We start from the raw sequence: 144,179 nt of genomic DNA on the forward strand, positions 1-144,179 counted from the left end.
TGATACCCCGCTTAGCGGACGGTTCCCTTTTTCCCTTTCGCTGGTCCCTGGAGGGTTTCTTATATTTAAGCATTTTTATTACTCCAGTATTTGGTCAGTTGTATAAGGCTAATTTTGTGTATTTATTGGAAAGGATAAGGCAGGACCTCCAGCGATGGGGAGACCTACCAATTTCCTGGTTGGGTAGAATAGCATTAATCAAAATGAATATCCTGCCCCGTCTCCTATATCCTATGAGAATGCTTCCGGTGATGCTGCCGAGGACGGCTTTATGTAAATTATACGGCTGGCTGAGTTCCTTTATCTGGAATTATAGGCGGCCCCTCATTAAGCTGAAGAAGCTACAGCTTCCACAGGCAAGGGGTGGATTGGACTTCCCAGACTTTAGGAAATATCAGTTAAGTTCCCTATTAAGTTACATAGCTGATTGGGTCTTGTCTGATCCACAATCAATCTGGTTGGACATCGAGGCTTCTCAAGTAAAATACCCACTTATTAACCTTTTATTCTCAGACAAGAGGAAAATCATTACAGATCACTGTAAAAACCCTATAATACTAAATACAATCAAGGCTTGGAATATAATGCGGCAAAATGAGGGTAATTCACATAAAACATCCCCCTATGCACCGATAGTGGGAGCATGGGGATTCCAACCGGGGTTAACAGATGCCACTTTTAAACTCTGGAGATCCAGGGGTATCTCATGTCTAGGGGATTTATTTAAAGATGGGGTCCTGATGTCTTTCGGACAGCTGCGTCAGAAATTCGGATTACCCAATGAAGACCTCTTTCGATACTTCCAAATTCGAGATTATATACAGAAGAAGACTATGTTATTAGATAGTCTTTATAAATCCGATAGAGAATGTAGTGTCCTACGACCAGTGGGGGTATCTTCCGTCAGTAATATTTATCATTTACTACATGATGAAGTATCGGGAGATATGGATAATCTGCTTAAAACATGGGATCAGGATCTGGGACTAGAAATCTCCACAGAAACGTGGAATGATATCTGGGAAAATGCTAGAAGAATTACTATTTGTAACAGAACCCAGGCTATCCAGCTGAAGATACTTCATAGGGCCCATATAGCACCAGTTCGATTGGCAAAATTTAAGGCAGGAGCATCTCCAATGTGTCCTAAATGCAAAATAGAGGTGGGCATTCTTGTACATTGCTTATGGACCTGTCATAAGATCTGTAGATATTGGACTAAAGTAGCAAGTACCCTGACAGAAATTTTAGGAACGGAAATTAGAGTGGACCCTGTATCTCTTCTCTTGGGCTTTTCGAACTTTCCCTCCCTGGACACGTACGGGAAGAGACTATTTTCTATTCTTTCTTTCTGTGCAAGGAAAAATATTTTGGTGAACTGGGCAGCTGAGGGCCCCCCTGGACTTTCAAATTGGCACAGACTAATTATGGAATGTATTCCCCTTGACTTCCTTACAAATATGGTGCACCGAAAGACTGAATTATTTTATAAAATATGGCAGCCCTTTTTGAATTACATAAATACAGATATTTCGGCTATCCTAACAAGGGCTTTTATTTAATTGAGATTACAAACCTGGCTGGTCCGCGGCCCCTCGGGGGAGGAATCCCGCACGAATACGGGTTTTATTATATCTGATGCTAACACATCCCGAGCATGTAAGAGACTTAAATATACACCCTGGTTAGTTGTAGGTTAGATTAGTAGATAGTTGAGTTTTGTTTTTTTTTTGTCAAATTTTGGCTATTGTATATTTGAGCTAATTGTATATCAATGTTTATATCTGAGAGTTTTGTTTATTTTTGTAAACTTGTAAAAATGTTAAATTTCTAATAAAAATATCTATTAAAAAAAAATGTTTGCATCTCAAAATCAAGAGAAACAGAGACTTGGTTCCCCCTTATTTTCCTTTAATTTTCCAAGGAAATTCTCCTCAGAATTGAATGATGCAGTGCAAAAATTTGCTACAGTGAACTGATTTCACAAAATACGTCTTCTTGGCTTCATTTGTTTGGAGTTAATTTATTGTCCTCTTGTCTTTGCTTCAGCTTTTCCATATTGGATGTGGTTGACACCAAATTCCCTTCAGCAGAAATCAATTACCTCGGCACAGTCAGTGTTGAAAATGAATGGAAATTTGCAGCAATGTGTCCTGGTTTTGGGATTGAGGGGGGGAGGGGTAGCATTGCCACTAATGAAGAGCTTTATTGCCTGGAGTTAACAACTGCTCAGCTCCACTCTTCAGATACTACTCAGTGCTGAACTATATTTTGGCTGCAGGCCAGGCTGCCTCACTGCTGTCCAAACAAAGCTTGGATTCCCAGTCATTATTTTAGAAACATATGGCGCTACCCGTCTCCATGCACAGCACAGGTTCTTGTACTCCAAGAGGTCCCATGATGAAGAGGTCGTTTACTCATCTGGGTCAGCTCCACATTTCCTTTGAAACTCCTGCCCATGTTCTCGGATCCACTTGTTAGCCACTGAAAAGGTTTTTATAAGAAAGAAAAATTGCTAAAAGGCTTCACATCAAATACTCTACTACTGCTCAAAAATACCAGCAATGATTAGACTTGATGGTTTTTCCTAACTTTAGAAAAATAGCAAAAGCTAAGAAAAGAAACACTAATATTAATTGTATTAATTTTCTCCCAAATAACCTGCTAAACTTAAGTTAAATTAACTTTTATTCCACAGCTCAGTAATAAGTTGCCATTACGTTGTATTTTTATATCGTTTAACTCAAATTATGGAATTATTCCTTTTAGTGAAAAACAAAACTTTTATCAGTAATAATGTATTATTAGTATATGTTAGTTTGTTGTAGTAATGTCTGGGCTATGTATCACCTCATTCATTGACCCAGTGTTCATGTCACTGTTCTTGTATCTAAATAAGGGGAGGCAATGGCCTAGTAATATTATTGCTAGACTATTAATCCAGAAACTCAGCTTATGTTCTGGGGACCTGGGTTCAAATCCCATCACGGCAGATGGTGGAATTTGAATTCAATGAAGAATCTGATACTGATGACCATGAAACTATTACTGATTGTTGGAAAAAACCCATTGGAGTCACTAATGTTCTTTTAGGGAAGGAAACTGCTGTCCTCACCTGGTCTGGCCTACACGTGACTCCAGAGCCACAGCAATGTGGTTGACTGACTCTTAACTGTCCTCTTGGCAATTAAGAATGGGCAATAAATGCTGGCCTAGATGGAGATGCCCATGTTCTATGAGTGAATAAAAATGAGACAATTAGGTTGCGTTTCACAACTAAGGGATTTTCCAGCATTGCCTGGGAGCACATCAGGAGTGACTATCTCTTTCTGCAATCTCTCAGACTAAATAAACAAGCTCTCTGTGATCTATCGCTCCTCTTCCGAAATATCTGTCATATTTTGGCTTTGCGAAGTGAGCTGATACTGTCAAAAATAAAATCACACAAGACCAGTTATCGTTCAACTTGGTGTTGTGTGATTTTTAACTTTGTCCACCCCAGTCCAACACTGGCACCTTCACATCACAGTCAAAACTGACCATGGATGTAAATTATTTGGTAGAAAGGCAGGAGGCTGGAAGAACACAGCAAGCCAGGCAGCATGAGGAGGTGGAGAGGCTAGTACAATTGCAACATTTAAAAGGAGTATGGATAGGTATATGAAGAGGAAGGGTTTGGAGGGGTATGGGCCGGGTTCTGGCAGGTGGGACTAGATTGGGTTGGGATATCTGTCGGCATGGACTGGTTGGACTGAAGGGAATGAATGGGTGGGGGAGGGGCTGAGAAGGGAGTCAGGTGATGGGAAGGGAGGGTTTTTGAAATTGGAGAACTCCATGTTGAGCCCTCTGGGCTGTAGACTGCCCAGGCAGAAGATGAGGTGCTGTTCCTCCAAATTGCAGTCTGATTCACTGTAGCAATGGAGGAGTCTGAGGATGGTCATGTCAGAGAGGGGATGGAAAGGGGAATTGAAATGGGCAATGACTGGGAGGTCAGGGTGGCCCGTGTGGGCCCGGCTGAGATGCTCGGCGAAACATACCCTGAGTTTAAATTACTTGGCTGTCTGGGTAGAGAGACCAATGGAATGTCACACCCAAAGATGCAAAGGGAACATCAAGCAAAAAACCTTCAGAGGATGAAATCACAAGTCAAAATAGGTTACACTGTGATTTCTTGTGACTACAAATATAACAAGAGGCTGATAATCCCTTGCTCAATGGCAAACCACCACCTGCAGGTTATGTTAGAAACTGCAGGCATAGTTTGTGTTCTTCTCTTTGACGAATAAACAAGAACATGGGTTAACAAGCCAGTTTCAACTCTGTCAGAGTTTACTAGTTGGACTGAGGTTCTCATGTGTGAACTAGATTGAGTTCAAGTGTCAGGGCACTGTGAAGGTTACAGTCAAATAAGCAGAAGTGCTAGAAGTCAGTTAGCTGTGGTATACATGTAGTGAAGGAACAATGAAATATTTCCAAGTCAGGATGCGAGTGGTTTAGAAGGGAAATTACTTATACTGTTGCTGGGTCAGAATCTTGGAACTCATTCCCTAATGGCATTGCGGGTGCAATGACACCAAATGGGCTGTAGTGGTTAAAGAAGGCAGTTCGTCACCATCTCCTCATCAGCAATTAGGGATAGGCAATAAATGGTGGCCCAGCTAATGAAGCTCACAACCCTTGAATGATTTTTAAAAAACTGATAAAATAATATGAATCATTTTTTGCACTAGACACATCTCTATTATTAATCATGTAACTAGCATCTGTTCTGGTTATCTTAATTTCATTACCCCTTTAAAAAACTTTCACAATCCTATACAGAGTCATAGAGCCATAGAGATGTACAGCACAGAAACAGACCCTTCAGTCCAACCAGTCCATGCCGACAGATATCCCAACCCAATCTAGTCCCACCTGCCAGAACCCGGCCCATACCTCTCCAAACCCTTCCTCTTCATATACCCATCCAGGTGCCTTTTAAATGTTGCAATTGTACTAGCCTCTACCACTTCCTCTGGCAGTTCATTCCATACACGCACCACCCTCTGTGTGAAAACGTTGCCCCTTAGGTCTCTTTTATATATTTCTCCTCTCACCCTAAACCTATGCCCTTTACTTCTGGAATTCCCCCCTCATGATTTTGTAAACCTCTATAAGGTCACCCCTCAGCCTCTGACGCTCCAGGGAAAACAGCCCCAGCCTGTTCAGCCTCTCCCTATAGCTCAAATCCTCCAACCCTGGCACATCCTTGTAAATCTTTTCTGAACCCTTTCAAGTTTCACAATATCTTTCCGATAATATTCCAATAGTGGTCTAACCAATGTCCTGTACAGCCGCAACATGACCAACATGACCTCCCAACTCCTGTACTCAATACTCTGACCAATAAAGGAAAGCATACTAAATGCCTTCTTTACTATCCTATCTACCTGCGACTCCACTTTCAAGGAGCTATGAACCTACACTCCAAGGTCTCTTTGTTCAGCAACACTCCCCAGGACCTTAGCATTAAGTATATAAGTCCTGTTAAGATTTGCTTTCTCAAAATGCATCACCTCGCATTTATCTGTATTAAACTCCATCTGCCACTTCTCAGCCCATTGGCCCATCTGATCCTGTTTGTTTCTAGCTGTTGTGGTGAGCTCAATTGTCTGTGCATTGTCATTTTTAAGGAAGGTATAGAGCAAGTAGCTCACAATTACTTGAATCAAGCACCTACCCCATTTGTCTCCAACAAGCACTGGACAGCCAGCATGAAGGGTGTCTGAATTGCCTTGTCCATTTTTGTGGAGGTTCCACCAAAACAGGGCTGCATTCTAAATGAATAAGGAACAATTTATTGTGAATGCAATGTGAAGAAGGTTAACGAATCTGTATTCAAACAGGATATGTAAGATGAGTTATTTTTGCACCTTGCTTGCTTTCATGGGGATAGTAAATTATCACAATTATAATCATAAATTAACATCATTTCACTTCTAACAACTGTGAATGCTGAAAGTAAATTATACTTTAAAATACAAAGCAAGTTATTTTGGATGCCAATGAATCAGTTTGAAACATCAAAGACTTGAGGGATGATTGTTGCTTTTTTTTTGTGGGGGGGGGGGGGGGAAGGTTGTTGGGTGCTGACTTTATTTGGAGGCTTAAAATCCCCAGAGAGTCTCATTATATCTGGGACTGGTGTCTGATCATGTGGGGGAGAAGGAGCCAGTCACTGCAAGACTGTTTGAAGCACAATCAGAACATTTGGTACCTACCTTAGAAAGCAATAGGATATTAAATCATGGGAATTAAGTCTATCATTCTATTGTACCAAATGGAATTGATGCCAACCTACAGTGAAAGATCTGCTTTGACTCAAATTATAAATGATGGTGTTCCTGATTCCTTAAGTGCAGTTGCAATATGGCACTAATTTAACATGCAGGCTTTAGCAAATAAAACCAGTAAAGGTCTTTAACTTAAAATGACCAAAAGAAAGTACATTAAACCTAAAAACCTTTGGATTGCACGTTAAGAGAATATCTGCTTCATTATGTAGATGTTTGTTAATAAATTGTTTCCATTTCAAAAAAACGTCTAACTTCACAGTTGTATCAAATGTGATGTAAGGTGTGTGTGTTTTATATATATGTATATTTATATATATATATATATATATATTCAATATCATTTATTTTAGGGTTTGCATATGAGCTAGTGGCATGTGGATTTTGATCTGTGTGCCAGAAAGTATTTAATAATTAACTCACAAATATTCCTGTAGCCATGATGATTTATTTTTAAAAATACAAGAGTTCCTGGAATGGAATGAAATTTTGTATTCATTGAGAGTTTTTGAGCCAACAAAACGATTCTTGGTTTTTTTGATTAAGGTTAACACTTCAACATTGGGCTGTTTTGCAGAAATTTTGGCTGAAGGTAAATCTGTTGAACATTTGCTCCTGAAAAAGGAAATGTTTCAGAATTGTTATGAAAAAGATTACCTCAGTTTAGCTTCAAAGTCATGAACCAGAAGTGTTTGGTGACAATTCTGAACAAATTCTTTGAAACTGAGAAAGTTTAAGTTCAGCTGTATGAAGGCTCTAGCAAGAGGATATCAGATTCTCAAGATGGGAAATTGAAGCCACAGTTAAATTAAGCCTTGTAGATGTGAAAGACAAGGGACATTTGTCATACATGTAATTTTTTTAGATACATTCATGGGCTATGGGCATTGTTGGTTGGCCACATTTATTGCGCACCCCTATCTGCCCTATAGAAGGTGGTGGGAGCTGCCTTCTTGAACTGCGATAGTCCATGTTCTGTAGGTTGATCCACAATAGCCTTAGGGAGGGACTTCCAGGATTCCGACTAGAAACACTGAAGAAACAGTGATAGATTTCCAAGTCAAGATGGTAAAAGCTTAGTAGAGACTTGCAGGTGGTGGTGAGCCAATGTATCCACTGCCCTTGTCCTTCTAGATGGCAGTGGTGGTGTGTTTGGGATGTGCTAAGGATCCTTGTTAAGTTTCAGTATGGCACCTTATAAATGGAACACACTGCTGCTCCTGACTTCAGTAGTGGAGTGAATGGATGTGTGAGGAGGTAGTGGAAATCAAGCAGACCGCTTTGTTCAGAATTGTGTCAAACTTCTTGAATTTTATCGCAGCTGCACCCATCAGACAAGTGGGGAGTATTCCATCACACTCTTGACTTGTGCCTTGTGGATGATGGCCATGCTTTGGGGAGACAGGAGGTGAGTTACTCGCTGCAGTATTCCTAGCCTCTGATCTGCTCCTGTAGCCATTGTTTTAATATAGCTAGACCATACCAGGATGTTGATAGTGGGGGATTCAGAGATGGTAACACCACTGACTATCAAGGGGCAATGGTTAGATTGCCTGTCATTGGAGACAGTCATTGCCTGATATTTGTCCAGCCTGAATGTTACTTGCCACTTTTCAGCCTAATCCTGGATATTGTCCAGATCTTGTTGCTTTTGAACATGGACTGCTTCGGTATCTTATGAGTGGCAAATGGTGCTGAATATCGTGCAATTAGTGGCGTGTACCCCCTATTCTGACCTTACAATGAAGGGAAGGTCATTGATGATTCAGCTGAAGATGGTTGGACCTAAGATACTACCCTGAAGAACTCCTGCAGAGATGTCCTGGAGCTGAGGTGATTGTCCTCAACAACCACAACCATCTCCCAAGGTGTCAGATATGACTCCAATGAATAGACAGTTTTTCCTCTGATATGCTATGATTCCAGTTTTGCTAGGGCTCCTTGATCCCATTCTCAGTCAAATGTAGCTTTAGTGCCAAGGGCTGTCATGTTCACCTCACCCTCCGGAATTCACCTCTCTTGTCCATGTTTGAACCAAGGCTGTAATGAGGTCAGGAGCTGAGTGGCCCTGGTAGAACCCAAACTGGGTGTCACTGAGCAGGTGCTGCTTGGTAGCACTGTTGATGACACCTTTCAGGTTTTTACTGTTGATCAAGAGTAGACTGATGGGGAGGTAATTGGCCAGTTTGGATTTGTCCTGCTTTTTGTGTACAGGACATGTTTGCGCGATTTTCCATTGTTGGCTAGATGCCAATGTTGTAACTGTACAGGAACAGATTGGCTAGGGGAGTGGCAGGTTCAGGAGAACAGGTCTTCAGTACTATTGCTGGAATACTGTCAGGGCCAATAGCTTTTGCAGTATCCAGTGCCATCAATCAGTTCTTGACATCACATGGAGTGAAATGAATTGGCTAAAGGCTGGCATCTGTGATGCTAAGGGACCTCTGGAGCAGGCTGAGATGGAGGCCTCTGCATAGTTTAGTTTATTCTATTTTATTTTCATTTCTTTTGTGTAATAAACATCTGCTTTATGATTGGAATAAAATCTGCAGCATTGTGTGTTTATGTTTCAGTGAAAGTCTGCTTCATTTAAACCAAGAAGAAAAAAAACATGATCTATCAGGCCAGATTTTTGTCTGAAATGTGATTTGTCCAGTAATAACATCAGCTGGGATTATATCAGCACATAGGATTTTTCCAGTTCTTGGCCAGGTTATGAAAATATGGATTAAAGTAAATAATTTGCACATGTAACATCTTGGAATTAGAGTGAGATCTGGGTGACTCACAGACCAGTGGTGTCATTGACAAATCAGCATTCGACTAAACTTTATACAATATACAGACATTCCTATGTGAAGGAATAATTCCATCAGGCAGATTTGGAGAACTTTCAAAAATTAAATAGTTCAAAGTGTAAGAAATTTGAATTCTTTCCATTATTATTGATTTAATTTTATTGTCTCATCTATTAACATGAAATCAAAGCAGGAAGAGAATTGAAACAATACCTGAGGTATAGTTCTTAACATGGTTTAAGGATGTAATCTATCATTATGTCAGAGCATTTTATTACACTTTAAACTTCAGCAAAGAACTTGTGACTAGATTGAAAATGTAAAGTTAACATAGTCTTACCAGACCATAGGACTGGTCTCTCATTAAAGAGAGACAACTGGTAGAGGTTTAACCAAAGGGTCACCAAGCCTTGGGTGAGAGGAGAGGTTGAGAAGGGGAGTCCTTCATGGGTCAGTTATTGATAATGTATAGTTTGATAAACCAGCAGAAAATAAAAGGATAAGAACAGCCTCAAATAAAGACTGCAGCATAACAAGTGTTGTTACAGTTAATAGTATCTTCTACTGGTGCTAATGATTCTTGCAGTACAGATTGAATAGCCAGAGGACTAGATGCTGACATTTCTAAAGCTGATCTGCTTGTCAATTCAAGACATAGCCTCAGCCATGTTTAGTCCCACACTGTATCCAGCAGATGTTTGAGGTAACCATTCAATGAAATCACTACATCTGGAACAGGACTCTTGCTATGACCAATTTGATACAGATAAACTGTGTCAAGGTGGAATGCAGCATATCGAAATGCATTTGACTGGTACTGGAACGCCCTAGCATCTAATAGCACTTCCCACATTCAGACTCCAGCCCCTAGAAAGCATAGATGTTTTGGCCCATTAAAACTTAGCATTACTCATGCCTTGTTGAGTGGTTTCAGAGGGTATGCTTTTCCCATGACAAAATGGAATCACGTTCACATTGATCCAATGTCTGCAATCCAGCTTGATCTTCTCAACATGAGTTAATCATGTTGCAGTATTCAATGTGCAAACTGGCTGCTGTTCTTCATTTCCACATTCTATATCTGTTACTTTAACTTTCGCTTCACTTTTTCTGCTTTTCGTTTCACAGATTCTTAATAGTTAATGTGTATTTGTAAGCATAAAATTATTTACACTGAACTTTATTTGATATTTTTAATTAAATTTAATTCTATTTGATTTTTGTTTCAGATTTCAGCATTTGTCTTGCAAAATTGTCCTTGTTACTACGTCAGACCTATATATTCCACAACCATGAATTTACAGAATTTGACTGAAAATGATTATAAACCATTATTAGAAGATCTTGTGAAAGTAATTACCACCAACGTCAGGCTTTATGTGAATTCTGACAGATTGGGTTTCACTTATATGAACTCGTTTTTTCCAATAAACTTTCCGCTCCATCTCAGACATTTTGACATTTCTCAAAGCCAGATGTTTCTTTTTGCTGCCAGCACTTGGGGTGGGATGTTTTAACACTGCAAAAGTAAACTGTGGTTTTATTGTGGTTCGAAATCCTAAAGTAAATGCTCAGAGATCCCAAGAAGAATGATTGGAGTCAGAATAATAGACCAACCTGATCAGCAATGGCATGGAATGTTTTACTGCGCCCCTTGCTGCTAAAAGGAAGCTCAAGCAATTCAGATATCAGCTATACCAGTAATTCAGAAACCAGCAGATTCAATCTGCACACTTAGAGTCATAGAGATGTACAGCATGGAAACAAACCCTTTGGTCCAACCCATCCATGCCGACCAGATATCCCAACCCAATCTAGTCCCACTGCCAACACCCGGCCCATATCCTTCCAAACCCTTCCTATTCATATACCTATCCAAATGCCTTTTAAATGTTGCAATTGTACCAGCCTCCACCACTTCCTCTGGCAGCTCATTCCATACACGTACCACCCTCTGCGTGAAAAAGTTGCCCCTTAGGTCTCTTTTATATCTTCCCCCTCTTACCCTAAACCTATGCCCTCTAGTTCTGGACTCTCTGACCCCAGGGGAAAGACTTTGTCTATTTATCCTATCCATGCCCTTCATAATTTTGTAAACACCTATAAGGTCACCCCAGCCTCCAACATTCCAGGGAAAACAGCCCCAGCCTGTTCAGCCTCTCCCTATAGCTCAAATCCTCCAATCCTGGCAACATCCTTGTAAATCTTTTCTGAACCCTTTCAAGTTTCACAACATCTTTCTGATAGGAAGGAGGCCAGAATTGCACGTAATATTCCAATAGTGGTCTAACCAATGTCCTGTACAGCTTCAACATGACCTCCCAACATCTGTACTCAATACTCTGACCAATAAAGGAAAGCATACCAAATGCCTTCTTCACTATCTTATCTACCTGCGACTCCACTTTCAAGGAGCTATGAACCTGCACTCCAAGGTCTCTTTGTTCAGCAACACTCCCCATTAAGTGTATAAGTCCTGCTAAGATTTGCTTTCCCAAAATGCAGCACCTCGCATTTATCTGAATTAAACTCCATCTGCCACTTCTCAGCCCATTGGCCCATCTGATCAAGATCCCGTTGTATCTGAGTTAACCTTCTTCGCCTTCCACTACACCTCCAATTTTGGTGTCATCAGCAAACTTATTAACTATACCTCTTATGCTCGCATCCAAATCACATATATAAATGACAAAAAGTAGAGGACCCAGCACTGTTCCTTGTGGCTCTCCACTGGTCACAGGCCTCCAGTCTGAAAAATCAACCCTCCACCACCACCCTCTCCTCTACCTTTAAGCCAGTTCTGTATCCAAATGGCTAGTTTTCCCTGTATTCCGTGAGATCTAACCTTGTCGAATGCCTGACCAAAGTCCATATAGATCACATCTACCGCTCTGCCCTCATCATTCCTCTTTGTTATTTCTTCAAAAAACTCAATCAAGTTTGTGAGACATGATTTCCCACACACAAAGCCGTGTTGACTATCCCTAATCAGTCTTTGCCTTTCCAAATACATGTACATCCTGTCCCTCAGGATTCCCTCCAACAACTTGCCCACCACCGACGTCAGGCTCACTGGTCTGTCGTTCCCTAGCTTATCCTTACCACTCTTCTTAAACAGTGGCATCATGTTAGCCAACCTCCAGTCTTCCGGCACCTCACCTGTGACCATCGATGATACAAATATCACAGCAAGAGGCCCAGCAATCACTTCTCTAGCTTCCCACAGAGTTCTAGGGTACACCTGATCAGGTCCTGGGGATTTATCCACCTTTATGCATTTCAAGACACCCAGCACTTCCTCCTCTGTAATATGGACTTCTACATTTCCAATTAGGAACTGAATTACTTTGAATTTGATATAATATTAAATTCAGCACAAGAAAAAGAGATGGCTCTATTCAATTATTTGCTTTAAACTGATGGAAGAATTGAAAATATGAAGTTAAGATTTCACCAAATACTCATTCTAGTCGAAACATTTGAAGTGGTATTCTGAAAGTAAAATCGGTGATTCAGTTAAAACGATATGATATACTTTTCAAAAAGTAACAAGAATTTTGAAACAGTGTAAGTAATTTAGGATATTTTAACATTTGGAGAAGTTTTTGATTGCATTCAGTTAGAGAAGACTTCACAAGTATGAGAAGTCACACTCAATATTACACCTGTGACAGAATCTGTATTGTTGAGATTATGGGTTTAGGGGCAGATGCCAAGAACTAAAATGGGAGCAACTAAAGTATTTGAGTACAAATCTATGAATTTAGTGAGTGGGAAGTTTAAAGTATTAATTTGTTCTTAAAACCTAATCTAGCCTGTAATGAGCAATAACTAAAAAGTACTGTGTAAACCAATGAAGATTACTTCTTTCTGCAGCTAAGACAGGGTAAAATCGCTCTACTGTGACAGCTGAGTAGTTAATATGAAAAATAAAGAACATGAAAGCATGGGAAGGGTTAAAGCATGAAGACCACTGGGAATCAGGATGGGATAACCATAGTGGAATATTCTTACACCAATTAGCAGAGTAAGGTTAAGGCTGAAAGGTCACTATGGCGAGATGAGATAACACAAGTAATAAAGCAAGTTTCTCTGTTAAGTGTTATTATGACAGGATTAGGACCGTAAATATTTGGGATATGACATTAAAATATCTAATTAATAGTTAGTAGAGTCAGCTTGAGACAGGAGACTACTGTATTAGATGGAATAGCTGAATATTTATCATGATAGGTTAGTCTGCAATGAAAGATCACTGTAGCAGAAGTGATAATAAATGTCTAACCGTGACATTAGAATAACATCAAGTAGAGTGTACAACTAAAGAGATAATGCGAACTAACATCACTGGTTTATTGTGTAGCTAGAGTGAGGTACTTTGATTAATATAGTTGGACATGCTGATAAGCGAACAGAAACATGATAAAAAAAAATTAAAATCCACAGACCCTGAGGTTCATGGGCATTCGAGAATCAGCTTTCTCAGTGTCACGGTTTTTTGTTTGCAAATAAAAGACCTACTTCTTGTAGAACTCTCTGCATCTCCTGGTGGTTCTCTATATTTTCTCCACAACATTAATTAGCTCAATGGTTGAATCTAGTTTCTCTGGGTCCAGTTCAGCTGACCACAAATATAGGTTTCTTCAATGCAGCCGAGGCAAAGGAGTGCTGCTAAGGAAATGGAGTATAAAACTAACATTTTAGTGAGTGAGGTGTTTGATGAAAGGGGGCAGACAGTGTAACACATTAGGGAGGGAAAGTATGGATTCTTTGTATGAGGAGGCAGTGACCCCACGTAGGACAGGATGTTCTGATTTGGTCAGAGGTCAGGAACAGATGAGTGTATCTGAAAGTGAAGCAGGCAAGGGGACCCAGAGGGCAGTGCAAGAATGACTACCAATGCAATTGCCCAATAGGTTAGAGATTCTTTCAGTTTGTTTGGATAGAGCTGCAGTGTGAATGAAGAAGCTGAGCATTGGCGCCATCGTACAGAAAGCCATTGGAATGATTGTTCTTAAAATGGTTTGAGAGACATTGCCTCCAAAAACGAATAGGCTTTGATTATGTTTAGAGAATTTACAAGCGGACAAAGTACATATAGTAAACATGGCTTTCTGATTTGTTACTTCTTTAAAAAAAAGGTTTACAGGAAAACACCATACTTGGGAGAGAAATCCTTCAGTATTAGTTCTTAGCTGAAGATATATGTATACAGTAGTTGCTCCTAAAAAAAGGGGGAAGATACTGTAGTTTAGATTGGTTAAAAATAGATTACCACATAGTAAGGTCTACAATAATAGCTCCAGATCAGAAATGTTTGGGCAAAACCCTGGAGAAGTTATTTGAGAAAGTTTAAGGTCAGGTGTGAAGACTGCAGGAAGAGACTATCAGACTCTCTAATCTAACAGTTGAAGTCACAACTAAATTAGATCTGTAGACATGATTGAGAAGGAGATTCTGTTAGGTTTAAGTACTATAATGGAGTGTTTTTAGAATCTGCAAAGCATTGTTGTTTTAGAATTTATAGAAGAGTGTAACTTTTGGGATTAATGGAATTGTATTTTATTGTGTATTTCTAAATCTTTACATTTGCATTATATGTAAATAGATTGGGTTATTCTATTTTAGCTTAATTTCTTTTATGTAATAAAATTCTGTTTTATCATTAAAATCAAATCTGTTACATTGCATTCTTTTATTTCAGTAAAGTATCATCACATTAAAACTGAAAAAAAATCATGACCAAGAAACCAGATTTCACTCTTAGGTCTGATTTGTCCTGTACTCATATCATAAATTGTTAAAATTGCCATTTAGGTTTCTATTACAAAAAAGAACCACGGAGGCTGCTGCTCATGTCCGTCATTAAGAATGTAGTTCCACCACTGAGTCAATCACACAAGAAAACATCTTTAATATATAAAATAAAGCTGAGCAAAAATGAAGCTTAATTTAATAGTTAAGCCTGCTGTGTGATTATACCACGAAGGTCAGCCAAACATTAGAGGAACTAAGCTTTCCATTGGCATTGAGAATGATCTGGCGTGTAATGTAATGCCAGTAAACATGGAATTATTATGACTAACCTCTCTTTAAATACAGATTAAGAGGATGCATAAAAAATCTCTTACTTCTTGGTTCTAAATCTGTTGACTCCAAGCTAAGGCACAGTTCCAAATATATTGGTCACCCTCCAATATTTGTCCATTGCTCACTTACAAGCCTTGTCAGTGATTGCTGGCAGAATCTTGTCCATGGTGGGCACTGAATGCAAGCCCACTCTTGTCCTTGTCTAATGACCACATACCACTTACAAGGGTTGCTGGAAAATGATCATGGACTACTATCTGATTTTCCAGTATTTAACTCAATAGCACACCAAGGTAAATTGTTCAGCCCCAACTGACCGTCTGTATGGCTGAGGTTCAGACGAGATAAATATCAATTTATAACTATGTCTATACTAATATAGTGAATACCACCAACCACATCTCAAAATAAGATAAATCCCACTCACCTTGACAACAGGAACACTGAAGTTCGCGTAAATGAAAGCAGTTGACCCGCCAGCTTCCACTGCACTTAACTATAATAAAACACAAGGTTGGCCTTATCAAAACGCCTTCAGCATAAATGTTACGCGACTTTCATAAATATGAAGGGACAGGGTAAACCACCACAGTGGGATGGTCTTCCTTATTTGGTGTATATGGATTTTAGTGAGGCGTTTGATAAGGTTCCCCATGGTAGACTACTGCAAACAATACGGAGGTATGGTATTGAGGGTGAGTTGGAGGTTTGGATTAGGAGTTTGCTGGCTGGAAGAAGACAGAGGGTAGTCGTTGATGGCAAAGGTTCATCTTGGAGTGTCGTCACTAGCGGTGTTCCGCAAGGATCTGTTTTGGGACCATTGCTGTTTGTCATTTTTATAAATGACCTGGAGGAGGGGCTAGAAGGTTGGGTGAGCAAGTTTGCGGATGATACGAAAGTCGGTGGAGTTTAGATTACTTTACAGTGTGGAAACAGGCCCTTCGGCCCAACAAGTCCACACCGACCCGCCGAAGCGTAACCCACCCAGACCCATTCCCCTACATTTACCCCTTCACCTAACACTACGGGCAATTTAGCATGGCCAATTCACCTGACCTGCACATTTTTTGGATTGTGGGAGGAAACCGGAGCACCCGGAGGAAACCCACGCAGACACGGGGAGAATGTGCAAACTCCAGACAGTCGGTCGCCTAAGACGGGAATGGAACCCGGGTCTCTGGCGCTGTGAGGCAGCAGTGCTAACCACTGTGCCACCGTGCCGTCCACTGTTGTTGACAGTGAGGAAGGATGTGTCAGCTTACAGCGGAATATAGATAAGTTGCAGTGCTGGGCAGAAAGGTGGCAAAGGGAGTTCAAAGTAGGTAAGTGTGAGGTGATTCACTTTGGTAAGAGTAACAAAAAGATGGGGTACTGGGCTAATGGTCGGATACTTGGTAGTGTGGATGAGCAGAGGGATCTTGGTGTCCATGTACACAGATCTTTGAAAGTTGCCACCCAGGTAAATAGTGCGGTGAAGAAGGCATATGGCGTACTGGCTTTTATTGGTAGAGGAATTGAGTTCCGGAGTCCTGAGGTCATGTTGCAGTTGTATAAGACTCTGGTGCGGCCGCATCTGGAGTATTGTGTGCCGTTTTGGTCGCCATACTATAGGAAGGATGTGGAGGCACTGGAACGGGTGCAGAGGAGGTTTACCAGGATGTTGCCTGGTATGGTAGGAAGATCGTATGAGGAAAGGCTGAGGCACTTGGGATTGTTTTCATTGGAGAAAAGAAGGTTTAGGGGTGACTTGATAGAGGTGTACAAGATGATTAGGGGTTTAGATAGGGTTGACAGTGAGAATCTTTTTCCACGTATGGAGTCAGCTATTACAAGGGGGCATAGCTCTAAATTAAGGGGGGGTAGGTATAGGACAGATGTTAGGGGTAGGTTCTTTTCTCAGCGAGTCATGAGTTCATGGAATGCTCTGCCAGTAGCAGTGGTGGACTCTCCCTCATTATGGGCATTTAAGCAGGCATTGGATAGGCATATGGAGGATAGTGGGCTAGTGTAGGTTAGGTGGGCTTGGATCGGTGCAACATCGAGGGCCGAAGGGCCTGTACTGCGCTGTATTCTTCTATGTTCTATGTTCTATGTTCTATTTGTTATTTCCATATCATTACATCAAACCAAATTGCACAGCCTAATTGAAGAGACAGATTAAAGTTGGTTACCACTTTGATTAAGCTGCACCATTTTCAATGTTAAGTCAGTCAGTCTTCACAGAGATTAAACAAACACACACACTGCTGGTTTTGGTCACAGTGCAGCTATATCATTACCTTTCCAGAGCCAACGAGTGTTCCAAGACATGACTCTATGACTCTATGAAAGGCAATGCGTATTGGCTCATATACAATTTAGAAGACCACAGGATTAACGTACACTACTGAACTCAATATGTTCCTATATCAGGCTTGAACAACATCACAAATTAATACCTTTGCTTTAGCTATTGCATTTGGAATGGATGAGGAAGCCTTGATTTTGAAGAAAGAATGCAAAATTATTATGTTTAACTTCTATACCTGCAGATAAATAATTGTATATAAATGAATACATATATGCAGAATTCTGGTAGACTATGGAAGGCAGTACACCCACGCCAAATCACATTGTAAACACACAGAGCAACTTTCAGAATGGACAGAAAATTGAGTGCCTGTGTCAAAGATCCATCAAATATTTGCTGGATCTCCCATTAGTGTTTGCACAAGACAAACTGAAATGTTCATCATTCCAACATTTAATGTCCATGCCCAAAATCTGTGATTTCCTTTCTGGAACATTCTGCTTATCTCTGTTCCTTCCACTAGCTCCTTAAAATCTCTATCAGTAAACTTTAGGTCATCTCTTTTTTGTGCTCATTTCATCACAAAAATGAAATCTTTGAAGGAGGGCATTCAGTCTATCATAACTGCTGGCCAACAAGTAGTCTTCCAATTTATTCCCACATTCCACCTCCTGGCTGGCTTCCTGATCCATTACAGAACTCCAAGCATATATCCAAATACTTCCTACATTTTTTGTGTGCATCTGTGTCCACCAACAGGCCTAGCCGTCCAACATTTCACAGCCCCACCTCTCTCAGGGTGAAAATAATTCCCCTCAAATCCTATCTACTGATCCTACCTTTTTCTTTAAAGCTATATCCCCTCGCTATGGGCTTATTGACTAGGGAATAGGAACTTCCTATCCATACCTTGTCACTTATTGAGGAGCTTTGATACATTTCACTATGCCAAATGAATGCAAGTTTTTTATTTGAGAAACAAAAAAGAAAAAATTCCATGAGTGCAATTTTATATCCTAAAGTCTTCTGTAAGGTGAGAGGGTGAGCATTTACTGTACTTTCCAAGACATTGGGTTGTTTTGTATTGGGGAGATGGTGGCATAGTGGCAATAATCACAGATCTAGTAATCCAGGAGGCCCAGGCTAATAATCTGCAGGCATGGGTTCCTACCATAAAATGAAACTTAACCACACAGACCACCCAAAGATCGTGAAGCAGGGTTTCTTTATTCTGCTGGCATTAGGCAAATACAAACATGTGGGTTGAACATGGATAACACAGTATTTATATGGAATTAAGCACGCGCTTTACATTTCGCTGAAAAAAATCTTTGCCTGTCTGATCCTTCTCCCCACAAGGCCTCCTTCCCACAAAGTTGTCCCATTTTCTCTGTTTAGGTGCCCTAGCAGCCCTGCTTCATGCCCTCCCTCATGATTCATAAACAAGAACTCCTTCCCATAATTTAGAACCAAACCAATCACAGTGCTCCTGATAAAGTCCACACCAAGGTCAGGTTGGAAATAACTTTAAACATATTTCTTCACATTTACAAATCTCATCCATGTTTACCTCTCAGCAATGTATCTACTTAATTGAGCTCCTTTGAATATTGAGCCAGTACTTTTGACTATTTATGCAGGAAATTCCCCAGTCACTTCCCTGTCACTGTCCCATTCTTTGAATCACATTTGTAAATACTCCAGATTCTTATTTCTCCAATCTCACCTCAGAATTTACAATCACCTATGTTAGATTCTCACAACAACCTTTCAGCTCACTGACCTGGCCAGTTACGTATCTTTGTGCTGTTGCACATCATTTAGCACAATTAGCTGCACAGAAGTTTTGGTGTCACTGCGAATTTGGAAAACATTCCTTTCTCCCAATTGTTCATAACATGATCTATAAGGGAGGCAATAGCCTAGCAGTATTGTCATTGACCTATCAATCCAGACAGTCAAATAATATTCTGGGGACTTGGGTTCAAATCCCACCGTGGCAGATGGTGGAATTTGAAGTCAATAAAACAATCTAGAATTAACAGTCTAATGATGACCATGAAACTGTTGAAAATCCCATCTGGTTTGCTATTGTCTTTTAGGAAAGGAAACTGCCATCCTTATCTTGTCTGACCTACATGTGACTCCAGACTCTAAAATGCTCTCCAGGCAAAAGGAATGGGCAATAAATGCTGGATTGGCCAGTGATACCTACATTCCCTGAATGAATAAAAAAACCCAGCAACATCGACCCTGTAAAACTCCACTGAAAAATGCCTCTACTCTCATGTAAATGGGGGCAGGAACAAAGAAAAGACATTTCCATTGTCCTCAAAAGCTTAACAAATCTGAGAGTAGATGCATTTTTATCAACAGAATATGATCAGTACTTACATATATCATGAATGTTGCCACTCTGTTTCCAGACTTCAGTTTATACAATGGGCTGTTCGGGGACTAATGCAAACCAAAAAGAAATTAACTTTGAACAAACATTTTGACCATTAAATATTTTGACTATGAAGTAAATATGTGACATGAACCAGCTGAATGAAACAAACTAAAGAATTAAAACCAATTTCAAATGTAGCATATGTCATTCACAAAGATATCCTGCATAAACTATTAGCTTGCTATTATTTGTATGTGCATCACTGGCTAGGCCATCATCTGTTACCCACCCCTAATTGTCACACAGAAGGTAGTGGTGGGCTGGCTTCTTCAGTCACTGCAATCAAGTGGTTTAGATACATGCACAATGCTCTAAGGAAGGGCATTCCAACATGTTGCCAGAGTGACAGTGAAGGAATGATGATATATTTCTAAGTCTGGATGGTGAGCAACTTGGAGGGAAACTTGGTGGTGGTGTTCCCAGTATCTCCTGCCCTCATCTTTCTGGGTAGTAGTGGTCATGGGTTGGAAAGTGCTGTCCAAAGATCCTGGGGGAGCTGCATCTTGTAGATGGTACACACTGCTGCTACTGAACGTCAGAGATGGAGGGAGCGGATGTTTATAGATGTGGTACCAATCAAAAAGGCCGCTTCAACTAGGATAGTGTCAAGCTTCTTAAACATTGTTGGAACTGCACTTAATCAGGTGAGTGAGGGATATTCCGTCACACTACTGACTTGTGCCTTGTAGATGATGGATAGGCCTTGGGGAGTCAGGAGGTGAGTTATTCACTGCAGTATTCCCAGTTTCTGACTTGCTCTTGTAGCCAGAGTATTTATATGGTGAGTCCAGTTAATGGTGATGCCCAGGATGTTGATGAGAGTTTTCAATAATGGTAATGCCATTGAATGTCCAGAGGCAATGGTTAGATTCTCTCTTGTTGAAAATGGTCATTGCCTGGCACTTGTGTATCAGGCGAAGCCTAGGTGTTGTTGGATCTTGCTGCATTTAGCCATGGACTTCTTCAGTAATAAGCAGTCACATATAGCATTGAATATTGTGCAGTTTTTAAAAATTCATTCATGGGGTCCAGGGAGTTTTGGCTAATCCAGTCTTTATTGCCTCTCCCTAAATACCCTTGAAATATGGTAGTGAGCTGCTTTCTTGATCCTGTTGAAGTCCATGAGGTGTTATGTACATTGCTGTTAGGGTGGTAGTTCCAGGATTTTCACCCAGCGACAGTAAAGAAATGGTAAATTAGTTGCAAGTCAGGATGGTATGACCCTTAGAGGAGAGCTTGCATCATGTGAACATTTCACCTCTGAATTTATAATGGCAAGAAGGTCATTGATAAAGCAGCTGAAGATGGCTGGAGCTAGGACTCTCCACTGAGGAACTCCTGCAGAGATGTCCTGAAGCTGAAATGACTGATCCCCATCTACCACAACCATCTTGCTTTGTGCCAGATATGACTCCAATCAGCAGAGCTTGTCACTTGATTCCCAATGATAGTGGTTTTGCTCGGGCTCCTTGATGCCACATCAAGTCAAATGCAATTTTGATGCCAAGAGTAGTCATTGTCACTTCCTCTCTTGAGTTCAGCTTTTTTTCATGTTGGGATTAAAGATATATTAAGGTCACAATCTGAGTGGATCTGGTGCAACTTGAAGTGAACAGTAGTGAGCAGGTTATTGCTGAATGCAGTTTGATATCACTGGCAATGACCTTTCTATCACTTTGGTGCTTACAGAAAAGGGAGATTTGTTTTGTTTTTGCCTTAGCTCAGAGAACTTTTAAAATAATTGTAGATTTACATTGACCTCTCTGAGAAAGAAGTATTACTTCACCCATAATTGTCTTACATACATTCTGTGCAAGTGCAAGCTTATCTGAGCAAAACTGTTAACATAAGCCAATACCCACTATAATATGCTACACATCGTACAATAATCTAATCATTTACAGCATACATGAGCTGCATCACATTCGTTACATAATACAAGCATTGTGATGGACATAAAACTCAATATCTACTATAACACATGATCACATGTCAAACATACCCCAATACACCTTAACACTACATAAATTGTAGTACACAAGTACTTCAATATCTATCTAAACTATTGAGCTTTCAACAATGTACATCTTCATAAGAGGACAAAGTCTACATTGCTATTGTTCACCACTCTTCCATATGACCATGAAGCTTTACTCATTGACTAAAGGCATCTCTGGACACTGGAAAATATTCACCAGTGGTCTCTCCAAGGCTATCTAAATTCAAAGTGGGCAAACAAATTCCAGCCTCTTCACTGAAGCCAATTTCTCTGTTACTGCACCCATGATCATATTATTATTTTCACAACTCATGAGTTTCACCTGATCTCAAGGAGGACAGGCATAGCATTTTAAGGACAAACTGAAGGCCTCATTGAAAAGGGACCAATTGATGTTGGTACATGAGAAGAATTTGTTGCAAATCATGCCATGTAGTGGCACATCAGCCAACAAGTGGCAGCATAGTTGGCCGCAGAAATTCTACTGTAGTGAAGTAAAAGAAGTGGAAGATGGGAGTGCAGAATCTTGGCTTGAGCACCCCTCACTCTGCCCAAAGACCCATGGCACTAGGATTCGCCAGCTTGGTCAGCTGAGAAAGCACAAATCATGGCAGATTTCATTCCAGTTTCAAGGGACTGTCAATAATAAACCAAATTGTAATAGAAATATAATGCAATAAAACACATCTACATGCTGTGATATATTCCATAATAGACTATTGTTTTCACCGTTGCATGGTCAAAGTGTGGCTCATAGTGACCTCCAATCCCATAGTTGACTACTTGGAGATACTCTGCATAAGGCGGCTGCACATTTAAGCCAGTAAGATGTGAAATGCGTTGATCCAACTTTCTGATCACTGGATCCACAGTGTCTTTGAGCCAGGCACTGAGAAAGAACACACAAATATATTCATGGTTACTGAAAAAAATGAACAAACAATGATAGCTCCTATTATGTGGTGAGCATAAAAATGAGTGAGCCATGATGAAGGGGGTGAAAATGATTAGGAGAAAGGGCTTTAAATGATAACCCCAAATACCAAAAACATATGAAGACCTTTGTGAAAACAGAAGGAATAAAACATTAATTGTTGAAAGAAGTAATTGATGATTGAAACTTATATTAGGAATGAAATAGTTCATAGTTAACAAAAGAGCTTACATTTCTATTATACAATCTCAATGTAATTCAGAGTCAATTAATTACATTTGAAGTAATTGTGTTAGCGCAGATATCGCAGTCTTCAATTTCAATGTTTTTTGTATATTTCCTTTGCAATCCACTTGCAGCAATGCTGTTTTGTTCCCCACTTGCAATGGTCATTCTGAATCTGCTTTGCCACTTGCTTCTCTCCTTCAACAGCCTTTCCATATTTTTGACCAGGTCTCTACCTCCCACCCCATACCTCTCATATCTTCCCATCCCTGTTCCTATGAAGTGTGTCAGGTTGAAACTGCCCTACGACTTTTGCTCTTGTTCTTACCAGCCTTGACATTAAAATCACAAAAGAAATTGCATGTCTCTATTGTGACATCCAAGAACCCAGCCAGATGTTAGACTTAGAGGTAGGTGAGCACTTTGTCGATAGTGACCATAATTCGGTTATGATTAAAAAAGCAATAGGCAGGGATAGGTATATACCACAGGGAAAGAGGCACAACTTGGAGAAAGGCAATTATGATGTGATTAGGCAAGATTTAGGATGCATAGGATGGGGAGGGAAACTGCAGGGGATGGACACACTTGAAATGTAGAGCTTTTTCAAGGAAAGGTGACTGCAGGTCCTTGATAAATATATACCTATCAGGGAGGAAGGTAGTTGTCAAGTGAGGGAGCCATGGTTTACCAAAGATGATGAAGTTCTTGTCAAGAGGAAGAAAAAGGCTTATGTGAGGATGAGGCGTGAAAGCTCAGGGGTCTTGAGAGTTATACGTCAGCCAGGAAAGATCTAAAGAGAGGGCTAAGAAGAGCCAGGAGGGGACATGAGAAGTTGTTGGCTGATAGAATCAAAGAAAACCCTAAGGCCTTCTATAGATATATCAGGAATAAAAGAATGACTAGAGTAAGATTTGGGCCAATCAAAGATAGTACTGGGAAGTTGTGTGTGGAATCTGAGGACATAGGGGAAGCGCTTAATGAATACTTTTTGTCAGTATTCACATTGGAAAAGGGCAATGTTAGTGAGAATACGGAGATACAGGCTACAAGATTAGATGGGATTGAGGTTGATGGAGGAGGTTTTAGCAATTTTGGAAAATCTGAAAATAGATCAGACCCCTGGGCCGAATGGGATTTATCCTTGGATTCTCTGGGAAGCCATGGAGGAGATTGCAGAGCCTTTGGCTTTGATCTTTATGACATCATTGTCGACAGGAGTAGTGCCAGAAGACTGGAGGATAGCAAATGTTGTTCCCTTGTTTAAGAAGGGGAATCGGGACAGCCCTAGTAATTATAAACCAGTGAGCCTTACTTCGGTTGGGGGTAAGATGTTAGAAAAAGTTATAAGAGATAGGATTTATAATCATCTGGAAAGAATAATTTGATTGGGGATAGTCAACACAGTTTTGTGAAGGGTAGGTCGTGCCTCACTAACCTTTTGAGTTCTTCAAGATGGTAACAAAACAGGTGGATGAAGGTAAAGCAGTTGATGTGGTATACATGGACTGCAGTAAGATGTTTGGTAAGGTTTCACATGGTAGGTTATTGCACAAAATACGGAGTTTCAGGATTGAAGTTGATTTAGTGGTTTGGATCAGAAATTGGCTAGCTGAAAGAAGACAGAGGGTGGTGGTTGATGGGAAATATTCATCCTGGAGCTCAGTTACCAGTGGTGTGCTGCAAGGATCTGTTTTGGGGCCACTGCTATTTGTCATTTTTATAAATGATCTGGATGTAGGCATAGAAGGATGGGTTACTAAATTTGCAGATGACACTAAGGTAGGCAGAGTGGATAGTGCTGAAGGATGTTGTGGGTTATAGAGGGACATAGATAAGATGCAGAGCTGGGCTGAGAACTGACAAATGGAGTTTAATGCGGAAACGTGTGAGGTAGTTCACTTCGGGCGAAGTAACAGGTATGCAAAGTACTGTGCTAATAATAAAATTCTTGGCAGTTTAGATGAACAGAGAGATCTTGGTGTCCAGGTGCATAAAGCCCTGGAAGTTACCACCCAGGTTGATAGGGTTGTTAAGAAAGCATATGGTGTGCTGGTGTTTATGGGTATGGGGATTGAGTTTTGGAGCCATGAGGTCATGCTTCAGCTGTACAAGGTACTGCTAAGGCTGCACCTGGAGTATTGTGTGCAGTTCTGGTCACCGCATTATAGGAAGGATGTGAAAGCTTTGGAAAGGGTTCAGAGAAGCTTTACTACGATGTTGCCTGGTATGGAAGAAAGATCTTATGAGGAAAGGTTGAGGGAACTGAGGCTGTTTTCATTGGAAAGAAGAAGGTTGAGAGGAGACTTAATCGAGAAGAATAAGATAATCAGAGGGTTAGGTAGGTTAGACAGTGAGTGCCCTTCTCCTGAGATGGTGAAGGTTTACAGAAGGGGACATAGCTTTAAATTGAAGGGTGATAGATTTAGGACAGATGTCAGAGGTAGTTTCTTCACTCAGAGTGTAGTAGGGGTGTGGAACGGCCTGCCTGCAACAATAGTAGACTCGCTGATGTTAAGGGCTTTTAAATGGGGATTGGACATGTGGATAATAATGAAACGGTATTGGTTAGATGGGCATCAGATTATTTTCACAGGTTGGCGCAACATTGAGGGCCAAAGGGCCTGTACTGTGCTCTAAAGTTCTATGTTCCATGTTCTAACCCCAGGCATTTTTAAATAGCCATCTCAATTTATCCTGACACTTTAAAAGCATACTGTTCGGATTTTCTATTTCTGAACTCACTTTAAAATCTTGTCATTTAGGTCACGTTGCCTTTCGCTGCAAAAATGCATCTCTTTCATTCAACTGCATCTGCTATATGTTTGCCCATCTCTCCAGTCTGTCTATGTTCTTCTGAAATCTATTACTGTGGACCATTCCACCTTAAAATTGGCAATGATTGTGAAACAATGTTGGATACTTAAACTCTACCTTCTAGAATTATACAACTTTTCAAAATTTAAAAAAAGTAGAACAAAAATTACAATGTTTCCAAGATAGTCTCACTTTTTTAGGTATTCATTCACAGGATGTGAGCATCATTGGACAGGTTAGCATTTACTGTCAATCCATTAGGGCAGTTAAAAGTCAATCACCTTGCTGTGGGTCTGAAGCAACATTCGCACAGCTCCAGCAATGCATAACGTAACCTCTGGCAAGGTGGAAGAAGACAGGAAAGTTTAAAAAGGAGATGTAAAAAGCAGTTAAGATGACAACATATATTGAATTTAAAGTTAGCTGCAAGCTAATCTGAATCATCAGAGTAAAATCAAAGTGAAGGCAAACATGGACAGAGACAGACTAATCCATTGGCAGGTAAGGAATGTAATTGGAAGCTTGCTGACAGATTTTACCTTTTGCTGATCCGATACTCCACTGCAGCCTGGTTCTCTCCAGAGGCCACCACTGATCTATGCAACTGTTGACCCAAGAGAAAAGTGTCAGTGCACTTCAGATCACTCAGCCAGCAATCAATCCTATATAAAAACCAAAATAACTGCGAATGTTGTAAATCAGAAATCAAAGCAGTAATTACTGCAAGATCTCAGCAGCATCTGTAGAGAGAAATCAGAGTTGATGTTTCAGGTCCAGTGACCCTTCCGAGAATCAAAATCCAATGCTGAATTATCTTAAATGTTTGCCAGTCATGGTCTCATTAAACAATCACAGGTGCAAAGTTTTAAAGCCTCTTTGTTTAAAAAGGTAGTCTGCTTCAAAGATTTCTATTTCTTCATTTTCTCAGCTTTGAGGAGAAAACAGATGACAGTTCAGTTTGGATATTGGTTAACTCTTTCACAGTCAATGCACAATGAACTCAATGTTAGAGCAGGGTGTAATAGTTGGATAATAACAATGGCTTACATTTAAATGGGGGTTGTAGTCAGGCTAGCCAAACCCAGAAAGCCAGAGAGAGTCACTTGGACAACCAGGTGCTAAGGCAGGTTGTTTAAAAGGTTCAGGAAGGAGAAAGTGAGGATTGCAGATGCTGGAGATCAGAGTTAAGAGTGTGGCGCTGGAAAAGCACAGCAGGTCAGGCAGCATCTGAGGAGCAGGAGAATCGACATTTCGGGTAAGAGCCCTTCATCATCAGGATACTCTTGATTGTTTAAAAGGTTCACCTCAGTTCTACTGGACTTAACTCAGTAACAATAAAAACAGTACGGTTCTCTAGCACCTCACCCCAAACATGCTCTCACCTCCCAAACTCTCCCACCCAACCCCTATGGCTCCTCAGACCCTCCATCCTAAGCTTCTATACCTATGCACTGACTATATAGTAACATGAAACTCTATAGTAACATTTTAAAAAATTTTAAAAGTGATTGATAACTTGCCACTTAAAAATACATCTTTCCCTCCGGGTCAATTGAGTGTCAGCCATCCAGAGAGAGCCAAGAATATATAATGGAGCTTGGCTGAGAGCCCAGACATCGATTAGTCTGTTAAAACAGCTGAACCCCAGGGAAAAAGACTGTGTGATTGACAACTCTGGCTCTCTGTTCTATGTCACCAATTGCACAATATTTGTTTACACAAGCTAGAGAAGTTTCAAGTGCTTATAGTTTCTACTCTTGATACTTTCAGGGATCAGAATTACAGGGCAGTCTAACTCCATGAAAATTGTGGAGGACAAGGACATGCTTCTCCTCAGTTTGGAGACTGTCAGGAGTAGGCACTTGTAGCAGGTTACAATGGTGAAAATCGGAAACTCTTGGAATGGAGATAAAAAATCTCAGAATCAGGTACCGGCCATGAGTTTCATCTGTCTGTGGAGTTTCCTTGACTCCATTAATCCTCCTAGTGCTCAGTTATCAGAGATTCCTGGCCAGAATGTTTTTGAACAGAGAAAATGCTGGAGAAACTCAATAGCTCTGGGAGCTTCAGTGGGAGAGAAACAAAATTGATGAAAATGAGTCATACCACCCTCGAAACGTTAATGCTCTTTCTTTCTCCACATCTTCAAATTTCCAGCATCTGCAGTATTTTCCCTTTACATTTTCGAACAATCGGCTTTCCTCTTAATGTAATGTATCTGATTGGGCGCTGTCGCCTTTTCTTGCCACAGTGTTGCTTTAGTAATGAATCATGATGGAAGTGGGGGAAACGCATTTGTTCTGGAAACTTAGTTTCATGAAGCAATTTGATTGTCTTAAATAAAACTGCTGATATCACATCTATAAAGCAATGACAACATTTTCTCTCAATCTGCCCGTGTGCCAGACTTCCTGCCACCTATAACCCAAATAAATTGTACCACATGGTTAATGGGTTCAAACTATTGTGTAGGAACATGCAAGAACAATGGAGTCAAGTGATTTTTTAAAAAATCATTTGTGGGATGTGGGCATTACTGGTTAGACCAGCATTTAGTGCCTATCCCTATTTGCTCAGAGGTGGGTTAGGACTCAACCACATTACTGTGGGTGTGGAATTACATGTCGACTAGACCAGGGAAGAATGGCAGTTTCCTTCCCTGAAAGACATTAGTGAAGCATGGAGTCATGGTCATCATTAGATGCTTAACTCCAGATTCTTTTGTATTGAATCAAAATTCCACCATCTGCCAAGGCAGGATTTGAACCTGGATCCTCAGAACATTATCAGGGTCTCAAGATTAACAATCCATTGATAATACCACTAAGCTATCTCCCCTGCCCTGTTGTATGTGGTAGGCTGATATGAGAAAGTAGTTTTAGGCAAAATTGGTGCTGTGTGTGAATGGGGGATTGTCTTTGAAACTGAATTTAGGCAAAGCTCACAGATAGACCAGTTTCACAAAGCAATTTGAATGTCTTAAGATAAAATTAAAGCAACATGGCTAAAAGCAGCAGCATGTCTTGTCTCATGGCTGTTCAACAATATGGTTAATAATGTTGGAACATGGACTTAGCCAGGTCTACGGGTTTCAATGAAGGATAATGGGTGTACATCTTCACATGTGATGTACCATGAAGACTGGAGCTTCATACCTGGTCACAGATGCAAGAATGCCACTTTTGTAAAATATTGAAAAGATATTGCTACCAAGGAACTGTAACATACTGTGAACCATTAGCCTCAATAGGAGAAGAATAAGGGAAAAAATTGAAGCAGTGAATAGTTTGCACTGGTGATTGTGTCTTCAGCTTTTTTGACACTCTTCTGAATCCAGAAGCAAATGCCTAATGGGAGACCATTAAGATTAGATTATGAGTACCTTTGCCAAATTTCAGTACTGTTTTGCATCACACCTTCCCAAATATTACTGCACTCAATCACAGAGCTGAACTGAATCAGGGGAACTACAATTGACATTAAGATCTATGGCTTATTGCAGAAGGGAAACAATTGGAAAGACTGTGCTTCATCATATTCTAGAGGCATTCGGTTAAAGATTTGGAGGTGGAACATCTCAGGGTAATCTCTTGGCCAAAACAAAAGTCAGTCATTTGGATACAACGTTCACCCAGGAGCTGCACCCTCACAAAAATTCGTTCCTCCAGGAGAAGGTGGGGGATATTAGAAAGAAACCCAAACAGGTTCTAGATAATTAACTAAATGAGAGTTTTGTACTATAATGTGATGATGCCATGATGGAATCATCCCAGAGTTTGCCTCCTGCAGGAATGTGCACAATATTCAGGAAAGATTGTCTTTTTGGCTGGAGTTCTTCCTTTATGGGCAAGACAATCAGGCCTTGTCTTCTATTGGTTTCTCAACCCAAGGTTACATTCATGCCAGACAAGTGTGAGGCAATAACCATCTCAAAATCATCTTCCCTTGATATTTAATGGCTTTACCATTATTGAATCCATAACTATCAACTTTCTAGGGATTATCACTGACCAGAAATATAACTGGACAAGCCATGTAAGTGCTGTGGTTACACAAGCAGCTCCAGTGCTGAGAGTTCTCTGGGTGAGTAACCCATTAACTGACACCTGAAAACCTATACACCATCTATAAGGCATAAGTTAGGAGTGTGATGGAATATTCCCCACTTTCTGGATTAGTGGTGCTGGAAGAGCACAGCAGTTCAGGCAGCATCCGAGGAGCTTTGAAATCCGAAGCTCCTCGGATGCTGCCTGAACTGCTGTGCTCTTCCAGCACCACTAATCCAGAATCTGGTTTCCAGCATCTGCAGTCATTGTTTTTACCCCAATATTCACCACTTGCCTGGATGAATGCAGCTCTAACAACACTCAGGAAGCTCAGCACAATCCAAGGAAATCCATCTTGCCTGATTTGCACCTCATCCACCACCAATGTACAGTCACTTTGTGGTGGCATAATCTCCTTCCAGACTGAGCCCAGAAATGGCAGCTGTTCATCTTGTACATGGAATGAATTCTAAAACAGGAAAATGGGATTGTTTTTTACTACTTGTTTATCTGAAGTGAGTATCTCTGCACAGCCTGGATTGTTGTGCATTTCTTAAAGAGTTCCCCAACTTTCTACAGCTCCTTTGACAGCAACTTGCAAAGTTTTGATCTCTACCACCTAGAAAGACAAGGGTAGCAGATGCATGGGTACATGAAGATGTTGATCTCCAAGTCCTGACTTAAAACTAAATCATTGTTCCTTCACCGTCGTTGGGTCAACCCTGGAACTCTCTTCCTAACAGCATGTGGCTGTCCATATACACATGGAATGAGCAGTTCACGAAGGCAGCTCACCACTTCCTTCTCAAGGGCTTTAAGAAATGCACAACAATCCAGGCTGTGCAGAGATACTCACTTCAGATAAACAAGTAGTAAAAAACAATCCCATTTTCCTGTTTTAGAATTCATTCCATGTACAAGATGAACAGCTGCCATTTCTGGGCTCAGTCTGGAAGGAGATTATGCCACCACAAAGTTGTTCCCCTACATTAAACAGCCTCAAGGCCTTTACTGCTATTTCCTCAGGTTTACAGTCATCTTCCTAGTGGTCGTAAAAGCAAAACACTGCAAGTGCTGAAACAAATTTAACAAATGCTAGAGAAACTCAGCAGGTCTGTAGAAAGAGACAGTTAATGCTTCGAGGTCAATGTGACTCTTCTTCTGCCAGAATTGTTGAGTTTCTCCAGCAATTTTCTGTGTTTGTTCTTAATGGCAATCCTGGGAAACAGTTCCATTAATAAGAGATGTAAAATCCTCTGGGACCTATCACCATCTTTTAGTGTTGACTAAATGTATCCCCAACATGACCCTGTTTTTGTGCTTGAAAAGTAGCCTCACAGTCAGGGTGTGTTGTAGGTGGATGGCACCATTCAAAGTAGGGAGAGCTGTCAGAGCAGGGGGAGAGCAACCAGCAATGCAAGAAAATCATTAACAAATCCAAAGGCACAGTAGGCTCAGTGGTTAGCACTGCTGGCTCACAGTGCCAGGGAGCTAGGTATGATTCCAGCCATGGACAATTGTCTATATGGAGTTTGCACATTCTCCCTTTGCCTGTGTGGGTTTCCTCCCACAGCCCAAAGATATGCAGATTAGATGGATTGACCATGCTAAATTGCCCATTGTGTCCAGGCATGTGCAGGCTAAGTGGATTAGTCAAGAAAAATGCAGGGATAGGGTAAGGGGTAAATAAAGGTGGGATGCTCTTCAAGGATTGGTGTGGACCGGATGGGCTGAATGGCCTGCTTTTGCACTATAGGGATTCTATGAAAGGGATTTGGATAGTGTGCTAATTCTACCACACCACCCAGGTCATCCAGGGTGATTTCTTGAAATGAGAAAAGATATTTCACTACTTGCTTAATGGGTTCCAAATATCAAGCTAGAGTGAACACAAAATCAATCTGGAAATAATGATTCACTAAAAAAAAATTCATCCCAGTCACACATTTTCCTTTAGTTCCAATACAAAATTATGCATCAGACACAATTGTACAATTTTGATGCTGTTTTAGATAAATTAAGCCAATTATTTGTAATACATGGGTATCATTTGTTGAAGTCAAGTTCTTATATATTATAAGAAATCTTACTGCAACTGTACAATGTGCTAGTGAGACCACATCTGAAGTACTGAGAGCAGTTGTGGTCCCCTTATTTAAGGAAAAATATTATTTCATTGGAGTTCAGAGAAGGTACATTAGGATGATCCCTGGTATGGAGGGACTGTCTTATGAGCAAAGGCTAAACACGTTGGGACTCTACTCACTGGAGTTTAGAAGAATGAGAGGTGACCTCATTGAAACATATTTTATTTAGGGGCTTGTCAGAGTAGATGCTAAGACGATGTTTCCCCTCATTGGAGAGTCTAGGACCAGAGAGCATAGTCTCAGAATAAAAGGAAATTAATTTAAGACTGAGATGAGATGAAATTGCTTCTCTCAGTGAGTTGTGAGTCTTTGAAACTCCTTGCCACAGAGAGCTGTGGGAGTAGTTCTTGTGTATATTTGAGACTGAGATAGATTCTTGATCAGTAGGAGAACCAATGGTTATTAAGAAACACAAGAAAGTGGGTGTGAGGAATGCTGGATCAGCAGTGATCCTATTGAACTGGAAAGAAAAAGCTCAAAGGGCTGACTGCCCTACTCCTGTTCCTATCTTTTATGGTCTTTATGAATTATCTGTTCGAGGAGTTGTTCTACTAAATGAATAGGCATTCTTCCAGAACAATCCTTCTATTCATATGAGGAAACAGTGATCACTATAACTGCCAATCCTGTTTCTATATACCTCAACCCCACATCCTTTATCCATCTATTCAATCTAATCTTGAATGTGAACATAGGCTAAGCTTCAACCATTTAACCTGGAAATGTGATTCCACATCCTGACAGCTTCAAATATATAAAGCAAGAGTTGCTTTCCCAGCAAATGCAAAATATGATTTGAAATGGAAGTTGTGAAAACTGAACTGTTGTTTGTGTGTCAATTATTGGACTTTCATTAAGAACAATTTATCAAATCTTACTCCTACACTGCCAGTGTGTGTCAGCCTTCCAGTTCATAAGGGGGTGACTTGCACCTTGCTGGTCAACCCTGTATAAAGCATTAGCTGATGTGGTTGAGAATCTCCACTCTAGCAGAGCAGGCTCTGCCACATTTGCTGCAAAGAAATAACTGGGATGAAAAGCTGCATGTTTTGCTGGCCTGCTTTCTTTCTCTCAGTCTCACTCTTGGGTAGCTGACCTTTGTGATTCTGATCACCTCTTCCAATGCCCCTCCAAACAGCAATTGCCTCCCAGTTGTCAGTACTAATGTCCATCAACTTCATATCTCACTTCCAGGTGTCCTTATTTTGGAGGTATGGAGACCAGGAGGTCGTAATCCAATGGGCAGTTCTCTGTACAGGAGGTCTTTGTGTCTACTGCCAAATGGTCATCCATCTGCAGAATGTGGCTGAACCAGTACAGCCACCATTAGCTAAAGAATGAGAGTATGTTAATGGAATTAGCACACTCCAGGACCTCTACGTTGGTCACTTTATCCTGTTAAGAGATGATGAGGATACAGCTAAGACAGGTCGCTCACCATCCTGACTTGGAAGTATATTGCAGTTCCTTCAGTATCATTGGGTCAAAGTCCTGGAACTGCCTCCCTAATAGCATTCAGGATCTACCTACAACAAGTGAACTGCAACAATAAAGAAAGCAGCTCATCACCATCTTATCAAGGACAATTAGCAATAGACAATAAATGCTGGCCCAACTAATACCTCTCACATCCCCTGAATGAATAAATACAACCTGAGATAACTTGATAGAGGCCGGTATCCTGTCACCAAATCACCTTTATTTACATGTGGAGAGTCCTTGGCACTGATCCAGTTCCTTCTGAGCCAGCTCTCAGAGTGAACAGAATCTCTGACACTCCTGTTTAGCCAGTGCTCCCTGATTGGACCAGATTAACAGCCCCAATCAGGGAACTCATATTCAATGACGTCCACCTGACTGACCTCATTACAATCACTGCACAACCCTTCTGAAATCTCGGCTCTCCTCCAATTCTGACCTCTTGCACATCTATGATTTTAATCACTTGACCATTGTTAGCTGGACGAAAATGTGGACTGCAGATGCTGGAAAATGTGGACTGCAGATGCTGGAAAATGTGGATCTGCAGATGCAGATACAGCACCACTCAAGATTAGAGTGGTCCTGTAAAAGCACAGCAGGTCAGGAAGCATCCGAGGAGCAGGAAAATCGATGTTTCGGGCAAAAGCTCTTCATCAGGAACGAGAGGAATGTCTTATTCCTGATAAAGCGCTTTTGCCCGAAACGTCGATTTTCCTGCTCCTCGGATGCTGCCTGACCTGCTGTGCTTTTCCAGTACCACTCTAATCATTGTTAGTTGGACCCTAAAGTCTGGAATTTCCTCCCCGTACTTCTTCTACTCTCTCTCTCTCCTTCTTTAAAATGTTCTTCAAAACAATATCTTTGACCAAGCTTTTGGTCATCTGTCTCAATTTCTCCTTGTGTGGCTACCTGTCAGATTTTGTTCCATAATACTGTTATGAACTGCTTTGGCACATTTAAAACATTAAATATTAATATTAAACACATTAAACATTAAACATTTAATATAAATATATAAAAATAAGTACATGGTTGTTGTGGCTATCACTTTAAAGCAATGTGGCTGGGAACTACACTCCCATAGTGTAGTTACTTCCATACAAAGGCATCAGCTTGCTTTAGGAGATTTCTGGTCTTTGGCAGCTTTTGAATCATGTCAGTCCAGACAGGATTTACCACAGCCTCGCAATTGAAGCTAAAAACCAAGGGAGTGGCTAAACAGACCAGGCCGGGGAATATCAGTTGCATTAGAGTATGTTTGTATTAGAGTATTTTTAATTTCCAAGATGCCTGTGCATTTTTAACTAGAATCAGTGCAGAGATACAGAGACAATTTTTATAGTTAATGAACACATCAAATTTCAAACAATTGGTATTCAAAAAGGTTTTGTTCCATCTTGGTTGTGTGTGCCAGTGGCAAAGATACTTGCTGTTTTTAAAGAAATGAATTTCAATGCTGTTGCAACAAGTTTTCATTGAATCACAACTCTGCCCCCCATCATCTAACTTGGAACAATCCACAACCCCCTCTAAGCCAAGAGGAATAAGCAACTTGGCTTTGCAATTGACTAGGAATTCACCACTAGCAATATTTTTCGGTGTTTCTCAAAATATCATTGGTAATGAACAGGAGTATGAGGAAAAGGAAAGCTGAAATGTAAACATTCCCTCCAGCTGCAACATATTATTAACAGGAGTTTGCAGTCAGCTGAACATGACTGAGAGAACAATAAGCTCACAATGCACAACAATCTGCACTTAGACAAGATGTACAAGGTTAAGGTATGTTCAAATATGGAGTTACTTCTTTTTCCCTTCCCTATGGTAAAAGAGCTTGCCATAAAAGGATTTTACTTTGGGATTGATAAATGAAACAGAAAAAATAACATACTTCTGTCAATCCCAGGCAGAATTTGCTGCCTCCCTGTTTGAATCTACATAAATCTTTACCTTGATGACTTGTACATTTACATAACATTTAAAATGGATGTTTGGAATGAGAAATAAAGGGCACTCTGTGAATCCTAGATTGAAAAATATTGTTGGAGTAGAGAATAAAAAGAATTTTATTCTTCTGTACTCGTCCATCCAGAGAGAAAGGCAAATGTTAATGCTGCAAATTTGCCATGAAAGACGAAGAATTCTAAATATTCAATATCTGTAAAGAGGAAAGACAGATCTGTATTTCAGATGTAAGACATTTCTTCCGATTCCTGATATTTTCCTTGTCTGTCATTCTTAACTGGACAGGAGAAGAAAGGTGAGCAGCGAATTGTGTATTCTCCTCCCTCCACGTGCCACTCTAATTTCTCACCTTGAACAGTGTTAGATGTATAATATGTTGCAGAGTATTTCCTTCTTCACACTTGAGCTGGACAGCCTGGCCACCCCACTCAGTGCACTAGAAAACTCCCCGTTCATTTCACTGGCCAGGGTCCAGGGAGGACACATGAGATAGGCTAAAGTCGTGCATCATGTAAGTTACGCCACTAATGCGGCCAAGAGGAAATTCCACCTCAATGAGAGTGTTTATAAAATTACCTCCATAAATATGAAGTGGTTCGAGAGGTTAGTCATGGCTCGCATCAACTCCAGCCTACCAGATTGTAGACACCATCTCTCTGGTCCTACACTCATCCCTGGAACATCTGGATAACAGGAATACTTACATTAGGCTCTTGCTAATTGACTACAGCCCTGCCTTTTACACCATAATTCCAAACAAACTCACCTCCAAACTCAAAGACCTAGGTCACAGCTCTCTCCTCTGAAACTAGTTCCTTGACTTCCTGACCCATAGACCACAATTAGTAAGAATAGGCGACAACACCTCCTCCAACACAATCCTCAAAACCAATGTCCCGCAAAGATGAATAGTCAGTCTCTTGATGTACTCCTTATGCACTCACGACTGTGTGGCCAAATTCCGCCCCAAATTCTTTGACAGGTTTGCTGATGACACCTGTAGTCTGGATCTCAAACAACAACAAGACAGAATAAGAAAGAGATTGAGTACTAAGCAGCATGGTGTAAAGACACAATCTCTCCATCGACGTCAGCAAAGCGAAGGAACTGGTCATTGACTTCAGGAAGTGGAGTGGAGGACATGCTCCTGTCTGCATCAATGGTGCTGAGGTGGAGATGGAGAGCATCAAGTTCATGGGAGTGATGATCACCAACAATTTGTCCTAATCCACCTACATCGATGCGGCGGTCAAGAAAGCACAACAATGTCTCTACTTCCTCAGCAGTGTAAGGAAATTCAGCATGTCCACAAAGACTCTTATCAGTTTATATATCCTCTTCCACTGGTCAGAAGATATAAAAATTTGAACATACATTCAAGCAGATCGAAGAACAGCTTCCTCCCCTCTGTTTTTACACTTTTGAATGGTCCTCTCAAACGTTAATGTTGATCTGCCTCTCTGTACATTCTCTGTAACTGTAAGACAGTATTCTGTGCTCTGTGCTACTACCCTGATGCACTTTGTATGGTATGTTCTGCCTGTACAGCACACAAAACAACACTCTTCACTGTATCTTGGTACGTGTTACAACAATAAATCAAATCATTCAGAATCTTAAAATCCTTAAAACATCGAGTCTTGAAGAATCTTACAGAAAGTTCTTCAACAAAGTTTGGATTTTCTGAAGCTTTTCTTTCCAGAAGATCAAGAAGCTTGCCACCAAATCTGTCTTGATATCATCTGACAAAAAGACGCACAAACAATGATTCTTCAAAGATGCATCTACTTGAAAGGGTTCTTATAGCACAGTGGCAATGTCCCTACCTCTGAAACAGGTGGCCTAGCTTCCAATCCCAACTAATCCAGAGGTGTATCATAACAGGTCTGAACAGGTTGATGAAAATATCTAGACTACAATGTCATAATGGCCAATTAATGTGATTTGCTTGGTGCGGTGGCAGTGGCTGTACCTTTGAGCCAGGAGGCCTGAGTCAAGTCTCCACAGCTCCATGTCATAGTATCTCACAATAGGCTGATTTGAAAACATCAAGGGCTGCTTTCTCATCAGGGTTTGGGGATCTAGTGACAATCCCTGGTGAAGATCCTGCTGCGCACCTGCGTCCGTTCTGTGCTGTCCTGGGGGATGCCTGCTTACCTGGCAATTTTATTGGACCTCCAAAGACAACACAGGTATCCCAGGACCCTGTTTGTCACAGTTAAATTCTGTCATTTGCCAGGTGCAAATCCTGATCTTGTGTCTCAGGTGGTCTCAGATCTTTTTTTGGAGATGGTGGGTGTGGGTATGGATAAGGGAGGTTTGTTCTGGGATGATCCCCATTACGGATGGACTGTGTTTATGAGCAAAGGTTGGGACTCTACTCACTGGAGTTTAGACAAATGAGAAGTGATCTCATTGAAACACACAGGATTCTTAAAGGGCTTGATAGGGTAAATGCTGAGAGGATGTTTCCTCTTGGGAGAGTCCTGGATCAGAGAGAATAATCTCAGAATACGAAATGCCAAATTAAAACTGAGATAAAGAGGAATTTTCTCTGTCAGAGGGTTGTGAATCTTTGGAAAACCTTATCACAAAGACTGAGGTAAATATATTCTTGATCAGTAGGAGAATTGAGGGTAATAATGAAAGGCCTGGAGAGTGAACATGAGAAATGTTGAATCAGCCATGATCCTATTGAATGGAGAAGCTGACCTGAGGGGCTAGATGGTCTACTCCTCTTCCTATTTCATATGGTCTTGTGGTTTTTTGATCTGTGGATTGTGCTGAATTTTAAAGATGGCTTACTTCCACCCTCGGCAGCTGTCAATGTGTTCCTCTACACTGCTAGTCAGTTTGCAGGGAGATTCACACTCGATATATACATTTCACAACCACACTTCGAATGCCAGGTGGTTTGAGAATGCCAGGAATGTTTGAGAAGCTTTACTAAAATGTTTCCATGGATCATGCAGTTGGACCAATTAGATTGCTCTTTCCAGGTATGGGCACAGGCACAGTACTCAAATGGCCTCCACTGTGCTACATGATTTTATTTTATTGACCAGGATCAAGAAAGTAGGAAAACAATTATTAGAGATCAATGCAGTGATGAACTGTTGGAAAACAAAAGAGCAGCAGTTCAGTCTAACATCAATTCTGATAACTTGGGTAATGTAGCCCTTCATCTGATGAAGTTGCTTGTGTACACCCACTTTCATGTGTCCCCTGTTTACAGATCCTGGTGTCCTTATTGTACCTTTACACTGCTTCCTGTTTTGCCCATACTGAGCACGTTACAGTACATTCCACTCCATGATGAAGTTAATAGTTTTATCCATATGGGAGCAGGGAGCTGTAAAAAGAGTTGCTTTTTTTTTGCTACAACTCTGGCACCTCCCCCAAAAATGTGGAATATTGCATTGTGGTATATCCTGTCCACAAAAAGTAGGATAAATCCAACCTGGCCAATTACCACCCTGTTAGCCCACTCTCAATCATCAATAAAGTGTTGGGAGATGGCATCAACAGTGCTATGAAGTGGCACTTGCTCAGAATAACTTGTTCACTGACACCTAATTTGGGTTCGCCAGGGCCACTCAGTGCATGACCTTATTGCATTCCTTGTCTAATAATGGACAGAAGAACCAAACTGCAGAGGTGAGTTAAGACTGGTTGCCCTTAGCAACAAAGCTGCATTTGACTGATGTAGTATCAAGGAGCCCGAGCAAAATTGGAGTTCATGGGAGTCCAGAGAATGCTCTCCACAGGTTAGAATCATTCCAAAAAAGGCATAAAAGAAGATGGTTGTGGTTTTTGGAGGTCAGTCATTTTTGGCGAACGACATCTCTGCAGCAGTTCCTCAGGGTAGTGTCCTAGGCCCAACTATTTTCACCTGTTTCAACAACAACCTTCCCTCCACCATAACATCAGAATGGGGGATGTTCGCCAATGACCATTCATGACACCTCAAATAATGAAGTCGTCGATGTCCAAATGCACAAGACCTAAGCAAAATCCAGTCTCAGGAAGAAAAGTAGCAAGCAACATTTGTGCCTCATAAATGCTAGGTATTGACCATTTCCAACAAGACAGAATCAATCCATTATCCCTTAACATTCCCTTGCATTGTTATATCTGAATTTCACGCTGTCAACATCCCAGTTAAAGACAACGTTATACAATTTGATGTGAAAACCAGAAAAGCAGAGTATTATTTAACTGGTGATGTATTGGGAAATGTGGATGTACAAAGGGATATAGGTGTCCTTGTACGTTAGCCAATGAAAGCAGACAGGTAGGTGCAGCAAGCAATTAGGAAAGCAAATAGTATGTTGGCCTTCAATGCAAGAGGATTTGAGTTCCCAAGTAGAGATGCCTTTCTGCAGAGTCTTGGTGAGACCACAACTGGACATCAGCACACACTTTTCATCTTCCCACCTAAGAAAGGATATACTTACCACAGAGGGAGAGCAGTGGAGAAACATGAACTTATACCAGGGCTGGCAGGGCTGACCAATGAGGAGAGACTGGTGCGATTGGGCCTGTATTCATTGGAATTTAGAGTCAAAAGGTGTGGTGCTGGAAAAGCACACCTGGTCAGACAGCACCCAAGGAGGAGGATAGTCAACATTTCAAGCAAAAGTTCTTCATCATGTGACATTCCTAACGAAGAGCTTATGCTCGAAACGTCAACCCCCCCTGCTCTTCAGATGCTGCCTGATCAGCTGTGCTTTTCCAGCACCACACCTTTTGACTCTGATCTCCAGCAACTGCAGTCCTCACTTTCTCCCTTTCATTAGAGTTTAGAAGGATCAAAGGTGATCTGATTAAAACATAAAGTTCTAACAGGACTGGACAGGCATAATGCACGGAGAATATTTTCCCTGATTGCAGAGTCCACAATCAGAGAATACAATCTCAGATTATGGGGAAGACCATTTAGGACTAAGATGAGGAAATGTTTCTCCACTCAAAGTGCAGCATACCTTTTGGAATTCTTCACCATAGAAGACTGAAGAGGTCAAGTCACTGAATATATTCAAGAAAGAGATGGATAACCTTTTAGATTTAAAGGCATCATGGGGTTCAGGGAGAAAGAGGAAACATGTCATTAAAATATAGAATTAATCATGATCGTACTGGATAGTAGAGCAAGTTCAAAGGGTCAATTAGCCTACTCCTGCTCCTGGTTTCTATATTTCTATTTTGCTATGTTTGAACACTACTGGTATAAGAAGAGGTCAGAGGCTACAAATTTTGTGGCAAATAACTCACCTCCTGAATTCCCAAACCTCGTCTACCATCTACAAGGTGCAAGGCAGGAGTGTGATGGAATACTCCCATTTGCCTGGATTGGTGCAGCTCCAACAGCACTCAAGAAGCTTGACAAAACACAACAACAAGGCCTCTTGGCTGGCACCACATCCCCCACTTTCAACATTCTCTCCTTCCACCATCAAGGCACAAGTGGCAGCAGTGTGTAGCATGGGCAAGATGCACTTCAGTAATATACTAAACCTCCCTGAACAGGACCTTACAAAATCCTGATTTTTGACCACCAAGGGCAGTAGATACATGGGAACACCACCAACTGCAAGTTACCTTCTCAGTCACTCACCACCCTGACTTGGAAATATATCACCATTGTTGCTGGGTCAAAATCCTGGAAATCCCTCCTTAATGGTATCTGGGTCAACCTACAATACAAAGGAGGAAATCCCTCCTTAATGGTATCTGGGTCAACCTACAGAAGGAGCTCATCACTGCCTTCTGGAAGGCAATTAAGGATGGCCTGGAAATGCCAGCTTAGCCAGTGCTGTCCACATCCGGCAAACAAATAAAGTAAAAATTCTTTCCATGGGGACAGATTGAGATGGGCAGACGGAATGAATGGTTGGGCTGAAGGGGACAATCAGATTGATAATCAGGTGTGGCAAGGGTGCGGTTTGGAAGGGAGAGATCATGGCTTTGGACTGGTGGGAGTGAATGAATCACTGTATTAGATTGATTTAAGGAGCCCAGGGAACACACTTGCTTTTCCTGATCCAGAAGTAATGCTCCGGAACGCACTTACCCAGATCTGACTCTCACCTCCCTTTGACTGCTTGGATGCCTGAGCGTGTGAGGTCTGATCAACCAACATAATTCAAATGGATCCCAAATATGAGCAACGGGACCTTGTTAATGTATTACCATGGTCTCTCAGTATGGGACAGTGTCAATCCTTTCATGGTTAAAAAGGAAGCTGGTCTGTTCTAAGATTTGTCAATTTATTATTCCCACCTCAAACCTCTGCCATTACTCCTCCTCCTTCCCCCCCAACCACCCCGATAATCAGTTTCTAACAAAATAATACAACTTTTTGGCCATTTAATCAAAAAATGACAAACTGAAATCTTGTGCTGAGAGGCTGTCCAGGGGCAGCCAAATTCACTTGACAGTGCCCTCCTCTTCCCAGTGACGTCCATTTAGGGGAAGAGCTGAAAATGTGTTGCTGGAAAAGCGCAGCAGGTCAGGCAGCATCAAGGAGCAGGAGAATCGACGTTTCAGGCATGGGCCCTTCTTCAGGAAGGGCTCATGCCCGAAACATCGATTCTACTGCTCCTTGGATGCTGCCTGACCTGCTGCGCTTTTCCAGCAACACATTTTCAGCTCTGATCTCCAGCATCTGAAGTCCTCACTTTCTCCATTTAGGGGAAGATGATAGATATCCATGCCTGTAATATGTACCCCAGATGCCCATTTTGTCCTGGCACTGGCCATACAGACAAATGCCATGCTGTTCCTTAGATGTGTTAGGGAGGGGTTCTCGAAGGCAAACTGACCAAAGACCCCAGAACAAAAGTCAGAGAACAAAGCTCAAATGAATTTCTTCATTTCTCTCACTGGAACAGCAGGTTCATTGGCCTGGGAATAATTAGTGTTAACTTCCCCTCTCTCTTGCCACCACCTTCAATGGACCCAGAGTGGGATCGGTACCTGTTTGAAGGAGGCACAGAGGCCACAGGAGGGCAGCGCAGGGACAACAATGAAATGGCACAAACTCTCGGAGGGGTGGGGAGGACTCGGGTGGAACCTGGAAATGCACCTGCACCTTCAACTCTGATGAAAAATGCAAATGGAAATTCGGCAATCTGTCCCCGACTAGAATTGTCTGGTTTTCCTGCGATATGTACAAGTTGGCACTCAAAGGTGGACATGTTGGAGGTCGTGTATTTTCTCACCGAGTGCTGGAAAACTCTTCTACTTTATCTTTGCTGCTATTTGGAGAACTGCAATAAGGCAATGAGATAGCTGGCTGGGCTGGACCTTATCAGGTACATGGGAGATAATGGTTGGTGATTTTCTTTCTCTTTCCACGTTCATAAATTTCTTGATATCGATTATAATAAAGTTCCAATGAATAATGGCCGCTCCGCTTATCAGAAACCAATTCCCCACAGTACATACAGTAGTGTAACAATTGGCCAATCAGACATGTGGACCAATGTTTCGATCATAAGACAATAAGTAATAGGAACAGGAGTAGCTATTCAGCCCCACAACCTGCCCTGTTTTCAACAAGATCATGGCTGAGCCAACATTCCTCACATCCACCTTCCTGCCTTTTTCCCATAACCCTTGATTCTCTTACTGATCAGAATCTATCTATCTCAGCCCTAAATATACAGAAGGACTCTGTCCCCACAGCTCTCTGTAGCAAGGTGTTCTGAACACTTACTCTGGTGGAAGAAAATTCCTCCTCATTCCACTCTTAAATTGGTGTCCCTTTATTCTGAGACGATGCCCTCCCCCATTGTGAGGAGGAGGAAGTAAGCATCCTCTCAGCATTTAGCCTGTCAAACCCCTTAAGAATCTAAAATATTTCTATGCGATCACTCCTCATTCTTCTAAACTTCAATGAGCAGAGACCCAACCTGTTCATCTTTGCCCCTAAGATAATTCTTCCACACCAGAGCTTATCCTACTGAATATGCTCTGACCTAAGGAATTAAGTCATATCTTTTCTCAATTAGAAAGGACCAAAACTGCTCACAGTACTCCAGATGTAGTCTCACCAGCACCTTGTACACTTGCAGTAAGATTTGCCTTCTCTTATACTCCAACCCCATGGAAATAGAGGCCGAGATTCCATTTACCTTCCTGATTATCTGTTGCACCAATGTACTAGCACTCTGCATTTCATACACAAGCTCCCCCAAGTTCCTTTGTGTTACAGCTTTCTGCAGCTTTTTTCTCTATTTAAATTATATTCTATTCTTTTGTTCTCCCTTCCAAACTGAACATAGAGTCAGAGTCGTGCAGCTCAGAGAGAGGCCCTTGGGCCCAAACTGGTCTATGCCAACCAAAATGTCCATCAACGCTGACACCTTTTCCCTGCACTTGGCCCATATCCTTCTAAATCTTTCCTATCCATGTATTTGTCCAAATGCCTTTTAAATGTTATTAATTTACCCGCCTCAAAGACTTCCACTGGCAGCTCATTCCATATGCATATTACCCTCTGTGTAAAAATGTTGTCCCTCAGGTTCTCTTTTATTCTTTCCCCTCTAATCTTAAAGTGATGCCCTCTCGTCCTCGATTCCCCAACCCTGGGAAAAGACTGAGTGCATTCCTCTCATATCAATGCCTCTCATGATCTATACAGTTCTATAATATCTCCCTCAGTCTCTTACGCTGTAAAGAAAAACATCCTAGTTTGTCCAACCTCTCCCTATAGCTCAGACCCTTGAGTCCCGGCAACATCCTCTGTAATTTTCTTTTGTACTCTTTCCAGTTTAATAACATCCTTCCTATACCAAGGTGACCAAAACTGAACACAATACACTGTGTGGCTCACCAATATCCAATATAATTGCAACATATCTTCTCAACCTCTATACTCAATGCCCTGACTGATGAAGTCCAGTGTGCCAAAAGCCTTCTTCGCTACCCTGTCTACCTGTGACTCCACTTTCAGAGAATCGTGCACCTGTACTCCAAATGTCCCTCTGTTTCATTACATTCCTCAAGGCCCTACCATTCAAACCCGGGTTCAATTCCACCCTCGATCGATTGTCTCTGTGGAGTTTGCATATTCTCCTCGTGTCTGTGTGGGTTTCCTCCGGGTGCTCTGGTTTCCTCCCACTATCCAAAGATGTATAGATTGGGTGAATTAGCCATGCTAAAATGTCCATAGTGTTCAGGGATGTGTAGATTAGGTGCATTAGTAAGTGAAAACGTAGAGTAATAGGGGAATAGGTCTTTGTGGGATACTCTTCAGAGGATAAGTGTGGACTTATCCTCTGAAGGAACTGTTTCCACACTGTAGGGATTCTATTCTATTCTGTTTACCATGAAACTCCTGCCTCGATTTGACTTACCTAAATGTAAGACCTCACCATTATCTATACTAAATTTGATTTGCCATTTCTGGGCCCACTTCCCCAGCTGGTCAAGGTCATACTGCAATTTCTGATAATCTTCCCCACTAACCACATTGTCATCCAAAACAACCAGCAATGAGCCCAGCACTGACCCCTGAGGCACTCCACTAGTCACAGGCCTCCAATCCGACAAGCATCCTTCCACTATTACCCTCTGCTTCATACCATCAAGCCAATTGTGTATCTAATTTGCCAGCTCCTCCTGGATTCTGTGCAATCTAACCTTCCAAAACAGCCTACCATATGAAACCTAAGCAAAGGCCTTAATGAAATCCATTTAGACCATGCCGAACACCCAGCCCTCATCAATCTTCCTGGTCACTTCATCAAAGAACTCTAACAAATTTGTGTGGTATGATCTCCCACTCAAAAATCCATGCTGACTATTCCTAATCAAACCCTATCTTTCCAAATGCATGTAAATCTTATCAATCAGAATCTTCTCAAGTAACTTACCCACCATAGATGTTAGGCTTACTGATCTATAGTTCCCAGGTTTTTCTTTGCAGCCCTTCTTGAATAAGGGTGCAACATTTGTTACCCTCCAATCTTCTGGGACCTCGCCTATGGCTAATGATGATGTAAAAATATCAGCCAAGACCCTTGCAATTTCTTCTCTACCCTCTTGCAGTGTTGTTGGATCTATCATTCATACATGCTAATACATCCAACACCTCCTCTATTGTAACAGGACTGTCCACTAACTTCTGCATGCATTTCCACATTATACTGCATTATACTTACTTAATCTGTCAATATCTCGCTTGTAAAATATTTGTATCCCTCTCACAACTTGCCTTTCCATCTACTTTAGTGTCATCTGCAAATTTGGCTACAGTACATTCAATTCCTTCCTCCAAGTCACAAATATATAACGCAGACAGTTGTGGACCCAGCACAGATTCCTGTGGAAGCTCACTGCTTACAAGTCACCAACCTGTAAAAGAACCCCTCATCTCCACTCTGTTTCAATCATTTCTCTATCATTCCAAATTATTACTTCCAACAGCATAGGCTCTTTTGACTTAACCTTTTGTGAGATCTTATCGAATGCCTTATGGAAGTCCAAGTACAACACATCTACTGGTTCCTCTCAAGTTGAGACTTCCTCAAAAAACTCCATTAAATTAGTCAGATACAATTTCCCTTTCATGAAGCCATGCTGACTCTGATTAAATTATAATATTCCCAAATGCTATTATTTCCTCGGTTAAAAATCACACAACACCAGGTTATAGTCCAACAGGTTTATTTGGAAATACAGGGTACTAGCTTTCAAAGCACTGCTCCTTCATCAGGTAACTAGTCGGCCAGGATCATAAGGTACAGAATGTATTGCATAAGGTCATGCAGCGTTAAGATCACTGTGATCTCTTGCTATAAATTCTGTGTTTTATGATCCTGTTACCTGATGAAGGAGCAGCGCTCTAAAGTTAGTACTTCCAAATAAACCTATTGGTCTATAACCTGGTATTGTGCGATTTTTAATTTTGTCTGTCCCAGTCCAACACTGGCACTTTCACATCATTATTTCCTTAATAATTGATTTGAATACTTTGCCAACAATAGATGTTAGGCTAATCAGCCTCAGATCTACTAAACTTTTCCTGCTGAGGACTCTTAATGGTTAAACAAATTACAAATTCAGTTTGCCACTAAATCTGGGAAATAATCCCATAGTTTCGGAATGATGGCAAGTCCCTCATTCTTTAAATCAAAACAGTGCTGGCACTAAGAAGCAGATTTTAAGCCAATGTTTGATCAGGTCATGAACAAAAATAATAGATTTGCTGAAACCAAATGAGAAAAATGATCAGGCATGGCTTGGAGGTTAAACTAGTTTATAGTTGTTTTAACATGTTCAGATGAGGATAGCTAAGGCTATCTTGTTCTACCTCAAGGGCATACCAGCTGCTAATGTGCAGCAATTCACCAGTGCCCAGAGAAGACAAGAAGCCAAACAAAAGACCCATGTCTGAATAATATTTTGTCACAACTCTTAGAAACTTCCTAAAATATGACAAACACAAGTTGTTTGTAACGTCATGACTGTGGGTTACAGATAGCAAGATCGTGCATACAGACAAATACCCAGTTGAGTAATTTTTATTGACATTGGTTGAGGAAGGAATGTGACTAAGATTCTACAAATAGAATGAATTAAAAGCAACCAACAGAACTAACCTACTGGTTTTCTGCCAATAGAGCAATGGGATTTAACATCTAATCTTATCCAAAAGTCAGCTTTTTTAACAATGCAGCACCCTGTCAGAACTGTTACATTTGTCTAGGTTATGTGCTCAAATCCAATTACAAGACTTGAACTGCAGATCTTGTGGGCATGTGTTTTGTCAATTGTGCCCAAATGTTGAGGTACACTACTTGAAGGTAGAGAACAATGAGTTAACAGGCCTGTTATGCAAGGACCCATTTTATTCTGCAATGACAATGCATCTGGGCTACCACTACCTTGAATTTGTACTTCACTACCAAGCACATCCTCAATAGGCTACATGAATCCCATTTGTCATTGAAATCTTTGTTACTGGACAACAACAAGGTTTTGTGGTTGATATCGTCCCAGAAATTGGCGAACCAGCTGACCCCATACACCAAGGCAAACAAGCAAATGTGTCATAAAGAGGAACATTATCCTACATAATTCCAGTTTGTATTGCTGTCTTATTATCAACACTAGAGCAGCTGGAAAAACAATATTTTGTTTTCTCTGTCGTCACTAGCAACAGAATTTCCCATTGGCTGCCAAGCAGCTGTTATGCCGAAAAGGTTCAATCTGTAAATTCTGTGTCAGGAATGACATTCATATTGCAATTTTAATCCTGCTTTCCTCTTCTACTGATCAATCTCTGTTACAGTGCTGTTTGATATATTATGGCCTAAATCCTATGAGTGAATAACAAATAAACTACTCAACACTGTGGAAAATGAAGGACAATCCTGCCAATTACCGCACAATCAGTTCAGTTTTGATCATCAACAAAATAATGAAAGGAGTCGTCAACAGTGGGATCAAGTGGCACTTGTTCACTGGCGCTCAGTTTGGGTTCCACCAGACCACTCAGCTCCCTGACCTCGTTACAGCCTTGGTACTTGCATGGACCAGGGACCAGGATTCTAGAGGTGAGGCGAGAGTGACTACCCTTGACATCAAGGCTGCATTTGACTCAGTGTAGTCCTAGCAAAACTAGAGCCAAAGGGAACCAAGCTGAAAACTCACTGCTGGTTAGAGACACACCTGACAGATGGTTGTGGTTGTTGGAGGTCATCTCACTCCAGAATATTGCTGCAGGGGTTCCTCAGAGCAATGTCTTCAGACAACCATCTTTAGCTACTTCATCAATGACCTTCCCTCTGTCAAGCAGTTAGGACTGGGGACACTTTCTGATGACTGCACAATGTTCAGAACCATTCACAACTCCTCAGTCTGTGCCCACGTACAACAGGAGCTGGACAGCTCTAGGTTTGGGTTGATAAGTGGCAAGTGACATTTGTACTCCATTAGTACCAGGTAATAGAAGTACAAGTTTTTGGAGCACTGCTCCACTAGCTACCTGATGAAAGGGCAGTCCTCCGAAAGCTTGTACTTCCAAATAAACCTGTTGGACTATACCCTGGTGTTGTGTGATTTTTAACTTTGTCCACCCAGCCCAACACCAGCACCTCCACAGCATGTCTAACAAGAGAGACCTTAACTATTACCTCAATGTTCAATAGCATTATCATCACTGTATTCCCCACAGTCAATGTCCTTGGGCTTACCATTGATCCGAAACTGAAATGGACCAGCCATATAAATACTGGCTCCATCAGCAGGCCAGACACTGCAGTGTGGAACTCACCTCCCATCTCCCCAAGCCTGCCCACCATCTTCAAGGCATGAGTCAGAAGTGTGATGGAATATTCCCCACTTCCCAGAAGGATTCGTTCTAACAATGCAAAGAAGCGTGACCCCATCCAGGACAATACATCTCATCTACCACCTTCTATATCCACTCTCTTCACCACTATTACACCCTGTGTGTGTAACACCTACAAGATGCACTGTAGTAAATTACCAAGGCTCCTCTGAAAGCACCTTCAAAACCTATGGTCCTCACCATCTAGGGCAAGGGAAACAAATGCATGGGAACACCGTGACCTACAATTTTCCCTTCAAGCCACACATCATTCTGATTTGGAAATATATTGCTGGGTCAAAATTCTGGTACACCCTCCTTAACAACAGAGTGGGGGTTGTTTGCAGACTAATTGTTGCATTTAATAGTGCCCATTCCTCATACATACATCATTATGTGCATAATGCTTTGTGACATTCTGGGGTTGTGAAAATTGCTAAGTGCAAGTTATTTCTTCATTGTGTGAGTTAACCTCTTGATTATTTTATTTTAAAAGCACCAGCTCTTGAAGGAAAACCTGTAATGGCTTAAAAAGCTGTCAAGGCCTAATTTTTTGCTTAAGTTACTTCAGCTGTTGAGAAAGGTTGCAGGTTTTGTTTGATTTCATATGAGGACGGGCAGACAGCAGGGATCAAACAAGCTGAAAAACTTGATTATCTATTTCTACAGCAAAGTATTTGTTGAGATTATACCAAACTCCAATCAGTTTGCACACGATTAGTTTGCACAGTTGGGATTACTTAGATGCAAGGCAAGGGAAAGGTTCAAGCCCTGGAGGCTGCTATGAGTTGAGGCAGAATGCTGAGACCACATCAAATGGCAGAGCGATGAAGCAAACGCAGGTAAACGTGTGGCTCAGACTCGCGGTTCAGATAAATCCAAATAGAAACAGCTGATGGTAAATTGAAGAAAAGTACAGGCCAAACATTACTTTCATGTAGATTGCAATATAAGGCAAAGGAGCACAGATACAAAATAATAAAAAAAGCTATCTTGTGGACTGATATAAGGAAGCTTTCCACACAATGACTACTCAACGTCCTGAACGACTAGCCAATACATTGTTAAAAAGAAAGTCAAAGTTTTTTGTCCTCCACTGATCAGGACGGTAACATTAAAATAAAAGCCTTTTTTTCCAGCACGTAAAGATGTTTCACTCTTTTCATTGATTCCTTCCAAGTTGTTTTTTCCTTCTGGTGTTTCAGTCCTGAAGAGTGCAGGATGTAAAGCTTTGATTTCATTTCTCTTTTTGGAAATGTTTAACCTTTGAACCACCAAGCAATTAGATCTATATGTTAAGATACTCTTGGATATAATGCTTCAGTGAAACTGCGGAAGAAGAACAGGGTCCCAATTGCTTTCCTCATCCATCTTACGATCTTGAGGAAAGTTTGAGAATAATGTGCTGAACAGCTGGTTTTGGAGAATTGCCAAATAAAACAGGTTGCAGCTCCCAGGGGGACCTGATATGTATTGGCAACTTGACACCAAGGCACCTCCAAAGGTAATGGAAGCAGCAAACCTCAGGAAAGCAGCCCAGTTGCTGTCTGGGGCAACTAGCAGTGGGTTTTTAGCCAAGCCTCTAATTGCAGCTTAAATACCTTGAGTGTTGCCACAGGGCAGTTGACCACCACTGGTTTGTGAAGTTTAAGTGTGCTTCCTGTCTTGGTGTAAGCCAATGACAGTGTTCTAGCTCCTGATGCTTTTTAAAGATCATCTGCAGAATAGCAGTTGTTCAAGACAATTGCACAAATGTAGTCATTTTAAATTGATGTGAGTCTGTAGAAGATGTCTTAACAGGCTATGTTTGACATCAGCAGAACTGGGAACTAGTACTGGAGAGCTGTTTGTGAAATAGGTATGGACTTGAAATGGTGGCAGGCACTACAAGACCAATAACCCACACATCACTCTCCATCATTTCTTTTTCTTTTACATACATACACTGCTCAAAGGGTACTAACAAGTTCAATCTTATTCATCCGACTAACAAGTAAAATATGGCTACATTATAACAATTGTTTATTAGATTCAGTGTAGTGCACCATCGAGGCACATCAACCAGTGCGCATTATTGAACATGAACATGTGGTCAGATTTCTTGAGTGATAACCTATTTCCTGTGTCTGAATAAAGTGCTATGTTTGCCTTTTCAAACCAAGACTAGGATTTCATCCAGAGAAGAAGACAGCTGGCTTCGGCTCCAAAGATTGTATATTGAAGCTGGGGTGTTAGAATACAGGCATGGGAGGTCAAAGGTAAAAACACATTTTGTGGACTGGTCATGAAAGTGGAAACACCAACTTTATTTATGACAGACTCAGATTCACACCTCAGGGGCAATTCTCACACTTTTTAAAAAGAGAACCAAACTGGAAAGGTCACTACTGTGCCCTGACTTGAAAAAGCTGACAGTGCCTTAACTGTAAGACAAACAAGACACAGATTACACTCATTCGTTTCTGCCACAGAAATAGATCCTTTTTCAAATAATCCTGGATTTTATGTTATGAACAGAATCCAAATGTCCCAACAAAGGGATGTTAACACAATGCTTTGTTGTACTAAAAATGTGGTTGCATGGTTCAAGCATAATATTAAAATAAATGTGACTTTCAAATAAAGTAAATACATTAAAATAAATGGACTATATCACCATTTCTTCAGTATCTCTGGATCAAAATCTTAGAACTCCTTTCGTGTTAATACCCTGGGTGTACCTATACACGAAAGGTTGCAGCAGTTCACAAAGGCAGCTTCTCAAAGGCAATTAAGGATTAGCAATAAATGTTAAGACCACAAGACCATAAGATGTAACAGCAGAGTAGGCCATTCAGCCCACCGTGTCTGCTCCACCTTTCAATGGTCATGATTGATACGATAATCCTCATCTCCACTCTCCCGCCTTTTCCCCCAAACTCTTAATAATCTTATTGATTCAAAATGTGTCAGCTTGAAATAATTTTAATGACTCAGGCTCGACAGTCCTCTGTGGTAAAGAATTCCATAGATTCACTACCTTCTGAGAGAAGTAATTCTGCCTCTTCTCATTCTTAAATGGGTGACTTCTGAGATTATGCTGTTTGGTCCTTGACTCTCCAATAAAGGGAAACAACCTCTCCACATCTACCCTGTCAAGTTCCTTGAGGACCTTGCATATTTTGAGAAGGTCCCACACGTTCTTCTAAACTCCAATAAGTACAGGCTCAATCTAGTCAACTTCTCCTCACAAGATAGTCCCTATATACCCAGGATGAACCTAGTGAACCTTCTCTGAAGGCTGGCATTGACAAAACTGCCCAGACACTGTGAAAGAGCATAACAGATCTCCATCAGTCCCTCACCTGGCAAGAGAGGGGGTAGCATTACAATGGATGCAGCTTTTTCCCTTCGGTTTAGCAATGAGGCCGTACCTGCTGTCAGATTAACCAGCATGTTACAAGCAGCCTGTCAGGACGTTACAGATGAGGGCCTCATAATGATGTCAATTGATGACATTAATACATCTCCACAGTAAAGATGTCGAACAAAATGTATGCAAATCAAGACCAGCCTTAATGTTTGCTGCCCTTGAGACCCCTGCAGGGTTAGAAGGAATGACAGGAATGATAGGAATTCATGCCTTCAGCAAATTGCAAACAGCTTGAATTTTACATAAGGTAGTGAATATGTCACAATTTCTTCTGAAGTGGAAATAATATGTCAACTTATTTTTACGACCTTCAAGTGATTTATTTTTCTCCAAAGATTACACTCTTAATCTATCAGACAAGAAATCAGGGAAACCATTACAACTCACATATCACAGTGAAACCTCTCCTGCATTATGCCCCTTGTCTTCTCTGCAGATGAATGAAATAGAATTAGGCCAAATATTTCAGATAATGGTATGAACAGAATGTGATTATCAGGGGAGTAGGTGCACTAAACAGATCGACTCTGATTAGATGTTTCAGAGTTGAAATTGCCATCGTTGCCAGCCTCACTAAAAATGAGTCAATGTACTCTGTGTACCTGATTCCCCGAAAACTTTGATCTGTTCTTATATCTAATATTTTCTGCATGCTAAAATTCTAGAAAAGGAAGAGCAACTTAGGCTGGGAAAAACCATAAGATATAGGAGCTGAATAAGGCTGTTCAGCCCATCAAGTCTGCACTGCCATTCAATCATGGCTGATATGTTTCTTACGTCAAGATTAGAATGGTGCTGGAAAAGCACAGCAGGTCAGGCAGCACCCAAGGTGCAGGAAAATTGACGTTTCGGGCAAGAGTTCTTACTTGAAAAGTCCATTTTCCTGCTCCTTGGATGCTGCCTGATCTGCTGTGCCTATCCAGCACCACCTTAATCTTGACTCTGACCTCCAGCATCTGGTGCTGGAAGAGCACAGCAATTCAGGCAGCATCCGACGAGCAGCAAAATCGACGTTTCGGGCAAATGCCCTTCATCAGGAATAAAGGCAGAGAGCCTGAAGCATGGAGAGATAAGATAGAGGAGGGTGGGGGTGGGGAGAAAGTAGCATAGAGTACAATAGGTGAGTGGAGGAGGAGATGAAGGTGATAGGTCAGGGAGGAGAGGGTGGAGTGGATAGGTGGAAAAGGAGCTAGGCAGATCGGACAAGTCCGGACAGGTCAAGGGGACAGTGCGGAGCTGGAAGTTTGAAACTAGGATGAGGTGGGGGAAGGGGAAATGAGGAAGCTGTTGAAGTCCACATTCATGCCCTGGGGTTGAAGTGTTCCGAGGCGGAAGATGAGGCGTTCTTCCTCCAGGCGTCTGGTGGTGAGGGAGCGGCGGTGAAGGAGGCCCAGAACCTCCATGTCTTCGGCAGAGTGGGAGGGGGAGTTGAAATGTTGGGCCACGGGGCGGTTTGGTTGATTGGTGCGGGTGTCCCGCACCAATCAACCAAAAACATCTCCGAGACACCCGCACCAATCAACCAAAAACATCTCCAAGACACCCGCACCAATCAACCAAAAACATCTCCGAGGCACAAAGAGCAGTTATTATGCATGAATTTATGTTTAGGTAAATCAAATAGGAATACTCATAGAGTGCATTAGCGATAGCTTACTAGAGGAGTATGCCATGGAGCCAACCAGGGAGTGGGCTTTCTTGAATCTGGTAATGAAGAATAATACAGTAAAAGATTCCCTAGGAATGAGTGCTCATAACATGCTACTAGTTAACATGCAGTTTGAGAATGAGAAACTTGGGTCAGAAACAACTATGCTTAACTTAAATAATAGGAATTACAATGAGAATAGAGTTAGCTAAAGTGATCTGGGCAAATAAATTAGCAGGAATGACAATAAGTTTTAGTCTCCCTATTTAAAAAAAGAGATTATTTAATTCAAGGCAGTTCAGAGACGGTGCACTAGGATGATCCCTGGTCTGCAGGGATTGTCTTATGAGCCAAGGTTATATAGGTTGGGACTCTGGAGTTTAGCAAAATGAGAGAGGATCTCACTGAAACATACAAGATTCTTAAGAGGCTTGACAGGGTAAATACCGAGAGATTATTTCCTTACCTGAGAGAGTTTAGGACCAGAGGGCATAGTCTCAGGATAAAGGGACAGCAGTTTAAAACTGAGATGGGGCAGGGAGGGGTGGAAGGAAGGGCAGGGGCTGTGGCTTTCAGTGGTCATCCCCTGAAATCCACCCACCCCACTATTTCCAGATTGGGGATGATTGACAAGTCCCCCCCTCAAGGAGAAAGTGAGGGCTGCAGATGCTGGAGATCAGAGCTGAAAATGTGTTGCTGGAAAAGCGCAGCAGGTCAGGCAGCATCCAAGGAACAGGAGAATCGACGTTTCGGGCAAAAGTCCTTCATCAGGAATAAAGGAAGTGAGCCTGAAGCGTGGAGAGATAAGCTAGAGAAGGGTGGGGGTGGGGAGGAAGTAGCATAGAGTACAATGGGTGAGTGAGGGAGGGGATGAAGGTGATAGGTCAGGGAGGAGAGGGTGGAGTGGATAGGTGGAAAAGGAGATAGGGCAGGTAGAACAAATCCAGACAAGTCATGAGGACAGTGCTGAGCTGGAAGTTTGGAAAGTTTTTGATGTTTGATGTCCCCCCCTCAAACCCAGCAGACTCCATTTTAACAGTCATGAATGCTACCACCTATTGGGAATAGGTTAATTGCAGCATTAGTGTGAAGAGGTCGTCACATAGTTGTTTACTGCCCACTTAATTGGTGGTGGGGTGAGAAGACCTTCCTGCAGAGATAAAAGTCTCCCCTGCCTAATGGCTGCATAGGTCCTAAAGGAAATAGGTTTGTACATTCTTAACCTAATTCCTATTAGACATGGCCTCTAAGTATCAACACAGTGGCATCTGGATGCAAACTATATTGTGAAAGAGGACATTAAGGACTATAAACGTAAAGCTAGAAGAGCACAGCAGGTCAGACAGCATCTGAGAAGCAGGAAAGTAAACGTTTCGAGCCTGCTGAAGGGTTTCAGCCTGAAACGTTAACTTTCCTGCTCTTTGGATGCTGCCTGAGCTGCTGTGCTCTTCCAGTTTCACATCTATTGACATAGTGAAGGAAAGGGGGTTTTGGATTACAGCTCCTCTGGAACTGTTTTGGATGACTCAGGTTGTACTCCCAAGCATCAGAGAAAGAAAATAATGATCAGAAAGATGAACAACCAATAAATACAGAACATCTAAACCTATATGCACTTTCTGGGCCAGCCAACATGTTGCTTTTGGGTTGGTGCTGCTCTGTATGGTGTACAAATAAGCATTAAAAGTGCTTGCCCAAGAGGTTAAAGAGAAGCCATAACCAAGGGTCTTTTATTTTGTGGATAATTCATGACCTCTTTGTTACTTAAGGTACCTAAAATATTAGCCAAGCAGATCCCCTTTCTGCACCATTCCATTAAAAGACAGCAATGATTGAAATTTCAAAAAACAAACTTGCAAAAGAAACGTTACCAAAGGAGCAGCAATTTCCTTTATCCTCTGTGCTTCGGAATCGCTGACAAATTTGTGGTACAGTACGACATATGGCTTCTGGCTGATAATTTCCCTTTTCACTGGCTGCAGAATTAGATGTGGACTGAGATTTGTCTCGTAGGAACAATAAAGCTGTGAATCTTGATAATGCTTTGGCTAAAATAGAGGGAGATAAATTTGAAAAATAATGAGGAATGATAAAGAATGATAACAGATAATGAGGAATGATGAGGAATAATGAGATTCAGAGAAATTAAGAGGAATACAAAAGGATGATGAAAAACATAGTGGAAGACAGACCAAATAATGCAGGTCTGTGGGAGAATGAAACCTCAAACATTAAAACAAATTCTGTGTTTCCATGGCAATAAATGATATTTTATTTAATGAGACTACCTATTTTGAAAAACAGTGTCACGATGGTTCCAATTCTGTTGAATATGAGGTTGTGCACAAATCAATATACAAGCTACCAAAGTTCATTGGTAACACACTCAAGAAGGTAAACTATCAGAAAGGCCATTTTGAGTTGCTTTCTCATTCTTGCATGGTGTGCCACAAGGATCGGTGCTGGTTCCTCTACTTTTTGTCATTTACATAAATGATTTGGATGCGAGCATAAGAGGTACAGTTAGTAAATTTACAGATGACACCAAAATTGGAGGTGTAGTGGACAGCGAAGAAGGTTACCTCAGATTACAACAGGATCTTGACCAGATGGGCCAATGGGCTGAGAAGTGGCAGATGAAGTTTCATTCAGATAAATGTGAGGTGCTGCATTTTGGGAAATCAAATCTTAGCAGTACTTATACACTTCATAGTAATGTCTTAGGGAATGTTGCTGAACAAAGAGACCTTGGAGTGCAGGTTCATAGCTCCTTGAAAGTGGAGTCGCAGGTAGATAGGATAGTGAAGAAGGCGTTTGGTATGGTTTCCTTTATTGGTCAGAGTATTGAGTACAGGAGTTGGGAGGTCATGTTGTGGCTGTACAGGACATTGGTTAGGCCACTGTTGGAATATTGCGTGCAATTCTGGTCTTTTTCCTATCGGAAAGATGTTGTGAAACTTGAAAGGGTACAGAAAAGATTTGCCAGGTTTGGAGGATTTGAGCTATAAGGAGAGGCTGAACAGGCTGGGGCTGTTTTCCCTGGAGTGTCGGAGGCTGAGGGGTGATCTTTTAGAGGTTTACAAAATTATGAGGGGCATGGTTAGGTTAAATAGGCAACGTCTTTTCCCTGGGGTCAGGGAGTCCAGAACTAGAGGGCATAGGTGTAGGGTGAGAGGGGAAAGATATAAAAGAGACCTTGGGGACAACTGTTTCACACAGAGGGTGATACGTGTATGGAATGAGCTGCCAGAGGATGTGGTGGAGGCTGGTACAATTGCAACATTTAAGAGGCATTTGGATGGCTATATAAATAGGAAGGGTTTGGAGGGATGTGGGCTGGGTGCTGGCAGGTGGGACTAGATTGGGTTGGGATATCTGGTCGGCATGGACGGGTTGGACCGAAGGATCTGTTTCCATGCTGTACATCTCTATGACTCTATGATTCTATGACTCTATGACTAAACAGAGAATTGAGTAGTCCATATGCAATAAAAACAAAGGTTATAGAAGAAGTTCAAGAAGGCAGCTAACCAACTTCTTAAAGGCAATGAGGGACAGGCAATAAATGCTGGCCAGCCAATGATTCCCACATCGCATGAGTGAATTAGAAATAATGACTCAACCATTAATTTTGACTTCAAGGGGTTTAAATTTAGGGGATGGAAGAGTTCAGGAATGCATTTTTCTTAAATGTAAAACAATACAATTGCCTTTAATTGTATATGTAATATTTAGTAGCAAAAACAGGTACTGTATGAAGTCTTCTAAAAAATGATTGAATGATCAATTTGAAAGATTAGTTTTTTGCATTATACAACACTCTTGATTTCAGAATAAGAGATTGACTATCTTTGAAATGGTGACAGATTTCCTCAGACAAAGGGTTATGGATTTTTGGAATCCTCTATCCCATGGATGTTCAGTTGCTGAACATATTGAAGACTGAAATTTATCAATACCAAACGAATGAAGGGAATTAGAATAGTGGAGGGAAGTGGAATAGAAATAGAAGATTATTTTGAATAGAGGAGTGGACTCCAAGGTTAAAATGCCAGGTGTCACAGCTTTTTTTAATATTCTTATAGATTTAAACAATAGTCTGGAAATATAGCTGGATTTGAATGGAAAAAAAATCTTTATAAAATGCCCCGCAACTCAGAACGCACTTAAATTGACAATGTATTGAAGTACATCTGCACTAGGTTCAAGAGACCCATGTAGTTACCTGTGAGCCCAATCTTTGACACAATGATTCATAGGTATCCCTTGTAAGCAGGTGAGTCACATTTGGTCTTTGTAGCACAATTTCCTTTCGTTCAGTGTTTAATGATTTTCGCAAGATTTTTTCATACTTTTGTATGTTCTTGGCAATTCGTCTATTGCCTGAATCTGTAGATTAGAAATCAGCTCAATATCTAGTTTTTAGCACAAACATTCTTAATGAGAAGTAGAATTTTAGCTTAATATGAAATGGAATATGTAAAGCGACTTGTTGTAAACAACACCTTTCTGCACAGATATTTTGATGCTAACGGTTTATATATTGCGTGGTTATATAATTAATCTATTAAGTACCACAAGTTATTATCTGTACAAGATTTCCTCACAGGAAAGAGCAAGCAAACCCCATCTATAAACCATGCTATGCTGAAAGGTAACAAAATACGTACATCTACATTGCATTATTTTGAAGTCTGGACAGAACCAATTGGAAATCCTCAAGGCAGAATAGTGCACTGTGCAGGGAGGAAGGGTTTCTGCCATGACTAAACTGTTCATGGCCAGTCAAAATGTAAAGTTATAAATGTACCAGAATAGAGGTGCGAATGGAAGGCACTTTCTGTCATCACCACCTCAATACAAAACCAAACTACCCACACACAATGATAGCACCATTCATTAGATCAATTTCTTTTTTAAATTGTCTTGGGAACAGGGGGAGTGTTACTACAAATAATGTCTGAGTAATAACAAAAACCCCTCAGTGGCTTTTGAGTTTTTTTTCTGTTGTTGTTGTTGTTACCAGTTGGAAAATTCTGTTGATTCACCTCAAACCTCAATCTTTAATGTTGTCTCTCTCTTTCTCCCTCTCACAGGGTTCCATATGGTTTCTGGTGTGTAAAGCCTTTGCAATCGCACAAAAATATAGCCAATGCAGTAGCAATCCATTCAACTCATCGTCTGGAATTATAGCATAGATTTAATTGCAAATCAACCAGGGTTTCAAATATAGATCCACCACAATGGACAGATTTGGAGGAAATTCCAGATCAATAGCTTAATGTAAAAAAAAGTTGAATTCTATGCCTGACTCTTTGTTACAGACAACTATTAAATATTTTAAGACTGTACAACATATTTTATTTAAAAATCCTATTTCTTGTTTGAAAGAGCCTTTGAAGATAGATTTAGTGATGGAAGATCACAGGACACAAATATCTAAAAATGAATGAACAGAGAAGTCATCAAAATATGATAGATGGAAACTGCATTTTTGAACAGTAAAAGTAGTAACATTTTAGCAGCACATACCAAGCTGAAGTAGCTCTTTAGATAGAGTCACTGCATAATTAACGTTTCCGGTCTGAAAAATAAGATAGCAGCAAACTTGTACCATTCATCCTCTTGTTCAAACTACTTCAGCATTTTGTTTCAATTATTCTCACTTTGATAACATAATACAAACTTAAGTTGTTCTGAAATACACCCTAAAGAAAATAGGGAAGGATTTTTGACTGAAAGTATTTTCATTTTAGGACTTGCACACTGTTCTACTCCAATGACATCTGCAAGGTACATGCAGCAAAATTAAAATCTAGGAAAGCCGAGACTTTAAGAAGGTCCATGAGGACTGTGATAACTTAGGTATGGAGAATGGTCTATAGTTTTTTTTTGTGAGATCATCTTTAAGTCCACAGTGGATTGGGAAGTATTCTGAAAACGGGTTATGGGTTATGATGATTATAATATCAGCAATTTATAAGAAATGGCTATGCATCTTGAGGTTGTCATGGGGATGAACAGCTAAGAAGCAAAGGATAAAGAGAAAGCTAATTGCAGTGGGGTTGAGTTGGTCTGTGCTTTCTGTTTGGTAGTTCAGCATACAAAGAGAATTAAAGACGAAAAAGCAAAATTCTCACCAATTGGAACAGTTTTCTGTCAACGGTGTTGAAGCAGGTCTTAAAGGAAAGATTGTGTTAACGTGTAATATACAGTTAAAAAGAGCAGAGACCATAAGGCAGGAAGAAGAAGTGATTGTGGATTGGATAAGTTCCGCTGCTCTGGTTCATTGTTTTACAGTTCACCATTTAAAGTAGTTGCAGAATCTTGTACCATCAGTACTGCTGTGACCAAAGTGAGAGGGTGTTCACAGACATATGTCTTATCGGAGTATTCAAGTACATAACATGAAATATGACTACTGGTGATTGCCACTCAAAGTTCAAAATGATTGGATGGGATACAAAATACCCTTTAATTGTTAATTAATGTTTACATTGTTTTGCTATTGCTTTGATATTGTAAAACGTTTTCGAAGTGAAATATCATCCAGTCATTTTCTTTCCATTAGTCTCAGGGGTTTTCTCTGTTTTGCATTATTCTTTCATGGTATACAGGCATCACTGGAAAGATCAGTCCTTCTTTCCCATTCCTAATTGCCCTTGAACTGAGTTGCTGGCTAGGTCACTGCATGGGGCAGTTAAAATTCAACCACACTGTTAGTCTGGAGTCAGATGTAGGCCAGACCAGATTTCTTTCTCAAAAAAAGATTACCCTAATTGATCATAAAGTGTCAAGGTCACTATCATGAATAACTAGCTTTATGTTCCACATATATTAATTAAATTTAAATTCCACTAGATACTGTGACACAACTTGAATCTTTGCAGTACACTTAAATGACATTTGTGCCACCAACTCCCAGTAATAAAAATCATAGTTTTCAATGGAGTCATTATGCGTGATCCAGATGTCCAAATGTGTGTGTGTGTGTGCATATGTGTGTGTGTGTGTGTTAAAAATTTACAGCTAGGAGGTGGGGTCCTGGTAGAAACCTTGCATGGTGACTGGACAATGACAAGGGATTTGATGGACCCTTCAAATTGTCTTATTGTCAACTTGCTGTCTGTGGTAGGGAAGCCATCACCTCCTCTAAATCCCTCTTCAAACAGTTCTCAGAGATGGAACTGTGGCAGTGCAGTACTAAGTCAGTGGAGCCTGCTGCCTACCTCCTTCAGTTCTACAAAGTCTTTTTGATCAGCTCCAGACATACCACTCCCTCGGGGCTTAAGCAAATTGAAGCAATTACAGAAAGCATCAAGCATGAGCAAAGGTAGAGCAATAACCAGAAGAAATTAGCCAGAAACAAAGCATCAGACAGTTATTAATCCTTTTAAATAGCACCGCTTGGCAGTGGGAGGTTCCTTCCTGCCACTGAATATGGGTACGGCTGTAATGTCAAAGAAGACATCCAAATGGCACTGTTGGCATCTAATTGTTATTGGGTATTCTGCATACTTCTGCCAGAGATTCACAGTGAATACTATCTGTACCAATATGGTACCCAGTATGGCTGACCACACAAATGTGCACATGTGCCAGGGGTGCTGTTTTGGAGCTGTTAAAGGCACTCTGAGCACCAAAAGCCAGGCACTGGCACACCCAATGTAAAATCGGAGGTGTGAATAAATCAAAAGGCACTGTCTCAAGGTGCACTGAAACGCAGCAAATTCACTGGGGGTTTCCATTCTAAACATTATAAATTATAATAATGCTGTTTTCTATTCTGAAAAGCATAAAGGTTGGATTTTTCATGAACACTGGTACAATATGTCAAATCTTTCAGAGAAGTAAATGTCAGAAAAGAACAAATGTTTGATACATTATAAATAAATGCTTAACAGTGGTTGCTGAATTTGTTAGTATTCTGTGTATAAAGTAACTTACGTTGTATGACACGTGACATTTTGCATTCTGCTTTGATTTCTTTCTCTACAATGAGTTTTATATTTTATTTCTCTTCCAGTTTGTTACATTCACATTGATGAAATATTATTTTAAGTTAATGCAACTGAAAAATTCAATTCAATTTTCAGACTCAACAAAAAACAAAAAGCTAGAGTTAAACAGTGCCATTAATGTGGTTGATTGTCACAAAGTGTTTTTCAAATCATTAGGATGTAAAATGAGACATTTCTTTTCTAGGGTAAACAGGGGTGTCCTTAGGAAACTTCAAATCAAGTTCAAATTCCTCTACTATTCTGTTTGCTACTACTCAAAAATCAAAACTTCAAAGTGCCTCAGTCAAAGATGGGTTGCAGTTAACAAACTGTGTACCTGCTCTGGTCAAGCTTCTCACTGAAGTAATCACGAATTAGACAATTTCCATATGCATTCAGGTATTGTATTACACTCTCAACATTTATCTCCTCCCATCAAACAAATTCAACCTTCAGCATGTACTGCTTACCATATAATGGGAGAAGGCCAGATGGTCTAGAGCTTCCTCAAGACTTCCTTGATCCTCAGTATTCCAAATTCCGATACTTTGTCGGAAAAGGGTGACTGCTTCTTCCAGCCAAGGAACTGAGTGATAGTAGTCACCTATATCATAGGCAATCTGGGAACATGTAAAATGTGGATTTAATTTTTTTTAAAAATGGAGTCCTAATGAGAAAATGTGTAGCCTTAGATGTGACACATTTGCGGCACAGAATGTGGGAAAGTGCTTGTTCAGAAGAATTGGAGGTATCTGTTCTTAGTGTCAATGGATCGGTGTAAATAAGGTGATAACATTTGTTCACTTGTGGAACGTGTGGCAGTACTTCCTTCTCGTTCCAGAGGAGGCATGCATATTTCACAATAGGGCATCGGATAATTAAATTGTTGGTTTATATCAAAGACTCTTTACAAAACACATACTCAATAAAAAAATCTTGTAATTTAATAAGCTGAATGGAATACGCATATGATAGAACAGTTCTGATACATTTTCATGTATACCACACTAAGCAGATTTGAATTTATGAAGCTCAGCTCCCTCACCTTGAGTGCTCTGGGCAGTGAATGTCTCATTACCCTTACAGGCTAGGAAAACATGAAGGCTGAAAGTTGGAAGATGTTCGTGTGTGAGTGAGAGAGAGAGAAAACATTCTTCTGTAAATTACATTCACTGACTGAAAGGTTCAAGAGAGAGAGAGGATGGAAGCTGGTTGAAAGATGAACCCTCTATGGTGTGATTTGAGTGAACACTGGTTTGTCATGGATTGAATGTTTGTGTGTTGTTCCCTGGAGCTCGAGATCTGTGAAAGTTATGAATTTAATTTGCATTCTGGGAATCTAAGATGATTTTAAAAGAAAAAGCCATTTTGTAGGACAATGATACTGGACATGTAAGCTGGGCAAAGTTACCTGATGACCTTTCCACATTGTTTAGGCTACTCACTCGTTATGATGTACAAAGCAAACAGCCATTTGGGGCCTGGCTGGATCAGGGTTTTCCTCTTTGATGTGCACGTAACTTAATTAGTCAAGCACACACTTGGGCAGCACGGTGGCTCAGTGGTTAGCACTGCAGCCTCACAGCACCAGGGACCTGGGTTTGGTTCTAGCCTTGGGCAACTGTCTGTTTGCACATTCTCCCTGTGTCTGTGTGGATTTCCTCCCATAGTCCAAAGACGTGCAGGCCAGGTGAACTGGCCATGCTAAATTGCCTATAGTGTTAGGCGTATTAGTCAGAGAGAAATGGGTCTGGATGGGTTACTTTTTAGCGGGTTAGTGTGCACTTGTTGGGCCAAAGGGCCTGTTTCCACACTGTAGGGAATCTAATCTAATCAGATACACAGACCTGTCAAAGAGTTTTTCTTCCTCTGCAAGCATTTACCATTTTATTGCTGCTTATCTGATTGAGAACACGTGGCTTTTTTGTAATTTTAATACCATTTTCTGTATAAAGACAGCTTGTTTGCAGCAATAAGGGGAATAGCCTGAGAGCTCTTGGGGGTAAGAGCTAGTGCCACTACTCTGCTAAAGGTTTTAAAATCTTAGCTCAAGCCTGGATTGTAGGTATCTATGTTATAGTGTAACATTGATGCCATTGGTACATAAAGGTAATAATTTAAACTAAACTGTCGTAAGAGTTTTATATTCCAGACTACCACAGAGTATGATCTCCGGGATGAACCAACAGAGGCTACAGGTTGAGTCCATCAGGGATTCCCTGAGCCGTCTCGAATAGGGACTTTAACATTAATGCCTGGTGTGCGAACAAGTCGGTTATCTAAGTGTACTTTTATATAAAGCTGTCTCAATTTATAAAAGAATATTATATACACGGAAGTAATGTATATAACCAATTAAATATATTTGTTTTTAAATGTAATGTCAGAATGCTTTTTACATAAGGTTATATTCTGTATAAACCTACATTTATATAAAAATATACATGTGCAATGTTTTTATTCATACATGTACTGAAGAGTATTATTTTAAGTTGGCCTTTGTGAAACTTGCTTGGATTTGAGTATAGAGTCCAAGTGCAGAATTATCAATCTGGGCCAGGATACAGAGGCCAAGATTGTTTCCAAGTCTCGAACCAACCCTTTGGGGTAAATAGAAGGAGGGTATAGGAATTATCACAGGCATCAACATTGATTCTCCATTGACCTGGAGCAGCTCCCTGAAGCTGGAGGACAATCAAAGTTCTTGAAAGGGTCAGGGTGGCACGGTGGCTCAGTGGTTACCACTGAAGCCTCACAATGCCACAGACCCAGGTTTGATTCCAGCCTCAGGCAACTGTCTGTGTGGAGTTTGCACATTCTCCCCATGTCTGCGTGGGTTTCCTCCCATAGTCCAACAATGTGCAGGTTAGGTGAATTGGCGATGCTACATTGCCCATAATTTTCAGGGATGTGTAGTTTAGGTACATTAGTCAGGGGAAATGTACAGTAGTATTGTAGGGGTATGGGTATGGTTGGATACTCTTTGGTGGGTCAATGTGGACTTGTTGGGTCAGATGGCCTATTTCCACACTGTATGGATTCTGTGATTTCTATGATAAAAGACTGCAAAAAAGGGTAAGTTAAGGGTAGGGGACTTCAAAATGTACATTCTGCAACTTGTATTCAACTTAATATATTTAGAAAATGGTTAGAAATGCAGCCAGACCTGTACTGTTTGAGTAATGCAGGGTCACATCTACTGGAGACCTATGGTTGCTCTTGCAAACTTCTAGGCCTAACAGCCTGAAGCAGTGAATGTCCAGTCTGGCACCAAGGAACCACCTCCAGACAGTAAAACTGACCCTTGATACCCGTGGGGAACTGGAAAATGCTAGTCAGATTCCTTCAATTGTCATCAGTGGGCTCTTAATGAGCTGTCTTGGATCCCCACTCCATATGGATGGATGTCACTACCTATCCTCCCCAAACCACCTCCACAAGAAAGACCCAGGCTGGGATAGAGCCAGGGAAGTAGCAATCCATCCAGGCCCAAGCACAGGGTAAAGGAGCAAATCCCAAGTTTTCAAACAATCCGATGCATTCTTAAGGAAGAGTGCCTGGTCTATTTCTCAGTGCAAGCAGTTACCCAAAGTTCTGTGGCAGAATATTCAGATGACACTTTAATTAAATGTAACACCCCCAGACTCTGTACAAGCTGCTGTTGTATTGCACTCTTGACAAATCACAACAGTTACTTCTTCAGTATTATGCCATATGTCTCAGGAACTGTCGAATGCAGTGCTGTTTGAAGTATTATTACAGCTTGATGTGAGTATGAAGATGTTGGGTGTGACAGCAAAATATGTTGGCAGTGGAAGGAGAAATGAAACAAGACACTGTCTATGGACATGAAAGTAATGTAATATAAAAAGGGAATGACATGCGAAGGGAATCATCTCCATGGTTACACTCGATCAAAACATTAGTGAGAAGAAGAAACAAAAGTAATCCAATTTCTGGCAATAATTTTCTTTACTATGAGCCAGCTCCAGCTGAACTGGATCCAAATTATTCTGAACTTAATCAATATTGGTAACACAAGTGAACACATGATTCTGCTGCATGCTCTTATATTGCAAAGTTTAGTGTTCTTTTACCTAATTTGAAAATCGTTCAATTTGGATGTGATCCAATTTTTGGAATTTCTTGGGGTGATGATTTATGCAACTTCATTTTGTTGATGAGGTGTTAACGCAAATTATAAATCTGATCAATCGGACACACACACAGAGGCACACACACGCACAGACACACACATGCACACACACACCAATTCCCCCATCTGACATGATCCTAACAAATCCAAATCCACAAAAGAAGAAAAGCCACTAACATTTCATTTGTATTTTGGAAAGAACTTGATCTGTTAATAAATATGTTGGGAACCATTCAGCTCAGGAACATTTCATTTGTGTCAATTAAAGGCAAATCTACCCAGAACCAAACACTGTTAACACCCAGGAATGTTTTTTGCCAAAAACTGTGCAGAAAATCATGCTGGCTTGATAAAATGGAATAGATGGAAAATCCCAAATGGACCATTGAGCTCTGCAGCCGATATCCTGATATAAACTTGTGGAACTCAAAATCATGTGGGGACACAAATGACAAATGCAGCCTTATAAGTTATCTTGACAAAATATTCAGTATGGTTTCAGTTAAGCTACTGCAGCCATTGCAAATGACTTAAAAATGCACCGTTGTCCTTCTTTGTTAAACAGTAAAACTAGATTAACAGTTACTCATCAGATGAATATCATCATCCGTTACTCATCACGGTGGCTCAGTGGTTAGCACTGCTGCCTCACAGCACCAGGGACCCAGGCTCAATTCCAGCCTTGAGCGACTGCCTATATGGAGTTTGCACATTCTCCCTGAGTCTGTGTGGGTTTTCTCCCATAATCCAAAGATGTGCAAGTCAGGTGACTTGACCGTGCTAAGTTGCCCATAGTATTAGGTGCATTTGCCAGGAGTAAATATAGGGTAGGGGAATGGCTCTGGGTGGGCTACTCTCCGGATGGTTGGTGTGGACTTGTTGGGCCAAAGGGCCTTTTTCCACATTGTAGGGAATCTAATCTTAAAAAAATGAATACCATCTATAGACTTGAAACATTAGCTTACTGTCTTTCCATGGATGCTGCCTGACCTGCTGTGATTTCCAGTGTTTTTTTGTTTTCAGTATTGATTCCAGCATCTGCAGTAATTTGCTTCCACAAGGGACACTACTTTCTTGATATGAAAACAAATATGTTTTGGAAGTTAGAAACTTTCAGAAATGTTTTATTCATAAGACCTATCATTTTTAAACAGTAACGCTGAGATAAAAACAACAAATGTTTTAAATGAATAAGATAGTGGGATATGAATTCACCTCGTAAGGCAACACAGCATGTGTGATGGGAATTAGTAGTTGCTTTAAAGTCCACCCAATTTTCCATAGACACGAATGCTGCTGTGTAAAGTCAACTTATGCACCAGTGTGTTCAAAATGAAAAAAAGCTGGGGGTAGATTTTTAACTTGCCAATGGATGTAAACCTAGCAATTTGAATTAGCTGGCTTCCGTAGAAACCGTCCAATTTTCATTTCTATTAATTTAGACAGACTTGAAAATCAAGATCCATCTCTCTCAACATGATTAAAAACAAATTCAAAAATGCTTTTAATTATGAGCATTTCTTTGCAACACTTAAATGCAATGCAGAATTCAATGGACTGAATTATAAAGGAGGCTAAAAGGAAGAATATCTTTGTGCCTTAAGTTGTAGGAGATCCAACTTTCAGGGGGAATAATAGCACCTTAGTGGAACTGGTTAGTTCAGTTGCCCATTATATTGTATGTCTTGTGCTATGTGAATGTTAAGGATGTCCCCATTGCCACTGATAACCACTCGTGCAAGACGCATCTTTGGTTGCAGCAGCTCAAGCTTTGGCGCAATCGGTGACAGTTTTGTGGACAGTAAAATGCAGTCATCCTGAATGTTTAAGGTATGCAGTGTGAGAATTGGTGACCACCAACTTGCCAAAAGGAAATTAGCATGATAATGCTGTAACTATGTTTTTGTGTAAGGGGTGAGTGTGAGTTAAGATAACGAGCAGTGATCATATTGACTCAGGTAGCAAGCTGGGTGAGCTGATGGCCTGGTCCTTCCACTATTTCTATGTTCCCTATTTGTAGGAGGCCCCTGAGCAATCGTGTGCATTACAAGACCACAGTCGTTGTTTAAACATCATTAGCAATTGTAGAACTATCACACCTTAAACACCTGAAGAAAATGTGTAAACAATGCACACTGATCTTGGTTTGGTTAGTTAATGCATGCATGTGGATTAAGTAAACAGGAAAACCAAGCTTGTTCAAAACCAGAAATTGCTGGAAAAACTCAGCAGGTCTGGCAGCATCTGTGGAGGATGAAACAGAGTTAATGTTTCAGGTCCAGTGACTCTTCTTTGCAACTGGTTCTGAAGAAGGGTCACTGAACCCAAACGTTAACTTGGATTTCTCTCCACAGATGCTGCCAGACCTGTTGAGTTTTCCCAACAATTTCTGTTTTTGTTTCTAATTTCCATCATCTGCAGTTCTTTGTTTTTTTAACTATCACAAAAACAATATACGACTGTCAGAGAATCTTATCCCAAAAGACAATTTATAGATTCACTCGAAAGAACATACTCTTTTTTTTTAAAGAAAACTTTGGATTTAAACAAAATTTCTTATCACCTATGTTTACATACCTTTCCAATTTGAAAGCAGTCATCTGCTGAAAGGTTACTGGACAGGGTTGGCCTGTAGATAATGGAAATCTCGTCTCCAGCCACCTGTAGAAACTCCCCTTTGACTAATCCCTTTGTGCTTAGGCCGTACACATCCTGCAGCCTCATCAAACCTTTGGCAGCTCCCTCTAGGTCCTCAGCTTTTGGGAGTTTTGCCTCGACTTTCTCATAACCATCCTTTAGTGCTAAATGCAGTGTTGGAAGCAGTGTCAGTTCACCTTATTGGAGATCTTTGTCTACAGGATTTACATTTTACACTTGTCACGCTCTGCAGCTGGTGAAAATATGCAATATTTATCACAGTGTAAACTTAAAGCCAGTAGAAAATGTGGAAGTAAATTTTCAGGCAGGCTTAACTAAACCACAAGTATTTAAAGAAATAAATGAAACATTTTTCATGTGATGGGCACCTACCAACATAACATTATCAAAGAGGCAATCTTTTACAGAATATTAATTAAACAATTTAATTTTTTTTTAACCTGATAATTTAGCTGTTGTATTAATCAGATTTTTGGGCCATTTTCTCCCTGCAAATTTATACTTAACCTTTCTTCACATGAATTTCATTTTGCTTTAGAAGACTTGACTAATGCTGGAACATAATTCTACAAGCGATGCCAGTGTTTTCCCAAAACCGTTATTCCACATGTGTGAAACTACAGAGTGAATACTATTAATCTTTACAAACTTAAAGGGCATCATAGTCCAGCCCATCCCTCTCTGGTGACCCCACATATGGACTATCTCACTGAGCTCAGGAAAGCAAGGAATAAAGAGTAGCTCTCCCAGCACTGCTGAGATTGTTAACAAACCAGAGTCTGAACTTTCTAATGTGTGGAGATTTGAGCATTGCCTTCACTGAATCTCTGGAGGAGTCTAGAATACATTAAATAACACCTCCAAGAGTGCAGTGCCTTGTTTTCACTATAGGTTGCTGCATCAAAATTAAACATTGCAATTGCAACCTGAGTTCATAAATTCATTGCGCTCAATCAAAGTGTCAATTGGTGACACTCAGCAACTATATACAGTATAATGACTTGTGTGGTTGGCAAGCTGTTTTACCACAATAGAGTGCACTGTATTTTGTCAGCTCATTGTTGAGGACATGAGATTGTATTATTGCCATTAATCCACTTCTTTGGTACAATATAATTAGCAAAAGAAAACTGATATAGAAAAGTTATCAGATGAAACTGTCTGTCAGTCACAATTTGAGATGTGATGGTTACAGACTTAATGGAGCTGAGTCTAAGACTGTGTAAATTGAATTCTTTTTGAGTGTTTAGAATCAGGCTGTACATATGTATGTATATTTGTGCATGTCTGCATTATTGCACAAGAGTTGCAATCTGTAGTTCAGACTTTTTTTTCCCTTCAAAAATTTATTTGATCTGTTTTAAAAATGTTTTCTCCTGCTTTCCTGTTTGATGATGTGAATGACTTCAGTGCATTGGGAGTTACACCATTATCATTCAAACACATTGACAAGTTTTCCATGAGTGTTGATGTTTTTCAGGAATGCAGATCTATTCCAGACTCCTTTCCATTTACCTTACATACAGTAGGATTATAGATTACCATGGGCATATCTAAATAAGTGCAATTACACATTTGCTGGTAATGTGCAATATGCAGTTGTTGAAGATTTAGTATTTTGAATTATCGCTCAAGAAAAAAATTGTTTTCAATTCAGATACCTGAGATCTGAAACTAGAATTATCAGGAAAGTCTTCAGTTAATGTAATATTTTTAACCAGGGCGTTGAAGTCTAAGGAGGGGTTTCTTTAAATTCTAAAGTAATCATATAACTCTAAAAATTTTAATTGTAATTGCCACCTTGTGAGGAGGAAAAGGCTACTCCCTCTTGTGGGAGAACCAGTGACAAGAGGTCTTCAATATAAAGTCAGCAACAAGAGATTGAGAAAATAAATTAGGATTATTTATCACAATCAACAGTTGAGACAGGTAACATTGAATCTATTTAGTGAAGAGCAGATAAATATTTGAAATAGATACATGGTTACTGTAAAGGATCAGTGAGATTTTATGTAGAGTTGTCTAGCATTAGCAAGCACAGAACTCCAAGGGTTATACACAATTCTTATGTTCTACACTATTCTATAGTTACATACAGATCTCAAATTAATTATTCAATAATCAAGATTCTGGCAACATGATACCCTGCAACACAGCAATGTGTTCTTCATCCACAAATATAAGACATAATTTGCTGCTGGTAATGGTGATTTGGTATGATAGCCTAATGATATTAATACTAGTGCTAGCAGCTCAGAAATGAGTTCAAATCCTATCAAAGATAAATTAAAGCTAGAATCAGAATGAAAAACTGCATGATTTTTGTAAAACATTATTTAGGGAATCTTCCCTACTTGGACAGTTCAATAAGTGATGACTCTTAGTGCCCTCCAGAAAATTAACAACGGGCAACAAATATTGTTTTGTCCAGACCATCCGTAATACAAAACTAAATTTATGGAATGAATTGAATTGGCTTATTGTAACACCCCAGTCTATTATCTCCATATATTAAAACTGTGATCTTTTAAAACAACCCTGATCAGCCAATAATGACTTTTCATTTTCACGGCCTGATTTGTGATAAATCTAGGTTGACATCTGTAACCATGGGAGATGCCATTTCATAGAGCATGAAAACCAAAAATCTTCAAACCCACAGAGCTTCAAAGTAAAACCCAAAGACACAGCAATGTGCTGATAATTGGGTGGAATGCAATACAACTTTCGATAAGGACAGCCGGAAACTAAAGAAATGAATTACTATGCTATTACAGAGTTAAAATCACATAACGCCAGGTTTATTTGGAAGCATTAGCTTTTGAAGTACTGCTCCTTCATCAGGTGGTATGGACTATTACCTGGTGTTGTGTGATTTTTAACTCTGTCTACCCCGCCAGTCAGTCCAACAATGGCACCTCTAAGTTATGCTGTTACAGTCATACAGTTATGGTCACCTTACTGATGTGACAAAAAAGTATTAATATTTAAACTTAATCATTTACCTTGAATATTCTCAATAGCTTCATTGCTATATACAATATTTTGCCAGTCACTCTGCAGCCTCTTTATAAGAGTATAGGCAAACAAAGGATTTGATATTGCTTTCCCAGGTTCCTGATAAACATTGCTATGTAGTGCCTTTACTTTCTCATAAAATCTGTAATTCAAAAATAATTGAGAAGCATATAACAGGAAAAACAAGGGAATGAACCTCTTTAGTTGATACAGTCAGGCAGCATTTCTACAACAATCTGAGAAAAAGTAATGACTGGAGAGATGGATCAAGGCACAATGCAACATATTACAAAAACAATTACTTGGAGTTCCACAATACTCAAGTAGAAATGTTTTGACGCCAAGGAAGCTGATTGGGTTAAAGGCTGATAAGTCCCCTCAATCTGATGAGTTGCATCCTAGGATTTGTAAAGAAAGTAGCTATCGATATAATGAATATATTGCCAGTAATCTTCTGAAAATATTCAGATTCAGAAAAATTCCCAGAGGATTGGAAAATTGCCATGATAACACACTTAGTCAATAAGGCTAGGAAACTAAAAATCTATAGGCCATTAGCTTAATGTCTGTTATTAGGAAAATATAGAGCCCATTATGAAGGATGTAATAACAGAGCATTTAGAAATACACAATATAATCAGCATGGTGGCTCAATGGTCAACAGTGCTGCCCCTTAGCACCAGGGACCACGGTTCGATTCCAATCTTAGGTGCTGTCTGTTGTGGAGTTTGCATGTTCTTCCCGTCTGCATATTCACCCTGGATGCTCCAAATTGGAGTATAAGATCGTAAGACACAGAATTTATAGCAAAAGTTTACAGTGTGATGTAACTGAAATGAAATATTGAAAAAGACCTGGATTGTTCACTAAGTCTCTCATCTTTTAGAGTGAACATGTTGGTTTCAGTTCTTTCATATGTAAATCACAGAACATTTTTAAAAGTTACATTCTCAAGTGAACTTTAACAATTGGTGTCATGTCAGCCCAAATAATGCATTTAAGATGTGAGCTACCCTGTGTGAGGCTGTCTGTGCCACAATGGTCAGACTGATTCTAGTCTAAAAAACAGATTTACAGAATCTTACAAGGATTCATGCAGTTTTTGAGCAAAATAAAATGTAATTCTGCAAGTATAAATTCACCTCACAAACTTATGTGTATGTGTGTGTGTGTGTGTGTGTGGAGGGGGCAGGTGGGGGGTGTTATGAGTGTCTGTGAGTGTGTATATGTGTGTGAATGTGAGTGTAAAGTGCGGGGGTGTATGTATGAGCGTATGAGAGAGGGACTCCGTGAGCGTATGGATCTGTAGGAAGTGTGTGTGTGTATTGTGTTCGGCCACTTTTCATTGCTGCCTGTCCTGAAATCCGCCTTGGAGGACGGTCACCCGAAGGTCCAAAGTTGAATGTCCCAGATGATGGTGAGATAAAACTCATTCCACAACATTTTCATCTTTGACAACCTGTTCTTCATCCAGACACATCGAACAGTCACGGCGACAAAATTTGCACCCAATATGCCAACATTTTCATGCACAGGTTCAAACAAGACTTCTTCTCTAGGCAGGACCTCCAACCAACACTATACACCAGGAACACTGACAACATTTTCTTCCTCTGGACCCATGGCAAGGAGTCACTGAAACAACTACACAGTGATATTAACGAGTTTCATCCCACTAACAAACTCACCATGGGCTACTCTCTACTATGTCTCATTCTTGGACACATGCATCTCCATCAAGAATGGGCGCCTCAGCACCTCACTCTACAACAAACCCATGGATAACCTCACAATGCTACACTTCTCCAGCTTCCACCCAAAACATGTTAAAACAACCATCCCCTATGGAGAAGCCCTATGCATACACAGGATCTGTTGAGATAAGGGGGAATGTGACGAGCACCTGGAAGTAATCAAGGATGTCTGCATAATTACGGGGTATGATGCTCAACTCATTGACCGTGCTCAACTCATTGACCGCCAGTTCCGACGTGCCACAGCGAGAAACTGTAACGACCTCTTCAGGAGACAGACACGTGCTGCAACCAACAGAGTACCCTTCATTGTCCAGTACTTCCCAGGAGCCAAAAAACTATGCCATGTTCTTCGCAGCCTGCACCTCGCCAAGACCTTCCTTACACCTCCACTTCTCACCTTTAAAACACCAAAACTCAAACAGATCATTGTTTGCAGCAAACTGCTCAGCTTTCAGGACAATACCATACAACCTTGACATGGTAGACGCTGCAAGACATGTCAGAATGTCGACACGGATACCACCAATACACATGGGGACACCTCTCACCATGTACGTGGCAGGTACTCATGCAGCTCAGCCAATGTTGTCTATCTCATACGCTGCAGGCAAGAATGCCCTGAAGCATGGTACATTGAAGAGACCAAGCAGAGGCTATGGCAATGGATGAATGGACACCGCACAACAATCAACAGACAGGTGTGTTTCCTCCCAGTCAGAGAACACTTCAGCAGTCCAGGACATTCAACCTCGGATCTTCGGGTGACTGTCCTCCAAGGCAGACTTTGGGACAGGCAACAACGAAAGGTGGCCGAGCAGAGGCTGATCGCCAAGTCCCATACCAATGGGGATGGCCTCAACCGGGACCTTGGGTTCATATCAGATTACAGGTGACCCCATTGCACCATACACACACACACACACACTAAATGGAGAAAAACTGCAGAAGGTCTCAAGAGCCTTGTGTGTAAATCACAAAATGCTTGCCTCCAAGCTCAGCGATAGGGTTAGGGTTAGGTCGTGGGGGAAGGCAAATGGAATGTGAGCCTTTATTTCAAAGGGAATGGAATATAAGAATAGAGAGGTCTTGCAAAAACAAGGCACTCATCAAACCACACCTAGAATACTACAAACTGTTTTGAGCCTCTTATCTAAGAAACTGAAGAAGTACTGGAGTCTATCCAGAGAAGCTTCACTAAGTTGATTTCACATATAGAAGCTGGTGAGAAGAGGTTGAGTAGGTTGGGCTTTTACTCATTGTAGTTTAGAAAGATGAGAGGTGATCCTACTGAAACATAAAACTTCTGGAGATGTGGAGTGATTGTTTCCCCTTGTGGGAGGGCTTAGGACCAGAAGGAATAATGTCAATAAGTGGCCACCCATTTAAAACAGAGATCAAGAGGATTTTTTTTCTCTCAGAGCTTGGTGCAACTGTGGACTCTTTGCGACAGAGGATTGCTGAGGCTGAGTGGTTAAATATGTTCAAGGCTGAGATAGATTTTCAATCAGTTAGCAAATCAAGGGCTCTGGGGATAGAGCAGGAAAGTGGAGTTAAGGATCATCAGGTCAAAGGCACGGACTCAATTGGCTGAACAGGCTCCCTCTGCTCCTGGATCTTATGATCCTTTTACACTGCAGAGAGATGAACACGCTGTAGGATAATTAGGAATATTACCAGGCAAGGTAAAATTGAAGACATTGTTGAATGGAATTTTTTGGTGGCAACGAGGAAGAGAGCAGGCTTACATGGTATTGAAATGGAAGTCCAAACTGTAGAATACAGTGGCTGAATTATTGAAGATCAAAAAGGTGGGAGAGGACAAGGTGTGGGTTTTGGATTTCTTGACAGTGACTGTAGATGTAGAGATACATTTCTCACTGTGTCCAGCACTTTACCAACTTGTGACAGGTTCCCATGCATGAACTGCACACCAAGGATACCCATTAGTGCAAAACCTTAAAATTATATTTGGCCTTCAAGATAAAGTCAGCGACACATAAGAATCTTGTTGCACCTGTTTCACAGTGGCTTAAAGATGTTTTCTTAGGTTGTGTGGAAAGCCAGGTGTTTTACTCACTTAACTGGATAGCACTAGGAGAGGGAGAAGGAGAATGGCTATTCTCAGGGAAAGTCAGAAGCACACACAGTGAGCTGCTGCTGATGGGGTTTGTAAAGTTGGGTTAGGGGCATTGAAGTTTGGGAGAGGGATCTTGCCAGTTTGAGGGTAAAATCAGGGAATATAGAGGAATGGAAGAGAGATCCACAGGAGGACAGAGGGTGAAGTGAATCGAGAACAGCAATGACTGTTCTAACCTGCACAATCGTTCAGAGGGTCTCTCCGTGGCAATCAGTATGTGGATGCACTGACTTCTGGTTCCAGAAACCACTTCCATACACAGACCTTGGAGAGTTTGTGCAGTATCAGAGTGCTGGCTGGCAATGTCATCGAATCATAGAATCCCTACAGTATGGAAACAGGCTATTTGGCCCAACAAGTCCACACTGTCCATCTGAAGAGAATCCCACCCAGACCCATTCCCCTACCCTATTACTCTACATTTCCTCTGACTAATGCATCTAGCCTACACATCCCTGAACACAATGGGTAATTTAGCATAATCAATTCATCTAACTTGCACATTTTTAGACTGTGGGAGTAAACTGGAGCATCCAGAGGAAACCCACGCAGACATGAGGAGAATGTGCAAACTCCACACAGACAGTCAACCGAGGCTGGAATTGAACCTGGGTCCCTGGTGCTGTGAAGTAGCAGTGCTAACCACTGAGCCACTGTGCTGCCCAAAGGGCTTTGAATTTACCTACAACATTTTAATCACCCTCCCAACTGCGATCACTGTCAGACTATGTCCTTTACAATGCAGAGAAGGGAGGGCCAGCCAAGTCTGCATACTCAGCCTGCTCCCACAGAATGGCCAGTATAACACTGGACATTAACAGGAACATTCAATTAAATATGAACAAACCATTCCAGCTTGTTTCTTTCAGAATAAAGGAAAATGCAAAATATGGCATGCCAGTACAATTTGCTGCCTGACTAAGCCTGTCGCAACAAATAATGATGATTGACACACAGATAAAGTGAAATCAGCGTCATGTGAAACATTTACAAGTGAAATTTAATTTTCAAAAGCATCCATCCCACCTTTATGCTCCCATGTCTTATGTTAACAGTAATAAAGTTGGGCAGGCAAGTATTGGTAGAATAGGTTCGAACCCTTAGATTCAACATTAAAACAGAAATTGCTGGAAAAAGCTTAGCAGGTCTGACAGCATCTGTGGACAGTGACTCTTCCTGTAGATTCAGCATTATCAGTCATTGCAAGTTTCTCCAACAAAAGAACATCCCCCACAACTAAATCACAACTGTTTTGCATGCATACCACTGGCACTTTTGAATACTAATCATAATTGCAAGGGGAAAAAATAGAGAGAAACTGAAGTATTGCACAGTTCTGGTTTGACATCAGGGACAGCATGTTACTGACAAAATCCGGATACGTTGTTTTATGATTAACGTGTCCATTAGAGTTAAAGTAGTTGGTGGTACAGCAATCCAGAGACAGAACATCCCAAGTGCAGGCAAGGATTCTCGGCTGGAAAATATTGAGCAATGTGTAAAGACTTGCAGATGAGGGCAGGTTATTCATGAAGGACACAGTAATCTCATGGACCTTGACAAGGATGCGAGTGATTGGTTTGATTCACTGCTCGGAACACAATACCGAAGAGAAGAGTGTTTAAAAATTGAATCCTCAAGATAATTAAGACATGAGTTGGGATTTCAGCAGTAGTGGGAGAGGTGTTGGAGAATAGGTCAGGAATGAACACAACATCAGACCAGGAAGAATGGTTAAAGCTTATTTCAGAATGTAACTGTTGGTAAGGAATTTTAAAGAGGAGTCTTAGTCCTGTGTTCAGCAGCATAAATCATAGAATCCCTACAGTGTGGAAGCAAGCCAGGTGGCCTATTGAGTCCACACCAACCCTCCAAAGAACATCCAAGCCAGACCCGCTCCCCCTACCCTATCCCTTTAACCCTGCATTTTCCAATGACTAATCTACCTAGCCTGCACATCCCTGGGTACTATGGGCAATTTAGCATAGCCAATCCACCTGACCTGCACATCTTTAGACATAGAACATAGAACATAGAACAATACAGCACAGAACAGGCCCTTCGGCTCACGATGTTGTGCCGAACATTTGTCCGAGCTTAAGCACCCATCCATGTACCTATCCAATTGCCGCTTAAAGGCCACCAAAGATTCTGACTCTACCACTCCCACAGGCAGCGCATTCCATGCCCCCACCACTCTCTGGGTAAAGAACCCACCCCTGACATCTCCCCTATACCTTCCACCCTTCACCTTAAATTTATGTCCCCTTGTAACACTCTGTTGCACTCGGGGAAAAAGTTTCTGACTGTCTACTCTATCTATTCCTCTGATCATCTTATAAACCTCTATCAAGTCACCCCTCATCCTTCGCCGTTCCAACGAGAAAAGGCCTAGCACTCTCAACCTATCCTCGTACGACCTATTCTCCATTCCAGGCAACATCCTGGTAAATCTTCTCTGCACCCTCTCCAAAGCTTCCACATCTTTCCTAAAGTGAGGCGACCAGAACTGCACACAGTACTCCAAATGTGGCCTAACCAAAGTCCTGTACAGTTGCAACATCACTTCACCACTCTTGAATTCAATCCCTCTGCTAATGAACGCTAATACACCATAGGCCTTCTTACAAGCTCTATCCACCTGAGTGGCAACTTTCAAAGATCTATGAACATAGACCCCAAGATCCCTCTGTTCCTCCACCTCACTAAGAACCCTACCGTTAACCCTGTATTCCGCATTCTTATTTGTCTTTCCAAAATGGACAACCTCACACTTGGCAGGGTTGAACTCCATCTGCCACTCCTCAGCCCAGCTCTGCATCATATCTAAGTCTCTTTGCAGCCGACAACAGCCCTCCTCACTATCCACAACTTCACCAATCTTCGTATCATCTGCAAATTTACTGACCCACCCTTCGACTCCCTCATCCAAGTCATTAATAAAAATTACAAACAGCAGAGGACCCAGAACTGATCCCTGCGGAACTCCACTTGTAACTGGGCTCCAGGCTGAATATTTGCCATCTACCACCACTCTCTGACTTCGACGGTTAGCCAGTTTTCTATCCAATTGGCCAAATTTCCCTCTATCCCATTCCTCCTGACTTTCCGCATAAGCCTACCATGGGGAACCTTATCAAATGCCTTACTAAAGTCCATGTATACTACATCTACTGCTCTACCCTCATCCACATGCTTGATCACCTCCTCAAAGAATTCAATAAGACTTGTAAGGCAAGACCTACCCTTCACAAATCTGTGCTGGCTGTCCCTAATCAAGCAGTGTCTTTCCAGATACTCATAAATCCTATCCCTCAGTACCCTTTCCATTACTTTGCCTACCACGTAAGTCAGACTAACTGGCCTGTAATTCCAGGGGTTATCCCTATTCCCTTTTTTGAACAGGGGCACAACATTTGCCACTCTCCAGTCCCCTGGTACCACCCCCGTAGACTGTGTGAGGAAATTGGAGCACCCGGAGGAATTCACATAAACACAGGAAGAATGTGCAGATTTGACGCAGACAGTCGCTTGAGGGTAGAATCGAATCCAGGTCTCCTATCCTGTGAGGCAACGCTGCTGGTCACTGTGCCATCTTTGTCTAAAGGATGTTAGTTAGTTGGTTGCAATTAAAGTTTCAATCTACCTACATGTATAATATGTAAAGGCAATTACTTAAAAAGACTTTGATTATGGTGAGGTCAAGCCTTCCTCCTACACTTTATGAAACAGCAAGTTTTCTCATTCATCCTAAAATTACTATGAGGCACATCACTATCTTATCTGGTTGCCACAAACATGATTCTGACTGTGGAGACTTCTGCCTCAAATAACAAATCTCTTCACCCAATGGGCAACTCCAACATTTTAATCAGAGAGTGATCTGGAGGTTCATGAAATTCAATTAGGTGTTTGTAGAAATGAAAACAGTGGCTTAGTTTTTGTCAATTTTAAGCTGAAGGAAATTTCACCTGGTGCATTCCTTGAACTCAGACAAGTGGTCCATATAAATAGAAGATTACCCATGGTTATGGACTGTGTTGTTAATGAATAACATGTAAATGATGAATGGTGAATGATAGAGGAGCAATGATTGAGCTTTGGTGAACAACACAGATGACCCAAGAGATATCGATGAAAATACTATTGAAAGGTATTGTAAGGTATGTCCAACACAAAACTATAATGAATCCAATTAATAGATGACAATTAATACAGTGTCTAACAGAATGAATATGTTGAGATGTTTCACAGAGATATTTTTCTTAATTTGTTTTATGGGGGAGTGAGCATCACGGATGAGGCCAGCATTTATTGTCTGTTGCTGAATACCTCATGATATCTGCCTACTTGAACTGCTGTAGCCCTTGAGGTGTTAGGGACATCTAGTGCTGTTAGTAAGGGAGTTCTTGGATTTTGATTGTGAATGTGAAGGCACGGTGATATAGTTCCAAGTCAGGATGATGTGTGACTCGAAGCTGAACGTGCAAGTAGTGGTGGCTGCTGTTGTCCTTCTAAATGAGAGTTTGGTAGGTGATATCAAAGGAGCCTTGGTGAGTTGCTGCAGTGAATCTTGTAGATGCATATATTGTGCTGCCACTGTGCATTGCTGATGGAGGAAATGAATGTCAGCTGTGCTTGATGGGATCAATTGGGCTACTTTGTCCTGGATGGTATTGAGCTTCTAAATGTTATTAGAGCTGCACTTGTCCAGACAAGTGGAGAATATTCTATCACACGCCTGACTTATGCCTTGTAGATGATGGTCATACTTTGGGGAGGTGAGTTATTCACTACAGGATTCCTAGCCTCTAACCTATTCTTGTAGGCACTATGTTTGAATGCCTGGTGCAGTTCAGTTTATAGTCAATGACAACTCCCAGGAAAGTGACAGTGAGGGATTCAGTGACATTAATGCCATTGAACATCAATGGCAGATGATTAGATTCCTGTGTTTGACATGATCTTTGCCTGGCATTTGTGTAGTGGGAATCTTGCTTATGGCTTATCAGCCCTAGCTTGGACATAGTCAGGTTTGCAACATTTGGACACAAGTTACTTCAAAATCTGAAGAGTCAAGAATGATGCTAAACATTGTGCAATCATCGGTGAACATCTTCACTTCTGACCTTATGATGACAAGAAGGCGATTGATGAAGCAACTGAAGATTGTTGGTCTAGGACAGCACCCTAAGGAACTCCTACACTGGAGCTGAGATAACTGATTTCCAACAACCATAAGCATCTTCCTTTCTGATAGCTATGACTAACTAGCAGATTGCGTTCCCCAAGATTCACACTGATAACAGTTTTGCTAGGTCTCCATGATGCCACACCCAGTCAAGTTCTATCTTGATGTCAAGGGCAGGGACTCCCATTACACCTCTTTTGTCCATGTTTTGATCAAGCTTATAATGAGGTCAGCATCTGAGCCCTGGTGAAACTCAAATGGACATCCATGACCAGGTTATAACTGAGCAAGTGGAGTTTGATAGCAATGTTGATTATGCTTCCATCATTCTACTGAGGATTCAGTGTAGACAGATGGGCCGGTAATTGGTCAGGTTGGATGCATCTTGCTTTTTGTGTACAGGACGTACTTTAGCAATTTTCCACACTGTTGGGCAGATGCCAGTGACGTAACTGTCCTGGCAAAACTTGACTAGGGGAGCAACAAATTCTAGAGCACAAGTCTTCATTCCCATTGCTGGAATGCTGTCAGGATCAATAGCCTTTGGAGTATCCAATGTCTTCAGCTGTTTCTTCATACCATGGGGAGTCAATTAAATTGGCTGAAGACTGTCATCTGATACTGAGCAACACAGAAGAAGGCCGCGATGGATTGTGCACTCTGCACATCTGGCTGAAGATTGTTACAAATCCTGCAGCTTTATCTATTGCTGATGTCCTGGGCTCCTCCATCTTTGAGGATGGTGGGACGTGTGGAACCCTCCTCACTGGTTTGTTATTTAATTGTCTCGTTATTCCCCCACCATTCACGACTGGATGCAGCAGGACTGCAGGGCTTAGATTTGATTTGTCGGTTGTGGAATTGTTTAGACCAGTCTACTACATGTTGTTTCTGTTGTTTGTTACATCAGGTGATGTTTGGGAACAGCTAAGATTGATCCATTAGGAAGTTTATATTCACCCACAAAGATGGGCAAAAGGGGGATATGAAATAGCTTTGGCAAGTAGGGTTAATGAAAATCCAAAGGGATTTTATAAATACATTAAGGACAAAAGGACGAGTTGAACCAAAGAATCTGTTTCCATGCTGTACATCTCTATGACAATATGTACAAGATAAATAAGCATTAGCATTATTTGTCCATCTCTGATCCAAAATGAAGGAAGTCCTCAGCTCTTTAACAGGAATATTCTGATATGGATTTAAAGTATGTAGTGAGGAAAACAACTGCCTCATTCATTGATGCAGGTGATGTGAATAAGACTCTTTTCAAATCCACACAAAATGCTTGGCAGCAATCTGTCCCTTATATCTGTTTGCCCAGCTGTCATAAGGAGAATCAATAGACCATAAGATCATAGACACAGGAGCATAAGTAGGCTGCTCAGTCCATCAAATCTGCTCAACCATTCAATGACATAATGGCTGATCTAATCATCCTCAACACCTTTTTCCTACCTTTTCCCCATTACCCTTCAGTCCCTCACTAATTAAGAATCTGTCTATCTCAGCCTTGAAGACACCCAATCACCCAACCTCAACTCCCTTTGTGTTAAAAATTTCCACAAATTCACAATGCTCTGAGAGAAGAAATTCTTTATTGTATAGGATATTGTTAAATTGATGCATATTAGCATTTCTGATCAAAGTTCAGTATTTCCAGTGTTAAGTCAAAGGCAGTTTCAAATCATACATGACTTTAAATCAAATATGCAGTCCGATATCTAAGGTGAAGAATGCTTTCCATAATTCATGGTTTCACTATTTGTAACATATTTCATGGACACAAACATTGTAAGATTTTGGATATTGATATTATGGCTCAGCACATTCGAGGTAATCCTACTTTCTTTGGTGCACCTCTGGGATATGGCATGAATTATCTGGTTTTAACTATAATCTCAGTTGTCCATTGTCTGAAAACCTGCCATATTGAAGAGAGTGGATCTGTAGAAGGTAATATATAGTCTGTTTAGTAATAGTTTCCACTGCTTCAGGTAACATGAAAGATTTAACAGAAAATACACATTGACTGGGTGTAGAAATTTGCTGATGCCATGTCTGTTTTCCAGGCATAAAGTGGACCAAAGTGTCAGACTGGTGGGCAGAATATGCCATTCAGCATACCAATACAGGTGTTGGACAGAAAGGTGACAAGGACTACACAGTAATCACAGAAACTGGTCAGATTCTTAGCAGAAAGTTAGTGTATGTAAATTTCTTTTGACAATTGCCTTGCTATGTAACCTAAACCTTTAGTTACTCTTCCCACTTTTGTGCATTTTAATTAACAGAGTAGATTTGTAATTAATTATACAAACCCCTGGAGGAAACGCATGGAATAAAATAGCATCATTTCCTTTCTTTTCATTTGTAGGAAGCCTTGGGCATAAGGCAAACCAATCCAGTAACTGTGCAGTTGACACCTGCAAAAATGAGCCATATCTTTATTGGTCAATGTCAGCATGTGCTGCAGCTGTCACTATTACAAGGGCAATCCCTCTACCCAATCTCACTCAAGATTTTTTTAATGCTACTCAATGTCTTAAAATGACACATAATTTATTGGAATTGGTATAATTTACAACTTGGAGTATTCAAAGTCTGCATTCATTCAGCAAATAAATCAGAGCAGACATGCAGATTTCATATCCAATAAGCACCAATTAGCACTAGTTGGTCCAACTTTTTACAAGTCAGAAGGTTATGGGTTCAAGTCTTGCTCCAGTGACCTAAGCTCAAACTCCAGGCTACCAACCTAGGGTAGTGCTGACAAGGGTCTGCACATGCTGTCTTTTGAATGAGGCATTAAACCAAGGCTGTCTTCACAATTACCTCTCACCTGCAGGCATCCATCACTTTCCCACCTACCAAGAGGATGGTGCCGAGTTGGAGGGTTGGATCTGGGATAAGGTGGAGACGAGGGGAGATGAGGAATCGACATTTCAGAGAACATCTCTGGGACACACGAACTAAACAACTCCACCGCCCTGTGGCTGAACACTTCAACTCCCCCTCCCTTTCTGCCAAGAACATGCGAGTCCTGGGTCTCCACCACCAACGTGTAGCCACCCAAGCCTGGAGGAGGAATGTCTCATCTTCCGCCTTTGAACCCCCAACTGTATGGGATCAATGTGGATTTCACCAGTTTCCTCATCTTCCTTCCCCCCCACCTTACTCCAGATCCAACTCTCCAACTTGGCACTGCCCTCTTGAACTGTCCTACCTGTCCATCTTCCTTCCCACCTATCTGCTCCACTCCTATCCATCACCATCACCCCCCACCTTCATCTACCTATTGCATTCCCAGCCGCTTGCCCCCAGCTCCACTTGCTCCCATTTATCTATCAGCACCCCCCCCCCCCCCGCATTCCTGATGAAGAGCTTATGCTCAAAACATCAATTCTCCTTCTCCTTGGATGCTGCCTGACCTGCTGTGCTTTTCCAGCACCACACTTTTTGACTCTGATCTCCAGCATCTGCAGTCCTCACTTTCGACCCCCAGCCCCAACCCCTGCCATTTATCTCCCAGTACTCTTGGGCCCCCTCCACATTCCTGATGAAGAGATTATGTTCTAACAATCGACTCTCCTGCTCCTTGGGCGCTGTCTGACCTGCTGTGCTTTTCCAGCGCTGCACTTTTTGACCCACTCATTCACCGAGCCTCCCCCTCATGTGAAAGTAAAGGATTGTATGGCACTGTTTGAACAAGAGCTGGGTTAATGTTCGTTGATTAATTCATTCTGGTGTCTTGTGCATTCTCAATGTTAATGTCCTAGTTAGAATTTACCCACCAATCAAAATTATTAAAACAGATTATCTAAATGGCTGCTTGTGGGAGCTTGCTGTGCGGTGTAAATTAGCACTGCCACAGAATTTGATTGTCTATAACATGCTCCAAAACATTCTGAGGTCATGAAAAGTGCTGCATAAATGTATGATAGATTTTATTATTCATAAGTAAACTGAACTTGAAGTATTTATTGACAATAAAAAGTGTTACCATTATAAACAGCCTACTTTCATGCCACACAAAAAAACAAAGCCCTCTAAGGAATTTGAAGAACAATTGGAATCAGACCAGAAGTTAAACAAAAGTATTGTAAATTAAAACTATTTGGGGATTAAGCTTGAAATGCTCATGTATGTTTTAACCAAGTTTTAACTCTGGATGAGAAAGGAAAATACATCAGGCTGAATTAACTGAAAAGAAAAGGTTCAGAATGAACAAAATCCTGGCTAGAACAGACATAAATCATCCTGAGTATCAACTATATCACAAATATTTAGTGTGGGGAATTGGCCAAGAACTTTTATGTCAGTTCTAAACCCTAAGATGTAGATACAGTTGCAGCATCTATGTTCTGTTTTGTAAATCTCATGGATAAACAATAATCAAAACAAAACATCATTTAAATCATTTAACTGCTGCTCGAGATTCTGCACCAATTTTAAATAATAATTCATGCATGTGAATTAGTTTTGAATGGGGTAAAATGGAGTGCAGAATATTGTTTAGTTTGAATTGGACACAACCGTGTAACATTTTTTAAAAAATAAGCAAGTGTCTTGTTGCCGTGAGATTTGCAATACAACTTTAGCTTCAGAGAAGAACTACTGTAAATTCGACATAATATATAACGGCTGCCTGCTAGACTGAAAAACATAAACTTAACGAGCATTGAAAGATGGAAGCTGCTGTATAGGGGGGAAACATTAATGAAATCTGATCGAAATTGATTAATTGCACAGGCGATTTTTAAAAAAAATCTATTTCTAATACAGGGTACAAAAAATGCAAAGCACTTTTACAAATAGATTGAACTCAGAGCGATTTACGGTCCTACCGTTTCAGGTCGTCCATTCTGTAGATCTCGTTTTCAATGTAAGTCTGTAAATGTTGCAGAAGCACCTTTTCCACGGCGATTTCCTCCTGGATGTTGAGGAGGGAGGTGTACAGGTCTCCCCGAGTGGGTGACAGCGAAGGGCAGTTCACCAGACACAGTAACAGGGAACTCAGCCACGGTAGCATTTTGTAAAACTCTCCGGACACTCCTCAGGCAGACTTGACTTCTTTCCACTGTGAAAGTCAACGTCTGCACGAGTGCTCTCTGTGATGGAAAGTGCTCGTTTTACAAAAGAGCAGGGACTGTATTTCCAGAGCAATTCAGAGACAAAATCGACGCTCCCCTTAATCCAGGATTCATATTCTGTACGTTCCAATGAAATGGGTCATTTTGTTTTGCTTGTTACTGCTGGACAGTGCAGCTGTATCAGCTGAGGAATGGGGAGGGGATGTTATCTCACTAGTGTCTGAATGGTTTGTTGGCTCAGACTTCTCAACAAGCGCCAAGGGGCCGTGAGGAATGATGTGCTGCCTTTATAGGGAATTCATCGAGCTCCTGCGGGGCCAGACTTTGCTATTTCTGCGGCAGAGCAGATTTCTCAATCTGCCCGCCACTCCCAAGAGGCGAAAGAGAACTCGCCTCATGGCATTTTATTGCCCCCAGCCCCAAACTGAGAGTTTTAAAAACTCATTGCCGTAATTATACATTGTACTTTACTATCCTGAGATTGAAATGTGGAGGCAAACTGACTGTCGAGATCATTATTTTCATAAAAAAGTGTTGATTTTGCATCTTGGATTACTCCTGATGTGACTTACACCCTCTGCAACCCTTAACATGATTCATGTAGTTGCAATTTGGATTTATTACCAAACAAACATTGTATACCAATTACTTCCAGAACCTCTTTTTTTGTGGTTCTTTTTTTTGGGAAAAGGAGGTTTTTGTGTGAGTGACAGGGGTAAGGATAGATGTGCTGTCCTTATAAAGTTGATTGCTGGATGTCCTTTTCTTTGAACGCCTACAGTCCTAGTGGTGATGTCGCCCCCACTGGCACGAGGTAGAATTGCAGGCTTCTCATTCCGCTCAGTGAAGGAGAGGTACGTGTTCAATAGAGGATAATTCCTCGCTCAGTCGTTATCCATCTCTCCTCGTAGGAGAAAGTGAGGACTGCAGATGCTGTAGATCAGAGCTGATAATGTGTTGCTGGAAAAGCGCAGCAGGTCAGGCAGCATCCAAGGAGCAGGAGAATCAAAGTTTCGGGCATAAGCCCTTCTTCAGGAATGAGGAAAGTGTGTCCAGCAGGCTAAGATAAAAGGTAGGGAGGAGGGACTTGGGGGAGGGGCGTTGGAAATGCGATAGGTGGAAGGAGGTGAAGGTGAGGGTGATAGGCCGGAGTGGGGGTGGGGGCGGAGAGGTCAGGAAGAAGATTGCAGGTTAGGAAGGCGGTGCTGAGTTCGAGGGATTTGACTGAGACAAGGTGGGTAGAGGGGAAATGAGGAAACTGGAGAAATCTGAGTTCATCCCTTGTCGTTGGAGGGTTCCTAGGCGGAAGAACCAATCAACCCAACCACCGTGTGGCTCAACACTTCAACTCCCCCTCCCACTCCACCAAAGACATGCAGGTCCTTGGACACCTCCATCGCCAGACCATAGCAACACGACGGCTGGAGGAAGAGCGCCTCATCTTCCGCCTAGGAACCCTCCAACCACAAGGGATGAACTCAGATTTCTCCAGTTTCCTCATTTCCCCTCCACCCACCTTGTCTCAGTCAAATCCCTCGAACTCAGCACTGCCTTCCTAACCTGCAATCTTCTTCCTGACCTCTCCGCCCCCACCGCCACTCCAGCCTACCACCCTCACCTTGACCTCCCTCCACCTATCGCATTTCCAAAGTCCCTCCCCCAAGTCCCTCCTCCCTACCTTTCATCTTAGCCTGCTGGACACACTTTCCTCATTCCTGAAGAAGGGCTCATGCCCGAAACGTCGATTCTCCTGTTCCTTGAATACTGCCTGACCTGCTGCACTTTTCCAGCAACACATTATCAGCATCCATCTCTCCTCTTCTATAATAGCAGTATGACTGTACTCTAAATACGCCTTTAACGACCTCATATTGATATACCTGATAGTAAGCACCTGGTTCTATTTATAGGACAATAGTTTTAATTTTTGTGGCTAGCAATTAAAAATGGGTTGACATTGTTCTGACTCCCTGATTTTTTTTCACCCATTCACAGGATGAGGGTGTCACTGAATAAATAGCATTTATTGCCCATCCCAGTGGGCAGTTAAGAGTCAACCACATTGCTGTGGGTCTGGAGTCACATGTCGGCCCAGACCAGGTAAGAACAGCAGTTTCCTTCCCTAAAGGACATTCGTGATTTTGGGAGTAGAAGCAAGGGACAGGTAGAAAGGGCAATGTTGGGCATGGAAAGGCCATGGTCAGCAAGAGAGCTGGGAGTCAGATGAGGAGAAACTTCTTTACTCAGAGAGTTTTTAAGATTTGGAATGTGATGCGTGGGAGAGTGATGGAGATGAATTCCATAAGAGAGTTCAAAAGAGAGCTGGATATGTATTTGAAAGTGATGAATTTAGAGGGCGATGGAGGCAAGGCTGGAGAATGGGACTGGCTCCATAGCTCTTTATGGAGCAGGAAAAGACAAATGGCCTGCTTGTGCACATTAAATTCTGTGATTCAATGAGTATGTGGTTTTCTGAGGGTGGGTTAGGATGTGGATTGTTTGCCCATGGCATGGAGGTGGATGGACAACTTACACCAAATAGAGCCCCTCTTGAAGCACCCAAGGCATTTTCCCCATTGCAGAGTGGCTCCATGCCATGTGCACAGGTTGTCCGCTCAATCAAGGTCACTTACCTGCAGTAGACCAAGTGACAATCAGTGCTGCAGGCCCAAATGGTGCTTCTGAGGGATCTTCTCCTCCAATCCCCTCTATGTTGAGGTAGCCTGGTGATCCTCTCCCTATGTCAGCAGTATCTAACCCTCCTCATGGACACAGCAAGACTCTTCTGTTGCCTTCCCTGTAATTGGGTCTGCAGGATCTGGACCCAATGAGCAAGGTCAATGAGCAAGGAATTGGCCAATTAGGAGGCTTTCTGGATATATTATAAGGATCTTAATGTCAGCAAGTAAAGGCTCCACATTTGTTCCTGACATACTGAAAACATAAACAGTAAACTCAACCAATCTGTTAGGGGAGAAATGCTCGGTGATTTGGCACAATATTTCTTTGTTTTACAGGCTACAGTGTGCAATAATAAATAGGCTATTATTAGTCATTTTGGACTCTGTAGTCCTACAAACATCGACTTGCTCCAATATTTCAATGTTCATTAGTAAGACATTAATATCCAAAATATATTGACCGATCTCTCCATTCTGTTCCCATGCTCAGCCCTGCGTTGATGATGCTACATTTATGCATGGGAGAGATTGAGTATTCAAAATATCCTAATTTCCAAGTAATATCAGTCTACAGTTTTGTATGATGGTTTTACAAGGTCTTTAGGCTACAACCTGAACTGATTACTTAGGGGGTTGGTTTAACTGAGATGGTTGGTTTAAGGTACAGGGTGATACCAACAGTGTGAGTTCAAGTCTGACATTGCTGACTTGCCTGAGGCATGCCTGAGGCATGGTGACCCTTAGATTAAACCACCACCAGTTGTCTGTTTCTAATGAGACAGCAGCCCTGTGGTCTGATCCCATTGCCTTTTTAATTAGCCACCATGTAAACAGGCATTAAATGGTGAACTGATATTTCTTAGTCACTAAGTGGTAGAAAGCACAGTACAACATATAAGCAATAATTAAAGGAGTTCAACTGAAAGCTGTTGTATGGAGACTATAGTGAGTTGATGCAATGAGGGCCATACCTTCACCCAGCCAAGCAAATGTCCTGCACAGTGACAACCTTTCACCTCTGCTCTCTTCATTCAAGGCAGTTTACCTGAGCTGGGAAAATTGCCATTTTAAAGCTCCTTCTACCACACAGTCAGACACACAATACTGAAACAAAAACAGAAATTGCTGGAAAAGCTCTGTAAGTCTGGCAGCATCTGTGGAGAGAAATCAGAGTTAATGTTTTGGGTTGAGTGATCCTTTCTCAGAACCCAGCGCTTTCTCAGTTCTGAGGATGGGTCACCCAATCTGAAACATTTACTCTGATTTCTCTCCATAAATGTTGCCAAATCTGCTGAGCTTTTCCAGCAATTTCTATTTTTGTTTCTGATTTACAGCATTCACAAGTTTTATGGTTTTTACATACAATACTGACCTTAGCTTTCTTCCCTCTCCTCACCAGGGCAGCAGAAGCAACCATCAAATGGGAATTCTTACTGCAAATTCCTTCCTGGCCCTTCTTCGATCTTTGAAAGTCAGAATAGTTAAGGACATTCCAACTGGGGAGACTCAAAATCCAAAAGGCAATGTTTGCTCTTCCCTCCCAGATATTTTTCCTAACTCTATGATCTGCTCTTCCTTCTTGTCTGACTTCAGTATTACTTGGCTTTGTTGCTTCTACCTCAGATCTTTCTCCCATGTCTAAGCAGCTCAATATTGTTAGTCAACGGATAAACACAATCTTGAGGAATGTAATCAGATGGTAGGGGGTAACATTGCTTCAATTAGATCAAAGACCTTTATTAGTGTTGTTGCGGGTAAAACACCACTAGTTTCTTTTAATTCGGCTACTTATGAAGAAATCTCACAGACACTCAAGTACTGAAACAATGATATAAATTTTATTGCATGTAGCAACCAAAGACTCCTCAAGTAGGCAAGTTAAGCCTCACAACTCAACTTGCCAACACTTGATTGATGATGGAGCTTCACCATGACTTCATCAACAATGTTTGTCTCCGAATGTGTCCAGGGCTTGATCCTTATACAAAGTTGTTCTCCAGAGTTCTGCTAAAGGGGAAATTCTAATGTTGGATTCTTATACAGATTTTCATTCTTCAGGTCCCTGTGGGATATTATTAATGACCTTTTTTAAAGACCTTTCATCCAAATTACTGCAGTCTACAGCTTACTTTCTTCTCAGAAGTAGCTTCTATGTTCCATGTTATATTTGGCATTGACTGTCTGTTTGAAGACACAGCTTTCCCCTGTAGTAATAAAGCAGCCAGTTAGTAAACAGATGACAAATAGTTTTGATCATGTAGTTTCAACTCTTGCTTTTCCCAGGCATAGCTAATTGTTTTCAATTCCTGTATAAGTTTATTGCCCCTTAATAGTTTATTCCAGAGTAGTTACTGCTTCTCTCTGTGCATAACAATTTAGCTTTGCTGATTCATTCAATCCATGAACAGTTATTAAAGTTCTGAAGTTTATAATATCACAGTGTATCAATGTTGTCACTCATGGTGTTGAATTTATTCCATCATATTCTGTCTACTGGGATGAATGCAAGTTCCTTGTGTCCTTATAATCTTGCCCACTGGTATCTTTGAGGTGACTCATTGGAATAATGGAAACATCTGGAAAATAATCTGAATAGGGAACTATCGGCAGCTATTATAGAGTCACAGAGTCAGAGGATTATAGAGCACAGAAACAGACCCTTCGATCCAACTCATACCAACCAGAGATCCTAAACTGATCTAGTCCCATTTGCCAGCATTTGGCCCAAATCCCTCCAAACCCTTCCTATTCATGTACCCATCCAAATGCTTTTTAAATATTGAAATTGTACCCACCTCCTCTGACAGCTCATTCCACACAGGCACCACCCTCGGTGTGAAAATATTGCCCTTTTTAAAATCTTTCCCTTCCTCTCATGGACAGCACAGTGACCTGTTCTGCAGGGATCAGTGCTAAGTCCACTGTTGTTTATCATTTATATAAATTATTTGGATGAGAATTTAGGACACATGGTGATTAACACTGCTGCCTCACAGTATCAGGGGACCTGTGTTCAATTCCCCCTCCAGGTGACTGTCTGTGTGGAGTTTGCACATTTTCCCCGTGTCTGTGTGGGATTCCTTTGGGAGCTCTGGTTTCCTCCCACAGCCCAAAGATGTGTAGCTTAGGTAGATTAGCCATGGGATGCTCTTTAGAAGGTTGGTGTGGATTCAATAGGCTGAATGGCTTGCTTCAACACCGTAGGGATTCTATGATTCCCGCCTTAACCCTATGCCTTCTAGTTTTGGACTCCCCTATCTGGGGACAAAAAACTTGGCCATTCACCCTATCCATGCCCCTCATGATTTTATAAACTTCTATAAGGTCAACCCCCAGCCTTCGACACTCCAGGGAAAACAACCCCAGTCTATTCAACTCTTCTTATCGTTCAAACCTTCCAATTCAGGCAGCATCCTTGTAAATCATTTCTAAACTCTTTCAAGTTTAATAACATCTTTCCTTTAGCTAGGAGACCAGAATTGAATGCAATATTCTAAAACTGGCGTACAGCTGCAACATGATATCCCAACTTCTTAATGCCTATAATAGCAGTTTATTATTATTATTTGTTAAACAAAAGCTAGTGAAGAAATTGTGGGTTGCAAGCAGAGATATTTGTATCATTTACAGCCAAGGGTGAGGGACAGAGGATTGGAGGGTGGCTAATGTTGTGTCTTTATTTAAGAAAGGCTGTAAGAAAAACCTGGCAACTCTAAACCATTGAGTCTAACATCAGTGGTGGATCAGTTATTGGAGGGGATTCTGAGAGATAGGATTGACATGTGTTATGGACCAGGCCAGACCCTTCAAAACATTTCAAGAAGATGGCCCAGACCCTAACTTTGCTATTTGATTTAAGCAAGTGTACAGTAGATATTCAAAGAACTAAGAACAAAGAAACTTTACAGCCCAGGAATAAGCCCTTCGGCCCTCCATGCCTGAGCCAATCCAAACCTACTGTCTAAACCAGGAGAGAATCAACTGGCCAGACTACTTAGTTTTAAACAAAACAGAATTCATTTACAAGATTATTTAATGAAACACAAAGAACAGAAAACAGAATATCGAATAACTTATCCTATCTGAAAACCCAACAAACTATCCCAACTTAATGATGCTGTTCCAAAAATACTTGTAACAATCCCTATAAACATTCCTTGGCATAAAAGATAAAATGAAACACAAGTTCTTACAGGAATGAAGTCAAAGAGAGAGAGAGAGAAAGGGTCCAGCAGCCTTTCCTCACACATACAGTGCTGCATTAAAACAAAACCAGTGATTTACTGAGCTGTGAGAACTGGCCACTTCCCTTTCATTATACAAGTGCTGTTTTAAAACTTGAAAGCCTTCTGCCTGAGGCAGTATCTGTTACCTCTAAACAAATTGGCCCTAAAATCTATTCAAACTTAGATTTTGTAGAACCTGTGTCATTTACAACCTGTCTGAAAGAAACCAAGGACAGTGTAACATTGTTAAAGGAACAGCTTCATCACACATGCATTTGGAGACAGAAGGATCGATTAGGAATAGTCAGCATGGCTTTGTGTGTGGGAAATCGTGTCTCTCAAACTTCATTGGGTTTTTTAAGGACATGACCAAAAAGGTAAATGAAGACAGAGCTGTAGACATTGACAACATGGACTTCAATAAAGCTTTTGACAAGGTTCTGCATGGTAGATTGCTTAGTAAAGTTAGATCACAGAAGATACAGGGAGAGCTTACCAATTGGATGCAAAATTTGTTTAACGCAGAAGACAGAGGGTGGTGGAGGAGGGGCTTTTTTTACACTGGAGGCCTGTGACCAGCAGTGTTCTGCAGGGATCAGTGCTGGATCCACTGTTGTTTTCTTTTTATATAAAAATTTATATGATTTGGATGAGAATTTAGTACTCATGGTTAGTAAATTTGCAGATGACACCAAGGATGGTGGTATAGTCAACAGTGAAGAAGGTTATCTAAGATTACAAAGGGACCTTGATCCATTGGGCCTGTGTACAGAGGAATGATAGATGGAATTCAATTTGATAAATGCGAAGTATTGTATTTCGATAAAATGCACAAGGGCAAGACTTTTACAGTTAATGGTAGTGTTGTTGAACAGAGAGACCTCGGAGTTCAGGTACATAGCTCTTTTAAAATTTTGTCAAGGGGAAGAAAGGTTGGTTAAGAAGGCATTTAGCATGCTTGTCTTCATTACTCAGACCATTGAGCATAGGAATTATGACATCATGTTGAGGTTGTACAGGACATTGGTGAGGCCACGTTTGGAGTAATGTGCACATTTCTCGGTGCTCTGCTATGGGAAGGATATTATCAAATTGAAGAGAGTTCAGAAGAGATTTACAAGGATGTTGCCAGGACTAGAGGGTTTGAGTTATAAGGGGAGAGGCTGGATAGGCTACACCTTTTTTCAATGGAGCATTGAAAGTTGAGGGGTGACCTTACAGAGGTTTATAAAATCATGAGGGGTGTAGATAAATGTTATGGACCTGACCAAACCCCCTCAAAATATTTTAAGAAGTTAGCCTAGACCTTAACTTTTTCTTTTTTTAAAGGCAAATGTAAAGTACAGAGGTGGAACAAGTGGAGAGTGTCAAGCTCCTGGAAGTGGTCATCCACATCAAGCTATTTTGGCCTCTTCATGTGGACACAGTGATTATAAAGGCCCAACAACGTCTCTTCTTCCTCAGGTAGCTGAGTAAATTTGCCATAACAGTGAATACCCTTGCCAACTTTTATTGGTGCGCCACTGAGAGCATTCTGTCTGGATGTAACACTATCTGGTACGGCAACTATACCATTCAAGATCAGAGGCAGTAGCAGAGTGTGGTGAACTCGGCTCGGACAATCACAAAGGCCAACCTCCCATCTATAGAATCCATCTACCAGGCCCGCTATCAAGGAAAGGCCGCCAGCATTCTCAAAGATCTGGCAATGTTTTTCTACAACCTCCACCATCAGAGAGAAGGTACAGAAGCCTGAGCACACGCACCAGCCAGTTTCGTAACAGTTTCTACCCTACTATTGTTCGAATATTGAATGGACTCACAAACTCTTAACATTCACCTGTAACTGTGTTTTGTTTTTGCCACTGTTTACATATTATTTATTATCTATGTTACTTAACTCTGTGATCTGCCTGTATTGCTTGCAAGACAAAGCTTTTCACTGTGCCTCGATACATGTGACAATAAATTCAATTCAATTCAAGTGCTGTGTTCCAGATACAATTCGACTAGTCAAACTACTCGGCATAGAACAAAACACAATTTATTCAAACACTATAGTTAAAATACAACACAAAAGAATGACAAACTTGGAATAACTTAATTCTCATGGAAAGCTTAACAGAATCATAGATATAGTGTCTATTATGAATTAATATTTCCAATATAGCAACATCCCAAAGACTCACTCCTTGGCAAAAAAGGCAAATTCAGAAACAGATTTTCTCACATGCAACGCCCATAATAGGAAGTGTAACCCCAGCTTTTAGCTGTAACCAAAATCACCCTTGATCTTATTGAATAACAGAGCAAGATAAAAGGGCTGAATAGCTTATTTTTTATTCCTTGTTAGTAAGATTTTTTTGATTCTTGTGTATGATGTGAACATCACAGACCAAGCAAGCATGTGTTGCCAGTTCCTAGTTGCCCTTGAACTGAATGGCTTGCTGGGCCATTTCAGAGGACAGTTAAGAGTCAGGCACCTTGCTGTGGATCAGGAATCATATGTAGGCCAAATGTAGTAGATCTCCTGTTTTGGGGCATTAGGAAACTAAATGAGGTTTTATAAATCATAGTACTGATGGTCACTAGCACTGAGACTAACTTTATGCTCCAGATTTCTTCATTGAATTTAAATTCCACCGGCTAGACACATGGTGGAGCCCCAAGAGCGCTAACTTGGGTCTTTGATTATTAATCCAACAAATTGTCCCGAAATCACCATCTCTCTCTAAAATCTGTTTTACTTAACTAAATTCTATTATTTAGTGTAGTTGTTTCCCTGAAGGTGATATTTCAGCACAGCTCTCTATACTTACATTAAACTTTATAATGTTCATACGACATGTTCATGATCATGACATGATTCACTCTCCCAATGCAAATTCCCATTATCACCCTAGGGACTCCCTCCCTCATGATGGTTTAAAACAAAATGTGTAAATATTACCAATTTAATCATTATTCCCTCTCATATACAAGAACCAAACCCAAATGCCACTAGTTCAAAATCCAAGCTTGAGAATAAATATGAATATTGCATTTATATATTTATATATCTATATAGTTCACACATTTAAGTACTGGGGAGGTTTTCAATGTGTGTATTCCACACATTTTATTTCAAAATGGTAGTTGTATCCTGTGTCTAGCAGCAGGTGGCAGTCAGATTTATTGTTGTATACAATCCATGCAATACCTGACAACAGGTAAGGAGAAATGTGAAGATTTTGGAAAACGATAAATGTATTACTAAACAACAATACCACATCCTTATAGACAATGCAAACATACAGGCTGCAAAATCAAATCAATACCCTCAAAGAACAATATATTTAGCATTAGGCTATTCCACACCCTCTGGTATCTGCATAGCGGTTGGAGTACTACCGTGCATGTTATACTCCAGTCACACATCATTCACAGCCTTGTATTAGAAATATTTCATGCAGCAAGCCTTTGGAACACAACCTAGTGATGTAAAGTCTCTTAGTAACACACAGCATGGAAAGCAAATTGGGTAAAAGTATGGCTCTGTTGGTGTTCCTTCAAACTGCAACACTCTATAATTGCTTGTGGGATAAGACAGCACCAAATACAAGGGATCAACACGAAGACTAACTAAGTGGATTTCTTGGAGAATGATACCATGAAGTTCTTTATCTGTAATAACTACAACTGTACTTGGAAAAGAAGAAATTAGTGGCATACTTCCAGCTGACATTAAGAATCACTCAGGCATAATTATGTCCTGTGATGTCCTCCCCTCAATCATTAACACACAGTGTGTGCACTCAAAAGGAGAACTACCTCTCACATATTGATAGAGCTCATGGAGTTAGAATTTGAACAATTGTCATTCCAGTCCCAGAAAAGGATGCCTATGAGCAGATGAATTGAGATATTACTTCATCTTAAACAGTCTCTCTCTCTCTTTGCAGTCACTGGCGCAACAACTGGACAATGAGTCAGTCTGGACGTGAAAAGATTCAGAGGAAAAACAGAAATCTTCCATCCATCTGGGCAGTTGGCACCTATCAATCTCTTGTTCTGTAAGACATTAGCAGCTCTGTTATCTTTCTGCTATTATTCAGTCAAAGAAGAGATAAAAAGTTGGTCCTTCTGAGCAATGCTATAAATGATGCTTATGCATCTGCGAAAGCTAAATATGTCAAGAGCAGGAATGAACTTGATTGTCATAGTCAGTGTCATCCTGCAACCTGTCAGCATGAAGCACATAGCTACAGCCTCAAGCCTGTTGAAGCATTTCCCCTTGCTTTTGCGAAGCTGATAAACCAAGGCTTGCTACTACAATTGGTGACATAAGGATAAGTGTGCACACACTGGTGTCAGTTGATCCACCTTCTTGCATCTTGCATTGTTTCAGACGGGGCATTTTTAGTTGTGACATTAGAAGAATTTCATGCATTATGAATGTTTTGACCACTACCATAAGGGTATCTAGTTTGCAGTTAAATGTATTGTTGTCCTCTAATCTGCAGCAAAAGCTCATACAGCGTATGTGTCATTATGTATTTCTTCTCCTTTTGCAATACATTATTTTGCTGATACCATACTTGGTTTGTCAATGATTTCTGCAGGTAACCGTAGTGATTGTAACGAGGTCAGTCAGGTGGCCCTCATAGAATATGAATTCCCTATTTGGGGCTGTTAATCTGGTCCAATCAGTGAGTCCTGGCTGACAGATAGAAACAGGAGTGTTGTCACTGGCCACCCGGGTGTTTTCCTATCTTCCTGTTGGTGGAAATTGAATAAAGATTGGTGCACTTTGTGTCTTTCACTGTATCTCACACCTGCGCACACACACCCTGGGTGCTGGGGATAAAATAAGCACTAGCGCACTTAGGTGGTAGTGTGGGGGTTAAAAGGAGAAAAAAAAATAAACAGGAGATATTTCTCCCTCCAACTCTATTTTGATTTAGTCCCTACCCTCCCCTTCACTGTTTTTGATCACACAGCACTAAAAAAAAAGATACAGGAGTGTTGTCACTGGCCACCCGGGTGTTTTCCTATCTTCCTGTTGGTGGAAATTGAATAAAGATTGGTGCACTTTGTGTCTTTCACTGTGTCTCACACCTGTGCACACACACCCTGGGTGCTGGGGATAAAATAAGCACTACCGCACTTAGGTGGTAGTGTGGGGGTTAAAAAAAAGAAAAAAAAGAGAAAAAAAAACAGGAGTGTTGTCACTGGCCACCCGGGTGTTTTCCTATCTTCCTGTTGGTGGAAATTGAATAAAGATTCGTGTACTTTGTGTCTTTCACTGTGTCTCACACCTACACACACACACCATGGGTGCTAGGGATAAAATAAGCACTACCGCACTTAGGTGGTAGTGTGGGGGTTAAAAAAAAAGAAAAAAATAGAAAAAAAAAGAGAAAAAAAAACAGGAGTGTTGTCACTGGCCACCCGGGTGTTTTCCTATCTTCCTGTTGGTGGAAATTGAATAAAGATTCGTGCACTTTGTGTCTTTCACTGTGTCTCACACCTGCACACACACACCATGGGTGCTGGGGATAAAATAAGCACGACCGCAGTTAGGTGGTAGTGTGGGGGATGTTAAAGAGAAAAAAAAATAGGAGTCACCAAAAAAAATATAAACAGGAGAATTGCCCTTTGATGTGAAGGGCACTGCTTGTCACTGGCCACTCAGGTGTTTGCCTATCTTGAGAGTTGGATCAGTGTGAGTGTGCACACGTACAAGGAATCTCCAAAAAAAAAAGAAACAGGAGTGTCTCACGGTTACATTAGAGCCCGGGTGTCCTTGGAGAAGGAGCACGCAGTGTCCACCAACACCCTGGAGTTGTTCAGGGAGAGGTGGGCACTGCAGGGAGTGGAGTGCATTATTTCTCCCTCCAACTCTATTTTGATTTAGTCCCTACCCTCCCCTTCACTGTTTTGATCACAAAGCACTGCCCTTTGATGTGAAGGGCAGTGTTTGTCACTGGCCACCCGGGTGTTTTCCTGTCTTCCTGGTGGTGGAAATTGAAATAAAGATTTGTGCACTTTGTGTCTTTCACTGTGTCTCACACCTGCACACACACACCATGGGTGCTGGGGGAAAAAAATAAGCACTACCGCAGTTAGGCGGTAGTGTGGGGGTTAAAATTAAACAACAATGTTAAGGGCACAGCTTGTCACTGGAAAAAAAATAAAAAAAATAAACAGGGGATAAGGGCACTGCAAAAAAAAAGAGAAAAAAAAAGAAACACGAGTATCTCACGGTTACATTAGAGCCCGGGTGTTCTTGGAGAAGGAGCACGCGGTGTCCACCAACACCCTGGAGTTGTTCAGGGAGAGGTGGGCACCGCAGGGAGTGGAGTGCATTATTTCTCCTTCCAACTCTATTTTGATTTAACCCCTGCCCTCCCCTTCACTGTTTGATCACGCAGCGTTGCCCTTTGATGTGCTTGTCACTGGCCACTCGGGTGTTTCCTTTCTTAAAATAAAAAAAAAGAAACAGGAGTATCAGAGGTTCTGTTCATTCTGACAGCTGGCTCTGAGGGAGGTGGATCAGTGTCAAGGACAATGCTCGTGTAAATGAAATGTGATGGGATACCGGCCTCTGTGGAGTTACTTCAGTAACATTTGCTGTTATTGTTTCTACAAACTGTTCGCTGCATGTTTTTATGCCTGAAAGAAATCTGATTAACAAATCACTGGATAAATTAAAACAAAAACACATACAAGAAAACAACTGTTCAATCAGTCTAAGGAGCATCCTTTCCTCCTTATTTAGACAAGCAAAGTGCGCAAACAGCTCGCACTAGCCTAACAGGTCAGGTGGAAAGGTTCTGCTGAGTGACTGAGAAATGGGGAAAAGGATGCCCTCCCTGCATCTGCAGCAGCACTTTTGCAAGATCCCCTGTAGGAAGACCAAGCCAGGCAGTCACTACGTCTGATTAGAGATCTGAAACACAGGCACTATGTTCACTGGAGCCAAGATGGTTCTTGGGGAATTAACAGAGAGTTCAAAATTATGTAAGCTGAATAGTGAAAGGTTGTTTTCATGGGCTGATTAAATCAATCATACGAAGGCAGAAGTTTAACATTGATATGGAAAGCATAAGGGAGAAAATGTTTATTGACAAAGGGACATATAACTATTAATGGCATTATCAGAGGCGCTGACTGAAGGTGAACTAATGATAATGTTTAAGAAAGTATCAGAAAAGTACATCAAAAACAAAACATGAAATGGTTTGGAGGAAGAAGGGGACTAAATTGTGTCAGTAATAATTAGAATAGGCAAGATTAACTAAATAGTACAATTATAAAGAGGTTACAGGAATATGCAACCCTCCTCTAAACGTGGTAGGACAAGTTTCAAAGTTTGTCAGGGAGGCATATAGGATCCTTGGTTTTAGCAACTCGAGTCACATGCTGTAAAATAAATAGCATAAACAAGTAAGTTTATTTAGTATTCAGCCATTTGTTTGCTGTATATTTAACAATCTGGATAAGAGCCAGGCTATATGAATCTCCATCTGTAGAATCCATTGACACTTGTCTTGCGTTCAACAATAAAACCTTTTTATTCAGAATGACAGTCTTTAATTCACCCTCGCTTACTTTTCACTTTCAGAGTTCTCCATCACCTTCAATTTAATTTAATTTCATTTTTATGCGTATCTTCCTTTTTCCCTCATCAATTGCTTTGCATATTATTTAATCTTTCTGCTTGCTATTTTACTGTGTTCTTTCGTTTCGTGTGTCCTTACTCTTGCGGTTTTATCGGAGTCATTCTGCTTATTTATTCATCAATCATCCCTTGAGCTTTTTATTTTTCTCTTTCTAGTGACCTACTCTGTCCATTGGGTCTATCAGCTGCAATGTCAGTATTTGCCAGCACCTTCTCAAGCAGGTTAGTTGAAGCAATATGATCCCTATGACACAAACAGAAGCATTAAAACTTTGCAATGTAACTGGGCAGAAAAATGTGCAGACAAAAGAGCATCAGCTAAACAGCAAGAGTAATACCCTGTTGTGAAAAGCTGAAGGGATGGGCTGTTCGATATGATCGATCAGTCATTGGGACTGGCATCATACTGGCTCTGAAATATTCCACATCACCCGTTTGTGTGACAGCAGTACCCTCATCGTCGGGGTGATGATGATGCTGGTGGTAATGTCCCTGAACTAGTCATCCAGGGTCTGAGAGCCTATGCGGGTATGAAAGGAGATTCTTAGGTGGTGCGAACTAAGACGTGGACAGCAGACACTCGGGTGATCCTAAAAATTATGAGGGGCATGGATAGGATAAATAGACAAAGTCTTTTCCCTGGGGTCGGGGAGTCCAGAACTAGAGGGCATAGGTTTAGGGTGAGAGGGGTAAGATATAAAAGAGGCCTAAGGGGCAACTTTTCACGCAGAGGGTGGTACGTGTATGGAATGAGCTGCCAGACTATGTGTGGAGGCTGGTACAATTGCAACATTTAAGAGGCATTTGGATGTGTATATGAATAGGAGGGGTTTGGAGGGATATGGGCCGGGTGCTGGTAGGTGGGACTAGATTGGGCTGGGATATCTGGTCGGCATGGACGGGTTGGACCGAAGGGTCTGTTTCCATGCTGTACATTTCTATGACTCTATGTGACAGACTAGCCAGGAGTGCTTTGGAATAGCTGTATTTTAAAGTAATGGAGCTTTAAATGAGGCACAAACTGAGTAACTTTGATGTTTGAAGGCAGGCAGCATTTGTGCACTTCTAGCTTCTCTTCTAAACTTCCTGTTTGTTCAAGAAGAAACATTATCTTTTTAATGTTAACAATCAGACTTGCATTTAGGTAGTGCCTTCCACAACTCCAGGACAATTCAAAACAATTCACAGCCAAGGAAGTACTTTTGAGGTGTAGTCAGTGTTATAATGGAGGTAAAATGGAAGTCAGATTGTGCACAGCAAGCTCCCACATGGAGTAAAGAAGTGAATGAACAAATAGTCTGTTTTAGTGCTGTGGGTTGAAAAATAGTAGGGCACTGGGGAAATTTCCCTCACTCATCTAAATAGTGTCTCAGGATTCCTTACGTTTACTTGAGATGATAGACAGGCACCTTGGTTTCATCCTCATTTGGAATAGAGAGATAAAATATCCAATCATGTGACTTGTAAGCTACATAAAGGGGTTAAAACTATCACATATTTTCCAAAGGCTTTTGTCCTGAAATAAGCAGAATAGGTTGCTTGAATGCTTATAGTCTGCCAATTAAAAATAAAGACCAGATCAATGGCCATTAATGCAATAAAATCAACAGATTTAACACCAATCTAGACAGTTACTCGTCTGGCCCATGCTGTTCTATTTTAAAAGTGGCCCAGGTGTTGCCTGTTTCTTTTTTGGGTGCGGTCTATGCCCTTAAAGTATCAAAGTGCCATCTACAGAACATGCAAACCTAAGATGGGAAATGTACTAGATGCCACCTTGGTACAGGTGATATGTGCGTGCACAGGAAGTGACTGCCCATTGGAAGTATGCACAGTTGGCACACTGTGATGCCAGAGTGCAGCACTAATTTAATGCCAGTGGTGCCACTTCACAACTCATCCTAAATTGAAATCCTTTCTTGGTATAGGACAGCTGAAAACACATTCAATCCAACAGTACTGTTTTAAAGGGATTATAAACTACTTGCAAGTTAGGTAGTGCTTTATTCCTTCTCACTGTTCTTGCAACTACAATGTTCCAACAATGCTATACATTTCCAAAGTTTTCCATAGTTGTTCCAAGTTTCGCAGGTCAGCAGGGAGTGACATGGTAGGAGCTGAAGTACATTTTGCTGACTTCAAGGTTTCTGCACAAGTGGGTTGCTCCCAGACGTAGATGCATAAATAGGCTTTCTTCTTGGACTATAGCATAACTGGGAAGGTGAATGGAGGCCACATAGAACAGGTCAAACTGCTACAAGAAGAAGGAGGAAGGGAAAAGGGCTGGCTGGAGCAGGCCACATCTTGCCTGATCCTTCACCTGTGAACAGCATCATAGAGTTACAGAGTCATAGAGCACGGAAACAGACCCTTCAGTCCAACTTGCCCATGCCAACTAAGGTTTCCAAACTAAACAACACGTCCCACTTAGCTATGTTTAGCCCATATCCCTCTAAATCTTTCATATTCATGTACCCATCCAAATGTCTTTTAAATGTTGTAACTGTACCCAAATGTCTGTGCTTCTTTAAAGACAGTGTCGCTGAAATATATCTTCTGTTTTTAGCCAAAACCTCAATCTTGCAGCAAGACTCTAAGTACATAACCAATAGCTATGAAGGTAATTTTTATTCATCTTGCTTTCATTATGTGATGATGCTATGGCTTTAAGAGGTATTCTGTCCTGATTTTTTTATGAAGAGCAGTTGAGACTGAAGTGCTGAGCAGTCTGTTCTAAGCCAATAATGTAAACAGCTTGTGAGGCCTGGGTCTTTTTTAAATGTTAGAACAATAGAAGCAGCATGAATGGGTGGAGTCAGGCTCTCACTGAACTGGGGTTTTAGTTTTAGCTTTCAGCAGTTGCTGGGGTTTTGAAACTGGATGTGGAAGCTGTTATTTCCTCTCTCTGTTATAGCTATAAGCTTGGGTTCTCTTCCTGCTAGAGAGCTTCTCATTCTTGATGAAGAGCTTATGTAGAAACATCAACTCTCCTGCTCCTCAAATGCTGCCTGACCTGCTGTGCTTTTCCAGCACCACACTTTTCAACTCTTCTCTTTCTGCTGCTAGAATTGTATGTGAGACTATCTATTTTACTGAATTTGCCTTTAGCAAATGTGTGTTTATGGGATGTTATCATATTGGAACAATTGCTTAATAGTAGTTAAGTAATCTATTATTTTGTTAAGTCTTCCAATAAAGTTAAGCTATTCCAATTTTACACTCTTTTCTTTGTATTTTAACCAGTGTAAGAATAAGGAGTGTTTTGCTTAAGACAAAATAGTGTAGCCAATTGAATTACATCTGGAACACAGCACCTTACACTTGCCTTTAAATAAGATAAAGTTAGGGTCGAGGCTATCAACGTGATATATTTGAGGTGGGTTTGGTCTGGTCCATAACAATTAGCAACACATCATTGTTTGCCATCCACTCTTGCATAGAAGAGATCACAGAGGTTCTCTTTCATAAAGGTCAGACACCCCAAATTGCCTTGTACTTGTGGAGTCGCCTTCATCAAGCTGTTTTTAAAAAAATATTTGTTCATTTAAATATTGGTTTTATTTGCTGGGCCAGTATTTATTGCCCATCTATAGTTGCCTTTGAGAGCGTGGCGATGGGCTGCCTTCTTGAACCACTGCAGTCCACATGTACTAGGCAGACCCACAATGCTGTTAGGGAGGCAGTTCCAGGATTTGACTCAGCGACAGTGAAGGGACGGTGGTATATTTCCAAATCTGCATGATGGGTGGCTTGGAGGGGAACCTGCAGATGGCAGTATTCTCATGTATCTGCTGCCCTTGTCCTTCTGGATGGAAATGGTCATGGGTTTGGAAGGTGTTGTCTAAGGATCGTTGGCGAATTTCTGCAGTGCATCTTGTAGATAGTACACATTGCTGCTACTGAGCTTCAATGGTGGAGAAAGTGGATGCTTGCGTATATGGTGCCAATCAAGTGGGTTGCTTTGGCCCTAGATGGTGTCAAGCTTCGTGATTGTTGTTGGAGCTGTACCCATCCAGGCATAGAACATAGAACATAGAAGAATACAGCGCAGTACAGGCCCTTTGGCCCTCGATGTTGCGCCGATCCAAGCCCACCTAACCTATACTAACCCACTATCCTCCATATACCTATCCAATGCCCGCTTAAATGCCCATAAAGAGGGAGAGTCCACCACTGCTACTGGCAGGGCATTCCATGAACTTACGACTCGCTGAGTGAAGAACCTACCCCTAACTTCAGTCCTATATCTACCCCCCCTTAATTTAAAGCTATGCCCCCTTGTAATACCCGACTCCATACGCGGGAAAAGGTTCACACTGTCAACCCTATCTAACCCCCTAATCATCTTGTACACCTCAATCAAGTCACCCCTAAACCTTCTTTTCTCTAATGAAAACAGCCCCAAGTGTCTCAGTCTTTCCTCATACGATCTTCCTTCCATACCAGGCAACATCCTGGTAAACCTCCTCTGCACCCGTTCCAGTGCCTCCACGTCCTTCCTATAGTATGGAGACCAAAACTGCACACAATATTCCAGATGCGGCCGCACCAGAGTCTTATACAACTGCATCATGACCTCAGGACTCCGGAACTCAATTCCTCTACCAATAAAAGCCAGTACGCCATATGCCTTCCTCACCGCACTATTTACCTGGGTGGCAACTTTCAGAGATCTGTGTACATGGACACCAAGATCCCTCTGCTCATCCACACTACCAAGTATCCGACCATTAGCCCAGTACCCCATCTTTTTGTTATTCTTCCCAAAGTGAATCACCTCACACTTAGCTACATTGAATTCCATTTGCCACCTTTCTGCCCAGCTCTGCAGCTTCTCTATATGCTGCTGTAACCTGCCACATCCTTCCTCACTGTCAACAACTCCTCCGACTTTCGTATCATCCGCAAACTTGCTCACCCAACCTTCTAACCCCTCTTCCAGGTCATTTATAAAAATGACAAACAGCAATGGTCCCAAAACAGATCCTTGCGGAACACCGCTAGTGACGGCACTCCGTGAAGAAACTTTGCCATCAACTACTACCCTCTGTCTTCTTCCATCCAGCCAATTCCTAATCCAAACCTCCAACTCACCCTCAATGCCATATCTCCGTATTTTCTGCAGTAGCCTACCATGGGGAACCTTATCAAACGCCTTACTAAAATCCATATATACCACATCTACCGCTTTCCCCTCATCAACCTCCTTCGTCACCTTTTCAAAGAATTCAATAAGGTTTGTGAGGCACGACCTGCCCTTCACAAAACCATGCTGACCATCCTTGATCACATTATTCCTATCCAGATGTGCATAAATCCTATCCCTTACAATTCTCTCTAAGACTTTGCCCACAACAGAAGTGAGACTCACCGGCCTATAGTTACTAGGGTTATCCCTACTCCCCTTTTTGAACAAGGGAACCACATTTGCTATCCTCCAGTCTTCTGGCACTACTCCTGTAGAAAAAGAGGACATAAAAATCAAGGCCAATGGCTCTGCAATCTCCTCCCTTGCTTCCCAGAGAATCCTAGGATAAATGCCATCAGGCCCAGGGGACTTATCTATTTTCACCTTTTCCAGGATTTCCAACACCTCTTCTCTACATACCTCAAAGCCATCCATTCTACTTATTTGTGACTCAGTATTCGCATCGACGACAATGCCCTGTTCCTGAGTAAATACTGAAGAAAAGTATTCATTCAGTGTCTCCCCAATCTCTTCCGCCTCCACACGCAACTTCCCACTACTATCCTTGACTGGACCTATTCCTACCCTAGTCATTCTTTTATTCCTAACATACCTATAGAAAGCCTTAGGGTTTTCCCCAATCCTACCGACTAAGGACCTTTCATGTCCCCTCCTTGCTGCTCTTAGCTCTCTCTTCAGGTCCTTCCTGGCTACCCTATAACTCTCAATCGCCCCAATTGAACCTTCACGTCTCATCTTGAGATAGGCCGCCCTCTTCCATTTAACAAGGGATTCCAATTCCTTATTAAACCACGGCTCCCTCGCACGACCCTTTCCTCCCTGCCTGACAGGTACATAATTATCAAGGACACTCAATAGTTGCTCCTTGAACAAGCTCCACATATCATTTACACTCTTGCCTTGGAGTCTACTTTTCCAAGCCACACATCCTAAGTCATGCCTCACCGCATCATAATTTCCCTGACCCCAGCTATAACTCTTGCCCTGTAGTACACACTTATCCCTCTCCATCACGAGAGTAAAAATCACCGAATTATGGTCACTATCCCCAAAGTGCTCACCTACCTCTAATTCTAACACCTGGCCTGGTTCGTTACCCAGAACCAAATCCAGTATGGCCTCACCTCTTGTTGGCCTGTCTACATATTGTGTCAGGAAACTCTCCTGCACACATTGAACAAACACTGACCCATCTAACGAACTTGAGCTATAGCTTTCCCAATCAATATCAGGAAAATTAAAGTCCCCCATAACAACCACCCTATTACTGTCACTCATCTCCTGAATCACCTTCCCTATCCTTTCTTCAATGATTCTAGGACTATTAGGAGGCCTGTAAAAGACTCCTAACAGGGTGACCTCACCTTTCCTATTCCTAACCTCAGCAAGTGGTGAGAATTGCAACACACTCCTGACTTGTGCCTTATAGATGATAGACAGGCTCTGAGGAGTTAGGAGGTGAGTTACTTGACACAGTATTCCTAGCCTCTGACCTGCTGTTGTAGCCACTATGTTTATGTGGCGAGCCCAATTGAATTTCTGGTCAATGGTAACACCAAAGATGTTGATAGTGGAGTATTCAATGATGGTAGCATATTGAATGTCAAGGGATGGAGGTTAGATTGTCTCTTTTGGAGATGGCCATTGCCTGGCATTGTGTGCCATGAATGTTACTTGTCACTTGTCAACCCAAGCCTGGATATATCCAGGTCTTGTTGCATTTGAACATGGACTGCTTCAGTATTTAGGAGTCACGAATGGTGCTGAACATTGTGCAATCATCAGCGAACATCCTCATTGCTGACCTTATGGTGAAGGGAAGGTTATTGACACTACTGCTGAAGATTATTGACTTACGGACACCAATCATATAACCCATTGCTTCTCTAATGGAAACAGCCATAACTGTTTGCAGACAGTTGCTAATTGTCTCAACTCATCAAACCAATTTTCCAAGTGAAATCATGCCACGATACAAACATGAACTAGAGGGGTTATTGTGGTGTAGTGATAAGTTGTTCAAGTCCCAACTGCTCCAGAGGTGTGGAATAACATTTCTGAACAGGTTGATTGTAAAATGTCTTGAAATGTAAATTTATCAACTGTTGTGCATTCCTTTAGAGCCAGTGGTTGCCTGTACACTATTACCCTTTCTAAAAGAAAATCATTCATGGGAAAAATATAGTACCGTCTTTAATGCCCATCTCTAATTATCAGAGGGCAGTTCAGAGCCAACCACATTGCTGTGAGTTTGAAGTGACACGTAGACCAAATTAGGTAAGAGTAGCAGATTTCCCTCCCTTTCGGACATTAGTGAAGCAAATGGGGTTTTAAATGACAATTACATGGTCATCATTAGGCCAGCTGTTTAACTGAATTCCGATTTGACCATCTGCTGTGGGGGATTTGAACACACATGTTCAGAACATTAGCCTGGGACTTCTGGTCTACCAACCCAGTGCAATTACCACAGGACTGTCATCGCACCTCTCCTAACCATGGTGTATCTAGTGGAAGGCTTCAGCGAAGGAGGTTGTGACTGACTTTGCAGGATAGCCTCCAGTAGCCCTAGGCCATATTTTCTCTGGCTTCAGACTGCACCACCTCCCCATAGAAGCTAAAACATCATCCCTCATGGCTTTATCCACAAGAGCATTGTTTAAATTGGTCACAAGTCCAATACAGGGAAGGATGGGCACAAAGGACTCAGTTAATTTGATGTTGGACTCTTTCATGCTAAATGAGCACCAGAGTATAGGGCAACTTAAACACTTTTCACTGTATTTTTTGCAAAAGTACAATGGACAATAAATTATTATTCTAATTCTAACAGGCTTTCTGCAGGCATAAAGCATTTCATTACGTTTTGTAGTCAGCTGGTTCCTGTTTTTATTATATCAAAGTCATCGTCTGAGACCTCTGCAGCAGAACATGTAACATTGCCTCGCTGTGTTATGACACAGGGTAAACACCCTTACTAATTTAAAACCCGCAACACAGAAAAGATTTATCCTGTGCAGTAATCTGTGAAAATTAGAGAGGTCAAGAAATATTTAAAGTAAAAATTAACAACTTTATTTCTTAAATTATAATAGAGAATGATTAACTAACAACTATTTACAACTCCTTCCTCTAACCTATCGTTTACCTTCCCCTTCTACAATACTAGTCTGATAAAACTCCTTATTAAGATTTACAAAACAAAACTTCTTATCTCAAAACCAGGCAGCTTTCTGTTCTCCTCTCTATTCCTGTCTTTTTTTTTCTTGGGGATTGTACTTCACAGGTTACTGATTAATAAAAGTACCTTTAAGAGAGTTATTTTTCAGGCAGCCTTTACATGTTGGTAGCTTGACAGTTCTCCTCTCAACTGTTCAATTTTTCCCGATCTTATAGCGCACATATACTAAATTCAACCTGGATTGAAGTTTGGTATTTTTCGGGGCATAATTTAAACTGATTGGCCGAATTCAAGTCTGTTTTGCCATTTACAAGCAACCAGCTACCCTAACTACCCCAGTAGCTGGAGCACATGTTGCACTGTATGTTATTGAGAACACTTGGTGCTGTCACTGCTAGCTTTTAACTCTCTTCAAGGTACAGTACACCCACATCTTCATAACACCTGTCCCTGGCTGCAATGCCATTGAAGCCACCGTCTCAACATAAATATATTCCATCTCTAATTTATCCTCCAACAAATGTGAAGTGTTATCATCTGAGCTGAAGGCAGTGATTGATGGTGTGTTGGTATCCTCGTTGTCAATTGCTTCTGGGTCTCTTTTACTGCCTGACTTGGTCATTAGGAATCAGAAGGCTAAGGTTGTGATGTAGAAGGGAAATGGTTGTGTCATGGGAATTTCACAGGAATTTTAATTCCCTAGGCCCAGGCTAATATTCTGAAAACATGAGTTGAAATCCTTTCTCAGATGCTAGTTGAATTTAAATTAAATTAATTAAAAATTTGGTGGGTGTTAAACTAATATTGGTTGTTGCAAAATCTCATTGTGTTCACTAACCCCTTTTTAAGATAAAAATATTTGCCTTCCTTACTCAGTCTGGACTACACAAGACTCCAGACTCATAGCAATGTGGTTGACACTGAACTGCACTCAGTTCAATGGCAATTAGGAATGGGGAACAAATACTGGCATTGGCAGTAACATCCACATCCCATGAAAGAATAAATAAGAAAATAAGATGTACAAAGACAAATAATTGATGCATTCTTACATCCTCAATAGCTTGTAACTCAGAAAGGATTGTTGGATGAGAAAGAAATGGAATTTGAGAAGGAGGTATGAGGATATTATCATTTTCAATAGTTTCAGCCCCATTATTAGCAATGGCTTCAGTAATGGGAATTCCAATATTGGCAACACCATGCCTTCTGTGTTGATAAGGAGGCAGGGGTGAAATTATAAGATGCACTTATTTTGTTTCCCTATCACTTAGTTTCTGCCAATTTCCTCTTCCAGTATGTGTAATGTGATGCGTTTGCTGTCATGATTGAGTAGCTGCAAGTGTGCTCAAATTGTGCGAGGTGGGTGTGTGGCTTGAAAAAAAAATCTTGGTACACCCACTCTCCCATTATTCTTAGTAGCTCAGCACTACAATGGGAACTGTCAGTGTCTCTGGCAACTATAATATACCTCTCCTCTAAGAGGAGCATGCGTATTTTAAGGAAGATAGGCTATCTTTAGGTTGTGCCTGTGAGTATGGATTTTGGGCCCCATGCTAACAGATGAGAAATATACAATGTATATAGTTTAAGCTGCTGCAGAAACTATGTATTATTAAAAGGCAGCATGAAGAAACTATGCTGCCAGCATTAGATTGAACAGTTGGAGGGTATTCATGATTCAATCCTGGTGTCGAGATTACAATGTTTGAGGGCTATCTCATTTCATCCCTCTTTAAAAATGCTTTGATTGAATTGTACAGTTTAATTATTTTTTAAAGATACAGAAATGCTGTTTCCATTATAATAAACAAGTGGTCAATTATTTGGAGTTCCTGTGGGCAATTGAGATGCATTCAAGCATCGAGCATATGTTAGAAGATATGTTCAGGAGATTCTGATATACACTGAATTAGATTCCTGATGGCAGATGCTCATTAATATGCACATCTACTCTGAGGACTATGACGATAGCAGCAAAGTGTGTCAGTTATGTAAAGTTACCTGTTAGTTCAGATGCATCTATTTTGCAATTTGAGTTTTTTTACTTTGAAATTTAAATTGTTTCCATTTAACTTTTCATTTGCCCTTATGGATTAATTATGCCTGTCATGGAGCTGAAATAGGAAAGGTCAGTTGACTAATTCTCTGCTTTCAGTGCTAACATTGGAGGTGACAAATTCTAAACTTTTCTGTGCCAATAGAGATATTTAGGAATCGAACCTAAAATTGGCAAAATGTCTGATTAGGGGAGGTTCAGGCAGGATTTCTGTCAGTGAGTCTCTATTGAGTTATCTGAAGAAATTTTCTGCTACTCACCTTATTACGTATGTGCCATGTCTCTAGCTCTTGCTATTCTGCATTCACAGAAAGCGGATATACTTACCAATGCTGGGTCCTTCTGAGATTTTCACAATTGGCACCATATTTAAAGCCCAGCCATACACAAAGTCAATTGCTGGCAGCTATGAGTAGTCCTTCACAGTACAGAGAGTGGGAGGGAAATGAAAAAGACCAGCTTTTGAAGGCACGTAGGTGGCGAGGTGACTCTCCATTGGAAATAGAAGCTCACATTCACAACTTTACATCATTACCTGTCTGATTGACTGACCTTGTACCTGAAGCTGCAAGAATCAACCACATGGCCTACCTACTCTGAGTGTTATACCATGTTGGAACCCTGTCTAAGGGAGTGCTACTCTTTCTTGAAGAGTAACATAACATCTTCTCATTGTTCAATGTGAATGCTTCAATGTTGGAAAGGCTTCCAATAGTTGAAAATGTTAAACTTTTTGAACAACAGGCAAAGTTAAGAAAAATCAACCAATAAAAGCTTCATTTGCATCTGGGAGCAAACAGACGCTCCCTTGCCTTGCAAGCAACAATGAATCTATTGTCAATGAATGATCACATTCACCTGACTCCCATCTATTCGAACCAGGCATCAATTAAGTCCTGCCTGATTTGTTGCACCTAATGCTGTAGTGCTCTATCATGCTGAAGGTGCTATTCCTCCTCCTGCTCAGTCTCATCTTGCTCTTCAGAAGACTGCAGTCCTTCTCTCAGTCATCATTGTCCATTACAGCTCCACTTTGCATACTCCAGTTGTGCAGACCATAGCATGCAGCAGTTACTGGTGCACTCTGTCTGGACAATGCTCCAACCCAGGCCTTTCCAAGCAATGAAACCTCATTTTCAGAAGACCTATTATTTGCAGCACAATGGCCCTGGTGGAAGAAGACACTGCACTGTATCTATGCTCAGCCTGGCACAACCCTATAAGATGTGGTACTAATGATCACATATGAGTTGTACGTTGATGGAATCGAATCACCATCTGATGATGAAGTTCTCCAAGTCATGGTATACTGATCTCCAGGTGAAGTGTTTACAGTCTTTGGTGCTCTGTGTCGAAGGGAAGCCAACTATGTTGGTCAAGTCTCCAGCCCAGGTCTCGTCACTGACCTCCTCATGGGGAAATGAGATAGAGCAGTGATCTGGATCATAGAACATTACAGCGCAGTACAGATCCTTCGGCCCTCGATGTTGTGCCGACCTGTCATGCCAATCTGAAGCCCATCTAACCTACACTATTCCATGTATGTCCATACGCTTGTCCAATGACGACTTAAATGTACTTAAAGTTGGCGAATCTACTACAGTTGCAGGCAAAGCATTCCATACTCTTACTACTCTCCGAGTAAAGAAACTACTTCTGACATCTGTCCTATACCTATCACCCCTCAATTTAAAACTATGCCCCCTCGTGCTCGCTGTCACCATTCTTGGGAAAAGGCTTTCCCTGTCCACCCTAGCTAACCCTCTGATTATTTTATATGTCTCTTTAAGTCACCTCTTAACCTTCTTCTCTCTAATGAAAAGAGCCTCAAGTCTCTCAGACTTTCCTCGTAAGACCTTCTCTCCATACCAGGCAACATCCTAGTAAATCTCCTCTGCACCCTTTCCAAAGCTTCCCCATCGTTCTTATAATGCAGTGACCAGACTATACACAATACTCCAAGTGTGGTCGCACTAGAGTTTTGTACAGCTGTAGCATAACCTCATGGTTCTGGAACTCGATCCCTCTATTAATAAAAGCTAAAACACTGTATGCCTTCTTAACAACCATGTCAACCTGGGTGGCAACTTTCAAGGATCTGTGTACTTGGACACCGAGATCTCTCTGCTTATTTACACTACCAAGAATCTTACCATTAGCCCAGTGCTTTGCATTCCGGTTACTCTGACCAAAGTGAATCACCTCACACTTGTCCGCATTAAACTCCACTTGCCACCTCTCAGCCCAGCTCTGCAGCTTATCTATGTCTCTCTGTAACCTACAACATCCTTCATCACTATCCACAATTCCACCGACCTTAGTGTCGTCTGCAAATTTACTAACCCACTCTTCTACGCCCTCATCCAGGTCGTTTATAAAAATGACGAACAGCAGTGGACCCAAAACCAACCCTTGCGGTACACCACTAGTAACTGGACTCCAGGGTGAACATTTCCCATCAACCACCACCCTCTATCTTCTTTCAGCAAGCCAATTACTGATCCAAACTGCTACATCTCCCTCAATCCCATTCCTCCGAATTTTGTACAATAGCCTATTGTGGAGAACCTTATCGAAAGCCTTGCTGAAATCCATATACACCACATCAACCGGTTTACTCTCAACTACCTGTTTGGTCACCTTCTCAAAGAACTCAATAAGGTTTGTGAGGCATGATTCACCCTTCACAAAACTGTGCTGACTATCCCTAATCAAATTATTCTTTTCTGGATGATTATAAATCCTATCTCTTATAACCTTTTCCAACACTTTACCAACAACAGAAGTAAGGCTCACTGGTCTATAATTACCAGGATTGTCTCTACTCCCCTTCTTGAACAGGGGAACCACATTTGCTATCCTCCAGTCTTCTGGCATTATTCCTGTACACAATGACGATTTAAAGATCAATGCCAAAGGCTTGGCAATCTCCTCCCTGGCTTCCCAGAGGATCCTAGGATAAATCCCACCCGGCCAAAGGGACTTATCTATTTTCACACTCTGCAGGATTTCTAATACCTCTTCTTTGTGAACCTCAATCACACCTAGTCTAGTAGCCTGTATCTCAGTATTCTCCTCGACAACATTGTCGTTTTCTAGAGTGAATACTGTTGAAAAATATTCATTTAGTGCTTCCCCTATCTCCTCTGACTCCACACACAACTTCTCACTACTATCCTTGATTGGCCCTATCTTGCTCTCGTCATTCTTTTATTCCTTAAATACCTATAGAAAGCCTTAGGGTTTATCCTGATCCTACCCACCAACAACTTCTCATGGCTCCTCCTGGCTCTTCTGAGCTCTCTCTTTACATCTTTCCTGGCTACCTTGTAACCCTCAAGCACCCTGAGCCTTCACATCTCATCCTAACATAAGCCACCTTCTTCCTCTTGACCAGAGATTCCACTTCCTTCGTAAACCACGTCTCCTGCGCTCTACAGCTTCCTCCCTGCCTGACAGGTACATACTTATCTAGGACACGCAGTAGCTTTTCCTTGCATAAGCTCCACATTTCTCATGTGCCTATTCCCTGCAGTTTCCTTCCCCATCCTATGCTTCCTAAATCTTGCCTAATCACAACGTAATTGCCTTTCCCCCAGCTGTAACTCTTGCCCAGTGGTATACACCTATCCCTTTCTATCACAAAAGTAAACATAACAGAATTGTGATCGCTATCACCAAAGTGCTCACCTACTTCCAGGTCTAACACCTGGACGGGCTCATTACCCAGTACCAAGTCTAATGTGGCTTCGCCCCTTGTTGGCCTGTCTACATAATATGTCAGGAAGCCCTCCTGTACATACTGGACAAAAACTGACCCATCTATAGTACTCGAACTATAGTGTTCCCATTCAATATTTGTTCCCAGGTACAAATTGCAATTGTAACAGTTTTGATACATTTATAAGCTAAAGACTGTAAGATCGCACACGGGCTCCCAGAGGATCCATTGGTAGCAGCTAGTCACATACAACTTTAGTGCTGCTGTCTTGTTAATGACTACTAGGATAGGATGGTCACCCACCCTTTCAGGTCACGGATCCTACTCCAGCAGTTGGCCTAGTTCTATGACAGTGTCCCGAGATATCATCAGATTGCAGTGGCAATGTGCTTCCCTCATTGGGAGGAAAAGGCATTGAGGATGATAGTACTTCCTCTGCATCCTGAGGGGAGCTCCAGCTGTAACCTCTTCATGTGGAGCTGCTGGAGGCTCCCGCTGCTCCTGGGCTTGCTGCAACTTGTTCCTTCTCAATTTCCTTACACCATTATTTCACCAAAGCCTTGCTGTGGCTGGATCCCTTGGTCACGGTGAACCTGTGTGGGGAATACCAGCAACAGACGGGTCTTTAGTAATGTGACCAGTCAAAATTTGCATCGTACATAGATGAAAGTTTAGCATAGTCCTCGAAACAGTTGGACATGGAGGAATCTGACAACGAGGGCCATGGAAAGCCTCTCCATAAACCTTCAATGTAATGGACCTTCAAAGCACACTGTGCAAACACAGCGGAGATTGTGTAATGCAATTACTGAAACACTGAATCTCACCTCCATCTCCCACACCACCCAAGAAAGGCAGGATTGCAGATTAAAGCATATCGGTAAATGTTTACAGTTCAATGTGAGAGAAAATTGGCTCTGCAGCCTTGTGGAGTCTATGATTGTCTTGAATTGTCTGAATAGTGACCTTCAGGTGAGACTTTTGAAGTTACCTGTGATTATTTCTACTTCACAGAGATGGCTATGATCACTCAGTAATGACCAAAGACAAGATTGCTTGTGTCCGGGACTTGTATCCCATATAGCTGTTGCTTTTTTAGATTTTCTACCCTTTAACATATCCATTAAAATGCTGACAACTCGGAATTCGAGAATCATTGGACAAACGTTTAAAATACTTCACCTCAGGTAGCTGAAAGGAGCTTGATTTTATAATAATGTTCTGCAGATCTCAGCTACAGCTGTATTTCTTTAATATGGATCAAACAGTTTTAAAATGTATCAGCTTTGTATAGTTAGACCAACTATTTCAACTGAAAGATTTGCTTAAAAATGTGACTTTGATGCACAATTTCCATCGTCACTATTTAGTCATGTGGCAAAGTCATATCTGTATATCCATCTGTAAAGGAATCAGGTTAGTGTTAATTTCCAGAAAAGGAATGTTGAGGACCATTTACGGTAATTAATTACTTATTTTAACTAAATATTATCAAATTAATTTGTTGTGTTAATAATAATCCTTCCAGTAATCAGTTTAATTATTCCTTCACCTCCAAAGCCTTTTGTTTTAAAGAAATGAATGGGTTCCATAACAAGGATTTTGTTTAGACCTAAAAGGGAAATTTGGGTGGTGGTTTGTATACAGCAGCCCTACTTGCAAGGAAAATAGAACAGCTGCTGCTCCAACTTGATAAATTGAAACCTTTGGCTACAAGCACAAAGAGCTGTCTTAGTTGGTGCAGCTTAAGATAGCAACTCATTGCATTGCATTTGGCAAGGGGTGCAGAATCCTAGAGGTAACGCTATTATTCTTTTGATGTGACTGAGCTGAAAGAAGCTGGAATTTGCACAGCATCAGCAAGACAGCGGAGGAAGTGTTAATGTCCTGCATAGCTCACAGACAAGTTAAAAGGAAAAATACCAGGAAATACAAAAGCAGTAAAACTTGGAAATGAATATATTGGTATTACTGGAGTTGAACAGAGTTCAACTTTTCGCAACAGAGAGCGGCGGGAGCTGGGCGGAAGTTCAGACGGAGCGCAAAGCCGGTCGGGAAGGTAAGTGATTACTATATAAAGAACTTACCTCGACGCCAACGGTCTTTTCGCAACAGAGAGCGGCGGGAGCTGGGTGGAAGTTCAGACGGAGCGCAAAGCCGGTCGGGAAGGTAAGTGATTACTATAAGAGTGCCCAGCTGGTTCAGTGCGCTATGTGCTTGATGTGGGAGGTCAACAACTCTGGTGTGTCTGGCTCGTATATGTGTAGAAAGTGTGTGCACATTCAGCAATTGACCGAGCATATTGCAGCGCTGACGAAAGAACTCGAAGACCTTAGGCTCATCCGAGAGAACGAGATCTTTCTGGACAAGACCTTCAGCGATGTTATTACACCAATCATGCCAGAAGAGAGCAGAAGGGAGCAAATGATGAGGAAGGCAGAGAGGAGACAGGTGCAAGAGACCCCGGGAGAAGTACCTGTCAGGAACAAGTTGAAGCTTTTGGAAGCAGAGACTGATGACACTGCCAGTTCGCAAGGCGGCCACGTTTGTCAATCAAAAGTTGCCGCAGAGGCAGAGCGGAAGAGTCGGACATCGCACAGAGCCGTGATAATAGGGGACTCCATCGTGAGAGGAACTGACCGGGGTTTTTGTGGCAGCAGACGGGATTTAAGGATGGTGTGTTGCTTTCCTGGTGCTAGAGTGAAAGACATCGCGGACAGAGTGCAGGTAATCCTCAAGGATGAGGGTGAATAGCCAGAGGTGGTGGTACATGTCGGCACAAATGATGTCGGGAAGAAGAGGAGGAACATACTACAGCGAGACTTCGGAGAACTAGGAAGAAGGCTGAAAAGCAGGATGTCCAAGGTGGTTATCTCCGGTTTGCTTCCAGTTCCTCGGGCTAGTGTGGCCAGAAACAGGGAGATAATGGACTTGAACGTGTGGTTGGGGAACTGGTGCAGGAAGCAAGGATTCAAGTTCTTGGATCACTGGGGTATATTTTGTGGTAAACATAAATTCTACAAGAGAGACGGCTTGCACCTAAATAGGTTAGGGACCAGTATTCTGGCAGGCAGGTTTTCTACTGCAACACCGCTAGATTTAAACTAAGTAGCGGGGGGGAGGGGACAAGCTGGATGTTTAAAAAGGAAATTGAAGGGAAAGTTAGAACAAGAGAAGTCAAGAAAGACAACTGTATTAATGAGGCAGAAAACTCAGAAAGGCATCATGCTGGAAGGTTGAGTGAAATAAGGGTTGATGGGAAGGGTGAGAGCAGTAACAAATTAAAAATACTATACATGAATGCACGAAGCATTAGACATAAGATGGATGAGCTTGAGGCTCTTTTGGAAATTGGCAGATACGATATTGTGGGGATAACTGAGACGTGGCTTCAAGTGGACAGGGCCTGGGAAATGAATATTCAAGGATACACGTGTTATCGTAAGGACAGACTGACGGGCAGAGGGGGTGGGGTGGCCTTGTGCGGGGGGACCTAGAGTCAGGAGATGTAGAGTCAGTGTGGATAGAGCTTCGAAATACCAAGGGTAAAAAGACCCTCTTGGGAGTCATCTACAGGCCCCCAAACAGTAGTCTGGATGTCGGATGTAAGTTAAATCAGGAGCTGAAATTGGCCTGTCGCAAAGATGTCACTACAGTTGTTATGGGGGATTTTAACATGCAGGTAGACTGGGAGAATCAGGATGGTATTGGGCCACAAGAAAGAGACTTTGTGGAGTGCCTCAGAGATGGATTTTTAGAGCAGCTGGTGCTGGAGCCGACTAGGGAGAAGGCAATTCTGGATCTGGTATTGTGTAACGAACCAGAATTGGTCAGAGACCTCGAAGTGAAGGAGCCATTGGGAAGTAGTGACCATAATACAATAAGCTTCAATCTGCAATTTGAGAGGGAGAGGGTACAGTCGGAAGTGACAGTACTTCTGTTGAATAAAGGGAATTATGGAGCTATGAGGGAGGAGCTGGCCAAAGTTCAATGGTGCAATACCTTAGCAGGGATGACCGTGGAGGAACAATGGCGGATATTTCTGTGTATAATGCAGAAGTTGCAGGATCAGTTCATTCCTAAAAGGAAGAAAGATCCCAGGAGGAGGCATGGGTGGCCGTGGCTGACGAGGGAAGTAAAGAAACATATATAAAGTTAAAAGAGAAAAAGTATAACATAGCTAAGATAAGTGGGAAAACTGAGGACTGGGAAGCTTTTAAAGAGCAACAGAGGATTACTAAGAAGGAAATACGCAGAGGAAAAATGAGGTACGAAGGTAAACTGGCCAAGAATATTAAGGAGGATAGTAAAAGCTTTTTTAGGTATGTGCAAGGCAAAAAAATGGTTAGGACAAAAATTGGGCCCTTGAAGACAGAAACAGGGGAATATATTACTAGGAACAAAGAAATGGCAGAGGAATTAAATGGGTACTTCAGATCTGTGTTCACTTGGGAAGACACAAGCAATCTCCCTGAGGTAACAGTGGCTGAAGGACCTGAACTTAAGGGAATTTATATTTGCCAGGATTTGGTGTTGGAGAAGCTGTTAGGTCTGAAGGTTGATAAGTCTCCGGGGCCTGATGGTCTGCATCCCAGGGTACTGAAGGAGGTGGCTCGGGAAATCGTGGATGCGTTGGTGATTATTTTCCAGAGTTCAATAGATTCGGGGTCGGTTCCTGAGGATTGGAGGGTGGCAAATGTTATACCACTTTTTAAGAAAGGTGGGTGAGAGAAAGCAGGTAATTATAGACCAGTAAGTCTGACCTCAGTGGTGGGAAAGATGCTGGAGTCTATTATAAAGGATGAAATTACTGCACATCTGGATAGTAGTAACAGGATAGGACAGAGTCAGCATGGATTTATGAAGGGGAAATCATGCTTGACTAATCTTCTTGAATTTTTTGAGGATGTAACTATGAAGTTGGACGAGGGAAATCCAGTAGATGTAGTGTACCTGGACTTTCAAAAAGCTTTTGATAAAGTCCCACACAGGAGGTTAGTGAGTAAAATTAGGGTGCATGGTATTGGGGGCAAAGTACTAGATTGGATTGAAAATTGGTTGGCTAATAGGAAACAAAGGGTAGTGATAAACGGCTCCATTTTGGAATGGCAGGCAGTGACCAGTGGGGTACCGCAGGGATCCGTGCTGGGACCACAGCTTTTTACAATATATGTTAATGATATAGAAGATGGTATCAGCAATAACATTAGCAAATTTGCCGATGATACAAAGCTGGGTGGCAGGATGAAAAGTGATGAGGATGTTAAGAGATTACAGGGTGACCTGGACAAGTTAGGTGAGTGGGCAGATGCATGGCAGATGCAGTTTAATGTGGATAAATGTATGGTTATCCACTTTGGTAGCAAGAACAGGAAGGCAGACTACTACCTCAATGGAATCAATTTATGTAAAGGGGCAGTACAGAGGGATCTGGGTGTTCTTGTACACCAGTCAATGAAGGCAAGCATGCAGGTACAGCAGGCAGTGAAGAAGGCTAACAGCATGCTGGCCTTCATAACAAGAGGAATTGAGTATAGAAGCAAAGAGGTGCTTCTGCAGCTGTACAGGGCCCTGGTGAGACCACAATTGGAGTACTGTGTGCAGTTCTGGTCTCCAAATTTGAGAAAAGACATTCTGGCTATTGAGGGAGTGCAGCGTAGGTTCACGAGGTCAATTCCTGGAATGGCAGGATTACCTTACACTGAAAGACTGAAGCGACTGGGCTTGTATACCCTTGAGTTTCGAAGATTGAGAGGGGATCTGATTGAGACGTATAAGATTATGAAAGGATTGGACACTCTGACAGTAGGAAACATATTTCCACTGATGGGTGAGTGCCGAACCAGAGGACACAGCTTAAAAATACGGGGTAGACCATTTAGGACAGAGCTCAGGAGAAACTTCTTCACCCAGAGAGTGGTGGCTGTGTGGAATGCTCTGCCACAGGGGGCAGTGGAGGCCCACTCTCTGGATTCATTTAAGAAGGAGTTGGATAGAGCTCTCAAAGATAGTGGAATCAAGGGTTATGGAGATAAGGCAGGAACAGGATACTGATTAGGAATGATCAGCCATGATTATATTGAATGGCGGTGCAGGCTCGAAGGGCTGAATTGCCTACTCCTGCACCTATTGTCTATTGTCAACTTTCATTTATCCAAAATGAGGTCAACCAGTTTGCATCATTTCTGAGATTTACTGGTTAATGCACATTAACTGATTCTAGAATTCTAAATGAAAAATACGGCCCTTAAAAGGCAAATTTCACATGAGCCTGGTGTAGAAATTTTCTGAATTTATTGCAAGACGTCACACCAAACCAAATCACTCGCACTAAATCAGGGTTCTCAAACTCTGACACATGTACTCCTGGAGATATATGAGACATCTCTGGTTGGGTACAAAATAACTAATGGGATATTATTTACTAAGCATTTTATTCATATCATTTTCTTGAAAGGTTACTTAGATCAAGATTTCTGTAGAAGTTTTGTTTGCATAAAGTAATGAATTTACATTGAGGTGCAACATAGGATACAGGTACACCACGACAATAACAAAATCCTCAAATTTAAAAATAAGATAATAGGAACGGGAGTAGGCCATTTGGCTATTCAAGCCTGCTCCACCATTCAATATGATCATGGTGAAGCATCCAACTCTGTATCCTCCTCCCACTTTCTCCCCATACTCTTTGATCAGTTTAGTGTTAAGAGCTATATTAAATTCTTTCTTGAAAACATTCAATGTTTTGGCCTCAGCTGCTTTCTGTGACAAAGAATTCCTCAGGCTCACCACTCTCTGGGTGAAATCCACCATTTCTCCTCTTCTCACATCCAATTGTCTGACTAGCATTCATTGCCTAACAAATGCTCTGACTGAGGGAGCTCAACTTCAAGTCAAACTATGATTTGAAGGTGCTGGTGTTGGACTGGGGTGTAGAAAGTTAAAAATCACACAAGACCAGGTTGTAGTCCAACAAGTTTATTTGGAAGCACTAGCTTTCGGAGCACAAGCACCTGATGAAGGAGCAGCGCTCCGAAAGCTAGTGCTTCCAAATAAACCTGTTGGACTATAACCTGATGTGTGTGAATTTTAACTTACTCAAACTATGATAGATAACTCCAAACATTATGTGCCAATACTCGGAAAATAACATTATCCCTTACTTTCATGGGCGGTAGCTCAACAAGTATTATTAGCTGTTGCTGAAAAGAAAGACACGTTGCTAAAGCTTTCATCACTAATCAGGACAAAGACTCATGACAATATATATTGCAGGAGAAAATGAGTAAGGCAATTGTGATTGGCTGAGGCATTGCCATGGAGAACATATCAAGAAATTAAATGATCCCCAAGCTCAAGGGTAAGTGAAAAAGGAACAGGGCTTGAACATAATAAAAGCAAAGTATTGCTGATGCTAGAGATCCTAATTAAAAACAAATGGTGCTGGAGAAACTCGGTAGGTCTGGCAGCAACTGTGAAAAGTGAAACAAAGTTAATGTTTCGAGTCAGACATGACTCTACTTAGTAACTGCTGACCTGCTAAGTTTCTCCATCACTTTCTACTTTCATTTCAAAGTTTGAACATATTCCTTTTGATTGCAGAGAATGTAAGGTTTCAGTATATAAATGTATCTCAATTATAGCATGCATATATGAACAGGTTTATGAGCTGCAATGATTATCTTACGTTGGTTTTGAGTGGAACTATCAGATTGTTCAACAATTATTCAGGATTACATCTAATAGTAGGCATTTTGTTTTGGGTTTTCCAAGCAAGGGCGGATTGAATACCAACGGTACTCTGTCAATTGTAACCAACCAAGGGAACATTCTGGGGAACTGAGATATTTTGATTGTCGGAACAGAAAAGCAGGACATTTCTTAAAGGTAAAAAACTTGCAAGTACTAATAATCCGAGTGTCTATGCTGTGTTCATATAAGGAATTCAGAAAGTTTTCAAGCAAGCACAGCAAGCAATGAGAAAGGCTAGTGGTACAATGACCTTTTTTTTGCAATAAGGGCAGAGTGCAGGGTAATGAAAGTGTGCTGTAATATACCAATCTTTTTAAGACAACACCTGGAAAATGGCACAGTCTCCATATTTCTGAATTGGAGGAAGCACAACAAACGTTCACTTGAGGAAGGGTCACTGGAACCGAAATGTTAACTCTGATTTCCCTCCACAGATGCTGCCAGACCTACTGAACTTTTCCAGCAATTTCTATTTTGTTCACTTGATCAGTCTTTGGAATGACAGCATTGTCTTGAAAGCTCTAGGAAACCATTGTATTCTGCCGAAACTCATCAACCACCTCCATTAATTTTTGTGTTGAAAAGAAAGTTTTGTGCCTTACTGTTGACCAGAGACAAGCAACAGGAAGGGCATTGTTACATGTTCAGTGTTGTCCATTCTCTGTTTATTGCAACATGCTCTGAGATGGATACCCTCAGGCTGTACCTCTGAGGTCAATGACTGAAGCAAGCTAGGAGGCACACTAGTACAACGTTGTATTCCTAACCCAAACAAGCTTGAAGAAAGAAGACTAAAGATATGACCAGATGGTGCCAACAGGGAAAGAAAGAAAATCAGTCAACCACAAGCCAACTTTCTTCATTCATGCTACCTGTGGAAGGGACTGCGACTCACACATCAGCCACATCAACCACAGTGGACCACGTAGATGATGTGTGAGTGGCAGTCCCAGACCTGATGTACGTCCCATGTGCAGTCCATTGTCCCCAAGGTTACCACATCCAATTCAAACATTATCCCTACAGCATTAATCTGCATCACTACTTTCAGTGATTTTTTTGCATCTGTACCCTGAGATCTCTTTTTACCCTTGGTCTATTCATATCTCATACCTTATTGTCCATACCTTATCTGGCTTCCTTATCTTCCTATTCAAATGTAACACCTTACAAAAATGAATGGAATTAATTTACAAATTACCCATCCATACATCAGGTTTGTCATTGTCTTTTTGCCTTTTGTCATAATCTTGCTGTTTATGAATTGTACCTCTCAACTTGATGTGGTCTGCAAATATTGAACTTTTACTCCAAGCCATGGGTTGAAATCATTCATGCAATTTGCTCCTATGGAACACCAGTTCACATCTTTTGCCAGTCTAATCAGCTTTGCCGAGCCCTTATTCACTGGCTTCTGTGTCTGGAATCAGTTTGTTGTATATTTTGATGTCTGTCCTCTGACTCCCCATATCATGATCTACCTTAGTCATGATTCTACTGTCTGGTACTTTACTGAAGCCTTTTTGAAAATCCAAATACATAACTATCATTTGAATAAAATCCAGCAACATATTTTTCAGCTCTGATTTCCAGCATCTGCAGTCCTCACTTTCTCCTGTCCAATATCTGAGCCAAGGCAAACCAGGGCAGTACTTATACACTGAATGGTAAGGCCCTGGGAAGTGTTGCCAGGAAATAGACCTTGGGTGCATATTATTATTTCCTTGAAGGTGGATTTGCAGATAGGATAATGAAGAAGGTGTTTAGCATGCTTGCCTTTATTGGTCAGTGCACTGACAATAGGAGTTTGGAGGTCATGTTGCGGCTATACAGGGCCTTGGTTAGGCCACCTTTAGAATACTGCATTCAATTCTGGTCTCCCTGCTATAGGAAAGGTATTGTGAAATGTGAAAGTGTTCAGTAAAGATTTACAAGGATGTTGCTGGCACTGGAGGGTTTGACACTAAATCGGCTGGGGATTATTTCCCTGGAGCATTGGATGCTGAGGGGTGACCTTATAGAGATTTCAAAAATCAATAAGGGGTATGGATAGGGTGAATAGTCAGGTCTTTTTCCCAGAGTACAATGGGTGAGTGGGGGAGGAGATGAAGGTGATAGGTCAGGGAGGAGAGGGTGGAGTGGAGAGGTAGAAAAGGAGCTAGGCAGGTCGGACAAGTCCGGACAAGTCAATGGGACTGGAAGTTTGAAACTAGGATGAGGGGGGGAAGGGGAAATGAGGAAGCTGTTGAAGTCCACATTGATGCCTTGGGGTTGAAATGTTCCAAGGCGGAAGATGAGGCGTTCTTCCTCCAGGCGTCTGGCGGTGAGGGAGCGGCGGTGAAGGAGGCCCAGGACCTCCATGTCCTCGGCAGAGTGGGAGGGGGAGTTGAAATGTTGGGCCACGGGGCGGTTTGGTTGATTGGTGCGGGTGTCTCGGAGATGTTCCCTAAAGCGCTCTGCTAGGAGGCGCCCAGTCTCCCCAATGTAGAGGAGACTGCATCAGGAGCAACAGATACAATAAATGATATTAGTGGATGTGCAGGTAAAATTTTGATGGATATGGAAGGCTCCTTTAGGGCCTTGGATAGAGGTGAGGGAGGAGGTGTGGGCACAGGTTTTACAGTTCCTGCGGTGGCAGGGGAAAGTGCCAGGATGGGAGGGTGGGTCGTAGGGGGGCGTGGACCTGACCAGGTAGTCACAGAGGGAACGGTCTTTGCGGAAGGCAGAAAGGGGTGTGGAGGGAAATATATCCCTGGTGGTGGGGTCCAATCCCTCTACACCTCCATCTGCCATGACCAGGACCAGGGGGAGGTGGAGTGGATTTGGCTAGGATGCTCTTCAGAGGGTCGCTGTGGACGCATTGGGCCAAATGGCCTGTTTCCACACTGTAGGATTCTATGGATTCCAAGAACTCAAGTTACTTCCAGCCTTAACCAATCCGGGTCTTTGAATCATAGAACCCCAACAATGTGGAAATAGGCCCTTCAGCCCAACAAGTCCAAACCTACTCTCTGGAGAGTAACCCACCCAGACCCATTCCCCTTTTATCCTATATTTACCCCTGACTAATGCACCTAGCCTACACATCCCTGAACACATATTATGGGCAATTTAGCATGGCCAATTCACCTAATGTGTACATTTTTGGACAGTGGGAGGAAATTGGAGCACCTGGAGGAAACCCACGCAGACATGGGAAGAACGTGCAAACTCCACATAGACAGTCACGCAAGGCTGGAATCAAACCCAACTCCCTGGCACTGTGAGGCCACTGAGTGATGTAACTTGTATATAATTTAGGGTGTAGGTTTGCTCGCTGAGCTATAGGTTTGTATATAACTTAATGAGGAAGTAAAGGAAGGCTTGTGGTGTCTTATCAGCTTCAGAGCTGAACATTGCAATTTTATTAATTTGGTGATTAATAGCCCTGAGACAAGTAGAACAGTGATTGCTGTATTCACCATTCTTAACTTCGTAAACGACAACTGACAGTGAATATATATATATATATGCCCAGTTCATTAACATTCTAAAATATTTACTTCCATCTGCAAATTCAGATGTCGAAAACAGATGTCAACAGAGGTGTTTGTATGCTGCTTGTACCCAGGGGACAGAAGGCAAATGGGCCCACAGGTTTCCAGTTTTCATTGGAATAATGGAATTATGAGGAAGCCATAACTCAGCTCAGTAATTATTGTACTGCCTGATATTGATCTGAAGTGCCTCTGTGAATGTGCACTCGTTGCAGTAGTTAATTTAGAAGGTGGATTGCCAGTGAACTCAAATAACAGCAATCACTTCTCCAGTCAGTATACTCTTGCCAATCAGATAGAGAAGGGATTTCTTGCTGACCACACAAGATCATGCTATTTACTTTTAGTCTTACAGCACCTATTTACAGTTATGTGTCACCTAATTTTGTGAAGTATTACTTGCAATTTTTCTAATGTCATTTTTTCTACTTTGAAAATGAATCTCTTTTTTAGATTTATTCAGGTTAATTTTGAAATTGCTGCTTTCATCAATTTGTCAGAAAATGAAAACTCATCCTGCAATTGCACTTGTATCCTCTGTGGGTCTGGAATTGCTCACCAGTCACAACCAGGTTTTGCAGCATTCATATAATTCGAGATCACAAACTTCATTAATCCCGGCCCTCCGTGGCAGAACAGGAGTAGGTGGAGGATGGAGCTGTAAACTACTTCTGAATTTTCGTTTTAGCACAAAGCTGGGTAAAGGGATGGCTGTTTTCTTTTGATTATGAAGAGTGCCTATGGAATGATGTGATTATGGACTTCCAGAAGCTCATTTGATAAAGTTCTGCATGAGCATGTATCAGCAATAAATAAAAACACATGGAATAGGTCAAGTAACCTTGTGACGTGTCTAAGCTCTGTTTCTGAGTCATTAACCTAAGGTGAAATGGATGATTGAAGAGTATTGTGTGACTTGTTCTGAATTCTATTTACAAGCTTTGGTATCTTACTTGCTGCCTCCTGAACCCTCCAGAAACTCAGGCAGACTAGGGAGCTTAAGGTGAAGGAACCCCAAGGGAGGGAGGGGGGGAGGAGTTTGAGAGGGCAAAACTGGAATCAGATATAACGGTATCACAATTGAATAAAGATAACTACAAAGACATGAGGGAAGAGCTGGCCAGAGTTGATTGGGAGGGGAGCCTAGCAGAGAAGACAGTGGAGCAGCAATGCCAGGAGCTTCTGGAGATAATTCAGGGGGCACAGCAGAAATTCAACCCAAAGAGAACAAGGGACATATCAAGGGAAGGATGAGGCAACCATGGCTGACAAGAGAAGTCAGAGACAGCTTAAAAGCAAAGGAAAAAGCATACAATGTCGTGAAGATTAGTAGGAAGCCAAAGAATTGGGAAGCCTTTAAAAAAAAACAGAAGATAACTGAAAGTGCAATAAGGGAAAAGATGAAATATGAGAGTAAGCTGGAAGTAATATAAAAGATGATTGCAAGAGTTTTTAAATATTTAATGAGTAAGAAAAAGACAAGAGTAGACATTGGACCACTGGAAAATGAGGCTGGAAAAGTAATACTGGGAGTTAGGACATGGATTAGCCCTCCTGCTTTGTTTAAACCAGCAACACAGAAAAGATTTATCCTGTGCAGTAACCTGTGAAAATTCGAGAGGCCAAGAACTATTTAAAGTAAAAATTAACAACTTTATTTCTTAAAGTAAAACAGACAATAATTAACTAACAACTATTTACAACTCCTTCCTCTAATCTATCTTTTATTTTCGCTTCTATAATTCTAGTCTGATAAAACCCCTGGTTAAGATTTACTGAAAAATTCAAATTTCAAAACCAGCCAGCTGTCACATGTTCCTCTGTAGATTTGCTCTCCGGGTCAGTGTTGACGTTTTTCTCTGTGCAAACTCCTTCTCTCGACAGGCACCTCTCAGAGAGTTCTTACTAGCAGCCTACATCTGTTGGTCTTTTGGCAGTTCTATTACAAGGGGGCATAGCTTTAAATTAAGGGGGGGTAGGTATAGGACAGATGTTATGGGTAGGTTCTTTACTCAGCGAGTCGTGAGTTCATGGAATGCCCTGCCAGTAGCAGTGGTGGACTCTCCCTCATTATGGGCATTTAAGCGGGCATTGGATAGGCATATGGAGGATAGTGGGCTAGTGTAGGTTAGGTGGGCTTGGATCGGCGCAACATCGAGGGCCGAAGGGCCTGTACTGCGCTGTATTCTTCTATGTTCTATGTTCTATGTTCTCTTCCAACTGTTCAATTTTTCCCGGTCTTTAGCCCCAAGGCATCGGATTGTGTCATTGGCTTTTAATATTGTCAATATACTAAATTCAAACTTGATTGGAGTTGATTTTTTTGGGGCGTACAATTTAAACTGATTGGCCTAATTCAAATTTGTTTCTGTCTCCAGGCAACCAGCTACCCTAGCTGCTGGACCAGATGTTACATTATATCTTGTTCAGAACACTTAGTGCTGTCAGATAGTTCTCTTTTAGATTAGATTAGATTTCCTACAGTATGGAAACAGGCCCTTCGGCCCAACAAGTCCACACCGACCCTCCGAAGAGCAACCCACGCAGACCCCTACATTTACCTCTGACTAATGTACCTAACACTATGGGCAATTTAGCATGGCCAATTCACATGACTTGCAAATCTTTGGATTGTGGGAGGAAACCGGAGCACCTAGAGGAAACCCACGCAGACACGGGGAGAACGTGCAAACTCCACACAGTCACCTGAGGTGGGAATTGAACCCGAGTCCCTGGTGCTGTGAGGCAGCAGTGCTAACCACTGAGCCACCGTACCGACCTTAAAGGTACAGTGCACCCACATCTTCATAACATAAGGAACAAAGAAATGGTGGAGGAACTGAAGAGGCACTTTGCTTTACTCTTCACGGTGGAAGGTTCCAGTGGTATACTAGAATTTCAAGAGAGTCTGGTGGCAGAGATGAATGTAATGGTCATCATTAAGGAGAAGGTGCCAGGGAAGCTGAAAGGTCTATAGGTGAATAAATCACATGAACTACACTATTCTTCATTCATGCTGACTATGCCCAGTCAGATCATTTTTATCCAAGTGTTCATTTATCATGACCTTTCTGGTATTTTCTAATCTTTTATCTACTAATGATGCAAATCTGACAGATCTGTAATTCCCTTGTTTTTCTTATGCATCTTCACAAATAGTGGGGTGACATTTGTTGCATTCCACAATCTTTGGGATTTTGGAATATACTTAGCAATGCATCAACCACCTCTATAGTTACTTCCTTCAATACTTTTGGATGTAGACTATCAAATTGGGTGCTTATCAACTTATAGCCCCACTAAATTCTCCAGTACATTCTTCCTACCAATACTAATTTCCTTCAATTCCTCATTTTCCCTAGTCACTTGGCCCACTAATTCTAGGAGATTTCCTCACTGAAAACAAAAAACATATTTAGTTTATCGAACATCTCTCCATTCCTCACTATAAATTCCCCTGACTCTGCTTTAAATGGAGCCACATGCAGCTTAGCAAAATATTTCCATTTTACATACTCATAGAAGCTTTTGAAATCCAATTCTATTTTTTTTTAACCAGAATGCATTTATATTCTATGCCTCCTTTCCTTACCAGTTTCTTGGTCCTCCATGTTTCCACAACATTAACTCTGTTTCTATTCTACATATACTGCCAGAACAGCAGAACTTCTCCTGTACATTTTATTTATATTTCAGACCTACTGCATATACAGGAAGGTTCTTTTATTTCCAATTGACTTTGCTTGGTCAATGAGCCTGAGAAATGAACTAGATAATGGCTATCACCTATTTGAAATGGGATCTTTATGTGCATATTCTTGATGTTGATCAAGAACAGGGCCTTATAGAACATAGAATATAGATAGAACATAGAACATTACGGTGCAGTCCAGCCCTTCAGCCCTTGATGTTGTGCCAACCTGTGGAACCAATCTGAAGCCTATCTATCTGACACTATTCCATTTTCATCCATATGTTTATCCAATTACCATTTAAATGCCCTTAAACTTGGTGAGTCCACTACTGTTGCAGAAAGTGTGTTCCATGCTCCTACTATGCTCTGAGTAAAGAAACTACCTCTGACATCTGTCCTTTACCTATCACCCCTCAATTTATAGCTATGTTCCCTTGTGCTAGCCATCACCATCCAAAGAAAAAGGCTCTCACTATTCACCCTATCTAACCCTCTGATTATCATATATGTCTCAACTAAGTCACCTCTCAACCTTATCTCTCTCACAAAAACAGCCTCATGTCCCTCAGCCGTTCCTCATAAGACCTTCCCTCCATACCAGGCATACTAGTAAATCTCCTCTGAACCCTTTCCAAAGCTTCCACACCCTTCCTATAATTTGGTGACCAGAACTGTACGCAATACTTCAAGTGTGGCCACACCAGAGTTTTGTACAGCTGCAGCATGACCTTTGTACATGGATACCAAGATCTCTCTGCTCTTCTACGCTACCAAGAATTGTACCATCAGCCCAGCACTCTGCATTCCTGTCACTCCTTCCAAAGCAAATCACTTCACACTTTTTCACATTAAAATCCATTTGCCACCTCTCAGCCCAGCTCTGCAACTTATCTGTGTCTCTCTGTATCCTGCAACATCCTTCAGCACCTCACCTCTACAACTCTACCGACCATAGTATCATCCACAAATTTACTAATGTATCCTTCTACGTCCTCATTTATGCGATTTATAAGAATGACAAACAGCAGTGGCCCCAAAACAGATCCTTGCGGTACACCACTAGTAACAACTCCAAGATGAAAATTTCCCATCAACCATCCACCCTCTGTCTTTTCTCAGCTAGCCAATTTCTGATCCAAACTGCTAAATTACCCTTAATCCCATGCCACCACATCAACCACTTTACCCTCATCCACATGTTTGTTCACCATCGAAAAGAACTCAATAAGGTTTGTGAGGCACGACCTACCCTTTACAAAACTGTGTTGACTATCCCTAATCAATTTATTCCTATCTAGAAGATTATAAACCCTGGATGTAGGTTTGCTCACTGAGTTGGAAGGTTCATTTTCAGACGTTTCGTCACCATGCTAGGTAACATCTTCAGTGAGCCTCCAGACATGTTGATGATTCCTGATTTCGATTTATATGTTTGGGTTTGTTTGGATTGGTGATGTCATTTCCTGTGATGGTGTCATTTCTTATGGTGATGTCATTTCCTGTTCTTTTTCTCAGGGGTGGTAAATCGGGTCCAAGTTAACGTGTTTGTTGATAGACTTCCGATTAGAATGCCATGCTTCTCGGAATTCTCGTACATGTCTCTGTTTGGCTTGTCCTAGGTTGGATGTGTTGTACCAGTTGAAGTGGTGTCCTTCCTCATCTGTATGTAAGGATACTAGTGAGAGAGAGTCATGTTGTTTTGTGGTTAGTTGGTGTACATGTATCCTGATGTACATGTTTTCTGCCTGTTTGTCCAATGTAGTGTTTGTTATAGTCCTTGCATGGTGTTTTGTAAATGACTATAGTTTTGCTTGTTGTCTGTATAGGATCTTTCAAGTTCATTAGCTGCTGTTTAGTGTATTGATGGGCTTGTGGCCTACCATGATGCCAAGGGGGCTGAGTAGTTTGGCAGTAATTTCCGAGATGTCTTTGATATAAGGGAGAGTGGCTAGGGTTTCAGGACGCGTTTTGTTTTTTTGTTGGGTTTGTTACTGAGAAATCTGCGGACTGTGTTCATTGGGTACCCGTTCTTTTTGAATACACTGTATAGGTGATTTTCCTCTGCTCTGCAGTGTGTGGTGGCTCGTTGGAACAATGTTCTGATGCAGCTTCATTTGTGGCTGTTGGGATGATTGTTTCTGTAGTTCAATATTTGGTCCGTATGTGTTGTTTTCTTATGGATGCTGATTTGAAGTTTCCCATTGGCTGTTCGCTCTACTGTGACATCAAGGAATGTCAGCTTCTTGTTGTTTTCCTCCTCTTTCACGAATTTTATGCCAGTAGGGTATTATTGATGGTCTTGAAGGTTTCCTCTAATATGTTTTGTTTAGTGATGACAAAGGTGTCAACCAACGAGTGGACCCAAAGTTTGGGTTGGATGGTTGGCAGAGGGATTTGTTCAAGTCTCTGCATTACAATTTTTGCTAAGAACCCTGGTATCGAAGATCCCATGGGTGTTCTGTTGGTTTGTCTGTAGGTTTTGATGTTGAAAGTGAAGTGTGTGGTAAGGCATAGGTCCACTAGCTTGACAATACTTTCCTTGCTGATGAAATTGTTGGTGTTTGCTGTAAGTGTCTTTGGGTCTTCTAATAGTGTAGTCAGTGTTTGCTTGGCCAGGTTGATGTTGATTGATGTGAACAGGGCTGTTACATCAAAGGAGACCATTATTTCATCCTCTTCTATCTTAGTGTCTTTGGTCCTCAGGAATTCTTGGGTGTAGCAGATGTAGCTCCAATCTGGCCAATCTGTAGGTTGGTGTTCCAGGTAGCGAGACTATGGGTCTGAGGGGTCTCCTGGTTTGTGAATTTTGGGTAATCCAAAGAAGTGTGGTGTGTTGGATTCGTCTGGTTTCATTTTTTGGAAGTCGGTCTTATTTATTTATCCAGATTTCTGAAGTTTTTTGAGTAGGACTGTGATTCAGTTTTCTAGTTGTGGGGTGGGGTCTATCGCCACTTGTTCATAAGTGTTGGTATCTGTAAGTAGTGCATTCATTTTATCAATGTAGTCTCTTTGATTTTAAATGACTGTCAAATGTCCTTTTTCTACAGGTAGGATAACAATGTTTTTATCTTTTTTTGTCTTTCTAGTGCTTTACTTTCTTGTGTATTGAGTGTGTTTCTTTCCTTTTTTTCTGCTTAATGTTGGTGTGACTACCTGTCTGATAGTTTGCTGGATTTAGAACATAGAACATAGAACATAGAACAATACAGCACAGAACAGGCCCTTCGGCCCACGATGTTGTGCTGAACATTTGTCCTATCTTAAGCACCCATCCATGTACCTATCCAATTGCTGCTTAAAGGTCACCAAAGATTCTGACTCTACCACTCCCACAGGCAGCGCATTCCATGCCCCCACCACTCTCTGGGTAAAGAACCCACCCCTGACATCTCCCCTATACCTTCCACCCTTCACCTTAAATTTATGTCCCCTTGTAACACTCTGTTGCACCCGGGAAAAAAGTTTCTGACTGTCTACCCTATCTATTCCTCTGATCATCCTATAAACCTCTATCAAGTCACCCCTCATCCTTCGCCGTTCCAACGAGAAAAGACCTAGCACTCTCAACCTATCCTTGTACGACCTATTCTCCATTCCAGGCAACATCCTGGTAAATCTTCTCTGCACCCTCTCCAAAGCTTCCACATCTTTCCTAAAGTGAGGCGACCAGATCTGCACACAGTACTCCAAATTTGGCCTAACCAAAGTCCTATACAGTTGCAACATCACTTCACGACTTTTGAATTCAATCCCTCTGCTAATGAATGCTAATACACCATAGGCCTTCTTACAAGCTCTATCCACCTGAGTGGCAACTTTCAAAGATCTATGAACATAGACCCCAAGATCCCTCTGTTCCTCCACCTCACTAAGAACCCTACCGTTAACCCTGTATTCTGCATTCTTATTTGTCTTTCCAAAATGGACAACCTCACAATTGGCAGGGTTGAACTCCATCTGCCACTCCTCAGCCCAGCTCTGCATCATATCTAAGTCTCTTTGCAGCCAACAACAGCCCTCCTCACTATCCACAACTCCACCAATCTTTGTATCATCTGCAAATTTACTGACCCACCCTTCGACTCCCTCATCCAAGTCATTAATAAAAATTACAAACAGCAGAGGACCCAGAACTGATCCCTGCGGAACTCCACTTGTAACTGGGCTCCAGGCTGAATATTTGCCATCTACCACCACTCTCTGACTTCGACTGGTTAGCAGTGGACATGTATACTATATACACTGCTCTACCCTCATCCACATGCTTGGTCACCTCCTCAAAGAATTCAATAAGACTTGTAAGGCAAGACCTACCCTTCACAAATCCGTGCTGGCTGTCCCTAATCAAGCAGTGTCTTTCCAGATACTCATAAATCCTATCCCTCAGTACCCTTTCCATTACTTTGCCTACCACCGAAGTAAGACTAACTGGCCTGTAATTCCCGGGTTTATCCCTATTCTCTTTTTTGAACAGGGGCACAACATTCGACACTCTCCAGTCCCTTGGTACCACCCCCGTTGACAGTGAAGACGAAAAGATCATTGCCAATGGTACTGCAATTTCCTCTCTTGCTTCCCACATAATCCTAGGATATATCCCATCAGGCCCGGGGGACTTGTCTATCCTCAAGTTGTTCAAAATGTCCAACACATCTTCCTTCCCAACAAGTATCTCCTCTAGCTTACCAGTCCGTTTCACACTCTCCTCTTCAACAATACGGTCCCTCTCGTTCGTAAATACCAACTCACAGATTTCTTCTGTGAGTTGGTTGTCTTTCAGTGTTGTCGCTAATGCTGCTAAGAAACCTTTCTTGTCCGCATCGTGGAACTTGTAATTTAACCCTCTTACTAAGACAGCTTTTTCAGTGTCTGTTAAGGTTCGGTCAGATATGTTTTTTTATCCATGCTTTTGTGTTGTCAGTGTTGTCACTTTGTGTAGGTTTGTCTAGTTTTTTTTGCAGGTCTATTTTTTATATCTCCTCCCTATAAACCTCAATCCCATCTAGTCTAGTAGATTGTATCTTAGTACTCTCCTCAACTTCTCCTGTCTTTTTCCAGTGTGTATACTGAGGAAAAATATTCATTGAGCACTTCCCCAATTTCTCGGACTCCACGCACAACTGCCCACTACTATCCTTGATTGGCCCTAATCTTTCTCTAGTCATTCTTTTATTCCTGATATACTTATAGAAAGCTTTAGGGTTTTCCTTGATTCTATCTGCCAATGACCACTCATGTCCCCTCCTGGCTTTTCTTATCTCTCTCTTTAGGTCTTTAATGGCTAACTTGTAATTCTCAAGTGCCCTAACTAAGCCTTCATGTTTCATCCTAACATAAGTCTTCTTCTTCCTCTTGAAAAGAGATTGAACTTCTTTAGTAAACCACAGCTCCCTCACTTGACCACTTCGTCCCTGCCTGACAGGTACATACTTATCAAGTACCCGCAGTAGCTGTTCCTTGAATAAGCTCCACATTTCAATTGTGCCCTCCCCCTTACAGTTTCCTTCTCCATCCAATGCATCCTAAACCCTGCCTAAAAACATCATAATTGCCTTTCCCCCAGCAATAGCTCTTGCCCTGCTTTATATACCTATCCCTTTCCATCGCTAAAGTAAACATAACCAAGTTGTGATCACTCTCACCAAAGTGCTCACCTACCTCCAAATCTAACACCTGGCTGGGTTCATTACTCAGTACCAAATCCAATGTGGCATCGTCCTTGTTGGCTTGTCTACATTCTGTGCCAGGAATGTATTAATATGTGTTGCCTACAATACCCACAACATTGCAAGCCAGACTAGCAATGAGAAATTGGTTGTCAGTGTAAGTTTTGTACTCGGGATTATCTTGCAAATGTTGTCCAATTGCAGAAACACATCTAATCACTTCACAGTGTATTGTGTTTGCGAGGTTGGTTAAAAGTTACTTGATTGTGAAAGAAAAGAGAAAGCAAGCAAGAGAGAGCAGAGAATATCTTTGTACTGCTTCCAAAACAAAAGTACTCACTTAAGGGTCAACATAACGAATAATGATGGTGGAGTATTGTCAGTCCTATTAAAAAGTTCACCTTTTCTTTATAATCAAGTATACACTGCGAATTAAACAGTGGTCCATCGATGTCCCTTTAGTTTGTTGTTACTGTGAAGGTCTTAAAATCTTGTCATTAGGCTACCACTGGAGATTAACATGTCTTTTGAAACGTTATCAGTCCTAGTAGAAGTCATAAAGCAAGGGATCTGTTCTTGGATCTCTGTTTTTTATAAATACCAAGAAACCTCAATTATCTGGTTATCAATTATCCAAATTTTGGATTATCCGAAGAAGATTTCAATGTCCAACAAAGACATTACATCAAAGAGGTAAGTGTATCCGATTTACCTGTGCTGCAGAACATGTGAAAACGCTGGTAAAAACAAAGAAACACAAGCAGCTCAAGCATCAGTGACTGGATACTTTTTAGGTAAGGGTTGTTACACAGCCCTTTGCAAAAGTAAGTGTTTTAGAGGGTATTCCTGTCACTTTACTGGGCCGTTCACTAAAATAAAAGGCTGAGAACATAAACGCATGTGCAAGATAGTGCTTCTGTCTTTCTATCATGAGACTGAGTTCCCAGAAGTGACAAATGCTCTTGCGAGCATGGAAGCTGTTCAGGACTTTGTTTAATACTGGGATTTGATATACAGTATTTATGTGATGGTAACTCCTTCTCATTTTAACCGGTAATTTGCAGACTGCAAGGATTAGTTTGCTTAAATGATAGACTCATTAAAATTATAGATTTTATCAAATTCTCCGGTACTGCACAGCGTTAGATCGGTATGGCTTCCCTTGTTTAAAGTAAAATCAATTATCCGAATAATCGATTATCCAAATGAAATAGTGCCCGCCCATCATGTTTGGATAATCGAGGTTCCTCTGATAAGTGAAACCTCTTGGATTAAGGAGAGTTATTCTATATTCAAGTTTTCAGATGACTCTATGTTAAGTCTAGATAGTAGAATTTTGTGACACTATATAACAGGTTGAGTTATATGAATTACAACATAGACAGGTGAAGATAGGCTTGTGATAGACAGAAATAGAAATCCATTAAAGGATGTCAAGGAAAGGGGAGCCTGTTCTACTGCTCCATCTCAAAAGTGAACCTCAGTTTAGGGTGGAATGTAAAAGAAATCCTTACTATAAGATTGCCCTTATCAACTATTTTGCAAATAGGGCCCAAGAAATCTGTTTATCTTGTAAGTATTAGGCAGAAATTGAGTGCAATGATAATCCCGATCAGATTACTGCTCATTGCCGATCGCACAGTCAATTTTGGACAGGAAAAGTATCCAGCCAAATTACACTGGAAAGGCAAATTATTACAAAAAAGAGTATTAGATTAGATTACTTGCAGTGTGGAAACAGGCCCTTCGGCCCAACAAGTCCACACCGACCCTCCGAAGAGCAACCCACCCAGACCCATTCCCCTACATTTACCCCTTCATTAATAATACGGACAATTTAGCATGGCCAATTCATCTAACCTGCACACCCCTTCTTGAAAAGAGACAAATTTTGTCCAAGCTTCAGAGTAGAACTGCCTGGAAAACAAAGCTAGCAATTAATTGTCAATCATTATTAATCACTTCATTCTCCATGTCAATGCTACAGCTAATCAGCACCCCATCTGCCAATCAATCAGCACTCTCCTCTAATGCACCAGAAATGGTGTTTTCCTTATGAATTAGTATTTCTTATGAATTGTCTTGATGCACACAATACGGAAATGTTGACAGAATGCATTTTTGTTTTAATAGTCAAGTTCTGTGCTATCAAATAATTTAAAAAAATTCAATCAAGCAAGCTGTTTCACACTGCTTCTACACGTAGCTACACAAGTCGTATTTCCATTTCCATTTCCCAGCGTATCCTTACGGTTGTTTGTAATAAGGAGAATACATATTTTACTCATTCAGATCATGCTTAGAAATCCTAAAACTATATATTTCAGGTCCACACCCCCCACCGACCCACCCTTCCCTCCCGGCAAAACCTGCGCCCACACCTCACTCCTGTCCAAGGCCCCACAGGAGCCTTCCACATCCATCAGAGTTTTACCTGCACTTCCACACATGTCATTTACTGTATCCATTGCTCCCGATGCAGTCTCCTCTACATTGGGGAGACAGGATGCATACTTGCAGAATGCTTCAGAGAACATCTCTGGGACACCTGCACCAACCAATTCCACAGTCCTGTGGCCGAACACTTCAACTCCCCCTCCCACTCTGCCAAGGACATGCAGGTTCTGGGCCTTCTCCATCACCAAACCGTAACCACCCAACACCTGGAGGAAGAACGCCTCATCTTCCGCCTCGGGACCCCCCAACCACATTGCATCAATGTGGATTTCACCAGTTTCCTCATTTCCCCTCCCCCCACCATATCCCAGATTCAACCTTCCAACTCGGCACCGCCTTCATGACCTGTCCTACCTGTCCATCTTCCTTCCCACCTATCCGCTCCACCGTCCACTCCGACCTATCACCAATACCCACACTTCCATCTACCTATTGCACTCTCAGCAAACGTCCCCCAGCCCCACCCCCATCTCATTTATCTCTCCACCCCCTTGACTCATGGCCTCATTCCTGATGAAGGGCTTTTGCCTGAAACGTCGATTCTCCTGCTTCTCAAATGCTGCCTGACCTGCTATGCTTTTCCAGCACCACACTCTCGATCCTAAAACTATATGTCTACTGTTACACAAGAGCACAAGAAGGAGCAGCAGGAGTAGGCCATCTGGCCCATTGGGCCTGCTCTGCCATTCAATAACATCATGGCTGATGTTTCTGTGGACTCCACTCCCTCACCATAACCCCTTAATTCCTTTACTGTTAAATGTGATTCTATGATTTGACAAAGTGTGTTACAAATAAGGATGTGTTTTATCTTTCCAGAAAGTATTTGATAAGGCACTGCATCAATTTTCCCAATTTTAGTGAATCAATTTCTTGCAGAAAGACAAAAAAAGAAACATTATCTAAATGGTGGGAGGTTACAGAGCTCTGAGATGCAGAGAAATCTGGGTATTCTGGAGCATGAATGACACAAGATTAGTATGTACGTAAAGCAAGTAATCAGGAAAGCTAATAGAATATTTTGTTTTGTTGTGAGGGGAATTGAATGCAAGAGTGGAGGGGTTATGCTTCAGTTATGGAGGGCATTGGTGAGACAGTATCTGGAGGGCTGTGTGCAGTACAGGTCATTGTACTAACAGAAGGATGTTAATACATTGGAAGTTGTTCGGCAAAGATTTACTAGATTATTACCAGTAATAAACAATTACCTTAAAAGGAAAGGTTGGATAGTCCCTAAGCCTGTAATCTGTGTCATTTAGAGGAGTCAAAGGGGACTTAATTGAAACATGTAAGATTCTGGGGGGATTGAACACGTGAATCTAGAATTTGGAGTTAATGTTTAAAACCCATTTAAGACAGAGATGTGGAAAAACATGTTCGATCAGAGATGTGTGAATCTTTCAAGTTCCTGTCCTCGAAAAGCAGTGAAGTTAGAATCTTTAGATATCTTTAAAACAGAAGTAGATAGATTTTTGATTCCCGAGGGAATGAAAGATTACTGAGGAAATCCAGGTTAAAATCAGGTCAGCCAAGACCTTATTGAATGATGGAGCACACTTGAATGGTTAAATACCCTACTCTTATAAATGTTTCATCAAAGGGTATTGTGGAAAATAAAATCTCACAGTGTAAGGGAGAATCTATTGGCATGGCTGGTTAAGAGGAAACAGAAAGCAGGTAGAAATGGTTCATTTTCTGATTGTAATAAGTAGTGTGCCACAGAAATCAGTGCTGAGGCCTTAACTTTTTATAATTTTGAAGGAGCTGAAGGTATAGTTGCTAAATTTACTGATGACACATAGGACAGTAAATTGTGAAGACAACATAAGACTGAGTGAAATAGAGGAGTTAAGTGAATGGGTAAAGATTTGACAAATATAGTATAATGTGGGAAAATGTAAAATTATTCATTTTGGTGGGAAGATTAAAAAGCACATTATCTAAAAGATGAGAAATTGCAGATCTCAGAGATGCAGAAGGATCTGGGTGTCCAAGGACATGAATTGCAAGTTTATATTGGTATGCAACAAATAGTTAGGAAAGTGAATACAATTTTATTATGTATTGCAAGAGGAACTGAATAAAATAACATGAAAGTTATGTTCCAGGTATATAGAGCATTAATGTGACCAGATCTGGGATACAGCGTAGAGTATCAGTTTTTTCACTTAAGGAATGATGTAAACATGCTGAATATGAAGGTTCTATGAGTAATGCTGGGAATAGCAAGTTGGCTTATGGTGAAAGATTAAACAGGTAGGTTTGGACCTTTTGGGGTTTAGAAGATTAAGAAACATAGTCTTAAAATCTCTTTAAGGCAAAGATAGATAGATTTTTGATAGGCAAAAGAGCAAAAGATTTTTATGAGTAGACAGGAATATAGCGAAACTAGATCAGATTTGATCTTATTGAATGGTGGATCTAGCTCAAAGGGCCAAGTGGCCTCCTCCTGCTACTAATTGATATTTTTGTACATAAAGATGTTATGAATGACCCCGAGTGTGCTAATAGTTAGTCAAACGATTAAGTAAAGAAAATCCAACAAGACTGTAACAACTTTATGGTTCCACAACTCTAAGTTGGACCATTATATTGAAGGCTACAGGGAGGTAAAAATAAAGAATGCTGCTAGCGGTGCCTTAATTTACCATGTACAGATAAAATAAAGCCTGAACTAAAACCGAGTTGGATATATGACAAGTAATCTGCAAGTCAGAAGTTTCTTGTAAACTATTTTAAAAGTATGAGAGATATTGGAAGCCTCAAAAGACATTTCTTTTGGGATTAGTGAGAAAACGTGTAACTTTAGATGTGACACATTTGCTGCAGAGAATGTGGGAAAGTGCTTGTTCAGAAGAATTGGGGACATCTATTCTTAGTGTCAATGGATCGGTGTAAATAAGATGATAGCATTTGTTCATTTGTGGAATGTGTGGCAGTACTTCCTTCTCATGCCGGAGGCTGGAGGCATGCATATTTCACAGTATGGTGTCAGATAACTAAATTTATCTTTATATTGAAGACTCTTAACAAAACTCATACTCAATAAGAAAAGAACTTGTAATTTAATAAGCTGAATGGAATATGCATGTGATAGAACAGTCCTGATACATTTTCATGTATACCACACTGAGCAGATTTGAATTTATGAAGCTCAGCTCCCTCATCTTGAGTGCTCTGGGCAGCGAATGTCTCATTACCCTTACAGGTTAGGAAAACACGAAGGCTGAAAGTTGGAAGATGTTCGTGTGTGAGTGAGAGAGAAAACATTCTTCTGTAAATTACATTCACTGACTGAAAGGTTAAAGGGACAGAGAGAGAGAGAGAGAGGACGGAAGCTGGTGGAAAGATGAACCCTTCATGGTTTGATTTGAGTGAACACTGGCTTGTCATGGATTGAATGTTTGTGTGTTGTTCTCTGGAGCTGAGATTCAGGAATGTAATGAATTTAAGTTGCATTTTAAAAGAAAAAGCCATTTTGTAGGACAATGATACTGAACATGTTAGCTGAGCGAGGTTACCTCATGACCTTACCACATAAATTAGACCAGTCCCTCATTATGATGTACTGTGAAAAGGGAAGGTTATTTAACCAAAGCAATCAGCCATTTGGGACCTGGCTGGATCAAGGTTTCCCACTTTGATGTGCACATAGCTTAAATAGTCAAGCGTACACCGACCTGTCAATAAGTTTTTCTTCCTCTGCAAACTTCAGCCATTTTAGTGCTGCTTATCTGATTAAAGACATGTGGCATTTTTGTAATTTTAATACCAATTTCTGTACAAAGACAGCTTGTTTGCAGCAATAAGGTCTTAGGGGTAAGAGCTGGTGCTGCTACTCTGCTAAAGGTTTTTAGAACCTTAGCTCAAGCCTGGCTTGTAGGTAGCTATGTTATTTTGTAACATTGATGGCAGTGGTAAATAAAGGTAATAATTTAAACGAAACTGTTTGTAAGAGTTTAATATTCCAGACTACCACAGAGTAAGATCTCCGGGACGAACCAAGAGAGGCTACAGGTCGAGTCCATCAAGGATTCCCTGAGCTGTCTCGAATAGGTACTTTAACATTAGAACATGTGTAACCTTGGCAATGATTTTCTACAATCTCTACCATCGGGGAGAAGGTACAGAAGCCTGAATACACGCACCAGCCGGTTTTGTAACACTTCCTATCCTACTGTCATTAGAATACTGAATGGACTCACAAACTCTTAACACTCACCTGTACCTGTGTTTTTGTTTTTGCTGCTGCTTACCTGTTATTTACTTATCTATGCTACTTAACTCTGTGATCTGCCTGTATTGCTCACAAGACAAAGGTTTTCACTGTGCCTCAGTACACGTGACAATAAATTCAATTCAATTCAATTCAATTCTCTAATTCCCATCTCCATAAATGATTTTTGAGACTAAAAACAACCATCTCCATAAATGATTTTTGAGACTAAAAAATAAACCAGATTTGCTCAAGATATCCCTGACCTACAGAATGAAGTTAAATATTTAACGTTTGTAGGTTTGCTGGCGGCCTATCACATATACCAATGAATCACACCACTTCTATGTTATTGTGAAATTTACTGTTCCAGATCCAGCGGTCAATGTAATATCTAAGCAAATAATTTATTGAAGTCAATGGCAGTTTTAGTTGATACAGTGGATGGTTGCACGCCTAAAATAACACAAGTTAAACATGGACCTATCAGATACTAATCTGTTATGTTTGCATGAACTTTTTGAAAATGACCTGATATCCAGGTTGAACTGAAATAACATTGTACCATTTCTGATTAGTACATAAATCCCAGGAGCGTACTCTTTCCTCCTCTTGACTCCAGAACTGCTGCACGGCTCCAGCTGTATAGCTGTCTCAACACCAGACAATATGCAGTCCTTCATTGCTCAACAGCAAACGAGCTTCCTTGTTGCAACTATGAGCAAGTATTCATCCGCAGTGAGGAATATGGAGCAGACAATCATGCTTCCCAGCCTCCTTCAAGACATCGCTTTGGAGGATCAAAATGAAGGAAGAGATGCCTCAGTCAGTTCGCAGAACTTGTATGAATGCTATATTCAGCTGAAATCCATCAAAAACATTGTGGAGAGCGGTCGTCTGCCCCTTGAAGATTTGAAACAAAAAATCAATGATGCCTATAACTTGGAAGATGAAGACGAGGCAAATTTAGAGACACTTTTCTATGTCCATGTGAAGGGGCTCTGCACTGTGTTGAATTCACTGACCAAAAAAGCTAACATGCTGACCAGCAGATATGAGGACGTGATAGGACTGTCTTTATAGTTTTGATGCAAAGAAGAGAAAAGTAACTGCTCATCTGAGAATGAGCAACCTGAAATGAAAGAGTGTGCAGAAAACAAGGTAACATTTCTGCTTGGCCATTAACAAAGACCAAAATAAAAACACCTTACAAGTATCCAATTGCAGAGTGTGCTGGGAATGATCCAGAATGCACCATTGGGCTTGTATTTGCAAAAGTACCAACAAATGTTTTGAGAGGACACTTGAACTGTACTTATTTTGCTAGCCAAAAGACAGGAAGACTAAAAGTGTGGAGTACTTATGAATTTTAAAATCAGCTGATGAAACCTTTCTTCTGTAAGAAACATTGTGATGAAAATGGCCGATTCAACTGTTACAACATGCATTATTTTCCTAATGGTACGTGATTTGTATCAATGTGAACAAAACCATTGTTCCCATACATGGCCCAATATAATTGTACTGAGTATTTAGAATATGTTTTTTCTTCACTTTTATGCCTTTCTGTTCAATATTGTTACAGTGTTAGGTTTCTGGATTGCTTTTGCCACTGAAAAAAATGGGGAAGAAGAACTCTCATTATTCTGGATTCAGCGAAATGGGTCTTCTTGAAGTACCAATCATGATTCAGTGGGTACCCTTTCCAAGTCAATGGGCTGTGGATTCAGGTCTCGTTCTGGTCTGACTCCCCAAGGTAGTGTTTGCATCATCTTTTGGCTGACACATTAAATGCCCATGACACCATAAGATGTATAATTAGAAATAAGCCCATTCAACCCACCAAGTCCCCCCTGCTATTTAATGACGTCTTGGCTGACCGGGATCATCCTCAAATCCACTCTCCTGCTTATCCCCATAATCCTTGGTTCCCTAGCTAACTAAAAATCTACCTCAGCCTTGAATATATTTAACAACTCAGCATCAACAGTTCTCTGTGGTAAAGAATTCCAGTGTTTCACTACCCTCTGAGAGAAGTACTTCTTCCTCATCTCTGTCTTAAATATGTGATCCTTTACTCTGAGATTATACCCTCTGGTCCTAGACTTTCCCTCAAGTGAAAATAA

At 41.3% G+C, this 144,179-nt stretch overlaps 2 protein-coding genes across 2 annotated transcripts in view; one reads left to right on the forward strand and one right to left on the reverse strand.

The window, feature by feature from the left end:
* Positions 1-1,900: 1,900 nt before the first annotated feature.
* Positions 1,901-86,268, reverse strand: p4ha3 (prolyl 4-hydroxylase, alpha polypeptide III). Its single transcript, XM_043692211.2, has 13 exons — positions 85,744-86,268; positions 71,799-71,953; positions 68,713-68,936; positions 62,450-62,599; positions 59,512-59,563; positions 58,205-58,368; positions 55,851-56,027; positions 26,477-26,541; positions 22,691-22,850; positions 19,905-19,967; positions 15,648-15,716; positions 5,720-5,816; positions 1,901-2,484 (listed from the first exon to the last, which is right to left on the reverse strand). Exons 1-13 carry the CDS (start codon positions 85,926-85,928, stop codon positions 2,414-2,416), a joined length of 1,632 nt encoding a protein of 543 aa, XP_043548146.2. The 5' UTR covers positions 85,929-86,268; the 3' UTR covers positions 1,901-2,413.
* Positions 86,269-142,676: 56,408 nt separating this feature from the next.
* Positions 142,677-144,179, forward strand: part of LOC122550860 (mid1-interacting protein 1-B-like) — a 2,420-nt gene continuing 917 nt past the window's right edge. The window contains exon 1 of the mRNA XM_043692212.2: positions 142,677-144,179. This exon is cut by the window's right edge and continues 917 nt beyond it. Coding sequence (XP_043548147.1) covers positions 142,723-143,136 — 414 coding nt within the window. The 5' untranslated portion in view covers positions 142,677-142,722 and the 3' untranslated portion in view covers positions 143,137-144,179.

Source organism: Chiloscyllium plagiosum, unplaced genomic scaffold, assembly GCF_037043375.1.
Source record: "Chiloscyllium plagiosum isolate Xiang-an unplaced genomic scaffold, Cpla_swu_hap1 HiC_scaffold_6, whole genome shotgun sequence".
In the NCBI taxonomy this organism is placed as follows: Eukaryota; Metazoa; Chordata; class Chondrichthyes; order Orectolobiformes; family Hemiscylliidae; genus Chiloscyllium; species Chiloscyllium plagiosum.

Coding starts and splice junctions, on each gene's coding strand:
- p4ha3 (XM_043692211.2), bottom strand. CDS start 85,928: ATGCTACCGTGGCTGAGTTCCCTGTTACTGTGTCTGGTGAACTGCCCT. Junction 62,600..68,712: donor ACTGCTTTCAAATTGGAAAG/GTATGTAAACAT, acceptor ACATGTTCCCAG/ATTGCCTATGATATAGGTGA. Junction 22,851..26,476: donor GAGTATCGGATCAGCAAAAG/GTAAAATCTGTC, acceptor GTTCTTTCTCAG/TGCCTGGCTCAAAGACACTG.